Below are 144,179 nucleotides of genomic sequence, written 5' to 3'. Positions count from 1 at the left end.
TATCCAATGTTGATCGATTATCTTCATGACTTGACTGCTAAACTGAGGTTAATTCACCAACAGGTTCACAAAGCATTGCCGACGCAGACGGAGGGTCCAGGCCACCAGCTCCAGCCCGGAGATTGGGTGGTGACGCGCAACTTCTCGCGCAAGAACAACTTGGATCCCAGGTTCACTGGACCCTACCAGGTCCTCCTTGCCACGAGAACTGCAGTTTGTCTTGAGGGGCGGAAGAATTGGGTGCATGCCACCCATACCAAGAAAGTCCCTATCCCGTTGCCAGCAGACTCGTGGGTGAGGAGAGGCATTGCATCAGCTGAAACCGAAAAATTGCCGGCGTTTGTACCTTTCAGCGACGCACAACCTGTCGGAGAATCCTCAGTGCAGCAGAAAGACATTGTTGAACATTTGTCATCAAAAGACTCAAGACCAGAACATTCAGCTGATCAACAGGACGCTGTCTCTTCAACGGATCCTTTGTTTGACGAACAGACACGTCCTGGGAAAACCCGATACTTTTTGCGATCCAGCACTAAAGACTAATAAAAGATCCTGTTCTGTCCCCTGATAATTGCATTATCCCGTTTTCCACGATCAGTTTGAACATTCGTATCACTGTAATTATTTTGTACATATTCATTGAGCTTCGTTCCTTACACTTTTTGCTTCCACAGCTGAGAGACATTGTTTTTGCATATACGCTTGTGAAATAAAGGCCGTAGGGCCGCGCGCGTACTTCCTTCTGGTTAGTAGGTCTTGACGCTAGGTTAAAGATCGTCGGTTCCTGGGAACTCCTAGGGATTGACTGCTGCTACACAGAACGAAGTGCGTCAAGAAACGTTGCGGACGGTCATAGGGAATGGCATTTTCGAAGCTGACGGATTTGGAAGGAGCTCAGGCTCATAGATTCAAGCTGCAGCAACTCAGTCGTACCAAATGTTTTATATTCCAAATATTCGTGTTGTTTTTGACTGTTTCTGCACTATTGGCGGGTGGGGTGTATTACACGATGTTTTACTTCTTACCTACTGCTACACCTACTCCTACCCCTGACCCTAAACTTACCTCCACTGCTTCTCCTCATTCTTTTCATATCTTACCTGAACACGAGCAGGCTAGACGTGCAGAATTCCGCAACAATTCCTTTATTCAGCTCCTCCATCAGCATCAGTTAGTGGTTAACACTACTAATTGTTGGGTGTGTGGGTTGATGCCACATACTACGGATAAGGGAATTCCATATCTGGTGTTACCATATAGTTCCCAAGGGTCTGCTCGAGCATTTCAGACAATGTTTCGAAGCGCACTGGGTTTCCACCCCATTCGAGAACCGCGTTCCCCCTACTCTGGTCCTACCTCGTATCAAAAACCTTTGTCTATAGCAATAGAGGATTTAGATAGCGATATCTACGATCCCTCGCTTATTCCCGAAGAAGAGGTACAAGCCTATAGGGTCCTAAGTAGAGGCGAATATAGTGTGTTCACTAGTGAAAAGCAGCTCAAAAGCTCGCCTCCGATATGGGTCGTACCCCACATTGGTAATTTTTGTCTCATAGGTCGCGGCCGAAGATCGAAAGCCCGACTTGGAGAGAGTGCTTGCACTGAAAATTACATTCTGCCGATGGTCTCGTCCCCTGTGTTCCTGGCCGCCAAGGGTACATACTTTATCTGTCATGATCGTGCATATGCATGGTTGCCCTCTGACTTCATGGGCTCATGTTTCATCGCAAACTTGTTGCCTCCGACGTTCACTGTAGATGCAGATTATCACAAGACTAGAGTTGTGAGAGGCGTAATTAGCGAAGAGGATACTGCCGGTCAAGAGGCAGGAGACTTTTTCAAGGGTTTCCTCCCGTTTTGGGGACCTATGGTTAACAGTAGGAACCTGAGACAGTTGACTCGAGTGGTAGAATCGACAGCTAATATTACTGCCAGTGCCCTTGGTAATATCACCACTGAACTTCAGGCGGATAGACTTATGACGTTACAAAACCGTATGGTTTTAGACGTGATCTTAGCAGATCGAGGTGGGGTATGTAAGGTGATCCATTCGAGCTGCTGTATTTTCATTCCTGATAACGCTCCGACTGTCTATCAAGCCATCTCGAAGTTGCATAAGATCTCCGAATCCATACACGTGGATGTAGGGGATTGGACGCTACTTGGGTGGTTTTGGGGCCTAATGTCGACTTGGGGTTGGAAGATTCTGATGATCATCGGAGTCGTTGTGGCGTTCCTGTTCATGTGTTGCCTTTGTGTGCAGTGTGGTCCTGCCTTATGTGGCCTCTGTGCTACAACGTGTATGAGACAGCCACCTGTTACCAAGGGGACTCGGTTGGACAGAACTATGCTACAGCAACATCTCGATGGTCTGATGAATATCGAATATGATTCCGACTAGTGCTTGCCTACATGAGGGCAAAAGGAGCGTCTGAGGTTCCGTGACAATTGTAAGTGGTGTTTTCGACTCGCACGAATATGGTCGAGTCTGTTATCTATGAACCGCAAATGACGAGTTTGGTAAGTGTGCGCAGTTTCGCTGTGCTAACTTAAACCGTTCGTTTGTTATGTGGGTTTTTCCTCTGTACCCACGGGTTCCATCTTAGATACGGCATCCATTTTGTCTCTTGCCCTCAAGTAGCCAGCGAACGGACGCTGTCCGCTTCGCGACCCTGGGACTCCCAAGATATTTGCGGAAGACACATGTTCTTTGTAAGTGTCTTTATGACGAGGGGGATGATACTGTAAGGCAGATGGCCCCGCTCGAGGCTCATCTTGCCGTGCCGGTTTATTGTCTCAGCCGTGCATCTCATTAGGCACGTCCCTTTGATGCCTGTATCTCGTGTTTCCCGATACCTCCCCTTTTACACCCTTTCCGATCTCCCCACTGTCTCCGTCTTCCTCTGCACCTGTCTTTGTTCCTATTTCGATCTGTTTTACTGCCGATTGGAATGCACTAATGTTGGGAAGATGGGTTTTTACAGTTGGGAATCGCCAAATGTTTCCGCACTTATGTTCCGGACCTTATGTGTATCAAAGTGACCAAAGCGACCCCTCTGGGGATAATTGTGGGAACCGGGTTGTAAACCTTTGTGTACCATGTTGTCCTATGGGTAAAATTTGTATAAAAGGAGCGATCCACAGAACCAATTTGAAGCAGTCTCCCCAAGTTGCACGTGTTGTACTTGTCGTGGCTTCTGTGTTCCCTGCAGTAAATAAACCTTGAATCTTTGACGCCGAAGGAAGTGTCCCGTGTCTCTGTCATTCGTACGCCGGAGCAGGTTACCCACGAAGGTTTCAGGTGTTGTGCCCTGGCACCGCTGGGTCTTAAAGAACCCAGTCCTTCAACGGGATACTTCTCGGTGACGTCAAAGACCAAATTTATTGGCTGCAACCAGGAACAGAGGTCTACGAAGCACAACACGGGTGGTTCGCTAGAGACTGCACAAATTCATAGAGCGGAGCATCGTCTTTTATGCCAAAATTCACATTCCTGGCTAGCATCAGTTACATACAAACGGGCCAATCAAATGATGACATTTCATACATATCGCATGACGACAAACCCACTTTCTATTGTCCAGCCCACCAGAAATGACCAAGCAAAATCCAACATTCCTGCTCGAACAGGCCGGACGGACCCATAATAAATGACCGTAACCCAAATCAGTAATTAAGTCATAAAGGAAGGAACAAAAGCAGACGAGAAGCAAGATAGAAGGGTGTGTGCATGTACCATAAACTCAGCAATGTCCTGCTCTTTGATCTCTATCTGACCAGCTGCCTAACGAGGAACTGGCTCAACGAGGTCAGCCTTAGGCAAGGGAGTCAGCTCGTTCAGGTGACACAGAAGTCAGCTAAAGGTGTACGTGTCCCAAGGACACGTTCGACCGTAGTCATCGGCCTATGTGAGGGCAACCATACAGAATGGCTGCCGTACACAAAATGGAACCCGAAGGTTCGAACGAAATCCCTGAAAACGTAGTGTTTCCATTGATCGATTATGACGAAAACACTCATACATACCCCACTCGGCATTTGCGGTCCGCTGATACCAAAATCGTCTCTATCCGACGACCTTTATTAAACGGGTTCAGAATCACGGAACCTCACAGTCCTATGAGAACTTGATTCACCAGCCTTTGGAAAGTGGCAGGTGCATTCTTCAAACCAAAGGGCATTACCATAAATTGATAATGTCCTCCTGGGGTCGAAAATGCTGTCTTGGCTTTTGCATCCTCAGCTAATCTGATTTGCCAGTAGCCTGCTGTCAGGTCAAATGTGCTCAAGAACATGGCAGAAGCCAATCTATCAATGAGCTCATCTGCCCTGGGGATGGGATGGGCATCTGTCCTAGTGACAGCATTGAGACCTCTGTAGTCCACGCAAAACCTCATTTCTCTCTTACCATATTGGGTGTGAGGTTTTGGCACCAGGACTACTGGACTGGCCCAAGGGCTCTCTGAGGGCTCAATAACTCCCAGCTCCAACATCTTTTGGACCTCTGTCCTAATACAGTCCCTGACATGGTCAGGTTGCCTGTAGATTTTACTCTTGACAGGCAGACTGTCACCAGTGTCCACCTCATGGGTGCACCAGCTTGTCTGACTTGGGGTCAGGGAAAACAGATGTCTGAAGGACTGAAGAACTTGTCTGCAGTCCTGTTGCTTATGTTCAGATAGGCTGTCAGCAAAGACTACCCCATCTACTGAACCATCATCAGGGTTCTGAGTAAGCAGTTCTGGGAGAGGGTCACTCTCTTCCTCCTGCCCCTCATCTGTAGCCATGAGCAAGCCCATGTCTGCCCTATCGACATATGCTTTGAGTCTGTTGACATGAATCACCCTGTGGGGGCTTCTGGGAGTCCCAAGGTCCACCAAGTAGGTGACTTCTCCCTTCTGTTCAACTATAGTATGGGGTCCAGACCATTTGTCCTGGAGTGCTGCTGGGGCTACTGGCTCCAACACCCACACTTTCTGTCCTGGCTGGTACACAGTCAGTACAGCCGTTTGGTCATGCCAAGCTTTTTGGAGTTCCTGGCTAGCCTCCCAGTTTTTAGAAGCCTTCTTCATATACTCAGCCATCCTGGAGTGGAGACCAAGTACATGGTCCACTATGTCATGCTTAGGCTTTTTGAGAGGTAACTCCCATCCTTCCTTCACAAGACAAAGTGGTCCCCTTACAGGATGCCCAAACAAAAGCTCAAAAGGGCTGTAGCCAACCCCCTTTTGTGGGACCTCTCTGTAAGCAAACAGAAGCAGGGTAAAAGGATGTCCCATCTTCGCCTCAGCAGCTTTTCTGGTAAACCTTTTATCATCCCTTTGAGGGTCTTGTTGAATCTATCCACACGCCCATTGCACTGTGGGTGATAGGGGGTGGTGAACTTATAGTTGACACCACACTCCTTCCTCATTTTAGTCAAATATCCTGACATGAAGTTTGCACCTCTGTCAGAAACAACCTCCTTGGGAAACCCCAAGTAGGGCCCTCGCCACAACAGGCGCTGTTGTGGTCCTCAGGGGAATAGCCTCTGGATACCTGGTGGCATGATCCACTACCACCAGTATGAATCTGTGCCCAGATGCTGTTTGGGGGTCCATTGGTCCAACAATGTCTATCCCCACTCCTCTTTCAAAGGGTACCCCCACCACAGGTAGTGGTATGAGGGGGGCCTTTGTTGTGCCACCTGATTTGCCACTGGCTTGGCAGGTAACACAGGAGCGACACAACTCCTTGGTATCTTCTGACATGTGGGGCCAGTGGAAGTGAGGGACAAGCCTGTCCCAAGTCTTGTTCTGGCCCAGGTGTCCTGCTAAGGGAATATCATTGGCCAAGGTAAGAAGGAAGCCCCTAAATTGCAGAGGTATGACCAACCTCCTGTAAGCACCAGGCTTGGGGTTTCTAGCCTCTGAATAAAGGAGCCCATCATCCCAATAAACTTTATGTGTACCTTGAGCATTCCCAGCATCCTCAGCAGCAGCCTTCTGTCTGAGGGGTTCAAGAGAGGAACAGTCTAATTGGGCCTGCCTCAGATCTGCCCTTGAAGGTCCCCCTGTCCCAAGAAACTCAACCTGGTCAGGCTCAAGTTCTTCTAGGACAGTTCCTTCTTGGATCTCAGAATCATCCTTTTGGGAGGGCTGATCCTCAACCTGAGGCAGGCGGGAAGGCACTGCCTTAACCCTACTGCTCTTTCTCTCTTTCTCTTGGGTGGTGTCTGGTCCAATGTTCCAGGATCCAGTACCTGTTCAGGTAGCACTTTTTGGCCTGTGACCTGGTCACAGCAAGGACATGTGCTGATATTCCCAGCATTTCTGCATGGGTCCTATACTCCACCTCAGAACAAACGGAGGTTTCAAGATCATTACCTAACAGACACTCTACAGGAAGGCCTGAACTCACAACAACTCTTTTGAGGGCAAGTACCCCTCCCTAGGAGAAGTTAACAACTGCCACACTATGGGAGGTAGTGGCATTGCTAGCGTTGGTCACTAGGTAATTCTCACCTAGTATGATCTGTTCAGGGTCCACAAAGTTAGGTGTCACCATGGTGACACTGGCACATGTGTCCCTGTAGGCCTGAGCCATCTTATCATTAATCAAAGGCGTCTGCCTGTACTTGCTCAGATTACTGGGACTTACAGTAGAGGACATTACTATGTCCCCATCACAGACAAGAACAGCCTGAGTTGGTATTCTGACTAGGCCAGAATCTTTCTCCGTTCCCAGGGTCAACCCTACTACACCCTACTACACCCTTTTGCTGGGAACAACCACTAACAGCTGGACTAGAGGGAACAGTTGCCTTAGGGGCAATGGTGGTTGGTGCTGTGCCCTTCTTGGTTCACTCACTAAACCAGTGAGAGACTGACTTACAGTATCCACACCAGGGCTTCTTGGTTCTGTTTTATTTTTTTGGAGCGAATCAACACAGGTTGTTGTAACTCATCTGACGAGTGTCGTTTGGGGGCCTGGTGAAGACTTCTGGTCTCTTGGTGTCTGCTTATTACCCTTCTAGTCTGATTTTTTCTGATCACCTCACTGGTTCTGGTTTTTCTGCTTAATCCTGGTTCTGACCCATTTGTCTGCCTTCTTTCCCAATTCTTGGGGAGAGGTCAGATCAGAGTCAATCAAGTGCTGATGCAGTAACTGGTTTTGATAATTGTTAAGTATTTTCTCTCTCATGATCAAATTATACAATCCTGTATAGTCCTTAACTTGACATCCCAATAACCAGCCTTCCAGAGCCTTAGTGGCACAATCAACAAAATCAGTCCAGTCCTGAGTCTGTGTCTTCTGGGTATCCCTGAACAACAACCTATATTGTTCAGTGGTTAGGCCAAACCCATCAATCAGAGCACTCTTCAGGACAGAGCAGTTGTTAGCATCCCCACCACTAACTGTGAGAAGCTTATTTCTACCTTTTTCTGAAAAGGAGAGCCATAAGATTGCTGCCCACTGACTTTGGGGTACCTGCTGCACTTTGCAGGCCCTCTCCAAAGCAGTTATCCATTTTACGCATGGGCGGAAAATCCGTTCCGCTCGCGGATTTTGCGGATTTTCGGTAAATTTGCAATCCTCGAACACTCGCGAATTTACCGAAAATCCGCAAATTCGCACGCAGCGTTTTTTTTCTTGGTGAAACAATTTTGCGGCGCGCGGCGTTCACTTACCGTCATTCAGCGTTTGCCGAGTTGTTTTTCTCGATATTTTGCGAGTGCTGCGCCATTTTGGATCTTGCTGCGAGATCCCGCGGGAGTTTGGCGACCGCGATTATGTCATCGCGCTCGCCACCTTGCACAGCGAGAGTTTGTCAACGCGAGTATGCCGTGATCACTTATCGCGAGAGTTCGCAATCGCGAACCCGTACATGCGGCGGGCAGCAACAATCTCGCACTCGCAAAAATACAAAATTTGCAATTCTGCACAAGTAATCCACCAGCAAGCAGCATAAACCTTCTGAAAATGATGATTTTTATCAGAATAACTCCTCAAGTTGACATTTGCCTGCACTTTTTTTTGCAAGGAGTCCATTTTGGGGGGGGTGGGAGGGAATAAGTGCCCCACAGTCTCCAACTTCCTGTTCCTGTCCAGCAGGCTCCTCCCAGTGCTTTCTTCATGTGCTGGTCACTTTCATTCGGATTCTTCACCTGGAAGGATTACTTTTTGTGGATGCTGCTGGATATTTGGATTTGAGGCCTTTTTGACTTTCTTTCGATCACTTTTGGATTAGAAATTTCACAAGTAAGTTTGTTTGGGGCATTACAGTTGCTGCAAATACAATTTTGGAATTTTCGATTTTTGGGCTGTTGTTGGGGCCTTTTGCCCAGGGGTACTCAGTGGTGGGTGGACTGAGTCTTTCTGTGGGGTCTCTTTAATAAAAACATCATGGAGGGCCTGGATGGCTTGGGATTGTGCTGATTTTTCTGTGATTTTCGTTTTTTTGGGCTGTTGTTGTGGCCTTTTCACCAGGGGTAATGAGTGGTGCATGTGCCTAGTCTTTCTGTGGGGTGTCTTGAATTTAAACATCATGGAGGGCCTGGATGGCATGGGATTGTGCTGTTTTTTCTGTGTTTTTCGATTTTTTGGGGTGTTCATGGGGACAGGCCGTGTGGGTGGGGGCCATTTTGAGTGCTGCTACAGGCCCTGGTCATGTGCTGGGAGGGAGGGGGCCATTTTGAATGCAGGCAGTGTTCTTAGGTCTGCAACCATTTTGCCTAGCTTTCAACCTTTATGCCCAGGGGTAGTGAGTGGTGCATAGGCCTAGTCTTTCTGTGGGGTGTTTTGAATTTAAACATCATGGAGGGCTTGGGATTGTGCAGATTTTATTGTGATTTTCGTTTTTTTGGGCTGTTGTTGTGGCCTTTTCACCAGGGGTACTGAGTGGTGCATGTGCCTAGTCTTTCTGTGGGGTGTCTTGAATTTAAACATCATGGAGGGCCTGGATGGCATGGGATTGTGCTGATTTTTCTGTGGTTTTCGATTTTTTGGGGTGTTCATGGGGACAGGCCATGTGGGTGGGGGCCAATTTGAGTGCTGCTACAGGCCCTGGCCATGTGCTGGGAGGGAGGGGGCCATTTTGAATGCAGGCAGTGTTCTTAGGTCTGCAACCATTTTGCCTAGCTTTCAACCTTTATGCCCAGGGGTAATGAGTGGTGCATAGGCCTAGTCTTTCTGTGGGGTGTCTTGAATTTAAACATCATGGAGGGCTTGAGATTGTGCTGATTTTTCTGTGATTTTCGTTTTTTGGGCTGTTGTTGTGGCCTTTTTTACCAGGGGTAGTGAGTGGTGCATGTGCCTAGTCTTTCTGTGGGGTGTCTTGAATTTAAACATCATGGAGGGCCTGGATGGCATGGGAGTGTGCTGATTCTTCTGTGTTTTTCGATTTTTTGGGGTGTTCATGGGGACAGGCCATGTGGGTGGGGGCCATTTTGAGTGCTGCTACAGGCCCTGGCCATGTGCTGGGAGGGAGGGGGCCATTTTGAATGCAGACAGTGTTCTTAAGTCTGCAACCATTTTGCCTAGCTTTCAACCTTTATGCCCAGGGGTAGTGAGTGGTGTATAGGCCTAGTCTTTCTGTGGGTTGTCTTGAATTTAAACATCATGAATGGCTTGGGATTGTGCAGATTTTTCTGTGATTTTCGTTTTTTTGGGCTGTTGTTGTGGCCTTTTCACCAGGAGTAGTGAGTGGTGCATGTGCCTAGTCTTTCTGTGGGGTATCTTGAATTTAAACATCATGGAGGGCCTGGATGGCATGGAATTGTGCTGATTTTTCTGTGTTTTTCGATTTTTTGGGGTGTTCATGGGGACAGGCCATGTCGGTGGGGGCCATTTTGAGTGCTGCTACAGGCCCTGGCCATGTGCTGGGAGGGAGGGGGCCATTTTGAATGCAGGCAGTGTTCTTAGGTCTGCAATCATTTTGCCTAGCTTTCAACCTTCATGCCCAGGGGTAATGAGTGGTGCATAGGCCTAGTCTTTCTGTGGGGTGTCTTGAATTTAAACATCATGGAGGGCTTGGGATTGTGCTGATTTTTCTGTGATTTTCGTTTTTTTGGGCTGTTGTGGCCTTTTCACCAGGGGTACTGAGTGGTGCATGTGCCTAGTCTTTCTGTGGGATGTCTTGAATTTAAACATCATGGATGGCATGGGATTGTGCTGATTTTTCTGTGTTTTTCGATTTTTTGGGGGTGTATAACTGAACTGATGTTCCTCTGTCTTCCATTGCTTTTAGGTGCACAAGACTCAAGAGAACCACCAGTGCCAGGAAGAAGTCCTGCAGCGGTGTGTGTGTGCAGCATAACGTCACGCGACGTCACGTCTGGCCGCAGACAACTCTGCAACTCGTGCAACTGCAGCCTGCTGTTCTGACCTGCTCCGAAGAAGATGGCCCCAAAAAAAGTTCCCCGTAGCTCCTGTAGCAAGAAAGTTGCTAGTAAGGAGCAGAAGAAGCAAGTTACCAAGGAGACTGGTGTGCCGCCCGCCACGTTTTTTGGGAGTAAAAAAAAAGCAGCACCCCCGCTCCATTGGGCTCAGTGCCACCACCACCACCACGCCAACTGAAGTCCAAGCCCTTGAGTGCTGCAGAGGCACTTAGTCTAGTTGTTCAATCACCATCGAACAGTGATGTTGGCTCATCGCAAGAAAGTAGCAGCAATGTCCCTGAATCAACACAGGTTGTTGTAACTCATCTGACGAGTGTTTAACAACCACAGCCGCAACAACAACCACATGTGCAAGTACAAGCCCAAGTACATGTGGAAGGAGAGGCACAAGCAGAGGTGCATGGAGGGTCACAAGTGCCCACAATAGTTGTTCCTCCCGAAGTAGGGGCACATCAGGAAATCGACAATCAAGGCGAGGTATCATTTGAGGAAGCCACTCCTCTTGATGATCATTCATTCACTTCCGCACCCCTAGCAAGGAAGAGATCAAGGGTGAGGTCTACATCTTCTTCAAGCACACCTCCTTCTGATGATACGGATCACAATTGGGAACCAGCACCACTGCCATCTGAGAGTGAGGCACACCATGATCTGACAAAGGTACTTAAGCGTAAAAGGAAGGTCGTCGAAAAACTCATAGTTATGGAGTGTGATGAGGCTCAACAAGAAGTGGCGGATACTGCTGCTAATGAAGGCTCTCACGACGACGACCCAGTCATCATAAAGGTCACTGCAGCCCCAGCGGGCATGCAGCAAACAGACATTTTGACCCTAGCCCGAGAAGCTGCTGAGCGGGATGATGATGTCGACGAGGAGGCAATGGAAACACAACAATCATTGGAGTTAACTAGTACACCAACACGTACCGCTTCCATATTTCTTCCTCGCCAGAAGGGACCTCCATCCACCTCGACCTCAATTAGTGGTGGTGAAAGTGCACAACGTACTAAAGTTCGGCAATCCACATCCTCCACTTCATCTGGCATTAGCAGCATGACCCCCACCACCAGTATCGCCGCCTCCTCCGGCCCCCACAGACAATTCAAGTCCCCAGCTTGGGACTTCTTTAGTGTTTGCCGAAAAAGGGAAAACTTTGCCATTTGTAGCATTTGTAAGGTTGCAGTTAGTCGTGGTAAGGTTGGTACCGGAGGCCAGAGAGGTCATCTTAAGAGACAGCACACTGTCCAATGGTTTGCGCACCTACAGGCGATCAAGGAAGCCCGAATTGCACGTAATGAAAACGTTGATGTTTCATCTGATGATGACGAGGAGGAAGAAGACGTGTCAAACACTTCACTTACACCCAGTACCCCTGTCAGCAGCACACCCCATGTGAGCCACACTAAGAGTGTGGGAGACAATGAGACACCAATGCGAAAAAGTTCATCAGCGAGCGTAACTGGGTCGAAGAAATCATCATCATCCCTTAAATGCTTGGTCCAGGGCAACATTAAAAAGATGTTGTTTACAGAAGCGCCATATGAACGCAACCACCCACTGACGCGTCTGTATAACACTAAGCTGGCTAAAATGCTAGCTCTGGAACTTCTCCCTTTTTCTTTTGTAGAAGGGGTTGGTTTTCTAGAATTAGTGGCAGCGCTCTGCCCTAAATGGAAGGTTCCTAGCCAGTTCTATTTTGCCAGAGTTGCCGTTCCAGCACAACATGAAGATGTGCTGGAGGTGATTGGGGCAGCTTTGCAGAAGAGTGCTGTTCACACTATACATCTGACAAAAGACATGTGGACCAGTGGCGCAGGCGCTGATTACATGTGCATCACTGCACACTGGGTCTCTTTTTCAGGTGTTAAAGCAAAGCTAAACGCAGGTGTTGACCCGGACCAAGTTTTTAAAGCTGCTCGGAAACATGCAACACTAGCCATGGTTGGGTTGGAGAAACGTCACACAGCACAAAACATTTTGGATGAGTTTAACACAAAGGTCCTTCACTGGCTGTCCCCAAAAAAACGCCAGATTGGTTATGTTTCCACGGATAATGGTGCCAATGTAGTTAACGCCATGGAGCTGGGTCACTATTTCAGAGTGCCGTGTTTGGCGCACTGTATAAACCTGGTTGTTAAAAAAATTCTTTAGTGATAAAGACAGTCCAGCGTGCGAGGTAGTGGACACCTGCCGAAAAATGTGCAACCATTTCAGCCATTCATTTAAGGCCCGGAAGCATCTGAGGAGCATGCTACATGAACGTCGAATGCCAGTGAAAGCACTCATCCAGGAGGTGGCAACACGTTGGAACTCAACCTTCTACATGCTTGAGCGTCTGTATGAGCAGTATACGGTACTCGATCACTATTTCTTAAAACAGGGTACAGCTCAGAAGGACCTGAGGATGGATGCGGCGCAATGGGAAATAGTTAAAAGCCTGACAGACATGCTTCGTCCTTTTGAGGTCTTCACGTGTGCAGTCAGACAGGAGGACTGTAATTTGGGAAAAGCTATCCCATTGTTGTACATGCTGAAGCACCAACTGAAGGCGGTGTCTTCTGTGTTTCAAAAAGATTAAAAAAAACAAGACCCTTTTGTTTTGGCGGAGAAATTATTAGAGCGCCTACAAGGTGATGAACGTCTTAAAATGATCCACTCAGAACAGCATTACATTTGTGCTACTATTCTGGATCCACGCTACAAAAAGGCGCTGGCAGGCCGAGCATTCTTTCGTTTTGCTGATGAAGATGTTACAAAGTACAAACGTTGGACAGCCTTGTCAGCCAAGAGGTTTGAAAGAGAACGGCAGCTCATTGAAGGAAAAGGCAGTACATCAGCATCAGCAGGCCATCCCCGGTCAAAACAATCCACTTCTGCACCTGTGGCTGTGGCACAAGTGACCTCTCAGCCGTTAAAGACACCGGCAACCGGATCATCTGCACAAGACACAATAGTAACATTGGATGCTGAAGAGGATTGGCTAATTCTGCTTGGGTTTGGTTCTCAAAAGGTCTCAGCAACAGCTAAGCAAAGTGGAGGAACCTTGGAGGACCTTGAGTCGATGGTGCAGGACTATCTGAATGACTCAACAGAGGTCTATGTTAATGCTGACCCATTGGCGTATTGGCATGGGAAAAAAGAATTGTGGCCACAGCTCTCCAACCTGGCTTTAAACTACTTGTCTTGCCCACTCGCAAGCGTGTCTTCTTAACGTGTTTTCAGTGCAGCTGGTGGCATTGTAACTCCCAAACGGAGCCGCCTCTCGCCCAAAAATGTGGAGAGGTTAACAATGATCAAGATGAATCAGCACCTCATACCACCAGATTACAAAGTACGAGAAAGCACGCCGGATGAAGACGAGGTGGACAGCAACGTAGATGAGGGAATTTCTTCTCTGTTAGGTGACACTGAGCTCACCCTGCCTGAATTCGCAGAGTATGATGACAAAGCCTTATTCTTATTCCTGGACCCTGACACCGAGCCCTGAAAATGAGACAAGGAATCAATAACTTTCTTTTTCGTCCTTATTCACTTTTATTCCTGTGTGTCTGTCTTTCTTTGTTGTGCACAGTTAATATAATTCAAACTCTAATCACCTAATCACAAAAACAAGCCCATCAGCAGAACTGTCTTCACTTGTTTGCTTATTGATTTGAAGGTGCCGCAGTCTGCATTCCTCAGGTTCACAAGTTCAGAAGAACATGCTCCTCTATCCTCCTCCTCCAGACTCCTATTTTCCTCAAAGCAGAGGGCTGGATTACGCCCAATGAAGAAAGACTCAGCACTTGTGGGGGTGTTCTACTTCTTTGCGGGTGAGTGTACGGCTCTGGGGCCATTGCTGGGAAGCTCTCATACCGGATAAAAGTGGTTTGGACCAAATCGGAGGCGGAATTTTTTGTGTGTTTTTGCTGACTTGCTTGCCTTTCAGGTGCTCTTTGGGGGGGTTCCGGGTGTTTGTGGGTGAGTTTTGGGGTCTGTGAGCACTGCTGGGACAGTCTAATCTTGATTGCATTTGCTTTTCAGGAAATCCGTGGTGGAAAACGGGAGTTATGACCTAGCTGCACAGCTCGTTTGGACCGAAGGCCGAGAAATATTGTAAGTATGAGATTTTCCTTTTTGGCTGTTTGGGGGTGTTGTGCTTTTTGGCGGGTGGGTTGGCGGGTCTTGGGGCATTCCTGGGAAGGTCTAATACCGGATAGAAGTGGTTGGGACAAAATCCATGCAGAATTTTTTGTTGTTGCTATTTCTGACATTTTGCTCAATGTTTTCGGGGGCCTGTTTGGGGGGCTTCCTGGTGTTTGTGGGTGGGTTTCGGGGTCTGGGAGCACTGCTGGCTATGGATACTTTGGTTTGCAAGAGGTTTGAAGCAAATCCATGGTGGCAGAGGTGAGTTAGGGCCTAGCTGTAGAGCGCGCACGGAGTGATTTGGGAAATTGGCAAGAAAATGACTAAGTCCCCATTTTTTTACTTTTGCTTTTTGGCTGTTTGTGGGTCTTCTACTAGTTTTCTCCTGGGTTGACGGCTCTGGGACCATTGCTGGGAAGCTCTAATATTGGATAAAAGTAGTTTGGACCAAATCGGAGGCGGAATTTTTTGTGTGTTTTTGCTGACTTGCTTGCCTTTGAGGTGCTCTTTGGGGGAGCTCCGGGTGTTTGTGGGTGAGTTTTGGGGTCTGGGAGCACTACTGGGACAGTCTAATCTTGATTGCATTTGCTTTTCAGGATATCCGTGGTGGAAAACGGGAGTTATGGCCTAGCTGCACAGCGAGTTTGGACCGAAGGCCGAGAAATATTGTAAGTATGAGATTTTCCTTTTTGGCTGTTTGGGGGTGTTGTGCTTTTTGGCGGGTGGGTTGGCGGGTCTTGGGGCATTCCTGGGAAGGTCTAATACCGGATAGAAGTGGTTGGGACAAAATCCATGCTGAATTTTTTTTTTTGCTATTTCTGACATTTTGTTCAATGTAGCGTTTTTGGGGGCCTGTTTGGGGGGCTTCCTGGTTTTTGTGGGTGGGTTTCGGGGTCTGGGAGCACTGCTGGCTATGGATACTTCAGTTTGCAAGAGGTTTGAAGCAAATCCATGGTGGCAGAGGGGAGTTAGGGCCTAGCTGCAGAGCGCGCGTGGAGTGATTTGGGAAATTGGCAAGAAAATGACTAAGTCCCCATTTTTGTACTTTTGCTTTTTGGCTGTTTGGGGGTCTTCTACTAGTTTTCTCCTGGGTTGACGGCTCTAGGGCCATTGCTGGGAAGCTCTAATACCGGATAAAAGTGGTTTGGACCAAATCGGAGGCAGAAATTTGTTTGTGTTTTTGCTGACTTGCTTGCCTTTGAGGTGCTCTTTGGGGGTTCCGGGTGTTTGTGGGTGAGTTTTGGGGTATGGGAGCACTGCTGGGACAGTCTAATCTTGATTGCATTTGCTTTTCAGGAAATCCGTGGTGGAAAACGGGAGTTATGGCCTAGCTGCACAGCGCGTTTGGACCGAAGGCCGAGAAATATTGTAAGTATGAGATTTTCCTTTTTGGCTGTTTGGGGGTGTTGTGCTTTTTGGCGGGTGGGTTGGCGGGTCTTGGGGCATTCCTGGGAAGGTCTAATACCGGATAGAAGTGGTTGGGACAAAATCCATAAGGAAAAGCCTTTTGGCACTTTTGGTAACTTAGAGTTCGTTAGGGTTAGCCCTAGCAGCAGGATTGCATGTGTTTCGGGGTGTTCTAGATTTTTGCAACTGAGTTCTGGGGTCTTAGAGCACTCGTGAGAATGTGTAATTTTGGTTGCAAGTCATTTGAAGAAAATCCATGGTGGGAAAGGGGGATTTGGCATAGTTAAAGAAAGCCTTTGCCCCTATTCTTAACTTAGGGCTTGTTAGGGTTAGCAGCATTTCTATTGCATGTGTTTGGGTGGGGGGGTTTTCGAGTCTTGGAGCGATGCTGGCTATGGATACTTTTGCTTGCTTGCAAGTGGTTTGAATACAATCCACGGGTGTAAGGGGGTATTTGGGCCTACTTTTACTTTCAAAGTACGTTTTGTCACCAGTTTTCTGCTAGGCCTCGTTTTTTGAGATCTGATTGGGGGTCTTCTACATTTTTGCGACTGGCTTTAGTAAGGGTCTGGGTGGGAGCACTGCTGGGAAGGTCTAATTTTGTTCTAAAACACAGTTTACAGTACACCTAGCTTGAGGGGAAAGATCCGCTAAATTAATTTGCCCATACTTATTTATCCTTCAAAAGGAGACTCAGACAAAGTACGCACTTTCAAAAATATTGTACTGTCTATTAGGAAAATCAAAGTGTGACTTTTTGCACTACACAGCGTACATACCTTATATTTATTTATCAGTGGTGTTGTAATATTATATCACTTCCTGTTTTTCGTTCAATAATTACAGGCCGGGTTTCAGTCTGTGCAATGGGGAAAAAAGGATGGAGTCAGGCTTCACATTAGCGAGCCGCAATTCAGCATCCGCCAGGCAGACAGTGGACAGGGTGTCTTCTGGTCACCAACATTGATGGACAAAGCTCAGCTGGAATGGAGGAGTGCCGCTAATAAGAGGAATTGTTTGCTGCATGCAACTTACTTACCAAATTCAACAGGACAACTACAACAACATACAGATACAGTATCCATTGTTTTCTTCTATGAGTGTGACTGCATTTCTTGGATCTCTCTCTGCTTCTAAATTGATCCCTACAGCCATTCTATAGGTTTTATTTTTTAAACCTAATTTAATGTAGCCCTGTACTTTTTTTTTTTTTTTTTTTTGTCCTCATATATGCCACCAAAATATGTATGCTCTAGATGGGTCTCACTGTTGCCTCTTATACTGTTGTTTTTCGAGTCTGCCATGGAAAACAGTATCATAGCAGACAGAGAATTCCCAGAGGTAGGCTGCTTTCCTTATCCTACTCCTCCAGGCCTATTTTAGGCACCCTAGGCCTGGTGGAGGACAGGACCGACACAACCTCTGGCATAATCACAGGACTGCTCACCTATTTATCCAGACCATCAGTTTAGACCAGACATTCTCAGTGTTCTCGCTGCGGCCAACCTGATCCATTTTACACACTTCCATTAAATACTTCAGACATACTGCGAATCTAGGGGGAGACGCTGACTTCCACTCCATGCAGATTTGTCTCCTTGCGATAACTATTATGTAAAAAATGAATTGAGTATCCAAACTCTTGATATTATAGTCTTTCGATAGACCAAAGAAGACTGGTCTGCGAGAACACATGATGGTTATTGAAAGTACATCACCCAAAAAATCCATTATCGCTTTCCAGTAGTCTTGAATGACTGGAGATTCCAAAAAAATGTGGATGTCATCAGCAGCGTTATGGTTACAACGGGGACAATAATAGTTGTTTCGTGTTATCTTATGCAGTTTGGCCGGAGTCCAATAGACTCTATGAGCCGTAAACAGGTGGTTGCGCCTTAAATTAGCAGGCTTAATTAGCCTCTGTGAAAGAGAAAAGGAATCTAACCATGCCTTACTGACTTCTTCAGGGGGCTCAGCTATACAATTTCCCCATAACTTTATTATCTCCAAGTGCAGTTTACTCTCCTCTTCTTTGATCATTAAATTGTACCAAAATGATAGCTCTTTTACCCATTTCCCCCTTCTGACGATTGCATCAAGAATATCTGTATCTTCCTCCCTTTGCATATTTTGACTGGACCACCAGGCGGACAACTGGTAGTATTTAAACCTGGTCAACTGTCCATCTGTAAGCTGTACTAACGAGTTCCAACTCACTAGGCCCGAATCTGCCCAGAGATCCCCCCATTTTTTAAACCCAGCTGTTTTCAGGGGTTGTGACAGTTGATCCTGGAGGCATTGAGGTGTACCAGGAGAGTCCCATATTGGGGAGTGTGCATGGTAATAGGGAATATTAAAAGTCTTCCTAATGAACCCCCAATTTTTTAATGCAGTCTGTAAAATTTTAAGGCGAATTAAAAAAAAAAATTTCTGGTCTCCAAACTTGAATATGAAGTAATCATGGTCATAAGGTGAATCGGTTAACAAGGCTTGAAACAGGCGGCCCTGTGATGATGCGCCTAGCTTATTTGAAAGAAGCCTAAAGTTTTTAAAATGAAATGCATGACAGTATGACAAAAGGTCAGGGAGGGCTAGCCCTCCTGTTTTTAAACCCCTCCTTAATTTCTTCCATGCGATTCTTGTTGACTTGCAGGCCCATATAAAGGATCCGATTTTACCCTGTAGAATGTTAATGTCTTTCAGTGAGAATGATAAGGGGATGCAGTTAAATAAAAAGGTCAATTTAGGAAGAATTGTCATTTTAATGAGGTTGACCCGACCATAAATGTTTAAAGGCAAGTTCCCCCATCTTGTTAAAGTTTTATTAATATCTTTAACCACCTTTTGCCAACTGAGTGAAGTGATATCTTTTAATGAATGAGTTAAGTAAATTCCCAGGTACCTCATATTCTGTTTTGCACCTACTATGTGTGTGTTGTTATTCCACCCCATAATCTCTGTTTTCTCCTTATTAATCTGGTACCCGGACAATTTCCCAAATTCTTCGATAGAAAAAATAACCTTGGAATTGCTACCGAGTGATCAGAGGTATATAAAAGAAGGTCGTCTGCGTACAACGCCACCTTCAAAGGCAGATTTCCAAGCTGAAATGGTTGAATGGTATTGTCCTCTCTAATCCCACAAACAAAGGGCTCCATGTAAACATCAAACAAAAGGGGAGACAGAGGACAACCCTGCCTGGTGCCTCGAGATATATCAAACCACTCAGATAAAATTCCGTTGACTAAGACCTTAGCCTTTGGGCAGTGATATAAGGATCTGACCGCCTCTATAAAGGTTTGAGGGAACCCGAAAGCCGCCATTGTGGCCCATAGATACTTCCAATTGACCTGATCGAAGGCCTTAGCCGCATCTATGGCAACCAGCGCCAGTGGGAGATTTTTAGCGTTAGCATAATCTATGGCCCCTATTGCTTGAAACGTTAGTTCGTTTAACTGTCTCCCTGGGATAAAGCCTCTCTGGTCAGGGTGGATTATAGATTTTATGACCTTTGATAATCTAGTGGCTAAAATACCTGAGTAAATCTTCATATCCGTGTTCAGTAATGAAATAGGTCTATAGGACTCTATTCTTTTCAAGTCTTTATTTGGTTTGGGTATAAGCGTTATAATGGCTTCTCCCCATGAGGGAGGTGTAGAGTAGCCTTGAATCAATAAAAGATTGAAGAGTTCCCTTAATGGAGTTATTAATTGGTCTTTATTGTCCGAATAAATCTCCACTGGCAACCCATCAGAACCTGCAGCTTTCCCCCTTTTCATTTTCTTCAATTGACCTAAAATTTCCCCTTCTGTTATCTCACTTTCCAAATATGCTTTATCCGATTCGGACATTTGCGGCAGATGTTTTATACTCAGCCAGGATTCTAAATCCACCCCCATGGGATCTTTGTCTTCCGTGTAAAGACTCCTCATAAAGGACCTAGCTTCTTCTAATATCTCTGCTTCTGTTTCTATCACATCTCCTGGCTGTCTATGAACTAGGGCTTTGATGTTATTTCTCGTTCTCTCTTCTCTAGCTTTCCAGGCAAGGAGAGCTCCACACTTCTCTCCATACTCAAAATGTTTTAATCTGCTGGACTACCATTTTTCTTTAAGAGTTCTTTCATCCGAAATTTTTAACTGGAGCTGCAAGTCAACAAGTTCCTTCTCTAACAAATGTACTTCCCTGGAGTTTGTTAGAATTGCATTTTGTAATTCGAGATCCTTTCTAGTTATTGCTGCCAAATCTTCCTTTCTTTTTATTTTTATAGTTTTTCTCTTATAATACATTAAAGAACTTAAAACACCCCTCAAGTAAGCCTTATAAGTTTCCCATACTATCTGGGAGGAGGAGGATCCTGAATTTATTATAAAGAATTCTGATGTTTTGTCTTTAACTTCTACTTTTATCTGATTATCTAATAGAAATGATCTCTCCAGTGTCCACCTTGGTTTTGGTGAAGATTAGATCATGTAGCCCTGTACTGTCGCATTCTGTCATTCACGGTTGTCGAAAGTACTACTTACTTTTCAGTAACAATGCATTCAGTAGTGCATGCACTTCCTTTATGTCACGTAAAAGATTTATGGTTAGCTTTGTACCCAAAAATTTCTTTATGTTCAATTATTGTTTGTCCATGCTGTGCTTTTGTTTTTTTTTCTCTTAACAAAACCTACCCAAAAAGAAACCCCCATTCCCATCCATTTTACAAACCCTAACCCTCTTACCCCGGGCTGTGTGGTTTTGCTTGATGTGTGACTAAATGACATCAATAATTCCACACACTTGCTGGGGAGGATAAGGTCATAGCAACAGGCTGGTGAAGGAATCCGAGGATATATTCTAGACTTACTCAGCTTTAGTACTATTTCTTGTAGTAGTAGCCAATGTCAAAGAAATCCAACACAAGTACAAGTTATACTTTCAATACTTTACCATTTGTTAGGCTACATTGTGGCACTGTTCTAGTGTACTGTCACCTGCTATATTCTCTATCGTACCGTTGTAATGCTACAGTAAGGACAAACCAGGTTTCATTTTCTTTTTTTCCATAGGCATGCAACTGCCACTGTGTCACACCACTAGTACCACCGCAATGAGGAGGAAATTTCATCCACCCTGGATTGCCAACCTTAATCGCCATTTCCCGTGGAACCAGCCCTGGGCCTAGCCCTACTTACAAACACAAATTACAGGTAAGATAAGCGTTTGGTTGGAGGTAGTATAATGGAGTATTAGGAGAGACGAGAGATTGACGGTAGTACTACTAAAGTCCTAGGACTATTCAGGAAAACAAACTTACTGTTAAACCCCCACCCACCAGACTCAAAAGCAGTAAAAAACAGGTATGGTCAGATAAAGTTTAAAAAAGTATATTTTTGTAGCCCTAACAAAATAATCTCCCGCTAGACCCTCCCTAACCCCAACGATTGTCCTTCAAAAGTCCCAAAAACAACCCAACTCCCAATTCCCACCCCCCAAAAGTCTCTAAAAAGGAGGCAAGGGACACTACGGCAGGGTGCTGTTGACTTTAGCGGCCAGGGCATCATGCTCCTTGCGGAGGGTGGCATGGTCGAAGCGGAGGCCCTCCGCCAAGTTCTTATAGCTTAGGACCTCCTGCTCCAGGTAGGACACTCTGAGGCATAAGCGGCGCTGGCGTGCCTTGCAAATCCTGTGGGAGGCAGCTGCTGTCTTTGCTGCTTGGCGGTGGCGGTTGGCTGTGGTAGCCCGGCTCCATACCGCTGGAGCACTGCGCTGGCTGGCAGCCCGTGGGGGCACGGAGGAGGATGCAGCTGTCCCAGTGGATGTTGTTGTTGTACCGGTAGACTGCGTCTCCTCCTCCTCCAGGGCCACCAGCCGCCGATATTCGGCGACAGTGGCATCCAGCCTCCGTTGCTGGGCCATTCGAGCCAGCTCCCTCCTCCTTGATGGTCTGTTGGATTTGGAAGGAGTAACTATATGAAGAAAGAAAGACATAGGGGGTCATTATGATTGCGGTTTTTCCGCATCCTCGGGGCCGGGGGAAGCCACCGCCGGCCCAGAGGATGCGGAAAAACCGCAGCGGACTGACCAAAGACCCACCGCCACATTAGGATGGCTGGTGGGTCCTGGTTTCCGTCGGCAGCTTTTCCGCCGCGGTCGGCTTACAACCGCGACGGAAAAGCTCTAATATGGTGAACGGTGTCTTCCAGACACCGTCCACCATATTAGGATGGCCTGTAAATTATGCTTTTCCGCGGCAGGGTTTCTGCCGTGGAAAAGCATATGGAACTTCACTGCGGGGGCCCGTTGCGGGCCCCCTAGGTGAAGGGGGGTGGGGGGTGCACATGGGGGGTACCTATGGTACCCCCCTGCATTTGCATGCAGAAAGCAGCAGGCACCGCGCGGTGCCTGCCTCTTACTACATGCAAATGCAATGCGTGCATTTTTAACATTGCCGCGGGTGCAGCTTGAAGCCACACCCGCCGCAATGTTAAAAATAGAGGATGTGACCGCCAGGGTGGCGGTCACATCCTAATTGCACAGGAGGGAACTCCGCATGCCATGCGGAGGCTCCCTCCTGCTCTGGGGTCGGGGACGGACGCGATCCTAATGAGGCCCATAGTCTGTAACCAATGCTCTTTAAGATTAACACAAAATGATTGAGCAGAAAGTTGTGTCACAGTACAAGTAGCAAATTGAAAGCACAGTACATAACTATTGAGGACAGTATCTATGTAACCTCCGACTTTTTCATCCTTGCTCTAACATTAGTGGGAGTTTAAGGAACAAATTCTATGAGCACTATGGACTTCCATAACAGTCGACTATGACAGTACACCAGTCTTATTCTTCTTCTTCTCTCTTGTTTAAGAAAATTGGTACGTTATCTTATTTAAGCCGGCATAATGCCAGCGCAGTGAACTTGCACCCGAGAAAAACAGACGCACACCATGATGAGTGAGACAGACTTGCGTTACTGTACCGGTCCAGTACATGCAGGTGGTGAAGCTCTTACTTTTCTATTACAGGTGGCACTGAGAATACTCTGTTAAAAGGGCTACTGCTTAATTAATTTAGCTTGCACCCTACAGTGCAAATGAGTACTAGAAAAGGAAAATGAAGAAGCTAAATAATCTGATTATCTATCACTTCACATGGGATGTATTTGATGACATATGGGATGACTTTAGGTGCTTTGCCTATTATTGAGTGAACAGTGATACACCCACACATGAATGACGTACTACTACTAAACTAAAGTTATTAAGAGAGGTAGAGAGTGTCCACCGTAATAAACGGATATATGCTGTGCTTGCACTTGCAATACAAACTACTGCTACTATTCATGGTAGTATTTGGACAAAATTACAACTTCTTTTCCTTGCCTTTCCTACACTGGAACGGACGTGCGGGTGCGGTGTTACATGCTCTTCAAAGTAACACTTAGTTCATCCAGTGACCGTCTACTCTCTCTAGATACACATATGCTATCTAAGAGTCAGATAGTACCATGATCCAGGCATCCATCCATTCAAAGTATATGCACACATACAGTTTCTGTTTCACCCACCCAGGCTGTTCTCCTTCCACCCATCCTTGCTTCATCATTCACCCAGCCATGCACCATACCATATTCTTTCCTTCCCAGCCACCTCGGGGACCAAGCAAACACATATCATTCTACTTTGCCAGACATCATTAAATTTCTCGTCCTTCCACACTTACTTACACCCTTCTTTCACTTTTCGTTCATCCCATCCATCAAGTTCATCTCAGATCTGATTGGGATTCTTCTCGCCAAAAACTTCACAGCTAAGTCGAAGTACATTTAGAGGAGGCTACTACCTGGTTGATGTATAATACACCCGTGCAGAAAGCACACTCTGCAGTCTTCAATCTCAATAAGTAAGGAATATATAGCTTACCTCTGCCCGCCACCACCGTGTTATCCCTCACAGGATTGTCCGGCACTTGCACCGCCTCCTCCCCAGAGTTGTTCCCCTCGTCCAATACCAGCACCTCCGCGCTGGCCCTGCCTCCAGATGTTCCACCTACAAAGTACATTTAAGAATGTTAGAATACACCACTCACTACTATATAATATTTGGTCTAGGAGGAAGAAAGAAATGTGAAAAAAACAGAATACAATGTAATAATTTGTGACTGTCTACTCTAAAGTAAAAATGTCCCTTTTTCCAGGGAAGGCTGTTGTCTTGCTGCACCTTTTTGGCACAACTGATGAATGCTTGCTTTTTATTTTTAACACGCACCACTTTTTCTCCTAACAGACAGAAGTTTGACTTCTAAGAACACGAGCAGGATCAAGTTCAAACCAGGTGAGAGCTCGGCTCGACCACAAGAAATGTGTCCAATTAATGGTCAGCACTAAGCACTTTTCCATTTTCAGTTAAACGTTTACTTTTATGACAAACTTGATTTTAATAAATGTGTTTACTTTTAATAAAGCTTTTAAACTTAAATAGACTCTGTGGTTTTTGGTCCTCCAGACTAGAGTGGATGAGCTAAAGGTTTTGGAATTTTTGCAAGCATGAGTCCGTGCCTCTGACATCATTGGGGATCAATCATTGGTGACTTTGGGAGCTAAATGACTCTGCCACACTATCTAGTCAGTAAGGAGATTGGGGGTTCAACTACAAAGTCTGTTATCACTGAGGTATCTGGAAAGTCTAACAGCACCTATTATAATTGATAAGCTAAGCAATGCATTATTTAGTGTCCATAGTTCTGTTTTTGCAGATTTGTCCCTGCAACAGTAGTAGAATGGATTGTCCTACTATCCAAACCAAAAGTAAAGTAGTATCTTTTTCTTTCTTGGTGGTCATTCACCTTTTTATTGTTGGCAATTGTCAAAGCATAAACATTTAGAAGACTTGAAAAGACATTATGGACAATCCCAGAGGACTGCACTCAGTGCATAGAGCTATTGCTGACTAGAATGGGAGTCCAATGGAATTGCCAAATGTGCAATCTTAGTTAGCTACACAGACAGACTAATAAGAATAATCTAGTAATACCACAGGGAGTCATAGTCGAGGCAGGATAAGAATTTAGATCCAGTCTACAAGAAGATCAAAGACGATTTAGAAAAAATCGAATGAGGAACGCTAGGAAAAAATAAGTACTCTATATTAAAATTAAAACTTACTGGGGCCAGCAAAGGAGCCCTCGCCTGCCCGATCCTGGCCTGCATCCTGAACAGCACCCTCCTCCTCCTCCTCCTCCTGTGTCCTCTTGCCCCTGGGGGGAGCTGATGTACAACATGAAAGAAAGAAAGACCAGAAAACATGGATGATATTTGTCAACCAAATCAAACATTTCAAAAGAACAATAACAAAATATTTTGGCGAAATAGCAAATTGACAACTATTCCACTGGATATATTGACCTATCTCATGCGGTCTACTACGTTATTAGTATTGCTTGATTTGCGGACCGTCGAATTGGAAACTTTTTATGTAACTCACTAAACAAAGTAATAAAAAGGTTTGCCTAGGATTGGCAGGCAGCAGTCCGCAGCACGCGAAGTGACAGACAAAGTCCATCGTGATTGGAGATCAGCGACAACACTAAAGTTTCCTACTACATTAACCAGTCATTAAAATACTCAAACTATCAATCCACCACCACTATTTCTTCTTATCGCCATGTGTACAAAGGAAAGACTGGACTTGAGTCTGTAGGGGCTGATTTAGAAGCCCCTTGCGGCTCTTTTGCTCCATTGTTGCGTGACTTTTGTGACGCAGCGGCAGAACAAAAGAGGCGCAATGGTGTGGTGTATATTAACAACGTGACGCATATGGGAGATGCATCACGTTGTAAAGCCCTGCGCCATCAGGGGGCGTTCCGGCGCAAGGGAGGGCGTTCCTGCGCAGGAACGCATCCTAAAAGTGGCTGAGGGAAATCTACAAGATTTCAATCACTCACTTTAACGACAATGATGCGTGACTCAAACCCTGCGCCTGCTTGAAGCAGACGTACGGCTTCACGCAGCATTGGGGAGATAGGGCACCCCAGAGCATTGATGGAGCTGCGCCATCGTTGCGACGCAACTCCAGCAATGCGCCGTCTTTACGGCACAGATGCGTAACGCTTTGGTGACGTTTTGGGCCCATGGTGCGCCGCATTGTAAATACGGCGCACCATGGGTGATGGTGGCGTGGCGCAGAATTACTGGCGCATCCCTCCTACTTTGCAGGGATGCGCCGGTAATTAAAAATCTGAACCTTAGTGTCTAGCATTACGCAGTTCTTTTTAAACTATACTCATACATAATTTCACAGGCCAATGAAATGAACACAAAATCGAAAACAAATAAGCATAGTAGCAACACTACTGAGAAGGAGAGCAGTGCACCTGAAATGCACAGAATATTTTGATATATAATTTACCTACAATGTAATGAGCAGCATTATTGCTCTTGGTAAAAAACAAAAATTTGCAATATGATATAACACACAGAGCAGGAGAAAACAGAGTAGTAAAGAAATAGCTACTACTACTAACCAAGCCCGGGGATCTCAAGGCCAAGCAGGTCGAGCAGATCGCGTTCACGGTCCAGGACATCCGTCCAGCGGTGGGTGGCCTGGTTGTAGGTGCGCCGGACCCGAGAGTGTTGGTACATGGCCCAGCACACCTTCTCCCACCGCTTCCGGCGCTCCCGGATCCCGTACCCGCTACCGATCCTGCCGCCTGCCATGATGGTCCTGGGGAGGTGGCGCTGAACATAAAAAATTAGTGCGCCCACCTCCTCCGGGCTGAAGATCTCCCGGGGTACGACCTTCTCCCCCCTCAAACGCCCGCACGGGAGCCGGGCACGGGGTGCGGGACCCTTCCCCTTCTCGGGATGCTTCCCGGCTCCCTTCACCATGGTCTGGGCAGAAAGGAAGCTAAATAATAAAGAAAATAGAATAGGGAAGAGAAGAAAAGTAAAGAGTTGAAAAAAGTAGTTTAAAATTACCCAAAAGTAGCAGAAAACACAAAAATATAGAGCAAGAAAAATAGAGAGATAGATAATAAGTAAAATAGATTAAAAAAAACTTCAAACAAGCAAAGGATGGCAGAGAAACAGAGAGGATACCAAAGCATGCCCAGAACCATAGCAATGAATGAGAAACAAGATGGCCGCGCCCGTTCACGACCGCGCGGGTAAGTTCGCGCAAGATTTTCCTCGCGAACACCCGCGAAATTGTACTAGCGAGCCGCACACTTTGCGAGATTACACTTCGCGCCCGGAAACGGAAATACGTCATGCAAACAAGATGGCCGCGCCCTTGAACGACCGCGAGGGTAACTTCGCGGCTTGCGCTATAAGCGGCTCGCTAAAACGCACAAAACCTTGCGAACTAACACGCCGCAAAAAAACAAATCGCATATTCGCACGAATTCGCGGCTTCCGAGTCCGATCTCGCGCAGGTTCGCACCCCGCGAATCCCGCGAAATTGCAGAAAAACAAGTTTTGCAAAACTGAAAGCACTCAGCAGGTGCAAAAGTTCAAACTCATCATTAGTAACCATTCCCTGTAGTGCTTCCTGACTGGGGCCCCTCCAGAGTTCAGTTGCTAGTTGCAACAATTGTATGACCCTGCTCTGACCCTCACAGCAGGCTCATAGAATAGCTACAAGTAGGCCACAAAGGTCCTGGGAAAAAAAAATTGCACTGCAACAGAAAGCAAATTACTGATAAGGAAGCAGGTGCCAGACCTGGAATTTTAAAACAGTGACACATTTATAAACTAACCCCAAATTAATTCATGTCAGTTGAAGCAGGGCAGGTGTGCTTGCTTTTCCCCCCCATAATCTACAGTGATGATGAACCAGAGGGTGGCATTGATGTAACAGAGGGTAGCATGGGTGAAACAGAGGGTGGCAGTGGTGAAACAGAGGGTGCTGGGAACCTGTGATGATGAACTAGACGTAGAAACAACATATTCGCGACCGTTGCGAGCCGACAAGAAAGTTCGCAATTGCGAACTGGTACCAAACTCTCGCGAACTGGCAGAAACCCTTGCGAACACAAAAAAAAACGCAAATTCGCGAGAATTCGCGGATTTTGCGGATTGCGAGTTCGTAAATACGCAAATTCTCGAACGCCAGATTCGCAAAATTCGCCCATGCTTAATCCATTTGTGAATGTCATCCCCTTCTTTGTAGGGGGGCACAATCTTGCTTAGGTTTCTATTATCATAGGACCTATCTTTATTCTTAGGGATATTGCTGCCACCAGTGGTTTCTAACCCACTCTCTCTGTGCTCTCTTTGGCCAAGGCAACTTCAAGTTCTTGCTTCTCAATCCTTAGAGTAGCCTCTCTCATCCTGGTCTCATGTTCCCTTCTCTGAGGAGAGGTCATCTCTCTCTGAGCAGGGCTATGAGAGCCATGTGAAGCATTAGATTGGAGAGATTCCCTGGAGTGGGATCTTCCTCTCCTCTGCCTCTGGTTAAGCCCACTTGGGGGTCTGTATGTCGGCTGCCCAAACTGACTCCCATGTATGCTTAGGTTAGCCTGGCTAAGTCTTCTGACTGAACAAAAACGCTCCCTATCACACGTGGAATATCAAAGTCTCTTTTCAGTAAATCAGTGTTTCACATTCATCAATCTTGCATTCAGAAATGATTCTTGTTCATAGGGTCCGGTAGATTCTTTTGAAGTTTTATTCTTGGAATTTCACAGCCAACACGTGTTTCGTCGTATTGGGAATGTAACCCACTACTTTCTCAAGGCTGCATAAGTAAAAGAAAAGAACGTACAATATTGTTTTAGGACCTAATACAAAGTCCCACTGTTTTAGTGTTAAATAAGCACACTGTTGTAAATTAGTTGTTGTTCGCACTAAGCCAAAGAATTGCATTAGTATTGTGAATTAAAAAGTCTTAGGTGGTGGTTAAACGATTATATAGGTTCTTAGAAACGTGCAGATATTTATATATCTACATTTACTTTGAATTTGTTATATAACACATTATGTACCTCTGTATTCAGTAGGTCTATGAACTCATTGTAAGACGGAGAGACCAAGTGCAGTGTAAACATTGTTCGTGATTGGTGCTTATACTATTAAACCTTTCGTGTTTGGGACGTGATATCATTTGAGTGGGAAATTATTTTTTACATGGGTGTGAAAAATGGAATGATTATAGGTGAGGCGTCGCATGCAGTATAACTGGTGAGGAAATCGCATTCCCTGAAGCACCTCATTCCTGAGTAAAGCAGTCGTATCTGTAAATATGATGAAAATTGAAAGAACCCATCAGCATATATTTAGAGGAGCCATAGGTGTATTTGATGCTGTGGCAAGACATCTTGTCTTATTACTTACGTATTATGCGGTGATAATTCCAACCCGCAATGGGTTTCTGTTGAGGAAGTTCTTTACGTAGTAATTTAGTCAGTAGAGAAGCCAGAGTGTGGCTTCCGAGTTCTTAAAAATGGCTGTGGGGGTAAGGTAGGAATTATGATTAGTAGTTGAATATCTAGTGTTTGGGAGAAGCTTAAATAATCTGCTATACTGGAGCTTGCTGCATAATAATGCAGGACCTTACAAGCTCTTTGTAATCTATTGACAACCATTAATCTATATAGCGTATATTTAAAATCGTTATTGTGCCAGGTATCTAGTGTATGGTATACTATCCATGCAGCGCTTCTGTTTATAGATAGCGGTTCTGTTTTCTCTTAATAAAATTTTTCATCAGGTTATCATGAAAACAAAGCTAAAAACAGAAATGTGGCAAGTTGGCGTATAACTGTTCCTTATTCTGTAATATGATGTCGGAGAAAGCCGGTTCCTATAGTATTGTTTATCGGACTTTGATAAATTCTCTAATATTGGTAATATTCGCAATTGCCCTTTCTTAGCCTACCTTTCGCCAGCTGTGGTAGTTATTCTCCTTCGTCCCCGGTCTCCAGTAGGACTCCGATTCTACGGGACGGTCTTAGCTCTGCATTTTAAATCCACCGGCATTAATAATTGTTCTCGTTTAAGGTTGCGGCGTGTAGCGTATTCTCGCGAGAGCCGCGTATCACGTGGATTTGCAATACAACATCCCCTGGTAGATTGTGTTACTGCGGCGGCCATTATAGAATTCCTAATTGGACATTCTAACGTATAATATTGAAGTTTTTTGTGCAAAGTAGAAGAATTTAGAAAGCGAATCTCACACATTATACTGTTTGTAATTGGGAGTGTATAATAATTGTGCTCCGGAATATAATATTTCGTGTGTGAGCGAAAAACGGCTAGTTAAATTTATTTATACCTTGTATTACTCTATTGGTCTTCTGAGTCACTCTATACTCGATGATTATGTTATACGTTATGAATATCTGTTGTAACAATTGCTATGTCTCTATCTGGCCCCAAATAATAAATGATTGAGTGATTGGTGGTCATTACCGGTTGTGCTTTGCCATTAGCATAGCTCATATGACGGTGCTCTTGATTAGTCTCTCCATCCTATGTGGTTCATTACATGTAATGAAATTAACATATTCACATTAAACATACAGTCTAGTAAGTGACATAGAACATAGTATATAATGGTCCTGTGTTAACAATATTATATCTTCATTAATAGCTATACTTGGTCTATTTCTTGGGATTTGATCATTACTCCCTATCAGCTATTCAAGTCTGGGGTCATGTCTCTTGTGAGCGCTAGTATGCTGTCTAGGTACCCAAGAAGTAGTGTAGCTCATGGTCTATGTTTAGGCCCTGATCAACACTCCGTAATTTGAGTATCCAGTATGCCTCTCTCCTCCTCAATGATAATTCTCGGTTTTCTCCTCTTGGGTTTTTAGGCATGTGTTCTATACTGAAAAATTCGAAGGAGTGGTTATGTGTTTGGGCTGGGCAGATTGACATGTGTGCAGCAACTGGGTATCTCATGTCTCCCTGTTTAACTGCCCTTATGTGTTCGTTTATTCTGTCCCTCAGTTGTCTGATTGTACTGCCCACATATCTTTTGCCGCTTTTGCAGATCAAGGCATAAACTACAAATTTAGTTAGGCAGTTGATATTCGTGTGAATATGATATTTACGTTTGACTGGTCCTTCAAAATCTGTCCTCTTTTTGTATGCCCATTTGCACGCAATGCATTGTCCGCAGCTGTAGAATCCTACCGTATGTTTGTTAAACCATGTGTCTCTCGTCTCAGGTGTAGGATAACTGGGACTTAGTATGTTTCTTAGTGAGGAGCCTTTTCTATATGTTATGGTTGGTCTTTCTGTTATATATTTTTTAAGTGTCAAGTCGGTTTGTAGTAGGTGCCAATGTTTGTTATGGCTTTTCCGCAATATTTGTGCCCAGTTGTTAAAGCCTGTTACAACTCTGATTTTGTCATCCTTGTTTCTGTCTTTGGGTAATTCTTTCAGTGTGTCTACACGATTCACTCTATTGATCTTTTGTTCTGCCTTAATGAGTAACTTTCTATCGTATCCCCTATTTTCAAATCTTTTGAGAGCTCCTTTTTTGTGGACCTCAAATTCATCAACCCTGCTGCAGTTGCGGCGTGTTCTGATGAGTTCTCCGTAGAGGATTGTTCTTTTTGGATGTTCAGGGTGTGCGCTCGAGGCGTGTAGTAATGAGTTGCAGGCTGTGGCTTTGCGGTATAGTCTACTCTGTATCGTGTTATTATGTATGTAGAATTCCACATCTAGAAATGGTAGTTTAGTCTTGCTGTATTCCATTGTGAATCTTATGTTGAGGTTGTTGTCATTTAGATACTTAAGGAATTCCTGAAGTTTGTCTGATGTTCCTGTCCAGATCATGATGCAATCATCTATATACCTGCCCCAGAATAGTATAGCATCGTTCCATTTGGAGCCCAATTGGCCCCAAACCTTGTCTCCTCAAACCAGATTACCAGGTTGGCATACGAGGGAGAGTTGTTAACCTGGAGAAGGGGCGAGGATTTGGTCAGTTCGGCTGTGTGTTTTCTATCTGCTGTATTTCGTTGGTTGGCCAACGCGCAGCTCAAATGTAACGAGGAGAAGTAGGAGGTGCTCCTGTTTGGAACGTTTCCTGCGGACTTCAGAGCCAGACTGTGGCCTCCGGACTTTCCGCCCCCTCAATCTGACAAAGGTCTTGCAAAAAACTTGGGTGCCTGGTTTGAGGAAAATTTGAATTTTGCGATGAATGTCAAAAAACTTACTGGGACTTGTTTTGGCATACTGAGAGCGCTGCGCAAATTTCTCCCCCTCCTGCCTGCAGAGGCTAAAGAAGCGGTGGTCCGGGCGCTGATTCTTTCTAGGCTAGACTATTCCAACGCGCTTCTAGTGGGATGTCCGGGCTATCTGATAAAAACACTGCAGATAGTCCAAAATGCGGCGGCAAGGCTCCTGCTGGGTTTTTCGTCCAGGCAGAGTGTGCGGGTTCTTCTGCGGCACCTTCACTGGCTCCCAGTAGAGGCTCACCTGAAATTCAAAATGCTGGTCGTTGTCCAACGGGCCTTGTATGGACAGGGCCCACTCTATCTTCAGAAGCGCTTTGCTTTCTATATTCCATCTAGGCATATGCGGTCATCGGACCAACTCCTCATACAGAATCCGCGGTTTCTGCGTCACAGGTTGGGGGGTTGCTCTTTCACTCGCAAAGCTGGTCTTGCCTGGAATGAGCTTCCCCTTGCACTTAGGAGGGTTCTGGATCCATTAGTCTTTAAGAAGAAATTGAAAACACTTTTGTTCTGAGCCCTTTCCTGTGAGGCTTTCTTCTTAGGCGGGTGGTGGGGGATTCAGTGTAGCAGCGCCGGGACACTTTGAGTAGCTGTGCGCTTTAGAAATACAGTATAACATAACATAACATAACCGAGGATTTGGAGCCCATTGCCACTCCCTGTTTCTGTCTGTACCATTGGTCTTTATATAGAAAGACATTGTTGTCATGTATGGTTTCCACCATTTACAAAATCATTTCTGTAAGTAGCCATGAGCTAGCTGTCCTTTGAGTTACCATCTTTTTTACTGCTGTTAGTCCTATGTCTCTCCTAATACTGGTGTATAGCGAAATTACATCTAGGGAGACCATGAACATGTTGTCTTCCCAACTCAGGTCTGCCATGATACCCAGTATGTGTTTGGTATCCCTTATGTATGAAGGGAGGTTTACTACCAGTGGTTTAAGAAATAAGTCCACGTATTCTGATAGTCTTTCTGTCGGGCCGCCTATACCAGATATAATAGGTCTACCTGGGGGGAATTGGTGTAGTTTATGCACTTTTGGCACTGTGTACATGCATGGGTATCTTGGACGGTCTATTTTTAAGTATGTCAGTTCATTTTCATCTAATAGACCCAATCCATGCCATCTTTTTAGTTTAGTATTAATGTAGTCTGTTAGACTCCATATTGGGTTTCCTGGTAATGTTTCATAGCAGTCTCTGTCTTGTAGTTGTGTAAGGATCTCATGGTCATAGTCTGTACCACGCATGACCACCATGTTGTGTTGCCTCCCTTATCCGCTTCTCTTATAGTGAGTTCCTTGTTATTACTTAGTGCTTTGAGTGCTGCCCTTTCGTTATGAGTGAGGTTATCACACTGTGTATGTGTGGCAGTGTTTTATTCTCATGTCTGTCTAGGTCTGCTGATACACATCTGAAAAACTGATCTCTCTTGTTACCCGCTGTTAGTGTTGGAGTCCACCTGGATTTCTCTTTAAGTCTACTGGAGATACTGTAGTCCATATTTATTTCCAAATCCCTCATAATTCTGTCTGTTAAGATTATCTCATCTTCACAGTCTGTTATGGAGAATAGTAGTCTAGTATCTAGGACATCTTGTATAGAATGATCACCACATGTTAACACTCCCAAGTTTTGCAGCAATTCTTTATTTGGTAGTTTGTTCATTTCAAAATGTTTTTTCAGTTTTAAACGTGGGGTAAACTTGAAAAGGTCTACTTTTGTTGTACATAGATCACCAATACTATTAGGGCAGAAACTCATGCCTTTCTTTAGTACAGATACCATAACATCGGTAAGGTCAACATCACTCAAATTCATAGCAGATACATCGTCTATTTTTTCTGATTCTGATTCCAAAATCTGGTTCTCATTCTTGGACGGTTTGTGCCTGCCCCCCCCAATCCCCCCCCCCCCTTTTACCTCTCGTTTTTCTGGCTGTACTGTTTTTCTGTATTTTTTGTTCCCAGTTGTTATCCTGCGTATTTCTAATAAAAAACTGTTGTTAGTGCCTGATGTATTAGATGCCACACTCTGGCCCTCATTTTCACTCTCGGTTGTGTTGGTAGTATCTAGTGATGTTGTGCTGGAACTAGCTGACTTTCCTGCGCCTGAGTTCTGGGGAACTGTTTTAGATATCAGATGGTCGTACTTTTTGGCAAAGGTGAACACCCTCCCGTTGGTGTAGTCTCGTTCATCTCTTTTTAGTTTTCTACTCTTGCGTAATTTGATGTCAGTTACATGACGCTGAATTACATCATTCAGAATTAAATAGTTTTTGTCAGTAACTTCTGGTAGATTGAGTTCTGTGATTTCTATTTCTAGTTTGTCTATTTCTACCTGGAGTTGGGCCACTTTCCTTTCACAGTTCTCAATCAGGATTCCCATCAGTTTGTTGAAATTGTGTGACGACCGGATTTTCAGACCAGATAGAATCAGCTCACCAAAGCACCACCAACCCAGCCGAAACGCAACCACCTCCCTCCTCAGGACCCATCTACCAGGCACCTGGGTACCTACCTGAGGATGGGGAACTCGCAATATACAAGCTCATATTATCAGAAACACCACTAAATCTATAGGGATTACTAGGAATACTCACTGATTACTAAGGACATCCATGCCCTACACCACACTCACACAATATAGTCTCGCGACCACATGGGCCCAGACCATTCTACCCTGGGGCAGTCCTAATTATATACCATTACACACTGGCCACAACCAGTGCTCGCTCAAGACACAAGCCACAATCCTGTGGGTATACACACTAACCTCAGTCAGTGCTCTCATTAACGCCTCTTTCTCTAGAGACGATCTCATTACACACCAGTGTCCCCCCTGGTGCTCACTTACTTACAAGCCACAATCCGGTGGGTATAACGCCGAATCCCAACGACGATCACTTTCCTATGAATACCTTCAGCTCTCTCTCTCTATGTTGGGAAGTTTCTCTCACTATTCACTAGGGGTACAATAATATTATGGAATGGCCGAATTACTTAGTGTATAACTTATTCTCTTAGCTCAAGGGCTCCTCTCTCCCTAATTATTCAGTTGTCACTTACCTGATCGGGGGTCGCTTCCGTTCGTGCACTGACACCTAACTAGAAGAAAAGGTTACCTGCACTATAAGAACAAGAGGCACACACTGTATGCAAAAGTTATTCCCTGATTTAGGCGCTCCTATTTCCTTTTGATCCATCAGTTACTATACAGCATCTGGTTAGAAGAAAGGTTAGCTCCATCATAAGAACAACACATGCACACTGGTTCACTAAGAACTGGGGTATCTTTATTACAATATAACACTATACTATAACACATAGCCTGAAAAGTAAAATGGGAATAGACACATACACAGATCTACGGGGTCTCTGTAAAGCTCTATTACTATACCACATCCACATGTAACTAACAGGGACTGTAAATAGACTGCACACCCACATGTAACTAACAGGGACTGTAAATAGACTGCACACCGCTGAAAGAAAAAGGATTAGCAGTACAATAGGGACAAGGTTAATGTTTAAAGATAAAGAAGGATATCACCTAAGGAGTGTGAGGTCTTGCTCTAGCTGTCATCTGGGCTCCTCTCTTGTTTGTGCCTTAGCTCGTCTTAGATCCTCTCCTGCACTCTTGGACACACATCTGCGCTGATCACTCTGCACTGGATTCCTCTCCCCCACGAACTCTCTCCACCTTCCAGCTTCAGCCTAATTGTTTCTGCCGCTCTGATAACCGTTCGCTCCACTAGCTTCTTCACTCTGTCTGATTATCTCTGTTCCAATGTCCAATTCACTCCAGCTGCTCCCACAGATTAATCCACGATATAATTTCAGTCTCTTCCAAAAGACATCACTTCAGACTCCAGCTGATCACAACTCCTCCTGATAAGTAACTGCTTCTGACTGCTTCCTTCAGTTCCAAACATTATCTCACTTCTCTCTGTTCAAAACACCATCTGCTCACAACTGCTTCTGGTTTCTCTCTCTGGTTCCAGCTCACTGACTGTCTGTCTGTCTTCTCTCTGTTCCAAGCATCCACTGTCTCTTCTCCTCTGCTCCTCTGCTCCAACTCAACTCCAACTGCTACTAACTCTCTCTGTTCCAATCATCGACTGAACTCCTTCCAACTCAAACTCTTTCTGATTCTCCACTCCTTCTGCAACTAACTGACTCCGCCTCTGCACTTCACTAATATGGAATGCTGTCTCCTCATGGAAAGTTCCAGCCATCAGCCTGCCGCCCATCAGATCTCTGCACCACTCAGCGTCAAGGACACACACCCAGCCGGCCGGCCTTTTGTGGTGCCTTCCACACAGAGAATAATACAGCCTACCGATAAGGGCTGGCCCAGACCGGTTCTCTCCAAGTGAACAACAGCTCATAACTAAAACATTACCTTTACCCTGCAAGCATCTCAGTTCTGCAGGGACAGAAAGCAAAATGGAGTCTCTCTAGTTCTGGGCCTTGTAGGCCTGAGAAGGATGAAATAACACTTAGCTCTATCAGAGTACCTACACAAACCATACCAATATGTAATATAAAGTCAGGACTACAGGATCCACCCTCTACTATAGGTAGGATGATGAAAGGACACATAATTATGTCAAAGCCAATAGGCAATAGATGGATTAGAGTCAAGAATAAGGGATCTATCATCATATAAAGCAGCTATCCTCTAGTTTATGCTTCTAGGTCTGGAAAAAGGCCTTAAAAGGACCAACACAAAGCAAGAATAGAGATTCAAGATGTTAGCAAGCTTAAAGTCACCATCACTCAGAAATAGAGCCAAAAACCCCGTCAGAACAAATCGTTAGTAAGCTCCTTTTCCCATTCGGATAATAGGTCTGGTTCTAAGTCCTCATATGTTGGTATGATTTGGGACCTGAGGCCTCTGGGAACTCTTTTAACTTTTAGGTATTGCTTTAGGGTTGCTGCATCCCACCACCTGGATGATTCATTAATCCTCAGTCTTTCTAGTCTTTTGAATTTCTCTTTTAAACGCTCTTGTTTAGAGGATTGACCCCCTAGTCCTGAGGATGTGCCTGGTCTTTGGTTATCTATATATTTGGACAAGTCATCCGTTTCTCTGTCTTTATTGCCCCTGTCTTTTGCAAAAGAATTCATAGTGTTTCTGAGGGCTGCCACCTAAGTCTGCTTGACAGGAATACTCGGCTAGTGGTATTGTTTTAGGTTTTATGGCGCCAGTCAGAATATCACAATTTGTATGGCAGGTTCAGTTATTTAAACGGTGCTATAGGGCAAAGAGAACCACAACCCTCTTTAAGTCTGGCAAAGGCCTACACATAAGCAAAAACGCTCCCTAGCACACGTGGAATATCAAAGTCTTTTTTCAGTAAATCAGTCTTCTGACTGGGGCCTGGCTATCTACCTCATGGTAAGGATCTTCTTCATCTTCCTCCTCTGGTACTACAGTAACAGGGGTATCATCTGTGGAGGACAGGACTTCATCTGTACTACCTGAAGTACCTGTTCTAGGTGTCGGTTGAGCATCATACTCTTCTAAGAGCTCAATCAGGAACCTGAGGGTAGGGTTTGAACCCTGTGTTAGCCTTCCAGAAGTACACAGTTGTCTCAATTCTTGGAAGGCTAAGACTTCATATCCTGAGGCAGTCCCTGAAGGATTTACTTCTGCAGGCAAAGATCCACTGGGGTTCGCTGTCTGAGACATGGTCTAGTGAGGTGTGGTGTTGCACCTACCTACACTATTTGTTTTCCTACTAGAACCTCTCTAGGAGTTGTAGTCAGGGTGTGCTAGGTCCTTTGCTCTACAACAGCTAAGTTCAGTAGAACTTAAGTATACTAAGACTTGTTTTTATATGTACCTACAGGTACCTATGTGATCTTTCAAATGATATCTCAAGATTACAAGTGGTCAAACAACAGCAAGCTCTAATCCCAACCGCTGCACACCCATGTGAGAAGTTGGCCTGGTATATGGTGTTCACTATTATAGTGATCACCTTGCACCAGTCCAAACAACCCTTATGGTGATGGTTGTAAGTCAACCTTATATACCAGCTATCCTAGTGGTAGCGTGGACAGAACAGTCATAGGATAAAAGACTCTTGAGGGCGTGTAAAGCCCGCTGTTTTACCATATGTAACCCCTTGAATATCAAATGAAAGGACACCACACAGGATAGATAAAAAAATATATATGTATTTATTTCTAACACACTCCTCTGAACTTTTTATGAGGTCCGAGGCCAGAGCACATAACAAGACACTTGGTTATTATACGTTAGGTTGCACAATTTACGGTTAGGCCCTAGGGACGAAGCAAACTATATACTAAGAAAGTGGTATAAGTACCACGTCACGAGAAAAGGAGAGGCCTAGGGCCTTGAGAATTGCTGGGGCTACACTGTCTTAACAATAGTTTAGAAGTAGGAGGCCCACAGGCGGCGTGTGCAGTGTATTTACACACACGCGGGATTCAATGCAAAGTCAATGGGAACTTAGAAGTTAGATTTAGAAGGATTTAGGACACTTCCGGTTTGGCTAGGAGGAAACAACTATAAACTTAGACACTTGGATAGTCAACACCCTTGGGAGCACCGAAGTACTCGCGTTACGTCACCCACGGACGGCGGGTGCATATGTGTGAAGATGTCAGGTTTCGTCGTTGAAGCCTATGGAGACCTGAAGAATGACGCTGCAGGCGACCAGGAGGAAGATGTCCTGGTGGATCCAAGGGTGGATCGATAATAAAGAGGACCTGAAAGCAGAGGGGACAGAGACTGGGTCACTAGCCAGTGACCGGGTGGAACCAGGAAGGAACCAGACGACGTCGAAGAGCAATCAGGTGCTGTCTTGAAGCTTGTCTTGGCAGCTACGTGGATCAGGAGTCGTCGACGATGACCAGGTTCTGGAGACGGGCTGTCCCACGAAGGTTCCCACAGATGGAGGGGTCGACTTCTGGATTGGAGTCGACAAGCCTTGGCAAAGGCAACCCACGCAGGATACAACAAAGGCTTCTGGTGCAGACCAGCAAGGTCTGAGGTGCTTCACCTTTGCAGGGAAGCAAGGGCCAGTCTGGAGCAACCAGACCAGTGAGGTGGTTCAAAAGGATTGTCGTCACAGAGGCTACTAGCCAACGGGCCAGCAACCGGACAATGCGTCGAGCAGAACAAATGCAGAAGGGCCCCACGCAGAACTCGTGGAGTGTGGGGGGCTGATCTTCGTCGCAGATGGAGCTCGGGATCGGGGCTTCCCAATCCCCAGTGCACAGCTTCCAGGGTGCCTCAGGAGCTGCACAGGTAGCAAGTTGCAGGCTTTTCAAGATGTCCGGTCCCACATGTCTCGTTGCCACCAGGGATCCTAGCTAAGCTGCAGTCGTGAAGAGTGGGTCGGAGAGGTCTGGAAGTCTGGGTCTTGTCAGGCTCTGTGCTCACGTTCTGGCGGAAACATCGACAAAGCAAGCCGTTGATTTGCTGGATGTTGCCTGGTTGCCCAGGGTGGTCACTCCTTGGCCACAAGGGAGATTCTTAAGTCTTCAGCAGAATGTCAAAGGTCCAGAGTTTCGTTTCGGGTTTCAGTCAGGATCAAATCTAAAGTCTCAGGACTCAGCTCCTACCTTTATACAACTAAAATGGGCTAGATTACTGACTAGGTCCCTCCTGGAAGGGTGGGGGGGTTACACCCGCTCTCCTTTGTCCAGTTTCGTGTCAGAGCTGGGGCTGGAGAGCCCCAGCAACCGGTTTGAACTGGGGTATGCATGGAGCACCTAGGGTGCCCCAGGCAGTGTCTCATTCTAGTCAGCCCTCCCTTTCCCAATACACAAAGTCCTGTCTCGGGTGGTGCGCGCACCTCCCCAGGCAGGAAACCTATTGTCCAAACCTCTGTGACTGGAAGGACTCCCGCAGCAGGAGGTCAGACTTGTGTTGGTGGCAGCAGCGTCCATTTTGTGACGCTGGGGCTCTGGTTAACTTTAACCGGGATAGTCAGCAACAACATGTCTTCTCCCTCTCGAAGGGTGGAATGCTACCCTCGTCACCAGAATTGGCGAGGTGGTAGTATTCCAAAGCGTATGACACCTTATACGACATGTTTGGATAAAGCCAAACCAAAGTTAGCATTAACCGCGAGGATTATAATGCACTTAAAAGTATATGGTATGGCGATATCATAGAACAGCTATAAGGACATGGTTCCGAAAGCTGCAGACAGGCTCAGCTCATGCTAGAGCACCAGCTCACACATAACCAAGCACTCTGCCTCCAGGATTGTTAAGGCCTGCCATAGGAGTGACTTATAGGTTACTATGTGGCTATATATAAGTAGGTATAGGAATACTATACCTAAGCAAGGGGAGATTACACGACCTTGCCCCAGCTGAGTGATCAGCCAGTTGTGTCTATTTGAGTGGCCAGCCAGGGATGGCATAATACATGCTGCAGCCCCTGGTAGGCCTTGGTTACACCTATGCCCGGAGTACCTAGGGTACACTTCTACAGGGGCTGACATGGTGAACCAATTCCCAATTGTGGATGTACCTAGAGTACATGGTGTACATTTAGAGAGAGTGCATCTGTGCTGTGGGTCTGATTAGCAGGCCCACAGCCATATCTAAGTCGAAAAGCAGTAAAGCAAAGCAAAAAGTGGGGATGACCATAGGAAGAAGACCCTACTCTCCTACAAAGAGAACAAGTAAAAAATAGTTTAACACAAGTGACTTCATATTACATAGAAATGTATTCATTCATTTTTTTCAAATTTTATTCTATAGAATTCAGGGACGTTCTGTCGTAGTGCTTAGAGTTTGCACACTCTTCCGCTAACAGATCACATACTCACTTAAGAATATATAGCATGGTACTCTTATAAAGTACAGTACTGGTCCTATATATTATTTAGGGAGAAGGTGAATAGGAACCGCAAATAAGAATAGAAATTAGAAAATAACATTCAGAAACGTAGGGTTTATTAATTATTTAAAGTATGTATGACAGCTATATTTTTTACTCTGCAATTTCGTAAAATATGTTTCTTGAAAAAAAATATATACAGATATATATTACAGATGGTGCTGAAAAATCTCCTATTCCTCTTCTGTAACAATAGGACAATCTATTACAATATAACGATTGATACCATTGTTACAGTAAAAAGAAAAGGAAAATAAAGTTATCTATTTAACAGAACATCCATAATGAAATACTTTCAAGCGGTAATTATTTACTGAACTTCTTTTCTCCGGGAAGTGAAAAAGTTTGATCTTCGTGGCGACGGGTCATAAACTCCTCTGAGATCATGACTGAGAATTAAATTATATATATATATATATTTTCACAGTATATGATCACAAGGGGGAAACAGACTGAAAACCAAAAGCCGGTGATGTTGCTTATATATCTTTACTCTTTGTGCCGACGTATCATGAACTCCACTGAGATCAGCATAACTTAATGTTATAATATACATATTAACAGTATATGATCTCTAGGGGAAAACGCAGTAACAACTGGAAGATGGTGACATTGTAAATGTTTAGGGTTTGCGCCGACAGGTCACCAACACCTCTCAAGCGAAGTACAATGTCAACATTATAATTAGGCTGTGGGGTTTTAGGTTTAAACCTATTTTAACTGATAAAACCCCACTGAAAGAAAAATAGTCCTCACAGGTGAAAACATATAAACACTGAAAAAACACCTGCACAACCACAAACGACAAACTAAATGCCATTCAAAGAAAGGAAAAAGAAAGTGAAAGAGTCATTTTGTTCTTACTGAAGGAGTCAATAAAATGTAACTTTGTTTTACAAGCTAGCAGTAAGAAAGACTGGCTAACATTATTCTGCTTGAGTTTTGTTCTTTAATGATGCCACAAAAATATTGTTTTTTCTTCCTTTTACTTTTTTTCAGTTTTATGGCCTTTGGTCTAAAGATGCAGGGTTTAGTTTCACGTTTTAGGTTTAGTTTAATTAATATATAAACTATAGAGAATCAGGACATATCAAACTCACATTTGATATTTTGGCTGCATTTGATTCTTTCACTGATAGGTAAAATGGCTAGTTTCATAAAAATCTTTCCTAATATGCGTCATCACATTTGCCCACAGAGAATGGGTAAAAACCCTTAATATATCAGACCATAGTTTCTAGTGGGTCAGTATTGATAGTAGGGTAATTGCCAACACCTCAGGCTTTAAACATTAAATGCAAGGTATAGTGACAATTATATACATCACCAAACATCTAGGATAGTGGTGAAAACGTGACACCAGACTTCTGGAAAATATAGAACGCAGTGTCACTTGTTATGCTCCGCAAAAAAGGTTCTTTCCAAGTTCAACAAAGATTGGAGTGATATTGTTTGTATTTGTAGTGATTCAGCTACTTAAATAAAAAATGTGTGTGATGACTTGTCAAATTTGATACCCGAGCTGAAGTGATTCCCTGTAGGAGATCCTTGCCACTTCTTAGATGGCATGCTGAAAGCATCTTTACAACCTTCAGAGTTAATGAGGGATGCTATTGACTTTTTAGTCCATACTGGAGCATTGTTTTCTTATGACCAGGAACTAAAATGCAAATATTTATCATTTCGTGCTTTATGTGGCATCAAAGAAAGAGTCATCGCAAATGTGCCCCTTAGCTGACGGTTCTCAGCCCAAGTGGCTATGAATGCTGAGAGGGCGTTTTCTCAGAAGTTTACATGGGAAGGAAAGCGCAAGCGCACATGACCAAAGACTCATTGAAGAAGTATTGTATGGTGTGCTACAATAAGATTAATTTGCAAAAATCTCTTTGGACCTCATATACACTATACGTACACTGTCTATATACCATGTTCTTTCAGTGCAGAAAGCAAGCAATGATGAAAGCAAAACGTTCCATAAACACCAGAAAAACACGTTCTCTGTTGTTTTTAGTGGCGTGAAAATGTGTAACCACTGATAACAACTGTTTTTTAAGATATTGAAAACACTGAAAAAACCCCACCAGAATTTACCAAAAATAGAAACTGAAAACAGGACAGCCTAATTATAATATAGAAAGTCACAATATATAAGATGAAAGGAGCCAGAAAAGGAGCAATGTTTGTTGTAATCTATCTCTTTCTGAAAACAAGCTGCTGACGTTACAGAGAAAAAGCCAAAAACATGCAATAACATTTTTTTCTAGATAAATGTTTAAATATTGACAAATAGCCACAAATTATAACTAAGTACTATGCCTATGCCATATTGAAACAACTTAAAACTCAGGAATATGTTTGTTGACGCAAAAGAAGAATCCTATGCTAGAAAAGGGAACCTGCATCACAGATTGGCGACTCAGAAATAACTCTTTCTAAGCAGCCCGGGAACTGCCGACTGGAGTCCACTGGGCGAGGGAGAGTGCACTGCTGCATCATGCAGTTAGGACACAGCAGTGAGATGGCCAGTCGTCACCAGTGGAGAGTCACGCTGCAGAGGGGAAGAAGAAGAACCACAGAATGAACACAGTAAGTATAACCACCAGCCACTGTCAGTCACAGTATACCAATCACAATCAAATTGATTTAATTTTAGGAAAGTCCATGATATGCTTTCTTTGGAAATTCCCGGCTGCCTTTTGAGGAAGTCAAAGATGTAAGCCATACACAGGGTACGGCAGTACGCCCTGCTTGCTATCGCCGCTGTAAACTTTAGAACACAAGTTGGTGAATTACCTGGTGTGTATTCTAGCACCAAATCTTAACGTTTAGCCGAATACATCCGCCTTTGACAGAATTACTGAATTCAGTCAGTGTGCTTCTGAAAATCAGTAAAATTGTTTTTGCCTGTTAATGAAAGGGTCTGGCATCGATGCATTTGAGGAGTTTCTCTTAACTAATGCCATTAATCAGTCACTTTTCGAATCTTTAAAACCAATATCTAGGATACAATCATTAAAGTTTAATTTTGTACAGCATTAAACACCACATTTCTGCCATTTATAAGGTATGAGAATAGCAGTTGTTACAATTACATAGTTTAGTAGCACCTCCAACCTGTTAGCTTTTAGGAAGGGCCTTAAAACTTGGCTTTTTGCTCTCTAGATATGCTCTTTCTTTTGATTTCTGGTTCCTTTTTATTTGCCCTGTTGTGTTCCCTGTTACAGGTTAAAAATAAAAGCGCCGGGACACTCCTAGGAGTAGCCGAGCGCTATAAAAGATACAGATAACATAACATAACATAGGGTACTCACATTGAAAAGATGAGAGGATAAGTCTGCTTTACCCAGTTTTAAATTCCAAAACATCACACTAGCCAGCAACAAGCGTTCAGCACACCCAGCCACCTTCCCAGCCTATTTATGATGACATTTTTCAAAAACAGAACCTATATTAATAATACTTGGCAAAGTTATTCTAATACTTGTAGCAAATAGGCACGTTCATAGATTTCTACCCTGTGGTTTAAAAGAAAATAATAAATGTGACTGACAACTTGAAAAAAGTGAAGCTTCATAAACTTTTGTTCTTTTTTTTTATTTTTATGTAGCGCAAACTCCACCCGGAGGGGTCAGAGCGCTTTACATGAGCACCTGTTATGTTATAGACTTACACATTCATTTTTTTTGTTAAGTGATTTGCCAAGAAATTTAAAGCTTACATGTAATAAACTGATTAAGCGGACCGCTATGGTTGCAGGACTGGTCTGCGCTGACTAGGCCTGGTGAAACTTGTAAAACTCTTCCTCTGGGTACCGGTGGGGCCAGAGTTATGGGGGGCTGCATGCACCACATAAACTCCGGCAGCCGTGTTCAGCCCAGACTCACGTGGCATTACCATATCAGGCAGCAGGCACCACCAAGCTGCGACTGTCCAGCAGCCTCTGTGGCGCCACTCACTGGAGTGCCAAATACATAGCTGCCAAGGTTTCAGATTGTTATGTGTGATCTTTCCATAATTGCAGTGTAATTATGAGTGACATTTCAACAACTATGAGTGACCCTTTCTCGCAAGCAAATTCAAGCCATGGAGACTAGGGAAACGGAGAACTATCAGAAAATGTACCCATTTGAGTGACAAGAAACTCTAAGAAGATCTTAAAACTACTGTAAAGCACCCAAAATCAGGAGAGTGTGGCACACATTACAGCCTGCCTGCATGCTGAATTAGACTTGACTATAGCACTGCTTCTTCAACCCTAACAATAATGATTACCGAGCCCTGCGGAGTGGTGTCTGCCCCGGTCGGTACACTGCTACCTGCTGCACCAGATCACACCAGCAGCCTGTGGCTGTCACAGAGCTACTACAAACACCAGGCTCTTAACTAAGTGGCGCCAGCGGCATTGAAAGTTGGACCGCACCTATTTGGTCACTAGTGCTTTAGTTATGGTCTACTCTGACTACGGCTGCCTGAAGCTCCAGAGCTCTCTTAGTCCTAAGAGGAGGTATCTCAGGCCATTTCTCTATGAATCACTTTGCAGCCCGAGTCTGCGTCCCACCCTGCAAATTGGCATCAGGTTGACCACTGCTTAGAAAAGGTAGCTGTGTCTGATACCTGTTCTGCACCCCATGTGCTCTTTGCCCGGACTGACCAGACAAGTTGCAGCACCAGTGCGCCGCAAGCCACAAGCCGGGACCAATGTAAAAGTATTCACAGAGCCACTGCTGTAAACTTTGATACGAGGGGTACAAATGCTGGCACAAAGATATATGTATTCGCCTGACGGAGCAAGACAGGTGTGACGGAGTGCTCATTATCAAGTAAATAATGTAGCACTCATGTATTGGATTCAGGGGCAGATGATGTTCCTCTCTTTGGGTTTTAGGTATGATGTTGAGCTTGGCGTTCTAGAATACCCGAAGCTGTTACTGTGTCTGTTCATGAACAGAAGAATGCGTTTACTGTGTTACAGCGTTTAGTGTCACTATAAGACAATTACGGAGGTTAAGCCCTCCCCAAGCAAAGCAACCATTGTCTGAGATTTGTCATCCCCTGTGGATGACAAATCCCAGAGAAAGCTCTCAGAAGGTGCTGAATCATTGCATGCTCCATGTGTGCAGAAATATCTGGAGATCTGTTTGACACATGTTTACGAGCATTCAGGCTGAAGGTCAGAGGACGAAGTTTCAAAGGTGGAAGTAGCGCACACAGCAACAGCGACTCAACCCACTCTGAAAACGTTAGAAATGTGATGTATTTGCGCAACTGGTACTTGGGGATATATAAACAGCCAGCTACGTAGGAAGAGAGTTGAGGCTGCTAATCCAGCGCTTTTTTGTTCACTTCAGAAGGAAAATACCATCAACAAGTATGTGGTTCTCTTTCATGTCCCATTTCTATTTTTGCAATAATAGAGCAAGCCTGAGGGCTGATTGTGGGCCATTGTGAAAATATTCCTGTTAATTGCAGCGCAGTAGGGTGCTGCAATTAACGGGAATACTTTCCCAAGTGCCCACAATCGGCACTCTGCCGAGCCCCCAAGAAATGCAGCAAGCCCAAAAGCACGACGTGTACTTTACACGTCGTGCTTTTTAACTTGCTGCATTTCTTCTCTTAATGGAGCTCGGCTGAGGGCCGTTTGTGGGCCCTTGTGAAAGTATTCCTGTTAATTGCAGCACCCTACTGCGCTGCAATTAACAGGAATATTTTCACAATGGCCCACAATCAGCCCGCAGCTGTATCCCATTAGGAAATAAATGTAGCAAGTGCAAGAGCCACTTGCTATGGAACGTGTACCTGAAAATTACTGGTTTTCGCCCGGGTGGCGTTTTAAAAGCGGCGGCGCGAATGTTCTCTCGGTATGTGAGACAGTGCGCACTCGGGGTCACTGAGATGCGTGACGGCACACACGCGCAGGTTGCAGGGAACACTGATCATGACATCACTGATGACATCATCCTTGTGAAAGAGTGGCAGACCTCTCACCGTAATATAACCTTTGATACACACATTCAAAAGTAGAAACAAAAATTTTCAAAAAAATGGAGATACCAATACCAGTTACAACAACCTATTCAGTAATTCCAACATCTACATACACATCCACTCATTCACCAACAGTTCTATATAGTCACTCATACATGTACTCACTCATATGTACTCATACACCTATACATCCTGTTACACACCGACACTCATCCATAGAGTTACTCACACACATACTCACACATGCAAATAAACTATCAAACATCCATTTACTTGCATATACAGCTATACACGCACCATTACACTTACTTCTACAGAAACGTACACATACTTACTCTCTTAAACAATCACTTATAGAAACACATACTTATTTATACAGGAACTCTTCCAATCTCTCAATCTCACATACACTCACTTATATACATCAATACTCACATATACTAGTTTAAAACATGTAGTTACTCATAAAGATACTATTGAGACAGTCATTCACTCACTAACACACCTATACACACACTCATCCACCCATACAGTCCTGCACACATGCTGTCTTCAAAACACATACAGTGAGTCAGTCATTCATGCATCTATGCGCTTATTAATACCCCCACCAAACCATACAGACACTCATACTGATACTCAAAAAACCAACTAATAACCCATATAGACACTCATGTAGCTACTCACCAACCCAGGGAGCTACTTATACACAAAGTGAGACACTGAAACAGATATTTACATATTTAAACATTACTTGCTAATTACATGTATTCACTAAGATACACCTAATAAGTCAATTTTACAAAAAAAACATCCATTTAGACACTTATTTACCCATTTATTCTTCCATCGACCTTTAGATATACATATATAAAAAATATTTATTTTTCCGAAAGACACACATTCACGGGATGATGTCATCAGTGTTGTCTAAACAAAACTTCCTTCACCTACGCGTTTCGAACAGTAAATGTTCCTGATCACGGTAGTTACAAGTCCGTTTTTAGTTTCTGTTACTTATACCCTCATCACCACGCAGACAATTAGGAGGCATTGTGGGAGGGGTAGTTCACTCTTGGCTTTATTAAAGCCATTACCGAGTTCCCATCATCAGCGTTGAGCCAAGTTTTATGTTATTTCTAGCAATTACTTTTGGAAGCCAGTTTTGGCTTTTCAGTTTTACGGGCTAAGTGCCCCTATTTCCGTCTTATAGAACAGGGATATGAAATCTCCTGTGCTTATAATATAGTAGCTGAGTGCTAGTCAATAATGCTCAGTTGTATAGCTTATAATTTTATGTGGGAAGTCGATGTTGACATTCAAGATTCAAGATTAAGCAGCTTGTGCAACAGACATTTACCTTCAATTCGATTATTACTCTGACAGTACAATACTAATAAATTCAGTCCAAAATGTATTGAGAGTTGCGTGCAAATCTACATTGTTCAAGCAAAGAGGGTTCTTCTCATATTTTTAGCATTTTTTGTACAATTCATTGTCATTTTTGATTTTTATAGAATTGTTCAGTTGCCTATTTTCGAGGCTTTTATTCTACATGTACTTATATACCTTTTTTGTTGACTGATCTGCTTGGCAAAATAATGTAATATAGCGACAAAGAAATTGAAAATTGAAACATAAGTGCTAAAAATATGAGAAGAACCCTCTTTGCTTGAACAATGTAGATTTGCACGCAACTCTCAATACATTTTGGACTGAATTTATTAGTATTGTACTGTCAGAGTAATAATAGAATTGAAGGTAAATGTCTGTTGCACAAGATGCATAATCTTGAATCATGAATGTCAACATCGACTTCCCGCATAAACGTGTAAGCCATACAACTGAGCATTATTGACTAGCACTCAGCTACTATATTATAAGCATGGGAGATTTCATATCCCTGTTCTATAAGACGGAAATAGGGGCACATAGCCCGTAAAACTGAAAAGCCAAAACTGGCTTCCAAAAGTAATTGCTAGAAATAACATAAAACCTGGCTCAACGCTGATGATGGGAACTCGGTAATGGCTTTAATAAAGCCAAGAGTGAACTACCCCTCCCACAATGCCTCCTAATTGTCTGCCTGGTGATGAGGGTATAAGTAACAGAAACTAAAAACGGACTTGTAACTACTGTGATCAGGAACATTTACTGTTCGAAACGCGTAGGTGAAGGAAGTTTTGTTTAGAGCTGGAATAAATCGCTTGAAAACAGATCCGAGAAGAGTGCGGCGTATTTATTTTTTGTATAGTAATAAATTATGAGTCCAGTCCTTGACTCGTCGCCTGCACCAACTGACCGGTCGCTCCTCCTAAACAAGTGACGTTTGCTGTATATATATATATATATATATATATATATATATATATATATATATATATATATATATATATATATATATTCCTGTATGTATGCCAATTGCCATGAGTATTCTTCTTTCTACGTCGTCAACTCTCTTCAAGGCTGTGAGGTCTGGACCAATGTCTCCATGTGCTGGGGAGCTTATCTGTGTGTTGTGGGATTGTCCATACGGTCCCTCTTTGCTTGCACTTACTGGGGTGGTTTTCCAATTTTACAACTGCTCTTTTCACTAGTGTTTGGATACTGTACTTATCTCTGTCTGGATGTGGTTGCTTCCTCCAGTTAGACATTTGGTCTCGGAGTCTGAGACTCTTCTAATTTTCAACACCTTGGTGTTTTTTGTGGCCACTTCCTTCGGATATGCCTCTTTCCTAGGTATCACCCTACTATTCTATAGGCTAGGCCTGTGGGACAGCTCTTCTGCTGGCAGTTGTCCCTGGTCTACTCCTTGCAGATCTATATTCGTGGGTTGATTCTCTCTTTGGCCTTCATGCCGGCCGGACAGGCAGTCTTCTGCTTTCCTTGTCTACACCACCTTAAAGGTCTGTGTGGCCATTGCCTGCTGCATGTTTCTGTGTAGCCCTGCTTCAGAGGGCTTTGAATTGCTGTTGTTCGCTCCTGTTCCCCCCTTGGGGACTGGGTGTGCACTTGGTGCGTTTCTTAACCCGCCTGCTATTCTTAAAGCATTGCTCAGTTTCTAACTCTTGCCCTTTGGGTTCTTGGCAAAAGCTCCTTCAGCCTTCCTTCCATAGGCTGGTCTGGTAGGCTCTGGTTGCATCTCTTCATGTTCTTCTCGTCCTTTGGTCGGTGTCCACAGAATGCACCATTAAGCTGGGAGTGGTCCTTCTTCTTCTTTCTCTCTCTTCTTTGTTCTGGTATATTGCTGGTGCCGTTCCTACCTGTCATTTTTATGCAGGTATAGTGTGGCACCATTCTGGCATTTCGGGATGTCTTGCATCCCATTGTTCCTGATCTTCAGAGCTGCTTGGGTTGCTGTCTAGCTGTTTCGCCACAGCATCCCCCATTGTCCTTGACTCTGTTGCCGGATAAAAGGCTTAGCGCTTTCTGTTGTTCTCTCGCAGACTCACCTCCCCTTTGGGGTATGGCTGTGGTATCTACTCTATGTTAAGGAATCTGTGGCTAGATGTCTCTATCAGATGTACGAGTTACTTACCTTTGGTAATGATGTATCTGGTAGAGACCTTATCTAGCCGCAGATTCCTTAACGCCCAACCAGCCTCCCCGTTCTGAGAGGACGTTGCTGAGTGCTATTCTCCACTGGCCTCTTTCAGTTGCCATTGGTTTTTCTCTCAAGGGAGTTCAGATTGTTGCACCCCTCTGAGAGTTTCCTTATACAGTTAACTTCTGCTGAGGGGCTTCTTTCATGTGATATGGTGCCTTTTGATTCACCTTCACAAGAGATTCATTTTCCTCTCCAGTTCCCTTCCGCTTTCTCTATTTACCCAGGGTCCTGGTCTCCTCTTAAGTCGTCCTCTGTGGGGATCGGCTGGGCTCTGTTTCAAACCATTATAGGGTAAGGGCCAGTCTTTTCATACCTTCCTGCAATGGACTGTTGTTCTTTCTGTGCTCCGTTCTTTCTAGACAGCACAGTTCTAAATGGTAATGGCAGTCTATTTCTGTCTGTTAAGATACTCTTACTTTGTTGCTCTTGGGAAAGGGTCTTCCCTTGCAAGGCTCTTTCTCACAGTTTTGTTTCTGTCTTTTACGATGGTGCCTTGCACCATCCTCTGCTTTGTTCACAGATTTTTCATCCCTTGCACACTGTTCCCATACTTTAACAGTTTTTTGTTAGTGGCTCCCCGTTGTGGCGCAGAAAAGTTTCTCCGCCTGGGGATATTCTAAGTTAAGGAATCTGCGGCTAGACAACGTCTCTACCAGATACATCGTTACCAAAGGTAAGTAACTCGTACTTCATCTACTCATCCTGCAGTCCCACAGTGGATGTTGGAATGCTTCCAGTTCACCATCCTGCCTTTTGGTCTCACCTCTGCCCCAAGGGTATTTACGTAGTTGATAGTTGCAGCCCATCTTATTAGGTTGCAGATTCACTTATTTCTGTACCCTAATGACTGGCTGATGAAGGTGGGCTCTTCACAGTCAGTCACAGACTGCCTGAAGATGACTGCCTTTCTGCTGTCTCTCATGGGGTTCTTCATCAATGACTTGGAATTCCACATTCGGCTGATGCAGAGGATTAAGCATAAAGACCATTCTGGTCTCAGTGGTGTTTAAAGCCTTTCAGCAACTGCAGCCTGTCCAGGACATTTAGGATATGATCCTGATGTTTCAGACTTAGTTCTATGTTCCAGCACACATTTTGTCTGAGACTTCTTGGTCTTCTGGCCTATGAGTCCTGCTGGTGCCTTATCCTCATTGGCACATGAATGATCTGCAGTGGAACCTTAACCTTCAGTGGGCTCAGCACTGATGGTTTCTCATGCACAGCAATCATGTGTCAGAAGAGATGGCCCAGAATCTTCAGTGGTGGATGAAGGATGCTAACCTGAACTATGGCAGGCCATTGTCCCTGCCCAGACCAGACCTTACATTTGTGAAGAAGGAATCTTCCCTGAGCTTGGGAAGCCACTTGGACAAGGTGCAGATCAGAGTCTTCTGGTGTCCAAGGAAGAAGCAGCACCACAGCTGTCATCTGGACTTGCGTGCCATCTATCTGAAAGATATGCAAAATACAGTGGTCCTAGACCTTCCTTTGGAACAAACAGAAAAACTTTTGAAAGCAAAATCTCTGGAGCTCACTTCATGACTGCTCCTTGTAATCAATACACTGAGACTTGTACCTGGTTCCCCCGATCGACAGTCAGCAGCTCAGTTGCGTAGAGTGCCGAGAGTCTGCACGCCGCCGGAGCTGCCTGAGCTGCTGAGAAGTCTGTGGCGGCTGGACCCTTCGTGAGCCTTTGGGGCGGCCAGACCAACTTCTTTCTTTCCCCCGGCGGGGCGGAGAAGCCTGCAGCGGCCGGAACCGCTGGGGAGCCTCCAGGTGCGGCCGGAGCCGCCTCTACCTCCCCGCCTGGCGGTGCGGCCGGAGCGGCTCCTATCTTTCCGCCCGGTGGGACGGAGAAGCCTGCAGCGGCTGGAGCCGCTGGGGAGCCTCCGGGTGCGGCCGGAACTGCCTCTACCTTTCCAACCAGGTGGGGCGGGATCCGTGGAGTAGCCTGCCGTGGCTAGATCCTCCGGGGAGCTTTAGCTACGGCTGGACCCTTTCTCCACCCTCTACCCTTCCCGCCTGGCAGCGCGGCCAGAGCCTCCTCTACCCTTTTGCTGTGAAGCAGTCAGCCGCAGCTCGAACTGCGGCTGGAACCGCTGGGGAACTTTTGCTGCGATCGGAGCCGCCTTCTAGCTTTTCGGCCCGGCGGCGCGGCCTCAGCCGCCTCTACCTTCTCACGCGGTGGGGCTGGTACCGCGGGGTATCCTGCTGCGGTTCGAACCATTGGGGAGCCTTTTGTGCGTCAAGAGCCGCCTTCTCCCTCTCCGCACGGCAGGGTTGGAGCCGCGGAGCCGCCGGCGAGCCCTCGGACTGCCGGGAACCGTTTACAAAGATGCATATCAGACCAAACACCCAAATTCCCCCAACTTAAAGGTACATGCAGGCCACCTCAGCCTTTTATTCTTGCACTAAACACTATAAACTCAGCGATCATATCTTCAAGGCTCTAAGAGGTCAAGCCAGGGAGTGAGAGCCCTGAAAGTAACCCAACAGGATTAAATATAGTAAACTCAGCGATTGTTAGCACAAGGCAGTGAGAGGGCAAGCCCAGATCCGCTCCCGCACTAAACGTCAACTATTTCTTCTACTGGGCGAAAGAGACATAACAAGACCATTTCTCGCAGTATGGCATACAAAAAATTGAGAACACGCACAATTTGTATGAAAAGACTAAGGACCGAGCAGGTGATAAGAAGGAGTGCCGTAAAGATGACGCGTCCCCAAAAGTCGGAATCACCGTCTGGAATAACAAAATATTTTTTTAAACTAAAAAATAAGGTCCCGGAGCAATCTCATAATAATCAAACAAAAGAAGAAAAAACGAAGAACCAGAGATCATTAACAACACAGGGCAAGAAGCATTATTAAACAATAAAAGCACAGAGTACCCAAACATAAAAATCGTAAATATAGCTCCTGAAAAAGAAGACCAACAAAGGCAGGAAAACTCTGAATATGATATTACTTGCTCTGATATAAACCCGAAAGATCTGGTTTTTAATATACCGCGCCAAAAGGAGCAATCCAAAATTCAGAACAGCACTCAGTTAAAACAATTTGACCCACAAGATTCTTTTTCACAAACCCCGGATTTCCTATTCTTAAAATCTATTGATCCTTCCCATGAAAAAACGCCGGTGTCCAAAGCCCTAGTCACAATTGAAAGAATTTTGAAATCTGTTCTATCTCATCTAGTGAATATTCTGGAAAACTCTGACCAGATGTTGGACACACAAATAGGAATGCTAAATTATATGGTCGAGAAAAAAAAGAGGAAACAGCGTTTAAAATTACTGCAACCTAGAGAAGTTGCAGAAAGACCATATGAGGGCAAATTTAATGTAACGCAAGCACCACTATCAACAGTAGAAGATTTACCGACAAAGGTCGACATGGCCACTCAAACTGGTCATGGACAACAAAAAGGAAAAAACAAAAAGAATACAAACAATCAAATCTATTCATTAAGGAAGCTTTTCAAGGACCCAAAAATACAGACCATAGAATATTATCCAATCTTCAATAAATTAAAGACCAAAAGCCCATCAATGGTGTTAAACACGACCAAACAAAAAACAATAGAAACCCCAATAAATATGTCACCAGTCTCCTCTCCCCGCCAAACAACAGTAAAGAAGAGGAGAACAAATGTTAATAGCCGGAAGCAGACAAAGAAAAGAGAAAACAGAAGGATCGCAAAGCAGAAGGTCCGAAAAACAAGATTCCCAGAAACACTTCCACCAGCAATGACCACAGAAAAAAGGAAGGAAATGAAATTAACCACACTATGAAAGAATGTGACCAGCTTTCTACCTTAAATAAGCAATTGGTAAATGCTTCAACCTTAAATCCTACCATCCCAAGTTTTGTTCCAAGATTCTCAGAAAGTGAATCAGGTACTCAAAAGGAAATCCAGCAACAAGATATACCGATTAGGAAGTAGCCTATGCAAGCGCACAAAAATTCTGTATGCAGAGTGGAATTCTCTGATCTATTTCCCTCCGGAGAAGACCCCCTAAATGGAGACAGAATAATGAATCTGCTGCAAATGATACAACCATTACAAGCACTAGAAAGTAACAACATTAAATTAGTGCATTTTCCTGATAAGACTAAAACAACAACAGCTATAGCCGAATTTTGGTCGCCAATTATCCCCGCAATCATACTTAAAGAAATAGAGACGCCCCACAAATGCGGATTTGAGGTGGCCCCAGAAAAAGGGATCAAACGGGAAACACCAGAAACTCAAGCAACTAGATACCACCAAGAAGTAACAACGCAACAATGCACTAAGAACTCGACATATCCTCATAAAGAAGCTATCTCAGTCTCAATAACCAACGGTATTAGGCGAAGCTGGACCAAGAATCCTCAGAAGCAGGACAAAACACCTAATGATAACACATGGGCGTGGATTGCAGAGAATCTCAATGGCAAAAAACAGGATTATGTAATTAAGCGCCCCTTTTAGCAATGATTTATCCATCTATTCCTGGAATATCGCAGGGAAAACCCAAGAGAAACTATCATCAATCATGCAAGACCATCCAGGGATAGTGACATTGCAAGAAACATGGGCAACAACAAATTTCCATCATCCTGAATATTTTGTTTATGACATTCCAGCCGAACCAGTTTCCCACAGGCACGCAAAAGGAGGGATAGCAATTCTACTTTCTGAAGAATACTATTGGGCCCAGGAAATCATACCTACGTACTCTAAGAACTTCCAATGTTTAAAAATTAAAATCGGGGCAGTTAAGTCCAAAAGCTCAAACGAAATGCTCATTTTTAACGTCTACATACCCCCGGGAGCGAAAATGGACGCACTAGCGTTAAACATTCTAGAGGATATAGAAAAACTGGTTGAAGAACTGGATTACCCGCTAATGTTCCTAACAGGCAACTTAAATGGGCAAATCTCTAACGATCTTTTGGAAACACAGGAGTCGGGCGAAAAGGAACAAGCTCTGGCAATACCCATTCCACAATTTCCCTCTGGAAGCAAATCAAACAAGAGAGGGAAAATCATTCTATCAATACTCGCAAACCTGAACGGAGTAATACTAAATGGTAATGTCGCATCTGATATCCCGGCTTCCTTCACAAGAAAGGGTGGCCTGAAAGCATTAATCCTTGATTATATGATTTGTATCTTAGTTTTCTTTGGATCTGCCCACTAACTTAACATAAAGTTTGAGACAGGAAGTGACCATGCAATATTCAACTAACAATCGGTCTAATATTGAAACTACCACCTCCATTGCACATAATGGAATTGCAAAGTACAGTACTAGTAAACCCTGTTCAAGGTCGGATAATGTGGAACTCTAGATCATTTGATAAAACCATCCAAATAATCGAGAAGCTAAATTTATTGACAACTTTCCACTTTACAAATCAAATAATACAGTTTGAGGCAGTGCTTAAGAAACTGGTCCACATGTTTCAAGAAAGCGTAAAACAACGATCAACAAAAAAACAAAGATGGAATACTGAACCCAGCACGAAGGAATTAAATAAATTAATCAGGGAACAATTCCTTCAGTTCTCTGAGTTAGGAAAACAGGAAATCAACAAGCTAAAAAACGCTTGCAGAAGACAAAAAAAAAGAAAAACAAAAGATCCAGGACAAAAAATAAGTAGACTTACAGATTGCAGCAACACAAAAGGACAAACGTTCCTACTGGACCATAATAGCGCTAGAAACGGGAATAAAAAACCAGATAAAAGCAAATCCTGTACCACCCTCAGAATGGGAAATTTACATATCCAACTTATACAAAATAAATCAAATCTCCAACCCCGACTCACTATTGCAAGCTAATAGAGGACAGGAAAAAAGTATACACATCATACCTCCATCGCCATTCCAAATAGAATACTACAGAAAAAAGGCAAGACCATCGGCTGCAATGGGTCCAGATCAAATCCCAATTACGGTCTCAAAAAACAACCCAAAGGAATGGAGTAAGCTTCTAGCAGGCCTTTTTAATTACATATACAGAACAGGAAAAACCCCAAAGTCCTGGAAATCAAGTATTGTAATCCCAATATACAAGAAAGGGTCCAGGCTGCTCCCAAGCAACTATCGCCAGATCGCTCTCCTGGACGCATCCGGGAAGATCTTTGCAGCCGCTGTTCTAGACCATCTAAAAGAATGGGCTTTTCCTACCGGCTCCATTCCATTAAACCAAGCCAGGTTTAGATCCAAATGTTCGGTGACAGATAACATTGCAGTACTCCAAACACTATTAGAAAAATATGTGATCAGAAAGTCGCAGGCAGTGTACGCAGTCTTTGTAAATTTCACGACCGCCTTTGACAGGGTCGACCGAGACAAACTTCGGACAAAATTGCAGCAATTGGGAATCCCACAAAATCTCCTTCACATAATAACATCACTGTACTCTGGGACTTGGTGCCAGGTCCAAATGGGGAGAGAGAAGGGCCTTACTAGCCCAATACCAACTTTAAACGGTCTGCGTCAAGGTTGCCTTTTAGCTCCTTTATTGCTTTCTTTATATCTGAGGGACCTACCGGAAAACCTTAACCAGGTCAATAACTTTCCACCTAAGATTGCAAATTTTAAAATCCACTGCATGATGTACGCCGATGACATAGTAATCTTAGAACTGACCCCATTCGGGCTCCAAAGAAATCTGCTGGCACTTACCAAATATACTGAAGAAAACTATTTAATCCCAAATGTCACCAAAACAAAAATAGTACCATTTACAGGAACGAAGAGTTATGTGAAATATAATTGGACATTAGGGGGAAAACCATTGGAAATTGTAAAAGAATATATATATCTCTGGAGAATTTTCACTCAGAACCTGCCTCACTTGCAAAAAATGGGTCGAAAAGCAAACGTCCATCTCGGAGCCCTCCAAAGATTGTATTCCTCCACCGGCCAAAGACACTTCTCTTCTTTGTTACAAGTGTATAGCTCTAAAATCCCTGCTGTCCTATCATATGCAATAGAACATATTCCAATCAAAGAATGGAAACCAATTGAGATCAAAGAAGGGAAAATCCTCCGGAAACTAGCCAGGATGCCGCAAGCTGTGTCTGGTCAAGCTCTTCGGCTAGAATTATCGATAGTCCGCTCTTGCCAGAGGGATTACAAATATAATTAGATGGGCATATAACCTGGTCCATGTCGATCAAGGAACTTTGAGAGCTCTGTTAAAATCGAAACACTTGAGCCAGACTCTCCAAAGTATGTATTTTTTAAAAACTTATGCACAGCGTTCAAATCATCAACCGTTACTTTGGATATGTTAAAATCTTGGTCACCAGCCCAACTGAAACTCTGCCTAAAGCACCTTACTCCCAGGTTAAGCATGAACTTAGACATGCAACATTGCTCTGAACTCTCAACGTACAAACAGTACATGGACACAATAGCTTTTAAAAAAACGCAACAATATATCTTTTTTAATTTAAATCATGGAGTTAGGTGTTTTATTATTCTACAACGACTTGGGATATTACCCCTGAAATCACACACAATCAAATGGTTGCCAAAAGGAAGCAGGTCTAACCTCTGTGACTTATGTAAAGGTGGGATGCAAGACCTGGAACAGGTCCTCTTTCCCTGTCCAAATCCGTCTATTGTTGCCGTAAGGAACAGATACATAACACCGATCAAAATTAAATGTAATATAAATTCTGTTCAGAATTTGATTACCCTTTGTGTAATGCTCCACCTAATGAATTCGCGTGAATTAATGTGTATAACTTTTTAAATCATTTTTAAAATTATATTAGAAAGATAATTTTAATAGCAAAACTGTAACTTTTATTGTTAAAAATGTTGTTGTTCTCGTAAGAGAACTAAATCAAATAAACTTGACTTGACTTGAAATACATTTAAGGAAAATAAGTGTGCAAAATCCAACCATATCATAAACAATCAACATTTAATATTTCTTGCAAACTATGTTTTTTACAGAATTTTTATCATATTTAAAAGGTTCAGTTGCTCCAAGGGGGAACGTGCTAAAGAGGAGAGACGGTGCTCAGGTGTGCAAAGGTTGGAAAAGAAAATCCAAGTGAGATTTGTTCAAGGTGAAGAAGTTCAATAAAAAACAATTGATAAAGAATCTCAATCTTGGTATCCTGGCCATACAATGTCCATAGAGTACATGTCTTATTTACATTTTCATATAGACATGAGTGAATCAATGTTTTGCATGGTACAAAGAGGGGGAGTGTTTTTGGTCCAGCATCAATGGATTGTAGTGTCGATGTTTCGACCCGACTTGGGGCACAGAGGGTACTTGCAACCTTGGCCTGCAGGTCTTCTTCAGGACTGGGGGGCAAAGGGGGAATACGGGCAACCAACCCGGCAATGTGTTGTCCTTGAATCAGATAGGTGCTTACCAGCACAAGTTGCGGTGGGGACCATAGATATCCCTTGCTATTTACAGTGCTAGAGGCGATTGTCCTCTGCCAATTATATCCATCCGGATAAGGACCTCAGCCAGAATGTGAGGTTGCGAGACTGCATTGTATCAGTCGAACGGTGCAATGAATGCCAGTTGCTGCGGTGTGCGTCTCGAGTTTCCTTCCACTCCGTTCGACTGATAAAAGTCGCTGCTTCCCTTCAATGACGCCCTCAACAATGTCCTGTTGGGCCCTTGGTCGTATCCGGCCACAGGGCCCCTGTTATGCTATGTTAATAAAAGCTTGTAAAGCGCACTGTCACCGAAGGTTTCATGGATAAGAATGTCGCCAGGCGCCCCTTCCAGCGCCTGGTGACCCTGCCTTCCTCACCTCCCATCTGATGCCTGAGAGTCTGGTTATCCAAGCCTCGACGTCGCAGAGTGCTTTTCCCACGGCTCCGCAGGATAAGGACTCTAAGAAGCTGGAACAGTTCAGTAAGCGGTTGTTCTCTTCGGTCAGCTTGGGGCTGCAGTCGGTGAACACCGCCTGCTTTTTAGGCTGCTATTTTCATGCAGTGTGGGATACCGTGGCTCAGGTGTCCTGAGGAAGATCAGGCTGTTCTTTCCCAAACGGTTGCTGAGGGTAAGAATGCGGCTAAGTTGGCCATTCGGTGTGGTTTGGACACCACTGAGTCGTTGGGCAGGGTGATTTCTACGACTGCGGCGCTGAGTCCCCACGCCTGGTTGCCTTCTAGTGGGTTCTCGCGTGATGTCCAGAGTTCGCTCATGGACATGCCCTTTGATATCACTCTCCTGTTTGGCGATAAGGCCGACAGTGCACTGGAGCGTTTTAAGGACTTGTGGGCAACGGCCAAATCCTTGAGTCTGTCTACAAAGAGCTTGGCCACCCCTGGTTTTCGTTCCTTTCCTGGACACAGCAGGGGCGCTCAGACAGGTTCCTTCAGCAAGCCTGCACAGAACCAGCCTCAGCGCAGCCGCAGATGCGGCTTCCGCAGGGGCGCGTCTAGGAATCAGCATGGGGGTCAGTCCACTTCAGCCCGCTGCCTCTACCTCCAAACCTTCCTAGTCCACGCTATGTGGAGCACCCCACACTGGTGGGTGGCAGGATCCGCCACCACCTCTAGCACTGGCGCGATATTACATCGGACAAGTGGGTGTTGCAGATCATCCACAGGGGTTACTCCCTTCCCTTTCAGTCCTTTCCTCCAGCCATGCCACCTCAGTGCCACTGCATGTCGGGGATCACATGGTGCTTCAAGGGGGCCATTGAGTCCGTTCCTGGGCCGGAAGTAGGGAGTGGTTGTTATTCCCACTACTTTCTGGTCCCCAAGAAAGACAAGGGGGGCCTGCGCCCCATCTTGGACTTTCAGAACGTCAATCGCCTCCTCCGGGAGGAGAAATTCAAGATGCTGACTCTGGCTCAGGTCCTAGCTGCCCTCAACCCTGGAAACTGGATGGTAGAATTGGTCTTGCAGGACGCATATTTTCACATCCCCGTCCTGCCGGCCCATCGGCGTTACCTGCGGTTCACGGTAGGCCAGGAGCTGTTTCAGTTTGCCGTGCTCCCCTTTGGTGGTCCCAGCTCATCTGCGCAGGTCAGGGGTGTCAGTCTTCCCATACCTCGACGACTGGTTGTTGAAGGCGGGCTCGCCCCAGGCAGTTGTCACCCACCTCCAGACTACGGCTAACCTCCTGCATTTGCTGGGGTTCTCCGTCAACATGCTGAAGTCGCACCGGAGTCCCTATCAGAAGCTCCCCTTCATCGGAGCGGTTCTGGATTCGATGCGGTTTTGGGTTTATTCTCCTGAACAGCGAGTCCGAGATATTCAGGCTATGATTCAGATCTTTCAGCCTCTATCCTGGGTTTCTGTCAGGATGACCCCTCAGCTCCTGGGCCTGATTCCCTTCTACATCCTACTAGTACCACATGCCAGGTGACATATGCGGGCTCTGCAGTGGGACCTGAGGCTCCAGTGGGCACAGCACCAGGGCAACTTGTTTGATCACATCCAGATCTCGGTGGGCACTGCACGACAATTGCAGTGGTGACTCATGGATCACGATTGGGTCAATGGCAGATCCCTCCCCCTTTCCCAACCAGGGCACACAGTGGTGATGGATGCGTCCCTCCTGGGATGGGGTGACCACTTGGGAGAGGTGGAGATCAGAGGACTCCGGTCTCCGGCAGAGTCCAGACTCCATATCAACCTTTTGGAGCTTCAGGCGATCCAACTTGCAATGAAGGCATTCCTTCCCTCTGTCTGTGGAAGTGTGGTGCACGTGTTTACGGGAAACACTACCGACATATGGTATTGCAACAAACAGGGCGGGGTGGGGTCCTGAACCCTATGTCAGGAGGCTCTGCGCCTCTGGAAATGGCTGGAACATCAAGGCATTACCTTGGTGGTTCAACCCCTGGCAGGTTCTCTTAACGCCAGGGCGGAAGAACTGAGCCGCCGGTGCTTAATGGATCACAAATGGCGTCTGAACTCGTACGTGGCACAAGGTCTCTTTCAGCAGTGGGTAGAGCCTTGGTTAGATCTATTCGCCACCAAAGAGAATGCGCAATATCATCAGTTCTGCGGGTTGGAATTTCCAAAGATGCACTCGCTCGGCGACGCTTTTCGTCGCGAGTGGAGCTGCGGTCTGTTGTACGCCTTTCCACCTATACCACTTCTGCCCAAAGTGCTGAAGAAGATTCGCGTGTCCGGGCCCAAGTCATCCTTGTGCCTCCAGATTGGGCACGAAAATATTGGTATCCCGATCTACTCAGAATGTCGAGCGATCCCCCGATCCGACTGCCTCTCCCGGAGGATCTTCTGTCGCAGCAGCAGGGGACGGTCCTCCACCCAGGCTTGTCCAGCCCCCACCTCCATGCGTGGAGATTGAGCGGCGACAGTTAACAGCTTTCAATCTTCCTTCCTCTGTGATGTCATTCTGGAAGCCAGGTGTCCCTCCACGAAAACTGTATACGCCTCCAGGTGGAACAAGTTTGTGGCATGGTGCATAGCCAATTCTGTGGATCCCCTTTCTACCCCTCTTTCTGAAGTTCTTCTGTTCCTTTTTTCCTTGTCCGGCAGGGCTCTGCTCTGGGCACTATCAAAGGTTATCTTTCTGACATCTCCGCCTTTCTACGGCTTCCAGATCAGCCTTCTCTTTTGAAGTCCCCGGTTTTTAACCGTTTTTTTAAAGGCATTACGTACACTTTTCCTCCTGTGCCGTTCATCATGCCTTAATTGGACTTAAACCTTGTCTTGACGTATCTGATGTGCGCTCCCTTTGAACCCCTTCATAATTGTCCCTTACGTCTTCTAACTTGCTAGACGGCTTTCCTGGTAGCTATCACCTCTGGGTGAGTGAGCTCCAGGCTCTCTCTTCTAAAGCTCCTTTCCTTTCTGTTCATTCGGACAAGGTGGTTCTAAGGACCCGTTCTTCTTTCTTGCCAAAGGTTGTCACGCCATTCCACATCAGGTAGACCATTACTACGCCCACCTTTTTTCCGCCTCCGCATCCTTCCAGAGAGGAAGAGAGGCCCAAAACGTGCGCTCTCCTTCTACTTGAGCCACACACAAAAGTTCCGGGTGGATTACTAGCTCTTTGTTGGCTACGTGAGCGCCAAAAAAGGTTGGGCCATGCACAAACGGAACATCTCTCTATATTAAGGCCTGTTACTCGTTGGCCAAGAAGGAGCCTCCTGTGGGGCTGCGTGCCCATTCTCCAGGGAAGGCATGGCTTGGCAGTTCAGGCTGGACTGTTCCCATGAGGCACAAGGTCAGACTGATTTGCATATGGCCATGTCTAAAAAGGGGTGGCAGAGTGGACTAAAGAACGGTGATGGATTAAACCCAGATCTGTTGACTGGGTGTGAGTGTTTGATTGGTTCAGATTCTCCGTCCATCACCACCCCCTTTTGTACCATTTTGTACTCTTGAATTGAGCACTAGCACAAGTGAGGGATTGACAATCTTCACTAACCACTAGCAAACTAATACTGGATTTGCTAATCAAATTTCAACAGCCAGCTAAGATAACCAGACTGCACCCCACCTCTCACTTTTAATTCCTCCATCACACGGCTAAGCTTTCAAACCCATGAGGCAATAAGACACAGCTCTTGGCATTCTCACAAATGACACAAACCACCTGCTTGAAACGTAGGCTCACAGCACCTACAACACTTTTCCAATCAAGCACATCCCCATAGCGTGCCACCCCTCTGGTAAAGCGCTACGGCACTCCGGAGTGGGGCATATAGCGCTAATAAATGCATCTTCATACATAATATAAAAGGCATTTGCATGCACAATCTGTGAAATTAGTCTTTTGTCTTGGAAGAAAATTTAACTGGTTGTTTTACTTTTCTTGTAACTAAAATACCATAGGAGGAGCAGTAACATAGATTTTCATTCTGGGTGTTATGGACTTTAAACAAAAAGGCCAGGATAGGATATTTGAAATATTAGGAAGCTCTAACTGTAGATGGCAATTGAATTTCTCTAGGCCACTGTATTTGTCTTTTAAAGCCATTTGTTTTTATTTAGGATGGTTTGGTTAAGAGAACAATAACACCACTAGACTCTTTTTGAGCTTCTTGCTCTTCTGGGTCCAAGCCTTATGAGGAAAGAAAAGCCCCCCCCCAACCTCACCAACCTTTAAATAAATGAGTGGAACCCAAGATATTTATTAAACTATATTTACCACACATTCGCTCTCACAGGGACATTATTCCACATCGGGTAGAGGGGTCGGGCGGTAGCCCACACCCCGGGGTTACACAAAACAGCAGCATGGCGCCTTTCTGTTACTAAGCGTACAGCCATGAACTGTAGGTCTCTGGAGAGGTCGCTTCCTATGGATAAAAGGAGGAGCACTTTCGGTGTTCCTGAACCTGACAGAGTCTGCCTTTGCGCAAGAGCACATATCTGGAGTCTGCTTCAAAGACCATCAGGCTACCTCTACTACAGACAAGACACTGCAGAACAGCACATCTGTAAGTCAGAGCACTGGGCATTCTCTTTGCAGCCCATGCATACAGTCCTATTAGATAGGAAAGGGCACGCAGCATAAAGCACACTCGGCACCCTGACTTTTGCTTGTGCACTGTTTTGGGTACAAAATGGGTCAGATCGCTGGCACGGTACCCCACGCAGCTGCCACTGCAGCATCACCCGTATCCCATTTCATTATTGAAGTTTGCAGACATCAGCTCGCTTTCCGGAATTCCCGGGCACCTTTTTTGTGCGGGTCTTACTCTTCAACGATTTGATATAAGGCCTGCATGAGGACGTCAATAGCTTACCATAACTTTTCCAATACATTTTATTTCGGGTGACTTTCACACAGATGAAGTGTAGTTTATAGAAATGTAGCTACCTAAAACTCCCCAGCAGCCTCCATATTAACATAGAAATAACCTACTTAAAAATGCAGAAACAGTTATTGCGTTCATGGGATGGTCGTATTGTAAGGTATTTTTAAACATGACCACTGTAATAGAAGGTCCTGTGAGCTTGTGGCATGTTTTGATGGAATTAGTGATTTATCAGAGTTTGCAGCCGACATCACTGGGAGCTGCCATTAAATAAAAACATTTTCCCTCTAATAATCTCTGTGCGAGAGGTCACCGCTCCTTTGTGTTACAGAAATGTTCTGCATTTTTGGAAAGTTCTCATTGTCTTGTCTCATTGATGCGTCCACCAGGACCCTTTATTTATCTAGGCGAGTAAACTAGAGCATCCCCAGTGCTGTGTTTTTATTTCCCTCCCTCTTGATTTTCCTTTGTCACTAGAGCAGAGGCCAGCTGCACCCGTGTACATGTGGCCTGACCCATTTATTCTATTCCATTCCCTCTATAGCAGGCTCCAAATCACTGCCTCCTATGCCTTTATTACATTGCCATTTTTAATATTGTGTGCTCCCTCTCTCATTCTTCCCATCCAGTTCTCCCCACTTACACTTCATACTCCAGAATCAATACACTGTATCCCATAAACTCTATGAGGACTTAATTCTGGCAGGAGACTTCAACCTTTTTCTCCTTGGAACCGCCGCGGACGACGAACTATCACAAGAACTCGACAGAGCATGGGGAATCCCAGTGCAAGTACAAGTGCCGGCAACTAAACGAACAAAGTGCGCAACACAACTGCTAAAAGACCTAGAGCAATTAAACTTAAGGGAGCTGAACGGCCGGTTTAAAGAAGACACCCCCCCAGCATCAACCTACTACTCCGCCACAACTTCCTCCTATCTAGATTACGCATTTGTAACGCTCCCTCTATTTGACGTTATCAGCTCATATCAATTGGGTGCCAGTGACCAAAGCGATCATCTGCCGCAAGAAATAGTTTTAAAGCCTTTTAGTGGGATCCCCAAGGAAGTCAGGGCAACCGCAGGCTCTGAACATACAACAGACTTCAAACTTATCAGATTCAAACAGGACAATATCGAGGCGCTGTCTACCGACGCAAAGAAATTAATACAACATGGGACCTCGGCCGGAAACCAAATAGAGGCCTGGGAAGGGTTCACGAAGGCCCTCGGGATCAAATATGCAACTAAACCAATGGCGTCTAAAGGCAAACCCTCGAAGGCTATATCGAGAAAGACAAGTACACCGAAGATAAAAAGCCTCAAAAGGGACATCAAGCAAACTTTGAAGCAATTGCGTACACAGCCTACAAAAGAGCCTCTACACCACATCCTACGCAGTTTAAAAGCAAGTCTGAAAAAGGCAACCTGGGAAAACAAAAGGCAGATGAATGACTAACTTTGGGCAAAAATAAAGCACGATTCAAAACAAAAAAACAGCGCCAATTTTTGGAAAACAATTCATAGCCTGCAGCGGCCAGGGCACCACGGGTTAAGCTCACATATATCAGAGCCAGCTTGGGCAGACTACCTGCACAATCACTTTAACCAACCCAATGAAGACAACTCCACAGGTCCGACAACACAAGGAAACAAGCTTATAAAGGAGACCAGTGAAACAAGGAAGGTAGAAAAAGGGCTCAGAAACGCAGGAGAAAACATCAGAGTACAACATGATCAACAGAAGGCGGGGGGTAAAGAGTAACAGCACATCAACATTTAACACTGAAAACGACATCGATATAACCACTGATCGGATAAAAATTCAAATTAATAAGGGGAAAACGGAAGGTGCCCCGGGCCCAAACGGGATTCCACCATCAATATTCAAGCATGACATCGAATTCTGCAGCGATTCTTTAGTGCCACTCTTTTCGAGCACACTGGAATTAGAAACATGCCGGGAATCCTGGAAAGGATCTATCGTAAGCCCTATCTATAAGGAAGGAGACAGGAGCAATCCTGCCAACTACCGGCTGATAGCCCTACTAGACATAGAGGCCAAGTATTATGCTGGCATACTATTAGAAGAACTGACTTCGTGGGCAGAGATAATGCATATAATTCCACTGACCCAAACAGGATTCTGCAGAGGACAGGGTACTTCTACAAACATTATGGCTCTATCCCTACTTACAGATGCGGCAAAACTAGGAAAAAACTCGCTGTTCTTGTGCTTCATAGACTACAGCTCAGCCTTTGACCATGTGGACCGGGGTAAATTATGGCAAAAGCTCGAAAAATGGGGGATACCCCAACCCCTCTTGAGGCAACTCATCCTACTCCACACCAACACGTGGGTCAAGATCAAGCTGGGAGATGGGACGCACCTTTCAAGGCGAATCAACACCTCCAAAGGCCTGAAACAAGGGTGCGTCCTAGCCCCGACCCTGTTCAACCTTTACCTGGCAGATCTACCAGGGGAACTGGACAGTACCAAATCGCACGCCCCGCGGCTAGGGGACATTACGCTGACCAATCTCCTCTATGCCGACGATCTTGTTCTAATAAGCCGCACTCCAACAGGCCTCCAACATCTTTTGAACACTACTAGTTCATTCTCGCATCGTAACGGCCTAACCATCAACTTGAAAAAAACAAGAATCATGGCTGTGAACTATAAGAAGGCCAGGAAGAACAATTGGTTCCTGGACGGTCACAAATTGGATCAAGTGACGTGTTACAAGTACCTGGGTGTCTTATTGGATAGCAGAGGGTCGTTTAAACCCCAATTAGAGACGCTACACCGAAAAGGAACCATGAGCTTCCTCGCGATGAAACCCTTGAAGAAGCTTCTGCCTGACCAAACGCTCGACCCTTTTCTGCAGGTACTGAGAGCTCGTCTCCTACCGACATTAACATATGGGAGTGAACCAACTTTTGGAAAAGACGCTCTGACCCTTGACAAAGTAACCGCCAGAACCTACAGGTCAATCATCCAGCTTCCTAGTTATGTCTCATCAGCGCAAATCCGTCTGGAGTTCGGGGTACAAAAGCAAACAGTGGAAAGAAGGGGCAGCTTCATAAAATGCTGGCACAAGATTAGAAACGCAGAGCCAGGCACCCTAAATTCCCACCTCTGGACCGAACTGCAAAGACGAGAACGATCACACGCTAGAGAGTATCTGACGGAATCTCTAGAAAATCTCGAGCTGACCAGCCTTTGGAACAGCCCAGTAGACCACAAAAACTTAAAAAAACTAGTAACAAAAGCAACTAAAATAACATCGCTGCTGGAAGACAAAGAAACGCTGGCAAAAGGGGCACATGGATGGATAGTCTTAAATGACTATAAAACTCTAAAGCCTCAAGTGTATTTAGATCAAGGATTTAAACAGAAGATCAAGGAAAAATTCCTAAAGCTGCGGTTAGGCATACTCCCAATTCTCCCCCATCTGGCTCCATGGAAGAGGATTCAAGACGACCAATCTTGCCGACTCTTCAACACAGGTCCTGAAGATCTAGTCCACACAATATGTATTTGTCCCAGTTTAACGGACCTAAGGAGAACACTACTACGTGAAATATGGAATCAAAAGGGGATTAGATCCTGCCGACAGGCAGTCAAACTGTGTTTCAATCCGCATAAGATCCAACTAAACTGCAGAACTACAAAATACCTTGATGCAGTGGCAAAAAGAATTAAGGAAGCACAAAGAGACAGAAATGTGTAATAGCCAGACAGTGCCCTGAGCATTTTTGGCTTCGCGACCCAAATGAAGTACATTAACTGACTAATCAACAACACGTACTACACAAATAATTTTTAAATGTTTGACAACCAATTTTTATGTACTTAAATTGTGAGTTTTAATTAACTGTGCAATCATTTTATCTTATCTTATCTTACTATGCCATACTCCCTTTCCCCAAACTCCCTATTGCAGTCTCAATATCACATATTCCATATTCTCTGCCCCTATGTTCCTTCCTCTAATTTCATAATCAGTCTCAATACCCGTAATGCTTTCTTTAGCTTCAACCCTTAATGTGAATTCTCCATTCAATTTAAATATTATGTGATCATCTGTCCCCTCATTTATTTTTAACTCTTGATGACCATGTTGTCACTTGCTGCACAGAACATTCACCTGAGTAGCAATTTTTACCAATATCATTCATCCCAATCTTGATGACTGTACTTCCCAAGAGAAAAATAAACAAAGACATTCTCAAACTTGACTATGGATTGTCACCAGGAAGAGGACAAGCTAAAGACCCACAGATATAGATTGGACACAATGGATTTTAATATACTGCATTGACGCTCATCCGACAAACTGAGTCGGTCTTCCAATATGTTTCCAAATCTATGCTCCTTGTTCTGTCTCTGCCTGGGAGACAACATAATAGAAGACATGAAGCAATCTGGGAAAGTGGTAGAAGTGGTGTTACCTGGCAAATTACTAACAAACACCATAACTGTGTACTGTACAATATATATTATTTACTTTGGATAATTATCACTAGAACACGATCCAGCAATTGCTGGGTAGAAGAAAGCTCAAAACACAATTGATCTGTATGACGTGATAGTGAAAGCACAAGCGGCACCCTGTTATCTTTTATCTTGTATAGGTACAGAACCAGAAATATCACATATTTAATAGAGTGTGCTTACGAAAATATTGAATTCTAGTTCTATTAAATGTAGTATAGACCCAATCAATAGTGTGTTAGCTACTCCTCAGTAAAGTTCTTAATATGATTCTTCATTCATTTTCACCACGAGTGCTAAAAAATTGGGCTTCAACACATTTAATATTAAAACGTATCATTTATATATAAATATCTGTTTGTGACGGGCAGAGTCATCAAACAGTTTTAATATTGAGTAATTGACGAGTGTTTTTTCCTTTACTGAATTTGTGTGATTCATTTTATGACCCTGACAATATAAAAAATAACTTTTTTCCCTTGTAATTCCGCGCTCACATCCACTTTGTGATGATTATAAAACTGTTACAATTGATTCCGTGATAAATGTGTTTTGAAAAGTGCATGAAGTCCACCAGGACCCTTTATTTATCTAGGCGAGTAAACTAGAGCATCCCCAGTGCTGTGTTTTTATTTCCCTCCCTCTTGATTTTCCTTTGTCACTAGAGCAGAGGCCAGCTGCACCCGTGTACTTCACAGGTCGTTTAAAAGACCATTCCCGTGTAAACGAGGCTTTGTTGTTTTTTCACCTCTTAGCGCCCCTGCATCTCCAGTCTGCCTACAGCTGAGACGCACGCCTGGAGGCAACAATGAAAAATGAAGTGGTGGCGCACCCCCCTGAGGGGATGTTGCCCCCCCCCCCCCAGGGGGGCGTGCCCCACTGTTTGAAGACCTATGTTCTAAGGTAAGGAATCTATTACTAACTAATGTCTCTTACAGATATATCATTACACAAGTAGTAACTTGTGCATTAAGGGGATTTCCAGAGTTCTGTAGAAAGTCAGGAAAGATCAGACTCTGCTTATCATTATATTCCTCTACTGGGCTTAAAGATTCTGGAACTCTGATCTGCTGAGTCCAAGCATCTACAACATATAGATCTCTACATTACACATCATAAACAATGTCCTCGTGACCACAGATGAAGATGACTCCTACCTCCAGATATTGCTGGACATCTCAGCTGCCTTCGACACAGTCAACCATCCCACCTTCATACGCACTCTGGAGTCTCACATGGGATTCAGCTGCAATATCCTTCACTGATTCTCCTCCTACTTTTCCAACTGTCACAGGTTTGTTCACATGGGCACCTCCATGTTTTTAATTCTCCTTGTCTGCAGAGTTCCCTGGGTTCCATGGTGTTCCTGTCCTATTCTGTTCCAGAGTACTGGTCTCACGTAGAGTGATGAATAGTTTAAACCTGCTACTAATCAATGAAACATTTCGAGTTTTTTGACAGTCTATTCATGCCAAACAAGGAGGCAACTTCTTGTCTCAGTTTTGGTACTTAAATCCAGGGCAGTATTTGGAAAAATATGGATTCACTCTTTATCGAAGATGAAAAAAAAATCTGTATGCATGAGGTTGAGAGTAAGTTCTTCGCTGGTAATGGTCTATACAAAGAAATGGTCAAATAGAAAATCAAGCATGATTGTAATTGTATGGGGGTGTACTGTCTTGCATTTTATGCTTATTTGTACCAAATCACTGCCAGCAAGGAAAATGTGCCTGCATCCCCTTTCTAAAAAGAAGTTAACATCAGGCGCTGCAAGGACGCAATGCTTTTTTGTTACTGGGCAGATTCTGAACTTTTTTTATTCTGGTAACCTCGTGTATCCTTGCAGCATAGAAGGCCTCTGGACCTGGCCAACCATAGATCTACTGCCAAATTTGCATTGTGGCATTGCAAATGATGGGCTTAATCTGAAAGAGTCCATTAGTTATCGATTCCTCACCTTAGAATTACCCACAGGCGTCAGACTGGATCCAGATTTTTTTTTCTTCAGCAGTACCCCTGCGTGTCATTTGGAGGTGTCTATTGACTCCGTGTTTGTTGTTATCGCCGGAATGACATCACGGTATCAACTTAGATGCAGCCCCTCCGCGCTGTCGTCAGTTCTATCTTTTTACCAGCCAACGCAGATCCGGAGAGAGTGGTACCTCAAGTAACTTTTTGTCTCTCTTTTTGCTACTTTTTGTTGACATCTTTTTGAGTGTTCCGACTCCTGGTGCACAGTGATGTCATCTCAACGGACCAGCTTCAAGCCTTGTGGCGCCTGCAACAAGCTGATGTTGGTGACAGACCCCCATCTCATGTGCCTCTAGTGTCTGGAGCACGACCCAAAGTCATGCTGAAACTGCTGTGCCATGGTCCCGAAGTCTTTTTGGGAGTGGTCCTAAAAAGATTCTGGAGGCCCTGCATTCTGCTCTGGGCCACTCGATGTCCCGGTCAAGTAGGTCGTCGAGATACCGGTCGCCGAGCCATCCTCACCACTCCTCGTCGAAGTCTTCGGTTAAGTTGTTGCACAAAAAGAAGGCGAAGAAGCATTGTCACTCTTTGCATTCTCCTTAACTGTCGGCCAACGCAGGATGTGGAAGGTAGTCGCCTGGCTCTGCCCGCGGAGCCTCTTGGGTCGGCTCTGAGCCTCCCTCCCTGTCCACCAGCCGGAGCGACCCCTGCCCAACTTCATAGGTTTTTTTAAGCCCTCCATTCATCTTTGGGCAGCCCGACTCCGCCGGCATGCCTTCGGGCCCCACAAACTCGGCTGGGGTTTCTAGGCCTTCGGTGCCGCAGGTCCTCCAGGGATCCAGGCCTGGAACCAGATCGGCGCTGGTTGACCTTATGACACCTCCCCCTGCGCCAAATCCATTGGCGGCACGTCCGCCCCCTCCGACGCCGGTTGTATCCCCAACCGGAGGAGTGTGCATCATATGCAGTGGTGTTGTGTAGGGCGGCTGAGGCCTTAAACCTTGAGATTCCTACGATGGTGGTCAGGACTAACCTCCGGACTGAGGTGCTTCAACTGCCAGCAGCATCTACAAACTACTCTTCCGTGCAGTTGCCGAAGTGAAAGACGCATCGAAGTTTGCCATACTATGTGGACTGGACACAGCTGACTCGCTGGGCAGGACGGTTTCAACGTCAGTAGCCCTGAGACATACACCTGGCTGAGGTCCACTGGCTTTTCGGGTGATGTCCAAGCTACACTTTTGGACATGCCCTTTGAAGGCCATAGCTTGTTTGGCGACAAAGCAGACATTTCACTTGAGCGCTTTAAGGACTCTAGGATTACAGCCAGGTCCTTGGGCCTCGCTTCTACCTCTTGCCCCACCCAGTCTGCTTTTCTCCGCTTTCATGACTACGGAAGGGATTCCCCAGCTTTTTCCATCCAGAGCCATTGGCCTGTGCAAGTTGTCCAGCCTCTGTGTGGCTGGGGACCCACCGTCTTGGGCCTGGGGGCCAGCGGGCAGACCAGTCCACCAGCCCCACCTCTGCAGCAACCTCCAAGCCCTCCTAATCTGACCTTTCAGGCCTCCTTTGGCCAGTGGGTGGCAGGATTCACCATCACCTCCCCCACTGGCTCAACATCACTTCGGACAGGTGGGTTTTGCAGATAGTCTCAAGGGGCTACTCCCTCCCCTTCGAGACTACCCCTCCATCTATGCCACCTCAATTCCATTGCATGATGGAGAATCACTTGGCCCTTTTCCACCAGGAAGTTACGGCTCTCTTGGCCAAAGGAGACATCAAGCGAGTTCCTGCCCAAGAAGTAGGCCATGGTTGTTATTCCCACTACTTCATGGTGTCCAAGAAGGACAAGGGCCTGCGTCCTATCTTGAATCTCATGAACGTCAACCGCTTCTTCCAGAAGTAGAAGTTCAAAAAGTTGACATTGGCTCAGGTCCTGTCTGCCCTCGACCCTGGAGACTGGATGGTAGCCTTGGACTTGCAGGACGCTTATTTACAGACCCCCGTCCTGCAGGCCCACCAGCGTTGCCTACGGTTCACAGTAAAACACAAGCACTTTCAGTTTACCGTGCTCCCCTTTGGCCTTACAAGCTCCCCTCGGGTGTTCACAAAGGTGATGGTGGGGGTACTGCTGAAGAAAAAATCCTCCGGATCCAGTCTGAACCTTGGGGGGTTATTCTAAGGTGATTAATCCCTAACTAATATATGTCTCTTACATATTTATTGTTACCAAAGGTAAGTAACTTGTTAATGTGAAAGAGACACGTTAGTGATAGATTCCTTACCGTAGAATATCTCCAGGTGTCAGACTGGATCCGGAAAGTTTTTGTCAGCGGTACCCCTGCGCGTTGGAAGGTGGCGTCGTGCAGCTCCGCGTCCGTCGCTGTCGTCATATGCGCAGAGATGACGTCATGGAGATTACTTAGGCGCTACCCATGCCCGCTGACGTCAGGTCTTTCGCATTTATTACCAGTCACAATGGAATACCTAACTTAGCTCTAAGCATCTAACTTCAGTATAGTGTACGCGGAAACTCAATATGGCCGATGCAGTATTTCGGCCTCTTTCTATTTTGCATGCCACGACGGTCCAACCTCTATCCATACTTAATAGAACCGCGAGAAGAGCTTTCCAATCTCGGAAACCCGGAAGTGTGCCGAAGTTCACACGCGACGCGTTAACTTTCATCTAAATAACTTTGAAGGTGAGATATTTGGCGATTAAACTAGGTTGTTTTAACACGTAACTACGGTCCATTTACTCGCCCGATTTTGAAAGCGGTCTTTTGCTTTGATTTATTTCAGACAAGCAGAGCAGATTACAAAATAAGGTACCGAACGTCTTTTCGTTTCTTTATTCATAATCGCACAGATTATTTAACAACATCAGTGTGAGTTCAGTTAAAACTGTCTTTCCTTCACTCACTAGATTTGAACAAGGTGTACAGTTACCATGATATCGTCGAGTGTAACAATTTACGATAGATAAATACGTGAGTGTCTACTCCATAATCTTTTTCAGTGATAACACAATAAACTGCATACATAATTTGTATAGTTTGGGCAACATTTGTAGGCATTATTAAGCAACAGAATTCACATTGGTACAGGGCAAACAGAGATTATTTGCTATCAACCAGCTCTATGTTTACTAATAACTCATATGCACAGAATAATGATGTATCAAGAATGATATTGAGAACAAACTGAGGTAGTGATATAATCTCACCCATATCACCAATTTGGTGGCAGACTCAGAATTATGAAGTGGCTATAGTAACTAATATGAATATAGTGCATGGTTAAAATATATTTTTGTTTATGGTTTGTTTACAGAGGCCTCTGAAGAAGGGACATCGGTCCCGAAATGCATCGGGCCAACTATTTCAACTATCGTCGAATAACTTACAATGTTTGTATGAATGTAAATACAATGCATTAGAAAATTTGTTTCTTGTAATGAAATAATGAAAATGATTGTTTACAATTGAAATTGTTTATCAATTGAACAACGAGAAAAATCGACTTCAAATAAATATGAAAACCACATAACATATTGTTAGTGTGAAGAAAATGGTTCTTTAATATTAAGAAAAGGAGGAAGAAATTCAGAATTTTGCTGTGCGTTCGGCACGGTTGTGATACTTTATCACTAACCATACTTGCCAAAGACTTTCTTTTTCCGTGCCAGCAAGAGCAGATCCGATTGGAGCACGTACCCTAGTCACTTTTTGACTAAACTTTTGATACTTTTTGTCTTCCATTTTTTGAGTCTTTGACTCCTGGTGCTACGTAGGGATGCCTGGGTTTAAATCCTGCGGGGCCTGTCCCCGTACGATGTCGGTGGCCGACCCCCATGGCGCCTGTCTCTACTGATAGAGACTACTAGCCGCAGATTCCTTCACGTAGAATTATCCCCAGGCGTGAGACTGGATCCGGAAACTTTTTGCCACAGCATCCCTGCGTGCCGGGGCAGCATCACGCGACTCCGCCCAGGCTTCGTCCACGTACGTGACGTCAGCGAGGTCACATAAGCCCCACCCCGGTGCGCACACATCAGTATTTTTCCTTTTCTGCGTGCAAGGCGGATCCGGTCTTGATGCGGGCCTGTTTTGGGCCCGTTATTCTTCACCATTGTCTCTTGGTGGAACAGTGTGCGAATGCCTTCGAGCTTCAAAACTTGCACGTCGTGTGGGCGTCTTATGTCGGCAGCGGACCCTCACCTCATTTGTATGTGGTGTTTGGGGAGGATCACAGCACCACTGATTGTGAGGCGTGGCAACAGTTGAAGCCGTAGTCGCTGCGGGAGCGCCGGACAAAACTACTCTTGGCGCGTCTCTCCAGGTCGACTTCCTCCCCTCGATCAGCCTCGGCAGACGGCGTCAGATATGGTTGTGGTAGTCATCCTCGTCGCGAAAACGTTGCTCCCTGGTGGGTAAGTATCTCAGTTTGTCCCCGGGGGCTGGTGTCCAGTCTCCCCTTCGGTGCCGGATGGTGCTGGCGTCCTGCCTCAGGGTTTGGACTCTACGGCTCCACACAGAGGTCGTGCCATAGATTCGTCTTCGGACCCTCCCTCTTCTCCGGAGGCTGGCTGCATATTGGTGTCCTCTTCCCGAGACTGGCCACCGAGTGGTGTCTTTTTCACCGGCGTCGTCGAAGGGTGGCTCCCTGCCTTTTCTGAGGCCGAGGTATTCGTCGGAGGAACGGCAGGTCCGCCATTCTTCGGTACCTTCTGGCTTCCAGGTCTAGCCCTTGCCCGTATCGCTTGGCTTCGGGTACGTCCGCCTTAGTTTGCAGCCCCCACCCACGGAGGAGCTGCTTTCTTCTCCGCTGGGCCCTACAGAGGCGGGTGCGGCCTTCGCTTACGCGGTGTCCACGGCTGTGGGCATTCTGCACATGGGTGACCCGATTGCTCATTTCCCTGCTGACCATCTCTTGGAGGGTTTCCACCAGGGCTCTGGTGGGAGGGAGATCTTGCTTCTCTTTGAGGGTTTGCTCCGTTCTTCCCTGACAAGGGCTTGGAGGCGTCCCGCCTCAGGGATTCAGTGCCTCAACACCTTCTGCACTGACGCCTAACGGCGCTGCGTGACCAGGCGTGCCTTTCCCTCCACTCCTCTGCTGCCAGTACACATTTGCAGACCGCCTTTACCTCCCTGCCGCCACTCTTGACTCCGCCATCCCAGGAGGCCCGCTGGACTCGGCTGAGTCTCTGGGATCCGCAGCTTCCCTAGAGACTGTTCAGGTGGACTTATGGCATCATGCTTTGGATGGCTGGGAGCTAGTGGCGTTAATTCTCCGCTCCGCTCTGGACATCTCGGAGGTGCTGGGCTGGGCCATGGCTTCTTCAGTTGCCCTCCATCGCCATGCTTGGCTTCGGGGTGGCGTGTTCCCTGAAAATATTCGGGAGCGGCTCATTGACCTTCCGTTTGATGGCAGACTGTTGTTTCATGCCCCGGCTCACTCCACCATCCAGAGGTTCCTGGCAGGGCTCGTCCTCCTCCCCCACTTTATTCTCCTACTCCTCCTTCTCCTCCTTCTTCTCTTCCTCCTCCTCCTCCTCCTTCCCCTTCTCGGTGACTGCTGAGTTGAGCTGGTTTTGGGCCTTTTTGGGCAGGTTACTCTTGCTGTAGATTGTGTTTTTTGGCCATTAAGTCCTCCTTGCTGGGACTTTGGCATTGTTGGCTGCTGGATGGCCCTTTGTTGACTGTGTGTGTTTTTGCTGGAATTGTTACACAGACTTAGCCCTGAGATTAGGCCTTCTGTTTTTCTTTGGGCTGCTGTCAAGCCTTCCACTGGGCTGTTTTTCCCCGTGACTCTTTGTTTTCTCCTCTGCTGCGGAAGGTCTTCCAAAGAGGGTACCCATGTCCTGGGACTTACCGTACCCTATCTGGGGTAGTGGTAGCTGTTTATAGCTAAACTCTGCTGGGAGTGACAGTTGCCTTCAGAGGCCTGATCTCCATGGCGTTTCTGTATGTTGCTATTGCTTCTTGAGGTTGTGTGCGCAACCCTTGTAGTGGTGGGTCTGGGCCTTTCCTCTCCTTCCTGCTCTTGCGCTGAGAGCTGGGATGCTTCTATGTTCTTCTTGCTTCTGGCGGCTTATGGCTATAGGTTCCGTTCTGGCTGGCCTGTTGCCTTCCCTCTGGGTGGGCTCGCCTCTTTCCCTTGGGCCCTCTAGGCTTCTACTTGTTCCTCTGCCTGTCCTGGCATTAGATGGAAGCTCTGTTGCCTTGTGTGTGTCGAGTGGGGTGCTTCGGCCTCTCCAGCTTTGCCCTTGGTTCCTCTGATGTGAGTGTTCGGGCCTCTTCACTATTCCTTCTTCCTCCTACATCCCTCTAGGGATTGCTGGTGTTCGACATGTGGGGGTCCTTATGCCTGGAAGGGGCGAGGTTACTTCCCTGGTCTACAGGTCTGGTCCCCTGTGGGCCCTCTGCCCTGTCCAGGCTGGTGGGTCCTTTTGCAGACCCTCCTTCACTGTGGGTATTGCTAGGGTATCTATTCCACGTGAAGGAATCTGCGGCTAGTAGTCTCTATCAGATGTACAAGTTACTTACCTTCGGTAACAATGTATCTGGTAGAGACAATTCTTGCCACAGATTCCTTCACGGCCCGCCCTTCCTCCCCGTTCTGTGAGGACCCCTGGACTGGTCTTCGGTACTCGCCTCCTGGTGGGGGGCTATGTCCCCTGTGAGTACCTTCTTTTGCTAGTGACGGTGGCTCCGTCTTGTTGCTGTTCTTTCCTCCTCCTTGGTTCTTGGAAGATAGGGTTCCGGTGCTCCTATGCCCCGCTGCTCTGGCTTCTCCAGATTAGGGAGGCTTGCCTTTAATCTCTGCCCTCCCTTCCCTTCCCCTCTTCTTGCTGCTAGGGGTCCTGGCTCCTCTGCTAACCTCTGAGTTGGGGTCCTTTGGTCGTGCCTTACACTTGTTTCTTGGGGGGTGGTTGCCCTCTATACTGGGGTGGCTTGGAGGTTGATTGTTCCTGCCTGTTGGGACGTTCTCCCTTTTCCTTGTTTCGGGGTGAGGTGTAGGCCTGCTACATGTGTCATGACTTTTTATGCAGGTTCCCTGCCTCCGGGGGAGGGAGGGGGAGTGGCTGTCTATGTACTGGCAGGGTGGCTGTTCAGGGCTCTGCTCTGTTCTTCCTTCTGTCCCTGCCCCCGGAGACTGCAGTGTTGCACTGTTCTTTATGGGGCATTTCTCTTTTTCTTTTTTATATACTCTTTTGCACACTGTTCCCAAGCTCCCACAGTTTTTTGTCTGGTGGCTCCGCGTTGTGGTGCAGAAAAGTTCTCAGAAGAAAACTGACGTGGGCGCGCCATGTGACCTCGCTGACGTCACGTACGCGGGTGACGCCAGGTGGAGTCGCGTGATGCCGCCCCGCTACCGGCGCGCAGGAATGCTGTGGCAAAAAGTTTCCGGGTCCAGTCTCACGCCTGGGGATAATTCTACATGAAGGAATCTGCAGTTAGAATCGTCTCTACCAGATACATCGTTACCGAAGGTAAAACTTTATAAATAAATAAGTAACTTGTGCATCTGGAGCGCGACCATGACTCCCGGTTATGTTCCGACTGTCTGGCCATGGCTCCGAAGGCCTTGCAGGAGTGGTCCCATAAGCTGCTGGAGGCCCGGCGTTCGTCTCCGCACTGTTCGAGGTCCAGGGGTCGCTCGAGGAACTGCTCGCGGAGCCATCATCATCGCTCCCTGGGGTTGAAGTCTTCTCACTCGGAATCGTGTAAGAGATGTCATAAAAAGATGTCGAAGAAGCATTTCTGCTTTCTGACATCCCCCCGTCGGAAGAGGGGGTCGGGGGTACCACCCCCGCGGCTCTTTTTGGAGCCTGTGAGTCCCGTGGCCTACCCACCTTATCCGGGTCCATCGGCGACTCCTGCCCAGGTGCAGGATTTTCTTCCAGCCATGGACCACCTCTTCAGGCTCCCACCTGCGTGCCTTCTGGCCCCGCGGTCCCAGTTGAGGGCCCTCCCTTGCCGGCGGCTCTGGCCCCTGCACCGCTGGGTCCACCCCGGCGATGCCCACGGCTCTGATCCCAGCACCGCAGTGGGTTTCGTTCGTTCCACCACCGCCCACCGCCCTTGCCCGGGTTCCCGGACAATTTTGCTCCTGGTTGGGACCCTAATTGGGACACGGAGCTGGACCTGTGCCGTTCCCGGTGCCGTTCGACCATTTGTATTCCCCTGTCCCTCCCCCACCACTGCAGCCTGCTCCACGGGCGATGGTGGAAGAGGATGACTGGGAGGGGTCTGAGGACCCTCTCGCACGGCAGTGTGGGTCAGAACACAAATGGACACAAGTGCTAGAGGATGCCGTTGGCCTTGTCCTCTCCTCTGACCCTGATTTTCTTTCTCCTCCTGCTGTGGCTATGGAGTAGGGCTCCACATACACTGTGGAGCTCCGTAGAGCAGCTGAGGCCCTTGACCTCCCTACATTGACACTCAAGACTAATCTCCTCACTGAAGTACTTCACCCGGCGACAAGCTCTTTGGAGCACTTGCTTCCGTTCAATGAAGCATTAACTGACATCTTGATGAGCACCTGGTCTAGACCGGCCATGGGGTTGCCGTGGATAGGAATGTGGCTCTGCACCATCGTCCTGCCCCGGGTGACCCAGCTTTTGTGTCCACCCACCCAACCCCGTAGAGCCTAGTTGCAGTCCACTGGTTTTTCAGGGGATGTTCAAAGTTCTCTTATGGACTTGCCCATTGATGGTACTCGCCTATTTGCCGATAAGGCAGATAGTACGCTGGAGCGTTTTAAGGACTCCGGGCTGCATCAAGTCCTTGGGTCTCTCCACCACGCGCCCGTCCACGTCTGCCTTTCGTTCCTTTCATGGCCATGGAAGGGGTGCCCGACACGTTCGTTCAGCCAGAAGCCTGCGCAGAACCAACTTCTGCGCGGCCTCGGACGTGGTTCCTGCTGAGGTGGGCAGAGGGGCAGCGTGCGGGGCAGTCCACCTCTGCTCCCACAGCATCCGCCTCAAAGCCTTCCTAGTCCGAGCTTTGTGGCACACCCCACGCCGGTCGGCAGTAAGATTCGCCATCTCCTTCCTCACTGGCGTTCGTTACCTTGGACAGGTGGGTGCTGCAAATCATCCGAAAAGGCTACTCCCTCCCCTTCGAGACTACAACTCCAGCCATGCCACCTCAGTTCGACCGCATGTCAGGGGACCATTTTGTGCTTCTCCAGCAGGAAGTAGCGGCCCTCTTGGTCAAGGGGTTCATCGAGCGCGTTCCTGGGCCAGAAGGAGGACGTGGTTGTTATTCCCACTACTTTCTGGTCTCCGAGAAAGAGAAAGGGGGCATGAGACCCATCTTGGACCTCAGGAACGTCAACCGCTTCTTCCGGAAGGAGAAGTTCAAGATGTTGACTCTAGCTAAGGTCTTGGCTGCCCTTGACACTGGAGACTGGATGGTAGCGTTGGACTTGTAGGACGCTTATTTTCCCATCCCCGTCCTGCCGGCCCACCAGCGTTACCGGCGATTCACGGTGGACCAAGAGCACTTTCAGTTTGCCGTGCTCCCCTTGGGCCTTACCAATGCCCCTCGGATGTTCACGAAGGTGATGGCGGTGGTCACAGCTCATCTGCGCAGATCAGGGGTTTCAGACTTTCCCTATCTCGATGACTGGTTGTTGAAGGTGGGCTTTCCCCAGGCAGTCGTCTCCTATCTCCAGACTACGGCCGACCTCCTGCATTTGCTGGGGTTTTCAATTAACGTGCCGAAGTCACACCTGAGTCCCTCTCAGAAGCTCCCCTTCATTGGAGCAGTTCTGGATTTAATGCAGGTTCGTGTTTATTCTCCCGAGCAGTGAGTCCGGGATATTCGGGCTATGATTCTGATCTTTCAGCCACTATCCTGGGTTTCAGTTAGGATGACCCTCCGGTTCCTGGACCGCATGGCCTCCTGCATCCTGCTAGTTAAACATGCCAGATGGCAAATGCGGGCTCTGCAGTGGGACCTGAAGTTCCAGGGTGCGCTGCATCAGGGCAACCTGTCCGATCACGTCCAGATCTTGGAGGGCACTGCACAAGACTTGCAGTGGTGGCTCTCAAATTGCGATTGGGTCAAGGGTAGATCCCTCTCCCTTCCCCAACAGGCGCACACAGTGGTGACGGATCCGTGCTTCAGGGGATGGGGCGCCACATAGGAGAGGTGGAGATCAGGGGTCTCTGGGTTCAGACAGAGTCCCGGATCCATATCAACCTTTTGGAGCTTTGGGTGATCCAACTTGCACTGAAAGCATTCCTTTCCTCTGTCCGGGGAAGTGTAGTGCAGGTGTTCACAGATAACACCACTGCCATGTGGTATTGCAACAAACAGAGTGGGGTGGGGTCATGGACCCTGTGCCAGGATGCTCTCTGCCTCTAGACCTGGCTGGAACATCAAGGCATTATCTTGGTGGTTCAACACCTGCCAGGTTTTTTGAACAATAGGGCGGACCAACTCAGTCACCGGTGCATGATGGACCACGAATGGCGTTTTCACTCGGAGGTGATGCAAGGTCCCTTTCTGCAGTGGAGAGAGCCTTGGTTAGAGCTATTCGTGACCGAAGAGAACACGCAATGTCATCAATTTTGTGCGTTGGAATTTCCAAGGCAGCACTCGCTCGGCAATGCTTTTCGTCACGAGTGGATCTGCGGTCTGTGTAGGAGTGTAGGGTCTGCAATCCTATGGTCACCCCAGATTTTTGCTTTTTGCTTCACTGGTTTACGAATTATCCTGGCTGTGGGCCTGCTAATCAGACCCACAGCCTAGCTGTTCTCTCTCTAAATTGATATCCATGTACTTAAGTGCATTTACCAATTAGTATTGGGTCACTCTTGTAAGTCCTTGTACAGTGTACCATAGGTACCCAGGGCATAAGTGAACCCAAGGCCTACCAGGGGCTGCAGCATGTATTATGTCACCCCTGGCTGGCCATCCAAATCTGACACAACTGGCTGATCAATCATCTGGGGCAAGGTGGTGTAATCACCCTTTGCTATAGATATAGTATACCCATATCTAAACCTAAAATGGACACCTATACTCCTATAAGTCACTCCTATGGCAGGCCTTAACAATCCTGGAGGCAGAGTGCTTGGAATTATGTGAGATAGTGCTCTGGCATGAGCTGAGCCTGTCTACAGCTTTCGGAACCAAGTCCTTTAGCTGTTTCCATGATAATGCTATACCATATACTCTTAAGTGCATTATAACCTCGCGGTTATTACTAACTTTGGCATAGCATTATAAAAACATGTCGAGTAAGGTGTCATATGAATTGGAATACTACCCCCTCGCCAATTCTGGCAACGGGGGTAGCATTCCACCCTTCTAGAGGGACACGACATGTACCTAACTGTGAACCTCGGTTAAAGTTAACTCGAGCCTCAGCATCACAAAATAGATGCTGCCACCGCAGACACAAGTCTGACCTCCTGCTGCTGGGAGTCCTTCCAGCGAGGGAGGCTTGGACAAAGGGTTTCCTGCCTTGGGAGGTGCTAGCACCACCCCAGACAGGATTTTGTGTATTAGGTAGGAGTGGGCTAAAAGGAATGAGACATGCCTGGGGCACACAAGGTGCCCTGCGCATACACCGGTTCAAACCAGTTGCTGGGGCACTCCAGCCCCAGCTCTGGCGCGACACCGGACAAAGGATAGGGGTGTAACCACCCCCTTCCTGGTCCCACCCATAGGAGGGCCCTAGTGATAGTACAGCCCCCTTTAGCAGGATAAAGGTAGGAGCTGGTCCCATTCCAAATCAGATTAATCCTGAACTGAAACTCTACAAGAAGAAACTCTGGACTTCGACTTTCTACACAGAAGACTAAAAAAATCTCCCTTGTGGGCAAGGAGTGTCCACCCTGCACAAGCAGGCACCATCAGCGTCCAGCGGCTTCACTTTGTTGTCTTCCCTCGAGGATCCAGACATCAGAGCCCAACAAGACCTGGATTCCCAGACCTCTCCGACCTCTACCTACATCTGCAGCTCAGCTGAGATCCGTGGGAGTGACGAGACACGTGGGACCGGCCATGTGAGAAGTTCCCCTGATATATGATGTTTCCAATTCTGGAACCACCTTGTATCAGTCCAAACAATCCCTTATGGTGTCTGGTTGTAAGTCAACCTTATTAGACAAGCTATCCTAGTGGTAGCATGGACTAAGCAGCCTTAAAGGCTAAACTCAAGAGGTTGTGTTAAGCGAGCTGTTTTACCAATTACAATTCTGTAATATCAAATGAAAGGACACCACACAAGTATATATTATAAAAATATATGTGTTAATTTCTAAAATAATCCCCAGTACTCTTTATGAGCAAAAGGGCACATGCGTTAAATCAAAAGCACAGTATAACATATGAAAGTTGCACAATTATGGATGAGGGCGGGTGGCCACTCAAACCATATATTAAGAAAGTGGTATAAGAGATACCAATCGAACAGTGGTTAGGCCTAGGGCCTAGGGAATCGCTGGGAGCAGTCGGGACAAGCAATGCTGAAGTCGGGAAAAGCCCGCGGGATTCGGGTGCAGCACTTAAAGCACACGCATGCACCAATGCAAAGTCAATGGTGCGTAAAAGTTACACAAATAGAGTTTAAGGATACTTCCGCTGAACCTAGAAGGACAAAACTTTAGACACAGACCCTAGAGGTGTGTACCAGTGTGGGAACACCGGCGTTGCTGAGTTACCTCACCCACAGGAAGCGGGTGCATAGGGTCGAAGTGGCGTCGGGTTTCGTCACGCAGGTTGTTGGTGCTTGAAGCTGAAGATGCTGCCGGCGATGTGAAGGAGAAGTGTCCGGTGTGATCCAAGGGTGGATCAGAGTAGAAAAGTACCTGAAAGCAGAGGGGACAGAGTCTGGGTCACTCAGCAGTGACCAGGGTGGAACCAGGACGGAACCAGGCAATGTTGGGTGCAATCAGGTGGTTGTTGAGGAGTTTCTCTCTGCTGCCACGTGGGCTCTGGGGCATCTGCGACGTCCAGGAGCGGGTCACGAGCTGTCCCATGCAGGCTCTCACAGTTGGCGCTGTTGGCTTCAAGATCGGAGCAAACAACACTTGGCAAGAGCAATCCACGCAGGACTGGAAGATTGCTTCTCACTCGGACCAGGAGGGTCAGAGCAGGTGCTCCTTTTTAGAGGAGCTGGTGCAAGTCTGGAGCAACCAGAATCACAAGTCAGTTTTAGGTTTTTGCCGGCACAAGGGCCACAAGCCAGCTGGCAAGTGACCGGGCCAACGCGTCAAGCCAAAGAAAGCAGAAGGGCCCCACACAGCACTCGTTGAGTGTAGAGGGGTGAGCTTCGGTGCAAGAGTGGCTCAGGGTTGGGGCTTCTCAAACGCCGGTATACAGCTTCGAGGGTCACTCGTGGGCTGCACGGTCAGCATCTCGTAGTCTTTTCAAGATGGCGTGCCCCACGCTTCCGGTCGCCTCCACGGGTCTCAGCTCTGCAGGGACTGTGGATCGGGCTGTAAGAAGGCAGGCAAGCTTGATCTCGTCGATCTCTGTCGCTCGAGTTCCGGCGGGAACTGCAACAAAGCAGACGTTGAGGTGCTGGATGGTGCATGTTTGCACAGGGTGGGCACTCCTTGACCACAAGGAAGATTCTTCAGTCTTCTACGTTGAGTAGGATGTCGAAGGGTCCAGAGTTTTGTTTCAAATGTTTCATCAGGATAATCTGAGTGCGTTGGCACTGCTCCCATTCTTATACCAATCTAGGGGGCTGGATTACCTGCTAGGTCCCCTCCTATGGGTGGGACCCAGGAAGGGGGTGGATACACCCCTTTCCTTTGATCCAGGCTGTGCTGGGACTGGGGCTGGTCTGCCCCAGAACCGGTTTGGCCAGATTATGCAAGGGGAAGCCTTGTGCTCCCCAGGCAGTGTCTGGTTTCTTTCAAACCTCCCTGCTACAATCCACTATCTCCTGTCTGGGGTGGTGTAACACCGCCCTGCGACAGGAAAGCCTTTGTCCAGGCCTCCTCTGCTGAGTTTCGGTCAGCAGCAGGAGGTCAGACTTGTGTCTGTGGCAGAAGCATCCATTTTGTGGATCTGAGGCTCTTTTAAAAATCAACCGCGTTTCAGTAAAGTAACATGTCTTCTCCCTCTAGAGGGGTGGAATGATATCCCCGTCGACAGGACTGTTGAGGGGATAGTATTCCAAATCGTATGACACCTTACACGACATGTTTTGATAAAGCCAAACCAAAGTTGCTATATAACCGCGAGGATTATAATGCACTTAATAGTATATGGTATGGCATTATCCCGTAACAGCTTAGGGAGTTGTTCCCGACAGCTGCAGACAGGCTCAGCTCATGCCAGAGCTCCATCTCACATTAAACCACGCACTCTGCCTCCAGGATTGATAAGGCCTTCCATAGGAGTGGCTCACAGGTTAATATGTGTCCAGATATAGGTTTAGATATAGGTATACTATATCTAAGCAAGGGGTGATTACACCCACTTGCCCCAGCTGAGTGATCAACCAGTTGTGTCAATTTAAGAACCAGCCAGGGGTGGCAAAAGCTATGCTTCAGCCCCTGGTAGGCCTTGGTGGCACCTATGCCCTGAGCACCTATAGTGCATGGTACAGGGGCTGACAAGGAGTCCATTTTCCAATTGGGTTATGTACCTATAGTACATGTACGTGAATTTAGAGAGAGAACAGCAGGCTGGGGGTCTGATTAGCAGGCCCACAGCCTCAGTAAGTCGAAAACCAGTGAAGCAAAAAGCAAAAATTGGGGTGACCATAGGATAGCAGACCCTACACTCCTACACAACCCCCTCCCCCCCAAACGCAGGGACAGTAAAGGTAACCTTGACCAGATAAGGCTTCATGTTCTAAGTGGAAGTACCTGGAGAGACCATCTGCATTACCATGGTCAGTCCCTGAGCGGTGCTCCACTGTAAAGTCCATCCCCTGTAGGGAAATGGACCACCTGAGCAGTTTGGATTTTCACCCTTCATCTGATTTAGCTACAAGAGGGGCTTATGGTCTGTCTGAATCTTGAAGTGAGTTCCAAACAAGTATGGCCTCAACTTCTTCAGGGCCCAAACCACAGCAAAGGCCTCCCTCTCAATAGCTGACCAACAATTCTCCCTGGGGGTCAGCCTTCTGCTAATAAAAGCAATGGGCTGGTCTTGACCATCTTGATTAAGTTGTGAAAGCACAGCTCCCACCCCCAACTCAGAAGCATCTGTCTGTACAATGAACTGTTTGGAGTAGTCAGGACTCTTCAGGATAGGTGCAGAGCACATGGCCTTCTTCAGGTCATCAAATGCCTTTTGACAGCTAACTGTCCACTGAACCTTTTTGGGCATCTTCTTGGATGTCAAGTCATTCAATGGTGTCACAAGGGACCCATAGTTCTTTACAAATTTCTGTAATACCCAGTCAGGCCCAAGAAGGCTCTGACTTGTGTCTGGGTAGTTGGAGGAGCCCAGTCCTGTATGGTCTGGATCTTGCTCTCCAAATGTTGAACCTGACCCCCACCTACTAGGTGGCCCAGGTACACAACCTTGCTCTGCCCTATCTGGCACTTGGTAGCCTTGATAGTCAGGCCTGCCTTTTGCAGGGCCTCCAGAACCTTCTTCAGGTGGATCAGGTGATCCTCCCAGGTGGAGCTAAAGACAGCAATATCCTCTAGATATGCTGCACAAAAGTCATCCAACCCAGCAAGGACTTGATTCACCAACCTTTGGAAGGTGGCAGGTGCATTCTTCAAACCAAAGGGCATTACCACAAACTGATAATGTCCACTAGGGGTAGAGAATGCTGTCTTGGCTTTTGACTCTTCAGCTAGTCTGATCTGCCAGTAGCCAGCTGTCAAATCAAATGTGCTCAGAAACTTGGCAGAAGCCAATTTATCAATGAGCTCATCTGCTCTTGGAATGGGATGTGCATCTGTCCTAGTGACAGCATTGAGACCTCATTTCTCTCTTTCCATCTTTGGTATGAGGTTTTTGGCACAAGGACCACTGGGCTAGCCCATGGGCTCTCTGATGGCTCAATCACTCCAAGCTCCAACATCTTTTGCACCTCAGCCTTTATACAATCCCTGACATGGTCAGGTTGCCTGTAGATCTTATTCTTGACAGGCAGACTGTCACCAGTGTCCACCTCATGGGTGCACCAGTTAGTTTGACTGGGTGTGAGTGAAAACATATGTCTGTGGGCCTGCAACCCCTGTCTGCAGTCCACCTGTTGCTGCTCAGTGAGGCTGCCTGCCAAGGCTACTCCATCAACTGAACCATCATCAGGGTTCTGGGAAAGCAGGTCTGGGAGAGGGTCACTCTCTTCCTCCTGATCCCCATCCATGGCCATGAGGAGACTCATGTTCTCCCTGTCAACAAATGCTTTCAAACGATTTACATGGAGCACCCTGTGGGGGCTCCTAGGGGTTCCAAAGTCAACCACATAGGTGACTTCTCCCTTCTTTTCAACAATTGGGTAGGGTCCAGTCCATTTGTCCTGGAGAGCTGCTGGGGCCACTGGCTCCAACACCCACACCATCTGCCCTGGTTTTGTACTCCACCAGAACAGCCTTTTGGTCATGCCAAGCTTTCTGTAATTCTTGACTGGCCTCCAGGTTTTTGGATGCTCTTTCCATATACTTAGCCATCCTGGAGCGGAGACCAAGTACATAGTCCACAACATCTAGCTTAGGCTTTTTGAGAGGTAACTCCCATCCTTCCTTCACCAAACATAGTGGACCCCTCACAGGATGGCCAAACAAAAGTTCAAAAGGCTGTAGCCAACCCCCTTCTGTGGGACCTCTCTGTAAGCAAAGAGCAAGCAGGGTTAAAGGGTGTCCCATTTCCCCCTAAGCTTCTCTGGTAATCCTTTTATCATTCCCTTGAGGGTCTTGTTGAATCTCTCCACAGGCCCATTGCACTGTGGGTGATAGGGTGTGGTACTCCACACTCCTTCCACATTGCCTTTAAGTATCCAGACATGAAGTTGGTACCTCTGTCTGAAAGAACCTCCTTTGGAAAACCCACTCTTGAGATAACTGCAAGAAGGGCCTTTGCCACAACAGGTGCTGTTGTGGTCCTCAGGGGAATTGCCTCTGGATACCTGGTGGCATGATCCACTACCACCAGTATAAATCTGTGCCCAGATGCTGTTTGAGGATCCATGGGCCCCACAATGTCTATTCCAACTCTTTCAAAGGGTACCCCCACCACTGGTAGTGGTATCAGGGGGGCCTTTGTTGTGCCACCTGACTTACCACTGGCTTGGCAAGTGACACAGGAGCGACAAAACTCCTTGACATTTTCTGACATATGAGGCCAGTGAAAGTGAAGGACAAGCCTGTCCCAAGTCTTGTTCTGGCCTAAGTGTCCTGGAAGGGGAATATCATGGGTCAAGGTAAGAAGGAAGCCCCTAAACTTCAAAGGTATAACCAACCTCCTGGTGGCACCAGGCTTGGAGTCTCTAACCTCTGAGTAAAGGAGTCCATCATCCCAATATACTTTATGGGCACCTTGAGCATTCCCTGCAGCCTCAGCAGCAGCTTGCTGTCTGAGGGGTTCAAGTGAAGGGCAATCTAATTGGGCCTGCCCCAGGTCTGCCCTTGAGGGTCCCCCTGCCCCCAGAAACTCAACCTGATCAGGCTCAAGTTCCTCTGAGACAGTCTCCTCTTGGACTGCAGAATCAGCTGCCTGTGAAGTCTGATCCACAACCTGGGACAAGTGGGAAGGCACAGCCTTAACCCTCTTGCTCCTTCTCTTGGGTTGTGGTTGGTCTAATGTTTCAAGATCCACCACTGGTTCAGGAAGGCACTTCGTAGCCTGAGACCTTGTCACTGCAAGGACATGAGCTGAAATCCCTAGCATTTCTGCATGAGTACTGTACTCCACTTCTGACCAAACTGAGCTTTCAAGATCATTGCCTAACAGACAGTCTACTTGGAGGTCTGCACTTACCACAACTTTCTTTAGGCCATTTACCCCTCCCCAGGAGAAGTTCACAACAGCCACACTATGTGAAGTAGTGGTGTTGCTTGCATTGGTCACTAGGTAATTCTCACCTAGTACAATCTGACTAGGGTCCACAAAGTCAGGTGTCACCATAGTGACACTGGCACAAGTGTCCCTGTAGGCCTGAGCCAGTTTCTCATTTATCAAAGTCGCCTGCCTATACTTGCCCAGGTTACTGGGACTCACAGTAGTGGACAAAGATAAGTCCACATCATATAGGAGAACTGCCTGAGTAGGGACTATGACTAGGCCAGATTCCATCTCAGTACCCAGGGTTAACCCTACTATCCCCTTAGGTTGTGCACTACCACTGCTGACTGTACTAGGGGGTGCAGTTGCTTTAGGAGCTGCAGTGGTAGGAACTAGATTTTTCTTGGTGCATTCGCTGCCCCAGTGTGAAACTGATTTGCAGGTATTACACCAACGTTTCTTTGGGCCATCGTTCTTCTTCTTTTTGTTACCATTTTGGGAACCACCCTCCTTATTAGAATTTTGTGGGCCTGAAGAAGACTTCTGGTCTTTTTCTTTATCTTTCTGATTCCCACCCTTCTGGTCTGTTTTCTTCTGGTCATCACCATGGTTCTGGGGTTTCTGCTTAATCCTTGTGCTGACCCATTTGTCTGCCTTCTTTCCCAATTCTTGGGGAGAGGTCAGATCAGAGTCAATAAGGTATTGATCCAACAGCTGGTTCTGACAGTTATTAAGGATCTGCTCTCTCATTATAAGATTGTACAACCCTGTATAGTCTGAGACTTTACTTCCCTACAGCCAACCCTCCAGAGCCTTAGTGGCACAATCAACAAAATCAGTCCAGTCCTGAGTCTGTGCTTTTTGGGTGTCTCTGAACAACAACCTGTATTGCTCAGTGGTTAGGCCAAACCCTTCAATAAGAGCACTCTTCAGGACAGAGTAGTTTTTGGCATCCCCAGGTCTAACTGTGAGGAGCCTATCCCTCCCTTTCTCAGAAAAGGAGTACCATAAATTTGCAGCCCACTGATCCTGAGGAACCTGCTGTACCATGCAGGCTCTCTCAAGAGCAGTCATCCATTTGTGGATGTCATCCCCTTCCTTGTAGGGGGGCACAATTTTTGTCAGGTTTCTATTGTCATAGCCCCTGTCTTTCTCCCTAGGAATATTGCTGCTACCAGTGTCATCTAAGCCACACAACTTCTGTTCTCTAGCTAAAGCAAGTTTAGCTTGAGCCAAGGCTATCTCTTCCCTCTCTATCTGGAGTTGGACAGCCCTCATCCTGGCCCTATGCTCTTTTCTCTGGGGGGAAGTCATTCCCCTTTGAGAGTCTCTTGAGACACTAGAAATATGAGAGTCCCCTGATGGAGATCTAACCCTTCTGTTGCCTGGGAGAATTATGTTATGGGATCTGAGGAGGTGCTGGCCCTCTCCATTCCCATGTAGGTCTAAGTTGGCCTGGTTAAGCCTGGCAACTTCAACCTGGTTACCCCTCTGATCCTGATCCTCAGGTTCATCTACTTCTGAGCCCTCTTCCTCCTCTTCCTCCTCTTCTGGAGTATTCTCATTCTCAAGGGTGTTCACTCCATCTCCTAAATCTAAGAGAGCTGCACTCGCCTTATCTAAGTCATCCTTTTCCAGGATGGCTATCAGGGAAGGAATGGTGGGGTTTCTGCCCCTTTCTAGCCCCCTTGCATTGCACAAGGTACCCAAGTCTTTGTGGCTAAGTTTGTCACAGCTGGAAGTTGCCTTGGTAAGGTCAACTGTCACAGGGCCAGAGCCTGAAGCTCTTCCTGTGTCAGACATGACTGCTAGTGAGGTGCAAGTGGTGCACTTACCTACATTGCAAGTGGTGCACTTACCTACACTAAGTGTTTTCCTACTGTACCTTGCTAGTGAGTTGTAGTCCGGGTGTGCTAATCCCTTTTATCTACAACTACTAAGTTCAGTAGAACTTAAATATGCTAAGCTTTTGATTTATATGTACCTAAGGTACTTGATGTGATCTTTCAATTTGATAAAAAGATTGCAATGGTAAAACAACAGCAAGCTCAAATCCGCACCGCTGCACACCAATGTGAGAAGTTGGCCTGATATATGATGTTTCCAATTCTGGAACCACCTTGTATCAGTCCAAACAATCCCTTATGGTGTCTGGCTGTAAGTCAACCTTATTAGACAAGCTATCCTAGTGGTAGCATGGACTAAGCAGCCTTAAAGGCTAAACTCAAGAGGTCGTGTTAAGCGAGCTGTTTTACCAATCACAATTCTGTAATATCAAATGAAAGGACACCACACAAGTATATATTATACAAATATATGTGTTTATTTCTAAAATAATCCTCAGTACTCTTTATGAGCAAAGGGTCACAAGCGTTAAATCAAAAGCACAGTATAACATATGAAAGTTGCACAATTATGGATGAGGGCGGGTGGCCACTCAAACCATATATTAAGAAAGTGGTACAAGAGATACCCATCGAACAGTGGTTAGGCCTAGGGCCTAGGGAATCGCTGGGAGCAGTCGGGACAAGCAATGCTGAAGTCGGGAAAAGCCCGCGGGATTCGGGTGCAGCGCTTAAAGCACACGCATGCACCAATGCAAAGTCAATGGTGCGTAAAAGTTACACAAATAGAGTTTAAGGATACTTCCGCTGAACCTAGAAGGACAAAACTTTAGACACAGACCCTAGAGGTGTGTACCAGTGTGGGAACACCGGCGTTGCTGAGTTACCTCACCCACAGGAAGCGGGTGCATGGGGTTGAAGTGGCGTCGGGTTTCGTCACGCATGTTGTTGGTGCTTGAAGCTGAAGATGCTGCAGGCGATGTGAAGGAGAAGTGTCCGGTGTGATCCAAGGGTTGATCAGAGTAGAAAAATACCTGAAAGCAGAGGGGACAGAGTCTGGGTCACTCAGCAGTGACCAGGGTGGAACCAGGACGGAACCAGGCAATGTTGGGCGCAATCAGGTGGTTGTTGAGGAGCTTTTATCTGCTGCCACGTGGGCTCTGGGGCATCTGCGACATCCAGGAGCGGGTCACGAGCTGTCCCACGCAGGCTCTCACCGTTGGCGCTGTTGGCTTCAAGATCGGAGCAAACAACACTTGGCAAGAGCAATCCATGCAGGACTGGAAGATTGCTTCTCACTCGGACCAGGAGGGTCAGAGCGGGTGCTCCTTTTTAGAGGAACTGCTGCAAGTCTGGAGCAACCAGAATCATAAGTCGGTTTTAGGTTTTCACCGGTACAAGGGCCACAAGCCAGCTGGCAAGTGACCGGGCCAACGGGTCAAGCCAAAGAAAGCAGAAGGGCCCCACGCAGCACTCGTCGAGTGTAGAGGGGTGAGCTTCAGTGCAAGAGCGGATCAGGGTTGGGGCTTTTCAAACCCCGGTGTACAGCTTCAAGGGTCACTCGTGGGCTGCACGGTCAGCGTCTCGTGGTCTTTTCAAGATGGCAAGCCCCACGCTTCCGGTCGCCTCCATGGGTCTCAGCTCTGCAGGGACTGTGGATCGGGCTGTAAGAAGGCAGGCCAGCTTGATCTTGTCGATCTCTGTTGCTCGAGTTCCGACAGGAACTGCAGCAAAGCAGACGTCAAGGTGCTGGATGGTGCCTGTTTGCACAGGGTGGTCACTCCTTGACCACAAGGGAGATTCTTCAGTCTTCTACGTTGAGTAGGATGTCGAAGGGTCCAGAGTTTTGTTTCAAATGTTTCATCAGGATAATCTGAGTGCGTTGGCACTGCTCCCATTCTTATACCAATCTAGGGGTCTGGATTACCTGCTAGGTCCCCTCCTATGGGTGGGACCCAGGAAGGGGGTGGATACACCCCTTTCCTTTGATCCAGGCCGTGCTGGGACTGGGGCTGGTCTGCCCCAGAACTGGTTTGGCCGGATTATGCAAGGGGAAGCCTTGTGCTCCCCAGGCAGTGTCTGGTTTCTTTCAAACCTCCCTGCTACAATCCACTATCTCCTGTCTGGGGTGGTGTAACACCGCCCTGCGACAGGAAAGCCTTTGTCCAAGCCTCCTCTGCTGAGTTTCAGTCAGCAGCAGGAGGTCAGACTTGCGTCTGTGGCAGAAGCATCCATTTTGTGGATCTGAGGCTCTTTTAAAAATCAACCGCGTTTCAGTAAAGTAACATGTCTTCTCCCTCTAGAGGAGTGGAATGCTAGCCCCGTCTACAGGACTGACGATGGGATAGTATTCCAAATCGTATGACACCTTACACGACATGTTTTGATAAAGCCAAACCAAAGTTGCTATATAACCGCGAGGATTATAATGCACTTAATAGTATATGGTATGGCATTATCCCGGAACAGCTTAGGGAGTTGTTCCCGACAGCTGCAGACAGGCTCAGCTCATGCCAGAGCTCCATCTCACATTAAACCACGCACTCTGCCTCCAGGATTGATAAGGCCTTCCATAGGAGTGGCTCACCGGTTTATATGTGTCCAGATATAGGTTTAGATATAGGTATACTATATCTAAGCAAGGGGTGATTACACCCACTTGCCCCAGCGGAGTGATCAGCCAGTTGTGTCAATTTAAGAACCAGCCAGGGGTGGCAAAGCTATGCTTCAGCATCTGGTAGGCCTTGGTGGCACCTATGCCCTGAGCACCTATAGTGCATGCTACAGGGGCTGACAAGGAGTCCATTTTCCAATTGGGTTATGTACCTATAGTACATGTATGTGAATTTAGAGAGAGAACAGCAGGCTGGGGGTCTGATTAGCTGTCCCACAGCCTCAGTAAGTCGAAAACCAGTGAAGCAAAAAGCAAAAATTGGGGTGACCATAGGATAGCAGACCCTACTCTCCTACAGGTCATCTCGGAGAAACTGCACTTCGCTTCCAGCACGACTTCTGAGGTAACCTCGACGAAGTGCTTTGGGGACTGAGAAGCCCCAGCCCCGAGCACCTCCTGCACCGAAGACCAGCCCTCCAGCATCCACAAGATCTGCGTGGGGCCCTTTTGCTTTGTTGCTGCTCGACGCGTTGTCTGGTCACTTGCCGGCTGGCTAGTGGCCTCCTAGATGATGATCCACGACATCATCACTGCTGGTCTGGTTGCTCCAGACTGGCCCTTGCTTCCTTCCAAAAGAGAGGCATCCCGGACCCTCCTGGTCCGCACCAGACGTCTTTTCCACTCACCGAGTGGGTTGTCTTTGCCAAGGCCTGTTGACTTCAAATCCGGATCCGACACCGCCAACAGCAAGAGCCTGCGTGGGACAGCTCGTGCCTCCATCCTGGTCATCTAAGACACCACCTGGTCCACGTGGCTGCAGAGTCAAGCATCCACTCTTCACCTGATAGCGACGACAGCCTCTGGTTCCACTCCTGGTTCCACTCCAGTCACTGGCTAGTGACTGTGAACATTGTCCCCTCTGCTTTCAGGTCCTCTTCTTCCTCGATCCACCCTTGGGTCGCACCAGACATCTTCCTCCTGGTCGCCTGCAGCATCTTCTCTTTCAGGCTCCATAGACTTCAACGCCGGAACCCGACATGACTTCCACCAATGCACCTACAGCCTGTGTGTAAGGTAACAAGAGCATTTCGGTGCACAAGGGTAGATTGACTCTCCTAGTGTCCAGTTCCACAGTCGTTTTAGTCCTAACTAGTCAGGATTGTCCTTACTCACCTTTTTCTTAAACTGTACTGCCCATAGATGTTGTTACGCATCTCGCGTGTGAGTTCACACTCTGTACACGCGCTCCGTGGGCCTCCTATTAGTTACCTAAATTTAGGATAGTGTAGTCCCAGCGACCTTTAGCCTTTGAACAGCTCCATTCCTTTAATCGACTTCCTTATACCACTTGTTTAGTATATGGTTTGTTGCGCCCCTAGGGCAACATTGTAACTCGTGCAACTTAACGTATTTTTCTTAAGAGTCTTGTCATGTGCTTAGCCCTCTGATCTCATAAAGAGTTCAGAGGTGTTTGTTAGTTAATAAATATCTTGTTTATTTCATAACTACCTGTGTGGTGTCCTTTCATTTGGCATTCAAGGGGTTATATGTGGTAAAACAGCTGGCTTCACATGCCAAAAGAGTTTAGCCTAAGACTGCTTTGTCCATGCTACCATTAGGATAGCTGGTCTATAAGGTTGACTTACAACCAATCACCATAAGGGTTGTTTGGACTGATACAAGGTGATCACTAGAACTAGTGAGCATCATATATCAGGCCAACTTCTCACAGTCTGTTGTACACCTTTCCGCCTATACCACTTCTTCCCAGAATGCTGAAGAAGATTATGCGCACCCGGGCCCAAGTTATCCTTGTGGCTCCAGATTGGGCATGAAGATATTGTTATCCCGAGTTACTCAGCATCGTGATTGCTCCCCCGATCCGACTGCCTCTTCAGGAGGATCTTCTGTCGCAGCAGCAGCAGCGGACGGTCCTCCAACCAAACCTGCCCAGCCTTCACCTCCATGCGTGGGGATTGAGCGGCGACAGTTGACAGCTTTCGACCTTCCTTCCGAAGTCTGTGATATTATTCTGGCATCCAGGTGTCCCTCCAATAGACGGTTTACGCCTGCAGGTGGAACAAATTTGTGGCATGGTGCACAGCAAAGGCTATGGATCCCATTTCTGCCCCTCTTTCCGACGTTTTTCTGTTCCTTCTCTCTTTGACCCAGCAGGGCTCTGTTCTGGGCACTATCAAGGGTTATCTCGCGGCGATTTCTGCATTTCTGCGGCTTCCAGATCAGCCTTCTCTTTTTAAGTCCCCAGTTGTTAATCCCTTCCTGAAAGGCATTACACACACGTTTCCTCCCGTGCCTTTCATAATGCCTCAATGGGACTTAAATCTTGTCCAGACCTATCTGATGTGCGCTCCCTGTGAGCCACTTCATAACGGTCCCTTACATCTTCTCACTCTAAAGACGTCCTTCCTGGTAGCTATCACCTCTGCCAGAAGGGTGAGTGAGCTCCAGGCTCTTTCTAAGGTAAGGAATCTATCACTAACGTGTCTCTTTCAGATGCACAAGTTACTTACTTTTGTCACGATATAAGAGACATTAGTTAGTGATAGATTCCTTACCGCCCCACCCATCCTCCCCGTTCTGCAAACTGATTTCTAGGGTTAAGGTCAGCTTTTTCAGGGCCCTAGGTTCATGGCACCAGTGGTCAATTTCTTGCATGGCTCTGCGTTCCTGGCGCGGAAACTCTTGTACAGAACTGATGTCAGCGCGCATGGATGGCACCTCTCTGTGACTTCATCTCAGCACATACAATGCCAGCGATGGACTCGGTGCCACAAATGCCACCTTCCGACATGCAGGGGTACTGCCGACGAAAACTTTCCGGATCCAGTCTGACGCCTGGGGATATTTAAGCTAAGGAATCTATCACTAACTAATGTCTCTTACAGATATATCGTTACACAAGTAAGTAACTTGTGCTTCAGGAACATGGTTTTAAATTATGTTGACTGGACACAAAGGACTTGGAATCATCTTGCATGTTTCCTTGCTCTATTAAAAAATTATATTGACAAACTGCTTACATTTTTTACTTACTGTGGCAAAGGTAGGCAAAGGTTTTACCCTATGTTGTTTGTGTCTATGTACACCCTAAGGCCCATGTGCTTTCACACAGCCTATGATGCTTTGCACTACGTACCAAAAGTTGAGAGTCTGGTTTGTGCATCTGTTTATGTGGTGGGCTGTACATTATTAAGCATCTCATTTAATAGACAAAGGAAATTTTCCCTGCCCTCTCTCCCCCTTTTACAATATATAGGATCAGGCAGCGCAAGAATTCAAAATACTCATACCACTAGCAGGGCGCTGTAACCATCATCATCTGATGGAGACTTCTAGCTGCAGATTCCTTACCTTTGAATTTCCTAGCCGTCAGGCTAGATCCAGAAACTTTTGCTGAACAATACCCCTTGCACGCGATGTCCAGTGGCTCCATTCCGCTCTGTGTGACATCGTCGGTTAGGAAAATGCAGTGCATACATAGGCGCCACCCAGGCGCATAGATGTCAGTTCTTTTCTTTCCGCGCCAGTTAAGAGCTGTTTCGGGAAGAGCTACCCCTCTGCTGTTTATTGGCAGGTTTTTTCTCTACATTTGTCAAAATAATGACTTTGGAATGGACTTCGTGTGCGAGAGATGTCTTCAAGAAAGAAGGGTTTCAAAGCATGCAGGACTTTCTCCCTCATGATGTCGATTACCGATCCACACCGTGTATGATTCTGGTGTCTCGAGTCCGACCACGATAAAAAGTTGTGTTTAGACTGTCGGGCGACGGCTCCGAAGACCTTGAGGGAGCGAGCAATCAAGTTACTCGCGGGCCGGCAATCAACACCGTCAAGCGAGACTCCAAGGAGGTCACAGTCCGGTTCAAAGAGGAGGAGGTCGCGGGATTGTTCCCGGATCCCTAAGTCCTCTTCCTCCCATTCGAGGTTCTCAGGACACTCTGGGAAGAGGCACAAGAAGAAAAAGAAGTCCAAGCAGACTTCGTCTTCACCTCAACTGGCATCCGTCGTTGAGAGAGGTAAGGAGCACCAATGCTCTAGGCACTGTTCTGCGGATCCAGAACCAAAGTCGACTTTGCTTCTACCCCCTTTCCAGGAGTTGGAGCAACGCCCGCTCAAATAAATACATTTTGCGAGGCCATGTACCCTGTATTTGAGCAAAACAACCCTGCTGGAGAGCCTTCGGGCCCCGCTGAGTCAGAGGTGGCCACATTTGGTTTGACACTGTTGGCTCCGGCCATGCTGCAAGTGGGGCCACAGGGATCCAAACCTGGATCCTGGTCGACGCCGGTCGTGCCAACGTGACCTTCCCCGGTGTGAAACCCGAAGTCGGTGCTTGTGACGTCGCCGATGCCCGTCAGCGCAAGCCTCATCCTCGATGACACGGAGCTGGAACGGTGTCGACATAACATAGAGGTTCTATGTTGTCGCCTGAGCACTTTATTTATTTATTTTTATTTGCGGGTTTGTAGAGCGCTTGAATAGACTCCCGAGGGAGTATCTCCGCGCTATTTGACTGCTGAACCTGCAGGAGATCGAATTCCAAGGCTCCAATCTAGTTCCTAAACTATGTGGTTAGACCTGGAACAAAAACGTCTTCAGCTTTTTTCTGAAGGCCAGATGATTTTCAAGCTGCCTAAGCTGGAGAGGGAGACCATTCCATATCCTTGGTCCCTTCACCGACAGGGCCTTACCCCCTTGCCTCACCCGCTTGATCCTAGGAATAGTGAGAAGCATTTGGTCACTGGATCGTAGAGCACGAGAAGGAACGTACGGCACAAACTTGTCTGCCAAATAGGAGGGACCCAAACCATGAAGTCCTTTGTGGACCGTACAACAGATCTTAAAAACAACTCTCTGACGGATGGAAAGCCAATGAAGCCTGGCAAGAAGAGGTTTTGAAGGTGTTCTCGGGGGAGCATTTAAAACCAGCCTGGCTGCGGTGTTCTGCACAACCTGTAGCCTATCCAGGTCCTCCTCATTAGCGGACAACAGGAGACCATTACAATAGTCAAGTTTGAAGACATGTTCGGGTAAGGAGAGGAATGGGAGGGGTCTGGGAACCCTCTTGAGAACCAGGATGTCACTTCAGAGAATTTGGACTGGTATGGGGAACTTGAGTAGGCCAGTGGTCTGGATACTTCCCAAGATACTGGCATGCTCCCACCTCCTATGATCGCTACGGAGGAGGGTGCGTCCTATGCCATGCAGGTAAAGAGAAAGAAAAGACCATATTATTTAAAAGCCATTTGAGTAAATCTAGTCAACAAAGAATACCTCTATAATGTTTAATTCACATTATAGGAAAAAGGCAGTATTAAGCATTTACAAAGCATACAAAATTGTAGTGGTATCGGTGCCCCTGGGGGTGGAAGGGATGTGATGTAGTGAGGGTAGTGTGGGGGGTATTCGTGACAATAAAAACACGATATTGATCAAACAATAATATGAATTCAATGTCCAATATTCAGTGAAACAGATGATTAATCATTGCAAAAATTCAAATAGCACATGCCCCAATGTCCATATTATACAAACGTAGTGGGTTGGAGGGGGCTGTGTTAAAAAACAAGGACGTGTGTCGACGTTTCGACCCGATGGACGCAGGATTAGTTGAACTCCTTGCATAAGGGTCTTCTTCAGGACGGGTAGAGATAGTGGGGCAAACGACCTATCATTAGAAAGATGAATTAGATAATTTACTTAATCAATGAACAAATCTTAAGTCTGGTGTGGGTAGACACATAGTATGGAAAAGGCGTACCTAAATAAATCAGTTTAGAGGGTAAACGTTTCAGGAGAAAGGTCGAGGACGATTATTCTATCCTGAGAAAAATCATAATTGTACCCATTAAAAATATATTGTCAGGCTGATTATATCCGATAAATTAGTGGTGGAAATTGACCGTGAGACTTACTTGTTAAGTAAAGTCCGGTTTCCAAAGGGAGGATCCGAATGCTGGATGGGGAGAGCCACTCAAACAATCTATACAAAAGGGGAACAGCATTTAAAATTGGACCAGTCCGAGATAAAACTCGAGCAAAGGGTACAACGGAAGCAGAGCTTACCGAGTAGCATCGAGGTCCTCTGTTGAACTCTGTAGTTGAAGGTTATGTTCTGATTAAATCAGGAGCAGTGTCCTGTAGGGCGGAGAGAAACACGGGGCGCCGTTAATTATAAATATGGCAGAAATGTACTCAAAGAGTTACACTGCGGGAGCCGGTGAATAGGAGGGCTTACCGGTCGGCAAAAAGCTTGGCGTCTCTCTCGGGTTCCTCGAGTGGAGTGAGGAACTTCCTGATGCCGTAGTTGACATGGCAACAGGGGTCACGTGGGAAGGAAAATGGAAGAAAGACTGCCAGGAGTCGTCCGTAACCAAGGCAATCAAATTGCTAGCGTTTACCATTGGAAAACAAGATAATTCAATACCGCGGAGCGGATTGACCCAGTATTTAACTTATTCGTAAAGCAGAAGTTATCTGATTGTCATATTAAATGATGAATTTGAGAAGTGAATTATGGGTATGATGGAATGGATTAAGCCAGCCATGATTAAGGTGGAAAACATACCTAACAGGGAGCGGTCAAAGCAGTACCCAAACCCATAGGGCAATTACATTAAAATTAAAGGTAAATTACTGCGTACCTATCACACGATGGTAAAGGCAGTATACATCATTGACAGTCAAGTAATTATTTAGTAACCATGATATACCTGTTCGTAGAGGCAACTTGCCAGTCAGTTAATTCTAGAAAAGTCAATTCATATTGTATCTAGAGATGTACTGCGTACCTGTCACATGACGGTATAGGCAGTTTCGTTCTGTATCAAGCATATAAATACACTATCAAGGTTATAAAGAGACCACATCATATGTAACAGAAGATTAGTAAACATCATTGAAACGCTAGTAACCCTCTCTACGGTAGGGTAGCAAGCTGTGAGAAGGAACTATCTTGTTCATTCAAACCTGAGTGAATAGAATCGAAAAAGAACATCCACTTAAGTTCCCTGATGTTTAGTATATTAGAGATATTGCCTCCCCTAGGGCCTAAGGTAGCTCTCTCAATAACAACCCATTTAAGGCTCTCGGGTGGGTGTTGGGCTGACCTGAAATGGTCAACTAGTGGGGCACCTACCACTTCACATCTGATACGGCTCATGTGTTGTAGGACACGTTGTTTAATTTTTTGTTGAGTTTGACCAATATAAATGAGGTTGCAGGGACAGACAATCGCATATATCACAATGGAAGTATTGCAGTTAGTTAAAGATTTCAATTGGATTTTGTTCTGGTTATGCTGAAATTCTTTAGTCTGTATGGAACTATCACAGGCTTTGCATTGGCCGCATTTAAATTGGCCAGTGACCGGCTGGAGATTCCAGAGTGATCTGATGGTTGGGTCCTCCCTGGTTGGAAGGAGCGAGCGCACTACGTAGTCCTTAACACTTTTGGATTTCTTGAAAGCATGTAGAGGGGTGCCTGGATGTTGGATATCATCTGCAACCAATTGCCAGTGGTGATTAACAATCTTTTTGATTTGGTTGCTCTTAGTCGAGAAAGTCGTAACGCAGACAATGCGATCCTCTTGAGTATTGGTGGAATCTTTGGTCTTCAGGAGTTCCTCTCGTGGGTAGAACCAGGCTCTTTTTCGGGCCTTAGTAACCAATCTTTTGGGGTAGCCACGGGCTTTCAGACGGTCCGCCAAGTCTTCAGACTGTTGGAAGTAATGCTCCTTGGTGGAGCAGTTTCTACGGACACGTAAAAACTGACCAAATGGGAGATTGTCTCTAAGGGCACGAGGGTGGTGACTATTGTATTGAAGTAGGGAGTTCCTCTCAGATGATTTCCTGTACAATGTAGTTAAAAGTTGGCCCTGGTGGTGGTAAATGGTAATGTCCAGGAAGTCTATACTTTGGTTATCAGATTGAATGGTAAATTGTAAATGAGGTGATTGTTGGTTCAGCCAATTATGGAACTCATTGAGCGTGGTAGGATCACCATTCCAAATTATTAAAATGTCGTCTATGTAACGAACCCAGAGGTTTAGGTGATTACGAAAGGGGTTGTGGATATTGAGTATGTTATTGTCCTCAAAGGCTGCCATATATAGAATGGCTACATCCGGGGCGAATGGAGCCCCCATTGCCACACCTTGGGTTTGTAGAAAGAAATCATTTTTAAAGGTGAAGAAATTCTTTGTCATTGCCACCCGGAGTAAGGATATGATGAATTCCGATGGTACTTGCATGGGTGCTGGTCTGGATTCCAAATATCTCATGATGACTGCTAGTGCTTCCTCTTGCGGGATACATGTATAAAGAGATACTACATCACAGGTAACCAACAGTTGTGTCACAGGATCAAAGGGTGAGTTTTCAACCAGATTGATAGTTTGTAAGGTGTCTCTTAAATATGTTTGGGTGGCCTCTGCCAAGGGTTTTAAGAAGAAATCAATATATCTTCCAAGTGGTTCCAATATGGAGCCACAACCCGAAACAATCAGGCGTCCAGGTGGATTGGTCATGTCTTTATGAATTTTGGGTAGAGTATATATCGTGGCCAGACGTGGATGTCGTTGGTTGAGACACTCAAATTCGTGTTTCGAGAGGAAACCGAGATCCAGTCCAAGTTGGGTTATTTCCAGGATTTCACATGCTATTGCTTGCGAGGGATCAGAACGTAGTTTCTGATAGCTGATCCCATCTGTTAGTTGGCGTCGAATTTCAGATTCATACTTCTTGACGTCCTGAATAACAATAGCGCCGCCCTTATCAGCAGGTTTAATCACAACCTCTGTGTTCTTAGCCAATGATTGGAGGGCATCTTTTTCAGTTTTGCTGGTGTTGTACCTGGTGTAGGTATGGTTAAGTAAAGTTGAGTTTACATCCCTCCATACAACTGCCTCATATGCCAGGATTTTATTCGTCATGGTGCAGGAGGGTGGAACAAACGTGGAGGGGATCCTTAAAAAAATTCCCTCTGCCTCTCGGAGGGCGCCATGGTGCAGGTCGTTGTCCTAAAAAAGGTGCGTATTGTGGTGACTGATAACCGTAATCCGGATAGTTGTATGGACGACTGGGGCCAGCAAATTCCTGTTCGCCTTCGGAACTATAAGAAGAATCAGAGAAGGTTGTGAATTTTTCCAACAGAGCCCAAGCACGTGGACAGAACCAGAACAACACCAACTGGGACACCGGACGAGGCCAAACTTCGAAACAGGTACATTTTCAACAGGAACAGCACGGAGAGAGAACCACACGGAACAAGACCTATCGTTGGTAACGCAAACATCCATCATTAATCCCGTGGTGAATATCTCACATTACACCCTGAATGAACAGGAAATACGTGCATTGAGCAAGGGACTATCATATGTCCACACCAGTAGACCGGATCCTTTTACAGTCCGCACTGAACTGTTTAAATTTTTCAGGAAGGTCAGACTCAAATACTTTTTTAGAAATGCTGGCCCATACACAAATCCTTCCTACACGGGTTTAAGGATCCCCTCCACGTTTGTTCCACCCTCCTGCACCATGACGAATAAAATCCTGGCATATGAGGCAGTTGTATGGAGGGATGTAAACTCAACTTTACTTAACCATACCTACACCAGGTACAACACCAGCAAAACTGAAAAAGATGCCCTCCAATCATTGGCTAAGAACACAGAGGTTGTGATTAAACCTGCTGATAAGGGCGGTGCTATTGTTATTCAGGACGTCAAGAAGTATGAATCTGAAATTCGACGCCAACTAACAGATGGGATCAGCTATCAGAAACTACGTTCTGATCCCTCGCAAGCAATAGCACGTGAAATCCTGGAAATAACCCAACTTGGACTGGATCTCGGTTTCCTCTCGAAACACGAATTTGAGTACCTCAACCAACGACATCCACGTCTGGCCACGATATATACTCTACCCAAAATTCATAAAGACATGACCAATCCACCTGGACGCCCGATTGTTTCGGGTTGTGGCTCCATATTGGAACCACTTGGAAGATATATTGATTTCTTCTTAAAACCCTTGGCAGAGGCCACCCAAACATATTTAAGAGACACCTTACAAACTATCAATCTGGTTGAAAACTCACCCTTTGATCCTGTGACACAACTGTTGGTTACCTGTGATGTAGTATCTCTTTATACATGTATCCCGCAAGAGGAAGCACTAGCAGTCATCATGAGATATTTGGAATCCAGACCAGCACCCATGCAAGTACCATCGGAATTCATCATATCCTTACTCCGGGTGGCAATGACAAAGAATTTCTTCACCTTTAAAAATGATTTCTTTCTACAAACCCAAGGTGTGGCAATGGGGGCTCCATTCGCCCCGGATGTAGCCATTCTTTATATGGCAGCCTTTGAGGACAATAACATACTCAATATCCACAACCCCTTTCGTAATCACCTAAACCTCTGGGTTCGTTACATAGACGACATTTTAATAATTTGGAATGGTGATCCTACCACGCTCAATGAGTTCCATAATTGGCTGAACTAACAATCACCTCATTTACAATTTACCATTCAATCTGATAACCAAAGTATAGACTTCCTGGACATTACCATTTACCACCACCAGGGCCAACTTTTAACTACATTGTACAGGAAATCATCTGAGAGGAACTCCCTACTTCAATACAATAGTCACCACCCTCGTGCCCTTAGAGACAATCTCCCATTTGGTCAGTTTTTACGTGTCCGTAGAAACTGCTCCACCAAGGAGCATTACTTCCAACAGTCTGAAGACTTGGCGGACCGTCTGAAAGCCCGTGGCTACCCCAAAAGATTGGTTACTAAGGCCCGAAAAAGAGCCTGGTTCTACCCACGAGAGGAACTCCTGAAGACCAAAGATTCCACCAATACTCAAGAGGATCGCATTGTCTGCGTTACGACTTTCTCGACTAAGAGCAACCAAATCAAAAAGATTGTTAATCACCACTGGCAATTGGTTGCAGATGATATCCAACATCCAGGCACCCCTCTACATGCTTTCAAGAAATCCAAAAGTGTTAAGGACTACGTAGTGCGCTCGCTCCTTCCAACCAGGGAGGACCCAACCATCAGATCACTCTGGAATCTCCAGCCGGTCACTGGCCATTTTAAATGCGGCCAATGCAAAGCCTGTGATAGTTCCATACAGACTAAAGAATTTCAGCATAACCAGAACAAAATCCAATTGAAATCTTTAACTAACTGCAATACTTCCATTGTGATATATGCGATTGTCTGTCCCTGCAACCTCATTTATATTGGTCAAACTCAACAAAAAATTAAACAACGTGTCCTACAACACATGAGCCGTATCAGATGTGAAGTGGTAGGTGCCCCACTAGTTGACCATTTCAGGTCAGCCCAACACCCACCCGAGAGCCTTAAATGGGTTGTTATTGAGAGAGCTACCTTAGGCCCTAGGGGAGGCAATATCTCTAATATACTAAACATCAGGGAACTTAAGTGGATGTTCTTTTTTGATTCTATTCACTCAGGTTTGAATGAACAAGATAGTTCCTTCTCACAGCTTGCTACCCTACCGTAGAGAGGGTTACTAGCGTTTCAATGATGTTTACTAATCTTCTGTTACATATGATGTGGTCTCTTTATAACCTTGATAGTGTATTTATATGCTTGATACAGAACGAAACTGCCTATACCGTCATGTGACAGGTACGCAGTACATCTCTAGATACAACATGAATTGACTTTTCTAGAATGAACTGACTGGCAAGTTGCCTCTACGAACAGGTATATCATGGTTACTAAATAATTACTTGACTGTTAATGATGTATACTGCCTTTACCATCGTGTGATAGGTACGCAGTAATTTACCTTTAATTTTAATGTAATTGCCCTATGGGTTTGGGTACTGCTTTGACCGCTCCCTGTTAGGTATGTTTTCCACCTTAATCATGGCTGGCTTAATCCATTCCATCATACCCATACTTCACTTCTCAAATTCATCATTTAATATGACAATCAGATAACTTCTGCTTTACGAATAAGTTAGATACTGGGTCAATCCGCTCCGCGGTATTGAATTATCTTGTTTTCCAATGGTAAACGCTAGAAATTTGATTGCCTTGGTTACGGACGACTCCTGGCAGTCGTTCTTCCATTTTCCTTCCCACGTGACCCCTGTTGCCATGTCAACTACGGCATCAGGAAGTTCCTCACTCCACTCGAGGAACCCGAGAGAGACGCCGAGCTTTTTGCCGACCGGTAAGCCCTCCTATTCACCGGCTCCCGCAGTGTAACTCTTTGAGTACATTTCTGCCATATTTAAAATTAACGGCGCCCCGTGTTTCTCTCCGCCCTACAGGACACTGCTCCTGATTTAATCAGAACATAACCTTCAACTACAGAGTTCAACAGAGGACCTCGATGCTACTCTGTAAGCTCTGCTTCCGTTGTACCCTTTGCTCGAGTTTTATCTCGGACTGGTCCAATTTTAAATGCTGTTCCCCTTTTGTATAGATTGTTTGAGTGGCTCTCCCCATCCAGCATTCGGATCCTCCCTTTGGAAACCGGACTTTACTTAACAAGTAAGTCTCACGGTCAATTTCCACCACTAATTTATCGGATATAATCAGCCTGACAATATATTTTTAATGGGTACAATTATGATTTTTCTCAGGATAGAATAATCGTCCTCGACCTTTCTCCTGAAACGTTTACCCTCTAAACTGATTTATTCAGGTACGCCTTTTCCATACTATGTGTCTACCCACACCAGACTTAAGATTTGTTCATTGATTAAGTAAATTATCTAATTCATCTTTCTAATGATAGGTTGTTTGCCCCACTATCTCTACCCGTCCTGAAGAAGACCCATATGCAAGGAGTTCAACTAATCCTGCGTCCATTGGGTCGAAACGTCGACACACGTCCTTGTTTTTTAACACAGCCCCCTCCAACCCACTACGTTTGTATAATATGGACATTGGGGCATGTGCTATTTGAATTTTTGCAATGATTAATCATCTGTTTCACTGAATATTGGACATTGAATTCATATTATTGTTTGATCAATATCGTGTTTTTATTGTCACGAATACCCCCCACACTACCCTCACTACATCACATCCCTTCCACCCCCAGGGGCACCGATACCACTACAATTATGTATGCTTTGTAAATGCTTAATACTGCCTTTTTCCTATAATGTGAATTAAACATTATAGAGGTATTCTTTGTTGACTAGATTTACTCAAATGGCTTTTAAATAATATGGTCTTTTCTTTCTCTGGGACCCCCTCATTCTTAACGATAGTCACCCAGGTCCCAGCGACTTTATTGGGTTAACCCTTACCTTTACACCATACTTGGTGCAGACGCTGTCTGCGAGGTTTTCATTAGAATTCAATTCTATACACCTAGGGTATTCACATAATTATGGTTGAGCGTGAACTATTATCCTATTCTGAAGATTACATTGACAAGCTTCTTGAGAATCCGGACCATAACTTTTTGACAATGGACGTACCTACTCTAGACTTTAGTCTAAAAGATAAAATTCAACGGCTAGAACGCCTTAAAAAGAAATTGATCCGTACCCGCTGGCACGGACATCTGCTCACGAAATATCTTAAGGAGAACATCATTCCGATTGGCTTACAGATAAAGATTGAACCAGCCATCTTTGTTGAGGTTCCCAAATTCAGGGAAGGTTTCAGTCACATATCAAATAACTGCTCTCGCCATTGGATGGTGCTTGGGATAGAAACAGCTGCCCAACAGATCCAAGTACTGACTAGCGAAATCAAGTCACTCAAAGCAGAGATTGCTGCGGATGCCAACCTAGCAGAAGCAAAAGAAACACTCAATAATCCGGAAGCCACTTTAAAGGATTTTGACCTCACCACCCAAAATCGAAAATTAAAAAAACTCGCCAGAGATATCAGATTATATGACAAAAAGAAAACTTACCCTTACCTCCAAGACGATTACTATAAACAGGACCAACAAGGGAGATTCACCAACAGAGGGCGAGGAAGTTTCCGTGGCAGAAGAAATTACACAACCTTCTCTGATTCTTCTTATAGTTCCGAAGGCGAACAGGAATTTGCTGGTCCCAGTCGTCCATACAACTATCCGGATTACGGTTATCAGTCACCACAATACGCACCTTTTTTAGGACAACGACCTGCACCATGGCGCCCTCCGAGAGGCAGAGGGAATTTTTCCAACAGAGGCCAAGCACGTGGACAGAACCAGAACAACACCAACTGGGACACCGGACGAGGCCAAACTTCGAAACAGGTACATTTTCAACAGGAACAGCACGGAGAAAGAACCACACGGAACAAGACCTATCGTTGGTAACGCAAACATCCATCATTAATCCCGTGGTGAATATCTCACATTACACCCTGAATGAACAGGAAATACGTGCATTGAGCAAGGGACTATCATATGTCCCCACCAGTAGACCGGATCCTTTTACAGTCCGCACTGAACTGTTTACATTTTTCAGGAAGGTCAGACTCAAATACTTTTTTAGAAATGCTGGCCCATACACAAATCCTTCCTACACGGGTTTAAGGATCCCCTCCACGTTTGTTCCACCCTCCTGCACCATGACGAATAAAATCCTGGCATATGAGGCAGTTGCATGGAGGGATGTAAACTCAACTTTACTTAACCATACCTACACCAGGTACAACACCAGCAAAACTGAAAAAGATGCCCTCCAATCATTGGCTAAGATCACAGAGGTTGTGATTAAACCTGCTGATAAGGGCGGTGCTATTGTTATTCAGGACGTCAAGAAGTATGAATCTGAAATTCGACGCCAACTAACAGATGGGATCAGCTATCAGAAACTACGTTCTGATCCCTCGCAAGCAATAGCATGTGAAATCCTGGAAATAACCCAACTTGGACTGGATCTCAGTTTCCTCTCGAAACACGAATTTGAGTATCTCAACCAACGACATCCACGTCTGGCCACGATATATACTCTACCCAAAATTCATAAAGACATGACCAATCCACCTGGACGCCCGATTGTTTCGGGTTGTGGCTCCATATTGGAACCACTTGGAAGATATATTGATTTCTTCTTAAAACCCTTGGCAGAGGCCACCCAAACATATTTAAGAGACACCTTACAAACTATCAATCTGGTTGAAAACTCACCCTTTGATCCTGTGACACAACTGTTGGTTACCTGTGATGTAGTATCTCTTTATACATGTATCCCGCAAGAGGAAGCACTAGCAGTCATCATGAGATATTTGGAATCCAGACCAGCACCCATGCAAGTACCATCGGAATTCATCATATCCTTACTCCGGGTGGCAATGACAAAGAATTTCTTCACCTTTAAAAATGATTTCTTTCTACAAACCCAAGGTGTGGCAATGGGGGCTCCATTCGCCCCGGATGTAGCCATTCTATATATGGCAGCATTTGAGGACAATAACATACTCAATATCCACAACCCCTTTCATAATCACCTAAACCTCTGGGTTCGTTACATAGACAACATTTTAATAATTTGGAATGGTGATCCTACCACGCTCAATGAGTTCCATAATTGGCTGAACCAACAATCACCCCATTTACCATTTACCATTCAATCTGATAACCAAAGTATAGACTTCCTGGACATTACCATTTACCACCACCAGGGCCAACTTTTAACTACATTGTACAGGAAATCATCTGAGAGGAACTCCCTACTTCAATACAATAGTCACCACCCTCGTGCCCTTAGAGACAATCTCCCATTTGGTCAGTTTTTACGTGTCCATAGAAACTGCTCCACCAAGGAGCATTACTTCCAACAGTCTGAAGACTTGGCGGACCGTCTGAAAGCCCGTGGCTACCCCAAAAGATTGGTTACTAAGGCCCGAAAAAGAGCCTGGTTCTACCCACGAGAGGAACTCCTGAAGACCAAAGATTCCACCAATACTCAAGAGGATCGCATTGTCTGCGTTACGACTTTCTCGACTAAGAGCAACCAAATCAAAAAGATTGTTAATCACCACTGGCAATTGGTTGCAGATGATATCCAACATCCAGGCACCCCTCTACATGCTTTCAAGAAATCCAAAAGTGTTAAGGACTACGTAGTGCGCTCGCTCCTTCCAACCAGGGAGGACCCAACCATCAGATCACTCTGGAATCTCCAGCCGGTCACTGGCCATTTTAAATGCGGCCAATGCAAAGCCTGTGATAGTTCCATACAGACTAAAGAATTTCAGCATAACCAGAACAAAATCCAATTGAAATCTTTAACTAACTGCAATACTTCCATTGTGATATATGCGATTGTCTGTCCCTGCAACCTCATTTATATTGGTCAAACTCAACAAAAAATTAAACAACGTGTCCTACAACACATGAGCCGTATCAGATGTGAAGTGGTAGGTGCCCCACTAGTTGACCATTTCAGGTCAGCCCAACACCCACCCGAGAGCCTTAAATGGGTTGTTATTGAGAGAGCTACCTTAGGCCCTAGGGGAGGCAATATCTCTAATATACTAAACATCAGGGAACTTAAGTGGATGTTCTTTTTCGATTCTATTCACTCACGTTTGAATGAACAAGATAGTTCCTTCTCACAGCTTGCTACCCTACCGTAGAGAGGGTTACTAGCGTTTCAATGATGTTTACTAATCTTCTGTTACATATGATGTGGTCTCTTTATAACCTTGATAGTGTATTTATATGCTTGATACAGAACGAAACTGCCTATACCGTCATGTGACAGGTACGCAGTACATCTCTAGATACAATATGAATTGACTTTTCTAGAATGAACTGACTGGCAAGTTGCCTCTACGAACAGGTATATCATGGTTACTAAATAATTACTTGACTGTCAATGATGTATACTGCCTTTACCATCGTGTGATAGGTACGCAGTAATTTACCTTTAATTTTAATGTAATTGCCCTATGGGTTTGGGTACTGCTTTGACCGCTCCTTGTTAGGTATGTTTTCCACCTTAATCATGGCTGGCTTAATCCATTCCATCAATACCCATACTTCACTTCTCAAATTCTTCATTTAATATGACAATCAGATAACTTCTGCTTTACGAATAAGTTAGATACTGGGTCAATCCGCTCCGCGGTATTGAATTATCTTGTTTTCCAATGGTAAACGCTACCAATTTGATTGCCTTGGTTACGGACGACTCCTGGCAGTCTTTCTTCCATTTTCCTTCCCACGTGACCCCTGTTGCCATGTCAACTACGGCATCAGGAAGTTCCTCACTCCACTCGAGGAACCCGAGAGAGACGCCAAGCTTTTTGCCGACCGGTAAGCCCTCCTATTCACCGGCTCCCGCAGTGTAACTCTTTGAGTACATTTCTGCCATATTTAAAATTAACGGCGCCCCGTGTTTCTCTCCGCCCTACAGGACACTGCTCCTGATTTAATCATAACATAACCTTCAACTACAGAGTTCAACAGAGGACCTCGATGCTACTCGGTAAGCTCTGCTTCCGTTGTACCCTTTGCTCGAGTTTTATCTCGGACTGGTCCAATTTTAAATGCTGTTCCCCTTTTGTATAGATTGTTTGAGTGGCTCTCCCCATCCAGCATTCGGATCCTCCCTTTGGAAACCGGACTTTACTTAACAAGTAAGTCTCACGGTCAATTTCCACCACTAATTTATCGGATATAATCAGCCTGATAATATATTTTTAATGGGTACAATTATGATTTTTCTCAGGATAGAATAATCGTCCTCGACCTTTCTCCTGAAACGTTTACCCTCTAAACTGATTTATTCAGGTACGCCTTTTCCATACTATGTGTCTACCCACACCAGACTTAAGATTTGTTCATTGATTAAGTAAATTATCTAATTCATCTTTCTAATGATAGGTTGTTTGCCCCACTATCTCTACCCGTCCTGAAGAAGACCCTTATGCAAGGAGTTCAACTAATCCTGCGTCCATTGGGTCGAAACGTCGACACACGTCCTTGTTTTTTAACACAGCCCCCTCCAACCCACTACGTTTGTATAATATGGACATTGGGGCATGTGCTATTTGAATTTTTGCAATGATTAATCATCTGTTTCACTGAATATTGGACATTGAATTCATATTATTGTTTGATCAATATTGTGTTTTTATTGTCACGAATACCCCCCACACTACCCTCACTACATCACATCCCTTCCACCCCCAGGGGCACCGATACCACTACAATTTTGTATGCTTTGTAAATGCTTATACTGCCTTTTTCCTATAATGTGAATTAAACATTATAGAGGTATTCTTTGTTGACTAGATTTACTCAAATGGCTTTTAAATAATATGGTCTTTTCTTTCTCTGGGACCCCCTCATTCTTAACGATAGTCACCCAGGTCCCAGCGACTTTATTGGGTTAACCCTTACCTTTACACCATGCAGGTAAAGAGGACAGCTGAGATCCTTAGACTGGAGCTGCCCTCCGTGCAAGTCAGGACTAATCTCCTGACTGAGGTGCTTCAACCTGGGGCTTTCACTTCCGAACCCCTGTTGCCCATTAATGAGGCACTTACTGATGTCCTTCTAGGAACTTGGTCCAAACCTTGCACAAGGGCTCCTGTGAATGGGACGATTGCACCCCGCCATGGCACACCTACAGGCAACTCAAAGTTTCCTCAGCCAACACCCCACCCCTGAGAGTTTGGTGGTGCAGGCCTCTACGTCCAAAGGCGCATTCCCTTCCGCCCCTCCAAATAGGGAATCCAAGAGGTTGGATTCACTTGGGAAGAATATGTTTTCTTCCTCCAGCCTTGCATTGCAGTGAGTGAATACTGCATGCTTATTGGGACGTTTCTCCCAGGTCCTTTAGGATACGCTTGCGCAAGTGCTGCCACAAGTCCGAGAGGAGGCCTGCGCTGTGCTCTCCCAATATGTCAAAGACGGGAGGGATGCAGCAAAATTCACCATACGGTGTGGGTTAGATACAACCGATTCGCTGGACAGATCAATTTCAACGATAGTGGCCCTAAGATGCCATGCCTGGCTACGTTCCACTGACTTCTTGGGCGATGTCCTAGCTAATTTGATGGACATTCCCCTCGATGGAACCAGCCTTTTTGGGGAAAAGGCAGACTCAGCCCTGGTCAGGCTCAAGTACTCTCGTGCTATGACCAGATCCTTAGGCCTTTCCACCACTCCTCGTGGCCAGTCTTTTTTTCGCCCCCATGGCAGCTATGTCGTCCACACCCCAGCCGTCGTCCCGCTCAGGCTTTCCAAGTTGTACGTGGACACGGTGCATTCCGATCTCGGAATGAATGCCAGAAGTCGTCTACCACACTGCCCCCAGCAGCTGCAGCCGCCAAGCATTTCTTGGCTGTTTCTGCTGGACCAAACTACTCCAGTTGGTGGGAGGATTTGTCATCATCTCCCCCACTGGAGATCCATAACATCAGACAAATGGGTCTTGCAGCTCGTCCAGGAGGGCTATGCTCTACCTTTCCTTTCTTTTCCTCCTACTGTTCTGCCAAGTCAGGAACAGATGACCGAGGTCATTTAACGTTGGTCCAAGAGGAAGTTACATCTCTTTAGGCCAATGGAGATATAGACAGGGGCCCAGTTTCTGAAGTAGGCAGAGGCCGTTATTCCTGTTACTTTCTGGTTGCAAAGAAGAACAAAGGGGCTACAGCCCATTTTAGATCTTCAGAACGTCAATCTCTTCTTTAAAAAGGAGAAATTCAAAATGGTCACTCTGGCTCAGGTCTTGTCTGCCCAAGACCAATAAGACTGGATGGTAGTGTTGGACCTGCAGGATGCTTACTTACATATTCCCATCCTGACGGGACACAGGCATTACCTGCCGTTCAAGGTAGTCCACAAGCACTTTCCGTTTACTGTGCTCCCCTCCGGTCTTACCAGTGCCCCTTGGGTGTTCACCAAGGTGATGGTGGTGGTTGCAGCTCATCTGCCCAGGTTAGGGATGTCAGTCTTCACCTACCTCGACAACTAGCTGTTGAAGGCGTCCTCGTCCCAGGCAGGTGTCTCCCACCTTCAGACTACAGCAAACATCCTGCATTTTTCTAGGGTTCTCTATAAACGTGCTGAAGTCCAGCTGACTCCTTCTTAGGCACTCCCTTTCATCCGAGCTGTTCTGGACACAGTGCAGTTTCGGGCTTATGCTCGCGAGCATTGAGTCCAGGATATTTAGGCTATGATTCAGATATTTAAGCCCCTATCCTGGATTTCAGTGAGACTGACTCTGAGGTTGTTGGGCCTCATGGCCTCCTCCTTCCTGTTGATAAGACACACAAGGTGGCATATGCAGGTTCTGCAATGGGACATGAAGTTACAATGGGCACAGCATCAGGGAAATCTCACTGACATGGTTCAGAGCTCAGAAGGAACTGCAACAGATCTGTAGTGGTGGTTGACGAACCGCTGTTAGGTCAACGGCAGACCCACCTCTCCCTTCCCCAACCAGATCTTACAGTTGTGACAAATGTATCACTTCTGGGATGGGGTGGCCATCTGGGAGAAAAGGAGATCAGGGACACTGGTCTCCTGCAGAATCAAATCTCCACATAAATTTGTTGGAGCTCCGAGCGTTTCGGTTGGCATTGAAAGCAATTCTTGCATCTGTAAAGAGGAAGCTAGTGTAGGTGTTCATGGAAAACACCACTGCCATGTGGTACTGCAACAAGCAGGGTGGGGTGGGGTCGTTTACCCTTTGTCGAGAGGCCCTGCATCTTTGGACATGTCTGGAACAGCAGGGCATAACCCTGGTGGTTCATCACCTTGCAGGTTCTCTGAACGCCAGGGCAGACAAACTCAGCCGTCAATGCCTAGCAGATCATCAGTGCAAAAAGAACAATTGATGGGCAGAATGCATAACAATGTCATAAATTCACCCCAGTACAGAGATCTTGGCCTAAATCTATCTTTTTTTTGCTCCCCATGCCATTCCAGTTTGAACCCAGCCATATGCAAATCAGGTTTCACCCTGTGCTCAATGGGAACAGTCCTGCCAGGCCAGGTCCTCCCTGGACAGGAAACAAGCATCCTAGGACTGGTTTTGGGGTTTCACCCCTCATCAGCTAGGATAGCTTGACTCCAGTGGCATGGAGAGCACTGGATCCTAGTTTGGTCATACCTGTCCGACTTGGGGTGAAAAATGCAAAAAGAACAATTGATGGACAGAATGCAGAACAATGTTATACATGTGCCCCAGCACAGAGAACCAGATCACGAGTGGTCTTTTTCAGCAGTGGGGAGATTTGGTTAGATTTTTTCGTTTCTGAAGAGAAGGCGCAGTGTCAGCAGTACTGCGCTCTGGAGTTTCCAAGGCGGCTATCGCTAGGTGACGCCTTTTGTCATGGGTGGAGGTGAGGCCTGTTGTACGCCTTTCCACCCATAACACTCCTACCTAGTGTTCTGAAGAAGATCTGAAACAACCAGGCCCAAGTCATTCTTGTGGCTCCGGACTGGCCAAGGAGAGTCTGGAATCCAGAGCTTCTGAGAATGAGTGTCGATCCTCCGATCAGGCTGCCCCTTCGGGAGGATCTTCTGTCATGGCAGCAGGGGAGGGTTCTTCACCCAAACCTGTCAACTCTTTGCCTCCGTGCATGGAGATTGAGCGGCAACAGTTGATAGCCGTTGACCATCTTCCTGAAGTATGTTATGTTATTCTGGCGACCAGGCGGCCCTCAACTAAGACGGTAAACTCCTGCTGTTGGCAGAAATTTGTATTATGTATGTACAGAAAGGTCTATTGATCCTCTTTCTGCTTCTCTTTCTACTATCCTTTTAGTCATTCTAACCCTTGCCCAGCAGTGTTCCACCTTGGGAACTCTCAAGGGTTACCTTTCTGCTGTCTGCCATTTTGTGGCTGCCAGACCAGCCCTCTCTCCTCAAGTCTCCTATTGTAAATAGATTTCTAAAAGGGCTGGCTCATTTGTTTCTACCCATGCCTCTTGTCATACTGCAGTGGGCCATTAATTAGGTCCTCACTTCTTAGTGGCAATTACATCGACCCAGAGGGTGTTTGAGTTGCAGGCATTATCCAGGTCGCCTCCTTATCTTATGTTCTTTCTGGACAAGGTGGTGCTTCGCACCAGGGCTTCCTTTTTAAAGGTTGTGACCCCATTCCACCTGGGTCAGTCCATCTCTTTGCCCGCCATCTTTGCTTCTCTGCATCCCTCTAAGGAAGAGGAGCATCTCCACTGACTGGACCCAAAAAGAGCGTTGTTGGTCTACCTTGATCGCACAAAGGAGTTCTGGGTGGATGACCAACTCTTTTTGGGGTACATGGGAGCAAAGAAGGGAGGGCAGTGCAGAAATCTCTCCCTGGGCTGTTCTCTGCATCAAGATTTGTTATGCCTTGGCAAGGAAGCAGTCCCCTGAGGGATTAAGAGCCGATACCACTAGGGGAAACAGCCTCTGTGCCTCTGGACATGGCTGGAACATCAAGGCATTACCTTGGTGGTTCAACACCTGGCAGGTTCTCTGAACGCTAGGGCGGACAAACTCAGCTGCCGGTGCATGATGGAACACGAATGGCGGCTGAAATGCCAGAAACCGTTCCCCGGTAGCTTGTTTCCTTCCCAGCATAAGAATTGGCTTGGTAGTTTGGTCTGCCCTGTTCCCATGATGCACTGGGCCAGGGACAGACTAATTTGCATATAGCCAGGTTCTGAGCTGGGATGGTGCAGTGAGCTAAAAAACGGTGATGGATCAAGCCCTGATCTTTGGACTGGGTAAGAGTGGTCTGCTTAATTCAGACACTCTGTTCATCACCACCCCCTTTTTCTGAATCGTTTTTGTCCACCATAAGCGTGGAAGGGTATACTCAGATGTGAGTCCCTTGCTCATTGCACCATCAGGATTCAAGCAAGCCGGGCCGAAGACGGCTGAAATGCCAGAAACCGGTCCCCCGTAGCTTGTTTCCTTCCGAGTATAAGAATTGGCTTGGTAGTTTGGTCTGCCCTGTTCCCATGATGCACTGGGCCAGGGACAGACTAATTTGCATATAGCCAGGTTCTGAGCTGGGATGGTGCAGTGAGCTAAAAAACGGTGATGGATCAAGCCCTGATCTTTGGACTGGGTAAGAGTGGTCTGCTTAATTCAGACACTCTGTTCATCACCACCCCCTTTTTCTGAATCTTTTTGCTATGTGGGCGCCAAAAAAGGTTGGGCCATGCACAAACGGACCATCTCTCGGTGAGTCATTCTCTGCATCAAAGCCTGTTACTCGTTGGCTAAGAAGGAGCCTCCTGTGGGGCTGTGTGCCCATTCCACCAGGGCAACTGCAGCAAGTACTGCCTTGGGAGGTGGCGTTTCCTTGCAGGACATTTGTCAGGCAGCTACGTGGGCCTCGCTGCACACGTTTAACAAGCATTACTGCCTTGACAGTCAAGTCCGGAGAGAAAGCTTTTTTGGCCGTTCTGTTCTCCGTGACTTTCTGGTGTAATCTTATTTGTAGACCCACCACCAGGGTTGATATTGCTGGGGTATCTATTCTAAGGTAAGGAATCTATCACTAACGTATCTCTTGCAGATACACAAGTTACTACTTGTGTAACAATATATCTGTAAGAGACACAAGTTAGTGATAGATTCCTTTCCGCACCACCCATCCTCCCTGTTCTGTGAACTGATTACTAGGGTTAAGGACATCCCTTTCAGGGCGTTAGTTTCATGGCACCAGTGGTCAGTTTCTTGCATGGCTCTTCGTTCCTGGCGCGGAAAGTTGTGTACAGAACAGACATCAGCGCGCATGGGTGGCACCTAAGTAGTCTCCGTCATCTCGGCGCATACGATGGCAGCGATGGACGTGGAGCCGCACGACCCCACCTACTGACATGCAGGGGTACTGCTAGCAAAACTTTCCGGATCTAGTCTGACGCCTGGGAATATTCTAAGGTAAGGAATCTATCACTAAATAATGTCTCTTACAGATATATTATTACACAAGTAGTAACTTGTGCTTCTATGTCCCTTGTGTGGTTGGCGGTCCGGGGGCTGTGCTGAGGTTGCCCCTGGTATGCCAGCCTGCCAGCCTGCCGGTGGGCCAGCTTGTCGATTCCCCGGGCACTTGGATGGGGCGCACCTGGGCTGGCTGTGTTGGGTTACGGCCAGCCCTGATCCGCATGGTGGTTTTTCTCTCCCCCCCTTTTATCTGTGTACTGCCTCTGGCCTTGGCCTGTGGTATAGAGGGGTGTCCTGTGGCCTCTGGCTTCCTTTCAGGATCTTCTATTTTTTGTTTGTGAGGTCTAGGCCTGATGGGTGGCTGGTCCCTCTGCGGTCGGGTTTAGGTCCTTGCAGTGGTCCTGTTGTTTCTGGCTTCCACCTGCATTTCCAACTGGGCCAGTTGTGGCCCGTGCAATCGCTCCTGTTCCCCTGCATGCTCCCCATGGGGGGACTTCTGGGGCCTGCTCCAGAGGGGTGAGTCGGTTTGTCTGTCTGCTTGGGCCCCCACTACCGGGGGAGTGGTCTCATGGTATTTATTCTTGCCACTTTGGGTGCCTGCCCGTCTTGCTGCTGGTTTTTCCGCGTGCTTGGCTTTGTGGTTCAGGTTTCATTGTTTTTTTTGCTCCCCATACCATTCCAGTTTACGCCCAGCCATAGGCAAATAGGTCTTGACCCTGCTCCCTATGGGAACAGTCCAGCCCGAACTGCCAGGACAGGTACTCCCTGGACCAGAAACAAGATCCTGGAACCGGTTGCGGGGTTTTACCCCTCAACATCCTTGCTAGCTTGACTCCAGTGGCACGGTGAGCACTGGACCCACGTCTGAGCATACACCTCCCACTCATGGTGACAAATGCAAAAAAGAACAAAGGATAGACAGAATGCTGAACGGTGTCAAACATTCACCCCAGTACAGAGATCTGGGCCTAAATCCATTGTTTTTTTTGCTCCACGTGTCATTCCAGTTTAAAGCCAGCCATATGCAAATCAGTCTTGACCCTGCTCCCTATGGGAACAATCCAGCCCAAACTGCCAGGCCAAGTCCGCCCCCACCCCCGTCTCCTCCCCGGCCCGGATGGGGGCACGAGCCGCAAATCCAGGGACAGCGCATGCGCGAGAAGCCCTCGCGCCCCCATCCCCGTCTCCTCCCAGGCCCGGATGTCAACTGCACAAACTCGCCTTTATTTGTAGGTGCACGTGCAACCCGACCCTACTCCATCCAGGCTGTTGACGCCATGAGCAGATACTGCTTGTTCTCTCAGCAAAGGTCTCTAAGGAGGGCTGTACTCTGCATTGACTTCTTAACCGAGCAGCATTTTGCTAGTTACAAGTTGCAAAGGTTGGTTTGAAAATACAGACGCCAAATAGCATAGCTTAGATCTCACACATCTTTAGGACGCATATAATGCTGCCCTCAGTTCACATATGTTCATCATTTCCATCCCCCTTAACCGGGCAGGAACTGTGGCAAGGAGACGTGCATAGGAGCTAAGTGAGCAAGCACATGACATGACCATCAGCAGTGCAGAGGTTTCTATTTACAATCCAGTAACTTAACCAGGGAGATCTCGCATTGCCAAGGGGAGGAAACTGAGGGGGGGCAGTTATTAGAACAGATGGTAGTACTTTTTTATATTTCAATGTTCCAAAACTTCATATAAATCTATTTGATCATGCAGATTTTACATACCCAGGCCTTGGAGAGTAGCGCTGTTTCTAGAAAATGTGGCGTAACGACCAGAACTTCCGACTTTGGCGCTGCGGAGAACCTAGTTTCGGCATCAGCTCAACAGCCTGTGCTTTTGGGCAATCTCTTATTCATCTTCCCCTGCTAAATATAAAATTAGATGAATATGTCCTTGTTTCCTGGTGTTTTCGCGTTTCATGATTTCTATTCTGGCATTGTCTCAGCTTTATATGCTTCATTAGTTTTCTAAGGCCGTGTATTTTTCAGCCAGGTAAGTGGAGGGCTGGCTTTTATTGCCTGCTAGGCGACAGAGAAGGTTTGTTTTGGAAAGATTTGTAGAAATGCCTTTTAAGATTTTGTTGGAAGAATGCCCTAGGTGCAGCGCTTAACTTGAGGCAATGGCTGCAGGTGGGGCCCACCGGCGCTCGTTTATGGGCCCCAGCCCTTATTTTTCCTCATCAGGCATTGATCCAGATCAAGAAAAAGAGAAACACAACAGGTTGAAAGAAAGTGGAAGAGAAATTTGGAAAAATATTGACAGAGAGAAACCAGGGATTAAAGAAATATCCTCAAGATTGACAGAAATAGGGGCGTGGCCAAGCAACATAGCCGTCAGGACGTGAGCTCCGCCAGCGGTGTGGGTCGCGCGATCCCCTCTGGCAGCAGGTACCCCTGGCTGGACAAAAAAACCCTGGCGAAACCAGCGACGCCCGCACATCGGCTCTGGATGGCGTTGCACCGGCCTGCAGCCTACGCGAGGCCGGGGCTTGTGGCCTGGTCAGGCGGCGATCCTGAGCGGCGGATCTCCTGGTGCACCGGTGATCTCCTGGTGCACCGAGAGGATTCTGACGTTGGAGGCAAAGTCCGGGTCTCCACCCGGGTGCAAGGCGGTGAGCGGGAGCCGGTGGGGGCCCTGCGGGGGCAGGAGGTGGCCAGAGGGCCCGAATGGGTCGGTTCCCCCTTTGCGGCGGCTCCTTCCTGAGGCTCCCCCAAGACTACTGGAATCAGTCCCTGCATTGACGACCCGGGGGGGTCCTGCAATGAGTGACTCTGTGCAGTAAGAGGCTCCCGGACGAGGGAATTGGCGGGGCCATCTGGCGGCCTGAGGGCCCGGACTGCGGCCTATGCCTGCCGAGGGCGGACTATCTGGAGAGCGGTCCCCGATGGGGCGCGAAGTATTGGTGCACTGTGGGAGATCCCCCTGGGAGGACTAAACTTGCTCATGGTTCGGTGGGGCCCTCATGATCACCCGCATGCGCTGCCGCCGGTGATTGGCGGAGGACTGGCCCGCTTGCAGTGATCGAACCCTGCCTGGAGAGGCACCTGAAGGACCCTGGTTGCTAGCTGGCTGGGCTAGGGGCTGACGGGAGGACTGCAAGCGCCTGCACGTGGTTTCTGAAGCTGGGCGAAGAGGGGCCCTGGTCTGTCGTACTGCTCTACCCCCTCCTGGTGCGCTGAAGGTGAGGAGGGATACTTCAGGACCCCACACCTGGAGGGGCCCCGCTGCGGGAGGATTCCACCGCCCCTGCGACCTGGGCTGCTGCTGGAGCCCTCTCTCTCTCTCCCCTTGAGCATTTCTTCCTCCTCAGACTCTGGGGTGTGTGGATTGGAGTGGCTGGGCAGCGGAGGGCCCCGTTCTTTGACGCCGTGCCTGCAGTGGATGGAAGACCCTTGGCGGCTCCTGCCCGGGTTCCGCCGCCCGCGGGGCTAGTCTGTGGGGGGAGAGCTGGTGGCGCAGTGACAGCGTGAAGTGTATGTGTGCCCCGGGATCATAACCCCAGGGGTGACTGTATTGGCGTCTCAGGTCTGGACTTTGGTCATCCTGTTAGTGAGCTGCCCTGGCTGCTGGGGGACTTGGCAATGCGCAAAGACAGGATGTCACACTCTTCGCAGCCTAACACGATTACTCAATACACTACCCAGAGACTGCCGTCTCAGAGGATCACGTGCCAGACGGGTCAGGAAGATAGGGCCGAGACCTCCGGTGAGCCCCCCCGGGCGGAACTGTTGAATGCGATACAAGGCTCCCACACGGCGCTGGAACGGCAAGTTGAGACGGTATCGATAGACGTCAATCTGCTGAGGACGGATCTCCGGAAGGTTGCAGACAAGGTCTCTGACGCCGAGGGCAATATTGAACAGCTACAGGGTGAGGTGACCTCCCTTAAAAAGACGGTCCTGCAACTCACTGCTACGACGAGTGCCTTGGAGCGTAGAGCCGAGGATGCAGAAGGGAGGGCACGCCGTAGCAACATAAGAGTCCTGGGTGTGCCGGGACGGGCAGAGGCTGGCAATGCTGAGCATTTCCTGGAGAATTGGATCCGAACACAGCTGTGTCCACGGGGCCTGTCGGACGTCTTCGTAATTGAAAGAGCCCATCGGGCTTTGGTCCCTGGGGCTCATCCGAGAGCACTGATCGCCAAAATATTGAACTATCGCGACAGAGACTGCATCTTGCGGGCGGCGCGGGAAACAACGAATCTCACCATAGACAACAGCCGGATCTCCGTCTACCCGGATTATACTCAGCAAGTCCAGGAGCAACGGAAGTCCTTCTTAGGGGTCAAACAAAAGCTCCGGGAGATGCAGCTGCAGTACATGCTGCTATATCCAGCAAAACTCAAGGTACTCTCGCAAGGGAAGGCGCATTTCTTTGACTCCCCGGAGGAGGTATGGGAGTGGCTGGAGATCAGAGGGGACGCCCTTCCGCTGGGTGAGAGAGGTGGCCCCCGGGAGAAGTAGGGGACCCGGCCACCGCGGAAACGCCACAGCAGGCGGAGACGCCGCTCTGAGACTGCGGCTCCTGAGGACCCTAGAGTCACGGTAGGAGAGAATGGGGCTATGCTTTTGGCACCACTGACTGTAGCGGATGGCTTGGGGGTCCTGAGCCCACATGGGTCTGAAGATGTCCTGGTCCCGGACACGCTGCAGACTACAGCGCCGGACATGATCCTCACAGCCCCGGTGATCCCGGAGACTGGGGGAGCTGTATCTGCGGATGGGACGGTGCCGCCCTGACGTGTTCTATGGGCTGACTGTAAGGTGTGTCAGGCTTGTGAGGCCCTTGGGACAACTTTGGTCCCATGCTAATGGCCGGAAAACCCTGACCCTTGTTCCTTTGTCTAGCCAGGTGGGGCGGGAGGGCTACATCTTACTAGATGGAGCGTGTGTGGGTGAGGGAGGGTAATTGTGCCTGGCGTTCTTCACACTGACATTGGGTCGCGTAGGGAGCTGGAAGGGGGGAAGGGGATTTCTTGTTCTGGTTTTTGAGAGTGAGGGTTGTGTGGGGTGAATGGGGTGGCTGTGTACGTCCTGGCACCAGCAGGGGGAGGGCAGGGTAGCATGTTTTGTTGTTGCTGTCGTCTTGCTCGTGGTTGGGGGCGGGGGGGCTAGTTCTATGGGGTTTGGGGGAATGGGTGGGTCGGAGTGGTGGGTGACGCTGTTGGGGGAATTGTTGTAGGCATCAAGTGTATTACAGTTCGGGCTCAGGGGTGGCAGACTGCAGGCGTTGGAGCTGGAGGCCCGACTGGGCGCCACCAACAGTTATGGGATACAAGTTTCTAAGCTGGAACGTGCGAGGGCTGGGCACATGTACTAAGAGACACAGGGTCCTGTCCTTCCTCCGACGACACGTAGTCTCCATTGCGTGCCTGCAGGAGACTCATCTGAATGATGAGGGTGCTCAAAAATTGAGCAAAAAATGGCGGGGCCAGGTGTTTCACTCCTCTTTTTCCACTTATGCGAGGGGGGTCTTGATCTGGGTGGCCCCTGGGGATCCCCTCGCCACGCAGTATGTCGAAGCGGATATTAATGGCCCATACTTGCTCCTGCGTGGGAAACTGGATGGGAGAAATATCTCGTTGCTGAACTCGTACGCGCCCGATGTAGATGACCCTCATTTCTATTCACATCTCCAGGAGGTCCTTCTCTCGGACCTGGACCCACCCATGTTATGTTATGTCAGCAAAAAAGTGTTAAGCGCACTGCCACCGATTGGTTTCCTGGCGCTGTTAAAGACAGAGGACGAGTCAGAGTTTGGGGCCAGAACGTTAGTAGTATGCTTGTTGGTAAAGCCAAGTCTTTAAGGATTCCCTAAATAACAAGAGGTCTGGACATAGCCGAATCTCAATAGGGAAGGCATTCCACATGCGGGGGGCGAAAGTGCCGAATCTGCAGCCGCCCGAGCGTTTGCGTTTGAAGGGTGGTATCTGTAGGAGACATTGGTGTGCCGAACCTAGATTCAGGGACGGGGCATGCTTCATGATGAGTTTTGTAATAAATTTAGGGCTTTTGCCATGAAGCGCTTTAAAGATCATACAACCAACTTTGAAGATGCAATGCTGAGCCACAGGGAGCCAGTGAAGTGCCTTCAAGAGGGGAGTGGCAGGTTGCCATCTGGGCTGGTTCAAAATCAGTCTAGCTGCCTGTTTTTTTTTATTTTTTATTAACTTTATACTTTATTGCATATACAATTGGCACACAGCTTATACAGCCTACAACCCTGAGGCCGGCAGCAGACCACACCATCACAGCACTTCAACCCCTGGAGAGTTTACACAGCCTGCATGCCAGCATCCCGGGGGCCTGGCGGCAATGAGGGCTAAGAACATGAATGCATAATACCTTAACGTCCAAAGGCAGACCACAACCATCATTCCCTGGTGTTACATAGTGTGTCCATGATGTGCGTGCCACCACCGGCCACGCCGATGATGGTGCTCAGATACGATGGAAGCTTCGAGTGTGTAGGCCAGGAGTTAGCGTACCTTAAAGAAAACTGTACTAAAAAAAAAGAACCCCCCTTAACCAAACTCCCGCTCCCTCCCCAGTAGAACCCTCCCACCCAAAGTGTGCCAGACTCCTCAGTGTGTGTCGCGATGGACGAGTCGTCCGTGCGCCTGATGTATCAGTCCTAGTGGACCACCCAACAGAATGAGCTCAGAGTAGGACCCAGGCCTCAGTATACACCACCCCCTCCCGGCATCATGCCCCCGCTCACGTACAGGTCAGGCTCCCCCTGTGTAGCACCTGGCCCCCGGCAGGACGGACCCCCCTATATACCCGCTGCCTCCTCAATCAAGCGCGCTAGCGCACTCCAGGTGCCCAGTCTCCTCTTCCCGAGCATCACATTCCTCTACGTCCTCTGGGTCAGATTCCAGGTCTGTGTCATCTTTAGCGTCCAGATAGGCCCTATACAGCCCCCAGAAGTTCTTGGGGCGGCTCTTGGGGGGAAACAGTTCGCTATAAGCCATCGACTGCGTATTGCAGTACAGCAGATCAGATTCCCACCTCTTCTTCGTCGGAATGGGCCCTCTCATCCAGCACATGGCTACCGTGCGTTTGGCAGTCAGCATGGCAATATCTGCCAGTCTACTTATCGCCACCGGGAGATTTTTGGAATAACCCAGCAATGCAATGGCAGGAACAGGCTGAAGGTCAATGCCTAGGATCAGGCCTAATTCAGCGAATACCTCCGTCCAGAACCTGTGGATACCGGGGCAAGACCAAGCCATGTGTATGAAGTCCGCGTTTGGGAAACGGCAGCGTTCACATTCCGCGGAACCCCTCAAGCCATATCTATGCAGCCTCTCCGGGGTGTAATAGACCCGCTGCAAGTATTTAAAATGTATCAATCAATGTCTATTGTTCAGAGATATTTTCCTGGTGTTGGAACAGCAATAGCCCCACATCTCATCAGAGATCTGCGTTTGGAGATCAGTCTGCCAGGCCACCCTAGCCGGAGATTGCAGACAAGCCCTATGTTTGTCCCCCATTTTTTTAAGCCTGGACACCAGTTTACTGGATGCGGGGTTCTTAATAACATAGGTAAGTTCCGGCATCTCCTGAGGTTCCGCCAGCTCCGGGCCAAGCAGTCCCTGCAGGGCACTGCGAACCCTATGATATTGGAAGCTGTGGAGGAGCGACTTCCCCGTCTGCAACTGGAGAATCTGGGGGAGCGTCTTCAGGGTGCCGTCTAAAAACAGATCCCCTAACTTTGCGATTCCGAGTTCCTGCAGTGCCTTCACCACCCCTTTGTCCGTGAGCGGGGGGGATCCATACCGCCCATTCTACCAGCTTAAGAGGGGAGTACAGCCTAACACCATCCTGCCTTTTCAGTAATTCATGCCATGCATGGTTCATAACCGTGATGGAATCCAAGACCCCCGTCCTGCGGTCCACCGGTTGACATACCGTGGCCGGGAGAGGAACCGGTTCTGCAAACAGCCTTTCCAGTTTAACATGCGGTATGTCAGGAGCTCCGTGGATCCACGTGTGTAGATGCGACGCCTGCGTGATCCGATAATACTGTTCTAGGTCCGGCGCTCCCAGGCCTCCCCGTTCATAGGGAAGTATAAGTGTCTTCCATTGAACTCTGGGCTGTTTGCCACCTCACGCCAGCCTAATAGGGGTCTGCGTGAGTCTGCGAAAAAAGGATTTGGGGAGAACCACGGGTATGTTGGAAAAGAGGAACAGGAACCGAGGCAGTACCACCATTTTCATTATCGCTATTCTACCCATCAGGGACAGCGGTAATCTATTCCAAGTCTCCACGTCGTCTTCAAGTTTGCTGTATGCCCTCCCGTAGTTGTCCCGGACCAATAGCTCGGGGTCAGTGTGTAGACGGATCCCCAGATACCGTATGGGATCCGAAGTCCACTGCAGCGGATATTCCATCGTGAACGGGGCAGTGACTGGAGTGAGCGGCAATGCCACCGATTTGTCCCAATTCACCCGTAAACCGGAAAGCGCTCCAAATTTCACCACCTCCCGCAGAACTGAAGCAAGATTAGCCTCCGGTTCCCTGACATAAAGCAATGCATCATCCGCATGCATGGATATACCGATCTTATATGCAGGGAAGTTGATTCCCTCGTGTTCGTGGTATTCCCTGATCGCACACGCCAGGGGCTCCGCCACTAGTGCATACAGCAGCGGTGACAGGGGACAGCCTTGTCTGGTGCTTCTGCTGATTTCGATTGGGTCAGTGACTGTATCTCCCAGTTTTAACCGTGCCGAGGGTTTGTAGTAAAGGGCACCTAGCATTTGTAAGAAGGGTTCCCCCAGCCCGTACTTCCGTAATACCCGTAGCATGAAGGGCCACTCCACGGAGTCGAAGGCCTTCTCCATGTCCAGGAATATAGCCAGTGCCTTGGTGTCTTGCCTCACATGCTGAATGGTGCCTAGAACCGTGCGGAGGTTATACGTTAGGTTCCTAGCAGGCACAAAGCCCGCCTGTTCCGGGGCGACCATTTCTGGGACAATTATAGCCAATCTCGTCGCTAGTACTTTCGCATATAATTTGGCGTCCACATTCATTAGAGAAAGCGGCCTGTAAGAACCGCACTCCCTAGGGGACTTCCCTGGTTTGGGGATTATGACAAGAAGGGCCTCACGCATGGACTTTGACATACTACCCTGTTGACATATATCATCAAAGAGGGACATTAAGTGCGGTATGAGAGTATCTTTAAAGGCCTTATAAAAAGCTACTGTGAGACCATCAGCGCCTGGCGCACTGGATGACCTCATGCCTTCCAGCGCCTCTAGTATCTCATCTCGCTGGATGGGCATCATGAGGAATTCTCTTTGGAAGTTTTCTAGGAAGGGCATCCTGATATAACTCAGGTAGTCGTCAATTTCATCCTCCATTTGCCCAGCTCTAGAACTGTAGAGTTTAGCATAATGGTCCTTAAATTCCGCAACTATGTATGCTTCCTCCGTGACTACCTCACCCGAGGATTCAAGATTCAAGATTCAAGATTCAAAAGTACTTTATTCGGTTAAAAACAGAGAATAACCATAAAAGTAGCATGAAAAGGTACAATTTACATGGGTCAGGTGATCATTAATTAAATTCCATTTTCTGACACTCTAAAAACGCTGAGCGGCATCTATATACATTTAACTCTTTGAGAATGGGAATAATACGTTTTCTTCGATGAAAAAGATAAAATTTACAAAAGAATAAAATATGCATATCGGATTGTGGGGAGACATCATCACATGGGCAAGGGCATAAGTCTTTCGCCCAACAATTCATCACAGGAAAAGATAATAGCCTAAATACAATGTTAAATCTGAACCGGGTTAAAAGGAAACGTTCATGATTGGACATATGTAATGATAAGTATGGCTGTAATTTCTCTCCATTTGTAATTACTTGGTGAGCAGAAACCGTCTTTTTTTTCACCTCCTCCATTTGTCTTTTGACCCTGAGGTGAGCAATACACAGATTTTTCAGACCTCTTCTTGATATATGTGCCATTGATGACGGGTCCTCGAAATATTGAGCACAACTTAATTCATCAAGAAAGTTTCTGACATAACATATCCATTTAAAATTGTTAATATTGTCCAGTGGAAGAATGTCCTTTAAAATAGCCCGGTTAACCACGCATTCTTCATTTGTCCAAACCCTGTGCCAAAGTAAGATTGGCTGAATCATAATTATATCAGTCACAAACACCACACCCAATTCAGCATGACATATAAGGGTCGCAGTGCTCTCAGGTACGGACAAAATGTGGCGTAAAAACGTATTTTTCATGATTTGAATTGAACTAACATTCGAGTAGCCCCACAATCCTGAACCATAAGTAGCTACAGATATACAAGTAGCATTATAAATAGTTAACATTTCCTTTATGGGTTTTTTTCCTAGCTTTTTCATGAAACACTGTAAAGCCATGATAGTTTTGGAAAATAGCAGGGTTCTAGCATTAATTGCAGAAGTCCATGAGCCACTTTCATGAAACAAAATGCCCAGATATGGGAAAGTAGCGGTCTTCTCTAAGGGATTGAAATTTATAAAAATTGGCTTCATATGCCTAGTTGTTCTTGTCCCACAATACATAGACAGTGTTTTGGAGCAGTTAATTTTCAAGTCCAAGCTAAGCATGAAGCTATTAAAAGATTTAACCAGAGTTTGAAGTGCCATTGGGGTGCGTGCCATCAGGACTGCGTCGTCAGCGTACAGCAGGGCAGGGACGGGCCTTCCGCCCACCCTAGGCATGTCCCTGCCCTCCTGCACGAGGCGACGCTCCAAACCATTTGTATATAGCAAAAATAGAAAAGGTGCTAAAACGCACCCTTGGCGTACACCACGACCAATCCCAAAGTGTCTGCTACATTCTCCCTCTTTCCCATACCGGACAGTTGCAGTAGCCCCAGAATATAAATCTCTCAAGAAGCATATAATAGCATTGTCTACCCCCAATTCAGCCATAATTGCCCACAATTTATTGTGTGACACACAGTCAAAAGCTGACGATAAATCAACGAAAGTGAGGTATAGGCGTTGTTTTTTAACCCTTATATACTTCTGTTGCAAGATAAACAAATTTAAACCTTGCTCTATGGTCCCTAAACCCCTTTGGAACCCATATTGAAAATCACTTAGCATCCCATTTTCTTCTGCCCAGCTTTGCAACTTAAGTAAAACCACTCTCCCAAGAATTTTTACGGAGGAGTCCAATAAAGAAATTGGCCTATAACATGTGCAGTTCAGCCTATCGCCTTTCTTAAATATCGGGACTATAATTGATGTAAACCAGGTAGGGATTAAACCTTTTTCCAAGGCAACATTGAAAAGCTGGACTAGCAATGGCCCCCATAGATCAGTATTGGCCTTATAAAGGTCGGCTGGTATACCATCTGGTCCAGCCGCCTTGCCCCCCTTAGTCGCCTTCAGGCTCGCAAGAACTTCAGGTAGAGTTACAACCAAAGCTTTAGATGGATCTAGCATAGGGTCATAACCTGTATCGGGCACTGATTCAACGGCCCTATAAAGGGAGGAAAAATGAGTCACCCACTCATCTTCTGTAACGGCGATCTCCATACGTGCTTTTTTATCGTACAGGAGCGGAGTGTTTATGACCCTCCAAAAGGCGGCCGAATCTTTTGATTGTGACGCTGAACAGAATTCGTCCCAAGCCTCCCTTTTGATCAGGTCCTTCCTCTCCTTCAGTACTGTGTTATAATCCCTCCTCAATTCTGTAATTAAAATTACATCCCGTGGTCTTTTGTGAATCGCGTGTCTAAGCTTTGTTAAGGCTTTAGTGCACGTTTTGTAAAACCATTTCCTATTGGACTTTAGGGAATTTTTTCTTGTAACCCACAAAACCTCCTTGACTGTAGTAGCAATATTATTAAAATGAAATAAAATTTCATTACTCTCCGCATGTTCATTCAGACAGACCGAAAAGCTATCCAAACACTTACTCATCAATTTGGACAAAAAGTCATTCGGGACCACTTTACTCCATTTAAGAGTATAACCATTTTGGAAACCTAACTTCACATCCTGCGCCATATGCTTAGAAGTTACTACATTATCGGATGGAACGAATAGGTTCTCCATTATTAGTACCTGTGGGAGGTGGTCACTAAGAGGTAAATCCATTATGCTAGAGCTAATCAATCTTCCAACAGAGCTGTTTGTACACAAACTAAAATCAATAATAGTCGAAGCCCCCCGACCCACAAAAGTTGGGACAAATGGCATTGTGTGGTTGGCTAACTCATTTATAAATCCAAAATCAAAATTAAAAAGCATCTCATTTAGTGAATCACCAAGTAGGGTATGTTCAAAGTGCGTCAAATTAATGTCCTGTTCTAACATCAGGCCGCACATACCCTTATGGCCCTTTTTACACAATGTGCAATTAAAATCACCCCCCCATATTATCATTACTTCGCCCCTTTTTTATCAATTTCAGACTGTATATCCACAGTTATTGCGGCGAGTACATCCTTAATCATGCTACTTGTAAAATTATTATAAAAATTTTAACAGGACGATCCTTGGACCCTGCCTTACATCTATCACTATTTTCTGATAGTAACTGGATCCGGGAGAAAAGAAAATCTTGTCATAAACTAGCAGGTTAGATATATACGTAGTCAATCCACCCTTGGGTCTTCCATGAGAACCCCCCACCGCAGGAGTAAAATAGGTTTTATAACCATTTAGATCTATCGGTGCGGTGGCCCAGGTTTCTTGTAAAGCTAGTATGCCTACACCAGAAATTACGTCAACCCAAGATTGTTTAAGGATTTTTTGTTTTAAACCTGCCACGTTCCAAAAAAACCACCTTGCAGAATTCTTCTATAGGTAACACTTCTGCAATATCCCCAACTTGACCGCCCTGATTCCCTTGTGTTATCTCGGCCACCGCTCGAATTTCGTGTGTCACCTCATACCGTGGTAGATTAATCAAACCCAAGTTTACAGGCATAGGGGCCTTAAGAACCTCTTTTGACTCGGGGAGTCAATCCACCATTTCCAGGCAGTCAAACCGGTTATAACACGGAGTGATCGGAGGAAATTGCTGATTACCAAACTAACCCGGGTCATACCTTTGCGGGGGAAAGTGAGGAGTCCTCCCCCTATATTTCACTACATTCCACCCGTCTTCAGTTCCTCCTTCCCATTGTGCATTATATTGATTCCTATCAAAATCCACACCATTTCTGGCTCTTTGATATCTGTTGTCCCTGGTCCAACTCCATCTATTGACCGGATGTTCCCCATCAGGGTAGAAATAAGATAATGCCCTGGCCACAATGGACAGACCATGGTTTCTTGAGGCCCTCGTTGTGATATATTCGGCGGTGTGTGGGTTCTCAAAGGTTATTACCACACAGTCGCCCTGAACCCTTTTTTTATTATACCCAATCCATGGTGCCCTTTCAACCATCAGAATATTACTTCTGATGGCTGGTGGGAGAGGGTAGTTATTATTCAGCCAGTGGATGACCTTATTTACAAGTGCCCCATTATTTTCAATTGATTGTGGATCCAATTCAGGCCCTCCAGTAAGAATCACAACATACGGTGAGGCTTTTGGGGGTAAGTTTATACTTCTACGCACTTCCCTTTTAGGTAGTTGGTCTTTGTCCTGTAATAAGTTAGGAGTTTGTAGAATTGGTGCCTCTTTATCAGTTGGAGCCGGAGTTTTAGGTTTTGGAGCACTTTTGACGGTTGGTTATTAGAGAGTTTTCCTTTATCAGCATTGATTGTACTTAAAGAAGTATTATTTGGGAGACTCTTTGTCAGTGTTGGTGCGGGTTTATTTAATGTTGTTACAGTAGCTTTAGACTTGGGCACACTAGCAGTGAGTACTTGTTTAGCCAAATTCTCCAGCTGGGTTTCTGTGTCTTTTATCAGGTCCTGTATTTGTTTCTCCAGCTCCTTCAGAAGGTCTATCACTGGGGTTAATAGAGTTTTCATTGAGGTTTCCAGTAGATATAGCATAGTACTCTCTCTTACCCTGCTAGCATTAAGGCTATCCTCGGCAGCGCTATTCCCAGAGGTATTAGAAATTAAATCGGCCATCGAGTCATCCAGGATGGTATAATCCGGGATGGGTAAACGCACAATATTAGGGGGCAGAGGATCATCTCCTTGTGTATCGTTATCATTAACAGAAAGTACATTACTTGTGTCTGTTAGTAGATCTTTACCACCTGCATTAGTGTGCGTATTTTGAATAGTCCTCTTTTTGGGTATAGCCCCTTCCTTTAACCCCTGTGTCACCACATTTTTGTCTTTAGGGGTCGCTGCTGTATGTATCAATACACTAGTGGATGCCTCTGTAGGTGGTGAGATTGGGGGTAGGGGAGCCTGAATGGGGATAAAAGTGGGTGTTACAAGGGGAGGTTGCAAAACCGCTGTACTTGTCCCCTCTAAATGCAATATATCATTCTCTCCTCTATTTGGGCTCCGTACATTATCAAAATGGCCCATAGAGGACCTCTTGGCATGTTCCAAATCCTGCGAAACCCTTCTTTCCATCAGTGAAATCCCTTCATCCATCAATATATGGGTTCTGGCAATAAAATCATCCAGGGTGCCTGTTAGTTTCTTCCCCCCTGCTGCTGCCCTACTTCTGGTTTCACGCATCTCCATGATGTAATTAGAAACAGTTATTTATATGACCGTGAAACAGGGAACCCCAGTCAATAAATGCACGGTACACCCAAATCTTATGTCGCGTAGATGGCCCAGAATTGGGAAAGCAAAACCCAACAGTTTATTTGGCCAGAGTAACTGGCCCTGCCCGGCCTCCTCTGGCCGATGAGGGCCGTAGAGGGCCCGCCCTTTGCCCGGGCTTCGCTCCGGGCGTCCCGCTCGCGTCCCGCGACGCTGAGGGCTCTGCTGGATTCATAGCCCCTCCTGGCACGTCTAGCGTGTCAGGGAACGCGCCGCCGCAAAGGCTGCCGGGATCTGAAGTCCCGGAGCGGCGGCGCGGCTGGTGGCGGCGGTAGCTGTAGTCGTTTGGCGTGATGCTTCTGGCTGCCCAGTCCTCTTGTGCCTCGATCCTAGTTTTCTCGCAGGTAAGGCTTTGGTCCCCCCGCTCCACCCAGGGCTCGCTGGATTTATAGCCCCTCCTGGCACGTCTAGCGTGTCAGGGAACGCGCCGCCGCAAAGGCTGCCGGGAACTGAAGTCCTGGAGCGGCGGCGCGGCTGGTGGCGGCGGTAGCTGTAGTCGTTTGGCGTGGTGCTTCTGGCTGCCCAGTCCTCTTGTGCCTCGATCCTAGTTTTCTCGCAGGTAAGGCTTTGGTCCCCCCGCTCCACCGAGGGCTCGCTGGATTTATAGCCCCTCCTGCACGTCTAGCGTGTCAGGGAACGCGCCGCCGCAAAGGCTGCCGGGATCTGAAGTCCCGGAGCGGCGGCGCGGCTGGTGGAGGCGGTAGCTGTAGTCGTTTGGCGTGGTGCTTCTGGCTGCCCAGTCCTCTTGTGCCTCGATCCTAGTTTTCTCGCAGATAAGGCTTTGGTCCCCCCCTCACCCGAGGACGTAACCAGCTCCTCCACCACAAGTTGGGGCCTGCCATTTCGCATCAACCTGGCTAACAAAGCCCCCGGGCGATCCCTCTCTCCATATGCTCGGGCTGTGGCATACTTCCCCATATGTTTGACCTCCCTGTCCGCCTCCTCATTGAATTCCTTAAGTAGGGTCTTAATCTGTTCCTCCGTGTCTCTGTCCGACGTACGCCTATGCTGCTTCTCTAAATCTGCCAATTGCGTTTCAAGCTGTTTGAGCCTATGTCTTATAGAACGGAGTACCCCAGAGTGTTTTGCTATTGTCATCCCACGGATATAGACCTTAAAGGTGTCCCACACCGTCTGAAAGCAATCCACTGATCCTAAGTTGGTTGCAAAGAACTTGTCTATGTCCTCAGCTAACTCCCCTCTGAATACCTCGTCCAATAAAGAATACGGGGGAAACCGCCATGTGAATGGGGGAATTTTCCTAGCAGGTGCAGTGAGGGACAAAAGCAGTGGTGAGTGGTCTGATAACGTGCGGGGGAGAATTGTGCAATTCGTCACAGATCTCAAGAGCGGGGTCGACACAAACCAATAGTCAATCCTAGTGTGTATATCATGGTAGGCTGAGTAATGCGTCTACCCTCCCTTCCCTGGATGCCTGTGCCTCCATATGTCCACCAAGTCTAACTTGATTAGTTCCGAGCGCATGAGAGCAGCAGCCGCCGCATGGCTGCGGGCTGACCCAGTTGAACGATCCAGTCCTGGGTGCATCACAAAGTTGAAATCTCCCCCCCACATCATTTTGGAACCAACATGCATTCTGCACATATCCGCCAGCGCTGAGTAGAAAGCAGGATTGTCAAAATTCGGACCATAAACATTTACCAACAGCAAATCTTGACCTTTACCCGTACACCGGGCAATGAGGTACCTGCCCTCCGGATCGGCAGATAGGGGAGTCAGCTTTAGGTTCGAGCCGGGGTTAACCCATGTCACCACCCCCCGTGAATGAGTAGTGAAACCAGCCACCACACTGCAACCACCCAGACCTCTAGCAGCCAACATTTTACTGGAGAGTGAGAGGTGTGTTTCCTGGAGTAGGGCAACATCTACGCAGTGCCTGTGTAGATAGCTCATAACCTTCCGTAACTTCCTGTTATCATTCAACCCCCTCACATTCCATGACAGCACTCTCAAAAGACCCAGGCCACCATTCAAACCTAGGGCTTCATTGTCCTCCATTTATGTTCCGTACTGGTTGATAGTTATACTTAAGAAATCTAGAACTCTTGGGTTCTGTAGTCCGGACCACAGAGCTTGCCACATCACACCTGACACCCGGCACATACCCCCCTTGAAACAGAGTACCCAAACTCATAAAAAAGAACAGCCCAACCGAATCAGACAAGAATCCCCCTACCCCCGCCCAAAGCCGACCACCCCCAACCGGGTCAGACAGATCTCAATACCACCCGCCATCACCCCAGTAACCCAACCAAAACAGTCCCTGAAATGACTCTCTCCGGAGCCTGTAAGCCAAAAGCACAGGGGCAGACGTTGCCAGCAAAGCAAGTAGATATCTGTCCAAAACCACCTTGCTTCTTCACTCCAGTGCCATGCCCCTCGCAAACGTTCAGTGCCAACATAAGGTTTAGTCTGAGAAACGTGCAGTGTCACTCCCCTCTGTCTCCGGCAATGCAGCTCCCCCCTGTGTACCAACTGCTGCACGGCCCCTCCACTCGGAGAGCTAGAACTGTGTTTTGGCGCTGCCACTCCAAAAGAGGAACCCCCCCCCCCCCCCCCCGGATCCCCACAGTGCAGAAACAAATCAGTGAGATCTCACCCAGCCGGAAATTCCACGTTCAAAGCCAGGGCTCCATCCGTGTTGATGGCATACAACACCATCGTCACTCCGTATGCTGCACTACGCTGGGCAGCATCTACCCAACAGTGTAGCGGCAATCACGGCAAGGCCGTGACCGAACCAAACAAATGCGGAGCGCTCAATCCTGCTCCTCCAGCAGCGAAGAGTAAGCAAGATCTTCTTGGTCTTTACTAGGGCTATTCCTGTGCTCCCTGGACCACACCTTCAGTGACTTCTGCAGCTCCCTGGGATCAGTGAAGAAATGCGAGTGTCCTTGTCTGTTAATCCGAAGCTTCGCCGGGTATAGCATCGCGTAGTCCAATCCAAGATCACGCAGCTGTTGTTTGTAAGGTGCAAATTGCCTCCTCTCCTCCTGGACCTTTGCAGTGAAGTCCGGGTAGAGCGAGATGTCCATCCCTTCGTATTGCAGCTTGCCCTTGTCTCTAGCTAAGCGTAGTGCGGTGTCTCTGTCCCGGTAGTTCAGGAGCTTCGCTATGATGGGTCTCGGATTTGCGCCCGGCTTCGGCTTGGGACCTAGAGAGCGGTGGGCCCTCTCCACAATGAACATGGGGGAAAAGGCCTCATCCCCGAGAAGGACCTTGAGGAGTTTCTCCACAAAGAGCTCCATCTTGCCGGTCTGTGTAGTCTCCGCCACTCCTGTGATGCGGATGTTGGATCTTCGTGACCTCGCCTCCAAATCCTCCGATTTGTCTTGGATCACCTGCAGGAGCCTTCCAAATTGCTTGCGGTCCTTGTACCACTCCGACTGAGCATCCTCCGCCTCCGTCAGCCGGCGTGCCGCCATGTCAAGGCGCTCGGCATGTTTATCCACTCGTTCCGACATGCGATCCATGCGGTATGACAGGGCATCAATTTTAGTCCCAACCGATGCTATACTGTCCTGTATCCCTTTCTCCATCGCAACCAGCATGTCGCGGATATCCGAGCTTATGGGACCCATTGAGGTCGTTCCTTTGGGGGACGTCTCCGGAGCCGGCACTTCGGAACCCCTTGGCTCGCCGTTGCTCAAAAGTGAGTTTAGATTGTGTCCTATCGTTTTTGCCCATGGTTAGTCTGGTGGACATGCAAGCGAGCTACACCCCTGGTGTTTACGGCGCGGCTGCGCGTTCTAGTGTTCTTCTCAGTGTCGGTGCAGACTCCAATCCCCAGGTAACAGTGCTCAGCTTCCTCGCAACACCAGGATTATTGGGGTTCACTACCGTAGTGCGCCCCCCCATACACTTCAAGCTGTGGCCCACTTCGAGTCTTTGCCAGTGAGCTCACTGCAGTGCCTGTGCAGTGTTTCCCTTTGCCGTGTTGCAGGTCTCGATGAGGGTATAGAGCAGATCCCGGGCTAGGTGTTCTCGAAGCCTCACACCTTCTCAGGCCCCGAGTGTTGGCAGACGCTCCCCCAAGCTAATCACTCCCTCCACACCTGACCGTGCCGGTCCAGACCTCCTCCATGTGGGTAGTTCTGCAGTGCAGCCAAAGTCAATTCTTAACGCTGCAGGAAATGGCCGCCTCAGGGTCAGACCCGGCTTCAAGATGGCGGCCTTCACTTGCCCCAGAGTTTGCCAGCCTGTCACCATCAGTGCGCCCCTCAACTCTGTGTTCGGTAGGGCTGCCGCCCCTAGTGAAGTTCGGGGTCGCAGTGTCCAGGATTAGGGTCGGTTGGGGGGGCAAGGCTTCACTCCCGCGTCGCAGGGCCCAACGAGACCCCCCAGGGTGCCCGCTGTCCCAATCGCCGATCGCCGGCGTCCCAGGTCCAGGCACCAGTCTGTCACAGGCAAAACGGAGCGTTGCAGGCGCCGAGCACTCAGCTATGTGCACCGGCGGTCATAGGCCATTCACGGCCTGATCAGGCATTAGGAGCGGTACATATGGGGGGATCAAGGCAGCGCCACCCGGCAGCAGCTTCCCCAGGAGCCCCGCAGCCGCCCCCCGGTAATCACCTGCCAAAGTCCGGGCCGCCTCACTATAGGTTTCCGCCGCCGTTGTGACTCTCGGCGAGGAGCGCAGAGAGCTCGGGGAAGTGGATGCTCCACCTCCGACTACGGGTCCTCCCGTCCGGGTTGCACAGGGCCTCACAGACCGCACGTAGAGTGACGTCGTCGGAGCGCTCTCGGAGGAAAGGCCACGGCTTCAGGCCTGGTCCGCCACCGGCTGGGTCCTCTTCCGTGGTGCTGCTCGCGGCCGCCGAGCCGCCCGATTTTGGTCCGTCCGGACGCACTGTGAGGAGCAGGGAAGCCCTCCACCACAGATAAGGCAGTAAAGGCACTTTTAGGATAGTTTTGTAGGATTGTGTCGGGGCAACAGCGAGGAGCTCAACGCTCACACGTCCGGCATGGACGCCAGCAATCTCCGCCCCCCTTCTAACTGCCTGGTTCTGTACCATCTGAAGACGTTTCAGGAGGTACTGAGGGAGGCCTAAATAGATCGAATTTGCGTAATCAAGGTGGGAGATGCAGTAGTAATCACCACCTGTGTTAAGGCTTCTAGGGTCAGGAAGCGACGGACCTTCCGAATTTTCCTGAGTTGGAAAAGGCACTTGGAGACCACCTGGCCCACTTGTGTTTTAAGAGAGAGGTCGCTATTCAAGGTGACAACAAGCGTCTTTTCTGAAACGGAAGGGATAGGTGCCTGACCCATATCTGTAGGCCAGTAGTGTGCGCCCCAGTATTTAACACTGTCCCCTGTCAAAACCAGTTCGGTTTTTCCTGGATTCAGTTTCAAATGATTTTGGTTCATCCACACTTGGATGAACCTCATTGTTGACTGAAAAATGGAAATGGACGTTGCTGAAATATCAATTGTAAAACGTAGTTGCAGGTCATCCGCATAATTGAGCACAGTAACCTGTTTATTTCTGAGGGCCTGGATTAAGGGTAAGATGTAAAGGTTAAACAAGTGGGGTGACAGGGACGAACCCTGAGGTACACCGCACGTGATGGCCTGCTTGGTCTCAACTAAGTCACCCAGACGAACTGCCTGGGAGCGATCTTCTAAGAAGGACTTCAGGCAGCCGTACCCCTGATGCCGGCCTGGGTGACACGGTCGATCAAGATGGTATGATCGACTGTGTCAAATGCGGCCGACAAATCAAGAAGCACCAATGCCTGCGGAAGACGTTTGTCAGCACAATCCAGAACAGTATCCATTACTGAGACAACCACCGCCTCCGTTGAGTGGGCTGGACGGAAGCCTGCCTGATGTGGTTCGAGACAGTTAGAAGCCTCCATAAAATTGGACAAGCAATTAGCAACATGAGCCTCCAACACCTTTGGTAAAAAGGGGAGAAGGGGAATTGGGTGGTAATTTGCCTTGCAGGTGGGATCTGCCCCAGATTTCTTTAGAAGTGGTATTACTGTTGCTTCCTTAAATGCAAGGGGAACTTGTCCAGACGCTAATGATTTGTTTAAAAGGGTGCAGGCAGGGGCCAGGATCACTGAAAGACAGTCTTTCAAGATGTAAGGAGGGCATTTATCCGAAGGTGCGCCTGATTTTACTCTTACCAGTAGTTCCAGAAATTGATCTAAGGTGATGGAATTGAAATCCCCATCCTCTGGTTTGGGGATTTCAATTGTATATTAGATCCAGTTCTGGATAGGCACCCGCCCGCACGGGCACGAAACCACGCATGACAGCGGGACTCCGGGAGGTGATGCAAAACATGGGCTTCGGAGACGTGTGGCGCCTGGGTAACCCGACACGGAAGCTGTATACATGTTATTCTCCCACACACAACGCGACTGGACAGGGTTCTTGCAGCCAATGTTGATGTGTCTCTTTCCTTGACGGTCACGCATCAGGCCCGATTCCTGTCTGACCACTCACCAGTGGCATGCGTTGCACACTGGGAGTCCCAGCCCGCCCGCCGTTGACATTGGAGGATGCCAGTGGACCTCTTGCAGCACCAGGTGGGGAGGGATCGCGTGGACACCGCCCTGACCAATTACTTAGAGCTGAACTGGGTGGGGGGAAGAACTTGCCTACTCTACTAGATGGGACGCCCTGAAAGCGGTGAAACGCAGCGAATGTATGGGCCTCACCTATGTCGTCCAGAAGCAACTGCTGGGTGAATTGCGAGAAGCATAAGATAACCTTCTGCGCAGGCAAACGGTGGCAGATCCTGACGACTCACATCTGGAGTCGGAGTGGACAGCCCGAGCATGTGTGCACGATATCTTAAATCGCCTGGACAAATACACTCTTGGTCAATATCGCCAGAGTCTCCACAGAGAGGGGGTTAAGTCGGGCTGGTTGTTGGCCTGGATTCCTAAGCGGAAGTCTACCCCGGAGAGGATAGTTGCCCGGAGGGGGCCTACGGGAGGCATGGTACACTCGGAAGCGGGTGTTCTCCGAGTCCTCCAGTCCCACCTGCAGACGGTCAACGCCGCAGATCCTTCGGTCACGGAGGCTTCCTATCTGCCTTATCTTCAGGGGTTGACTCTCCAGACCTTCCCGAAGGAGACCGCGGAGGAATTGGATGAAGTCTTGTTGCTCCGAGAGGTGAAAGAAGCGATGGCCAGCCTGCCGAGAGCTAAGTCCCCGGGGAGCGATGGTTTCCCCTCTGAATTTTATCAGACGTTCGGAGATGTCCTCGCTCCCCTCCTCTTACAGGTGTACCTTGAGGCGCTTCAATGCGATTCCCTCCCGCCTACTAAGAACCAAGGCGAGATTTGTATGATCTTAAAACCGGGTAGGGACAGCTGCGATCCGGCGGTGTTCCGGCCCATCACCATGATTAATACGGACGTGAAAATCCTGACCAAGCTCTTGGCCATCCGGCTGGCGCCGCACATGGCCCGGCTGGTGCACCAGGACCAATGCGGGTTCATACCGGGCCGCAATACCGCCATGAACTTGAGGCGATTAAGCCACATTCTCCATGAGGTGCGGGGCAGGGAGGATCAAATGGTACTGGTGTCGATTGACCTAGATATGGCATTCAACACCATTGACTGGGGGTACCTGTTGGAGGTCCTCCGGTTGGTGGGGTTGGGCCCCGTCTTCTCTCACTGGGTCCGAATCCTATACAAGGCCCCTCGGGCCAGAGTTCGGCTTGGATCGGAGCGGTTGGCGGAATGGTCCTTGGGCAGGGGCACTCGGCAGGGGTGCCCCCTCTCGCCGCTCCTTTTTGCCCTGGTGATTGAGCCCTTGGCGGTCTGCGTTCGAACTGAAATGGCACAATGGGGGATCACAGTGGGGGACACGCACAACGTGGTCTCCTTGTACGCTGATGATGCCCTCTTTTACCTGATGACCCCGTTGGAATCATTGCCTATATTGCTCCGACATTTGGACCGCTTTGGTGCCGCGTCGGGTCTGCGAATCAATCCCAGGAAGTCATTGATCTTCCCCCTGGCGGGTTACGACACGGGCCCGCTGGCGGACCTGCCGAGTCTGGGGCTGCGCTGGGAGCTGGAGGCCTTCCGGTACCTCGGGATCCAGGTGGCTCGGTCTGATGCGCAGTTGTTGGCTCGTAACATCGACCGGGTTCTCCGGTCCCTGCAGCAGTCCGTGTCCTTCTGGAACTCCCTGCCACTCTCCCATAAGCGTGGAAGGGTATACTCAGATGTGAGTCCCTTGCTCATTGCACCATCAGGATTCAAGCAAGCCGGGCCGAAGACGGCTGTAATGCCAGAGACCGGTCCCCGGAAGCTTGTTTCCTTCCCAGTATAAGAATTGGCTTGGTAGTTTGGTCTGCCCTGTTCCCATGATGCACTGGGCCAGGGACAGACTAATTTGCATGTAGCCAGGTTCTGAGCTGGGATGATGCAGTGAGCTAATAAACGGTGATGGATCAAGCCCTGATCTGTTGACTGGGTACGAGTGTTCTGTTTAATTCAGATACTCTGTCCATCACCACCCCTTTTCTGAATCGTTTTGTCCACCATAGGTGTGGAAGGGTATACTCAGATGTGAGTCCCTTGCTCATTGCACCATCAGGATTCAAGCAAGCCGGGCTGAAGACGGCTGTAATGCCAGAAACCGGTCCCCGGAAGCTTGTTTCCTTCCCAGTATAAGAATTGGCTTGGTAGTTTGGTCTGCCCTGTTCCCATGATGCACTGGGCGCAGGGATAGACTAATTTGCATGTAGCCAGGTTCTGAGCTGGGATGGTGCAGTGAGTTAGAAAACGGTGATGGATCAAGCCCTAATCTGTTGACTGGGTACGAGGGTTCTGTTTAATTCAGATACTCTGTCCATCACCACCCCCTTTTCTGAACCCCCTTTTCTGAATCGTTTTGGCCACCATAAGCGTGGAAGGGTATACTCAGATGTGAGTCCCTTGCTCATTGCACCATCAGGATTCAAGCAAGCTGGGCCGAAGACGGCTGTAATGCCAGAAACCGGTCCCCGGAAGCTTGTTTCCTTCCCAGTATAAGAATTGGCTTGGTAGTTTTGTCTGCCCTGTTCCCATGATGCACTGGGCCAGGGACAGACTAATTTGCATGTAGCCAGGTTCTGAGCTGGGATGGTGCAGTGAGCTAAAAAACGGTGATGGATCAAGCCCTGATCTGTTGACTGGGTACGAGTGTTCTGTTTAATTCAGATACTCTGTCCATCACCACCCCCTTTTCTGACTCTCCCTTATGGGGCGGCTGACTGTCGCCAAAATAGAGATGCTCCCAATGACGTTATACGTCCTGCAAAATTCCTTGTGCCTGATTCCTCCGCGAGTATTCCGCACGCTCAACACACTGCTCACCTCTTTACTCAGGGCGGGCCGCCGCAGCCGGGTTGCCCTCCATACGACTGTTCGGAGCTGGGAGGAAGGAGGTCTGGAGGCGCCGAGATTCGATCTGTACTACTATGCGGCACAGCCAACCTCGGACTTAAACAACTTGTCACTACCCCCACCCACATCGCAGGTCACACACTCGACTCTATCTTCACCTCCAGCACACATGTCTCCTTCAGCCACACCACAACTCTCCATTGGACGGACCACAGCTGCGTTCACTTTACCTACAACAAGACCCCAACCAACAACCATCCTCAACCCACTCTGCGGAGAAACTGGAACAAAATCACCATCGACCAGATCTCCTCATCGCTCCTTCAAAACCCCCCTGCCCACTCCTCAAACCCCGACCAAGCAGCCATTAACGTCACCCAATGTCTATCCAACAGCGCCGACATCCTAGCACCATTGAAAAAACGTCAAATCAAACTAGGCAGCAAGAAAGCCTCCTGGTTCAACGATGACCTTAAGAAATCTAAGAAACTCTGTCGATCCCTTGAGAAGGCTTGGAAAAAAGACCCAAACACCAGCACCAAGGACGCCTTCAAAAACGCCTCCTGTACCCACCACCAACTGATCAGGAATGCCAAGAAAGCCGCTTTCAAGGACCGACTAGATAGCAACGCCCACAACAGCAAGGAATTATTCAACATCGTCAAGGAATTTACCAACCCCTCAGCCAACTCCAACGACATCACCCCCTCTCAAGCCCTCTGCGACTCCCTAGCCTCATTCTTCCACAACAAGATTGCAGACATCCACAACAGCTTCGACAACCGACCCGAAGACCACACCACCCAACCCTCTGCATGACCTCCACCCCCCTTGAACATCCTCAATGACTGGAACCCAATCTCCACTGAGGACACCATCCGCCTGATGAACTCTATCCACTCAGGATCCCCCACAGACCCATGCCCTCACCACATCTTTAACAAAGCAGACTCCATTATAGCACCGCACCTCCGAGATGTCATCAACTGCTCCCTCAACTCCGCCACCTTCCCGGAAAGTTGGAAACATGCCGAACTCAGCGCCCTGCTGAAGAAACCCACAGCCGACCCCACCGAACTCAAAAACTACCGCCCCATCTCGCTCCTTCCATTCCCGGCCAAAGTCATCGAGAAAGCTGTCAACAACCAGCTCGCCGCCTTCCTCGAAACCAACAAATCCCTCGACTCTTCACAGTCCGGCTTCCGAGCCAAACACAGCACTGAGACCGCACTCATCACAGCAACAGACGACATTCGAACTCTGCTAGACAACGGAGACACAGTCGCCCTCATCCTCCTCGACCTCTCCGCAGCCTTTGACACAGTTTGTCATAGCACCTTAATACAATGCCTCAGAAACATCGGAATCCAAGGAAAAGCACTGGAATGGATCACCTCGTTCCTTGCCGGAAGAACTCAGAGAGTCCGCCTTCCACCATTCAAATCAGAAGCTACCGAAGTCATCTGCGGCGTGCCGCAAGGATCCTCACTCAGTCCCACCCTCTTCAACGTATACATGAGCCCCCTCGCGGCTATCGCACGCCAACACAACCTCAACATGATCTCCTACGCCGATGACACTCAACTGATACTATCACTCACCAAAGACCCCAACACCGCCAAAACCAACCTACATGAAGGAATGAAAGAAGTAGCCGAATGGATGAAGCACAGCCGTCTGAAACTGAACTCAGACAAAACAGAAGTCCTTATCCTTGGTACCTCCCCCTCCGCCTGGGATCACTCTTGGTGGCCAGAGGCCCTTGAAAAAGCACCCATCCCGACGGACCACGCACGGAACTTAGGTGTCATTCTGGACTCCTCACTCTCTATGAACAGACAAGTCAACGCCGTCTCATCTTCTTGCTTCAACATTCTTCGCATGCTCAAAAAAACATTTCGCTGGATCCCCACCAAAACTAGAAAAACAGTCACCCACGCACTGGTCACGAGCCGCCTGGACTACGGAAACACCCTATACGCTGGTACCACCGCAAAACTCCAGAAAAAACTCCAACGCATCCAGAACGCCTCAGCCAGACTCATACTAGACATCCCGCGTAAAGACCACATCTCCGGACACCTGAAAGACCTCCACTGGCTCCCCGTTAGCAAGAGGATTACTTTCCGCCTCCTGACCCACGCACACAAAGCACTCTACGAACTTGGTCCCGACTGCCTCAACTCACGACTTTCCTTCTACACCCCCTCCCGCAACCTACGATCCTTCAACCAAGCCCTTGCAACTGTACCTCGTATCAACAAAACCACCATGGGAGGCAGATCCTTCTCCTACCTGGCAGCTAAAACCTGGAACTCACTTCCCACTCACCTTCGCCTCACTCAGAACCACCTTACATTCAGAAAGCAACTTAAAACCTGGATATTCGACAAGTAATTCCCCACCCTTCCTCAAGCGCCTTGAGACCCTCTGGGTATGTAGCGCGCTATATAAATGACTTGACTTGACTTGACTACTGCCAGCTGCGCGGTGGTTTGCGGACACAGATAACTAGGAGATGCGACTCCTGGCCGGCAGGGCGGACGAGCGGGCATTACAGGTGGCCCTGATGTGGGGACGTGGAGCGGACGAGGCCCTACCGTATGTGGTGCGGTACAAAAGGGGGTGGTGATGGACAGATCATCTGAATCAATCAAACACTCACACCCAGTCAAAAGATCTGGGTTTAATCCATCACCGTTCTTTAGCCCACTCTGCCACCCCAGTTCAGACATGGCTATATGCAAATCAGTCTGACCCTGTGCCTCATGGGAACAGTCCAGCCCGAACTGCCAAGCCGCGTGAGTGTTTGATTGATTCAGATGCTCCATCCATCACCACACCCTTTTGTACCGCTTTTGGCCGCCATAAGTGTGGCAGGGTATACTCAGACGTGAGTCCCTTGCTCACTTTGCCACTGGATTCAAGCAAGCCGGGCTGAAGACAGCTGGAATGCCAGAAACCGGTCCTCGGAAGCTTGTTTCCGGTCCAGGGAAGACATGGCTTGGCAGT

Source organism: Lissotriton vulgaris, chromosome 4_1 (genome assembly GCF_964263255.1).
Source record: "Lissotriton vulgaris chromosome 4_1, aLisVul1.2, whole genome shotgun sequence".
In the NCBI taxonomy this organism is placed as follows: Eukaryota; Metazoa; Chordata; class Amphibia; order Caudata; family Salamandridae; genus Lissotriton; species Lissotriton vulgaris.
Note: the sequence above shows the minus strand (reverse complement) of the source record.